Source organism: Phoenix dactylifera, chromosome 1, assembly GCF_009389715.1.
Source record: "Phoenix dactylifera cultivar Barhee BC4 chromosome 1, palm_55x_up_171113_PBpolish2nd_filt_p, whole genome shotgun sequence".
Lineage (NCBI taxonomy): Eukaryota > Viridiplantae > Streptophyta > Magnoliopsida > Arecales > Arecaceae > Phoenix > Phoenix dactylifera.
The window spans coordinates 7,218,134-7,360,911 of NC_052392.1; the positions used below are offsets into that span (position 1 = coordinate 7,218,134).

Sequence of the window (142,778 nt, forward strand, 5' to 3'; positions counted from 1 at the left end):
AGTTATTGGTGCCCAACCCCACCTTTACCCTACAACATCTCATGTCTATAGAGAGGTCCAGCCCCCCAATGCAACTTGACCACTGTATCCAGCCGAGACAAGTCAACATCAGAAAGGCCTTAGCAGCTCTACTACAGTGGAAGACCTATTGACTTAATATTGGTTAATCAGGTCTTAGTGTTTGCAACTTGAGCCTTTCATAAGAGGTAATCGAACAATTGGCCAGGTAAGCAGGTGGGAGGCTCCCCTTACTCAGAGAGTAAGGTCCTAATTAAGTAACCACCTTTCATGCTTTCCTAGACACCAATTAGATCAATTAATCTAATATGACTTGCTCATGTCGGTTCACTCTCGACTTGATTGAGGAGGTTTTGATTTAGGTCTCAATTGGGTTTGCTACATCACATGTAAGCCTATCTACCCGACTCTCATTCACATCACATGCAAACGGCGCATTGCAGGCAGTTATAATCGCGGCAATAATTAAAGCTAAACTTTAACTAGGTGATGATCATGGATTCTAATTAGGTCGTATTACAAGCACATGCACATCAATCGATCAAGTGGTCTTCAACTCTTGAATTGATTCCAAGCTTCCTTGATTCGATCCTTGATCAACTCTTGATCCCATCGCCATCAACCGCTTAGATCACCTTTCATCTCATGCCTTTGCTTCAACTTGATCGTTGATGTACATCACATCACAGAAATACAACCAGATGTAAAATAAAAATAAAAATAATTTACATCTCCTTTTAGGAGGCACGCAGGCCTCTCAAAACATCAAATAAGATGCATGCAAGCATCTGAAAAATTACATGACATCGCAGATCACATCGCAGGTCATTACATTTGATACCAAAAGGGATTGAATCCTATGATCATCACCGTATGCTACAATTATAATTTTCAGATCTGAAACTTAACTGATTATATCATGACATAGGTTGCTGATCATGCTAATGATGATTCTAAACTTTGTAATCCCATTAACAATGCAATTAGAATCATCTTTTTATCACATAAAAATCAGCATGTAAAAAATCAGCACCCCTGAAAAATCTGCATGCAGAATTTTTCAGCATGCATGATCATTTAATTTTCAGATCTAATATGCCTTTAGATATTTAATTCTTACCTTAATCTACGAAACCTAGGCTCTGATACCACTGTTGGGAACCCGCCCATGCCGCTGATATTTCAAAAATTTTTCAGATGGCAGCGGAATCGGCATGCGCGAGTTCGACGTTCATCGCATGAACGTTGTTTCGAGACCTTTCGTAATTAGGTAAGAATTAAAACTTTTAAAACTACTAGGAAGATCAAATCTTCACCTTGCGCGGGTAGATGATCACCGCGAATCTGAATTCGTGGTTTTAGGAAGAGGGTTCGCTTGAAGCCGTTCAAACGTCCGGCCTCTACGGGTATCCACACGAAGTAGAGAACCGATCAAAGCTTTCTTGTCTTCCCGGGGTGCTAGCTCCCTTGCAAAGACTCCTTTGATGGCTGATCTCTTCTCTTTCTTTCAACTCTTGAAAGTGCTTGAGAGGAGGAAGAAGAAGGATGAAGAAGAGGAAGTAGATGAACCCCTGCACAGCCTTCTTTCTGTTGCTTGCGCTGGATGAAGAAAAGGAAGAGAAGGAGGCCGCCAACACTTGGAGGTTCCTTCTTTCTTGCTTGCGGCTGCAACTAAGAGGGAGGAAGAGGGTGGCCACGGCACAAGGGAAGAGGGCTCCAATGCTTAGGGCGCCGGCCTCATGGTGCTTCTTATAGCTATCAAGGGCTCCTCCAAAGTTGGAGCCCTAGATAACTTTCCAAAGAAAGAAGGGGGCGCCGGCCCTAGCTCCTCTCTTCTTCAATCCGCACCATCCAAGATGAGAGGGGCTGATGCCCCTCTTACTTGGTTAACCTAATCCTCTTCCAAAGAGGATTAGGTGCCTCTCTCATGGTTTAATCCTAATCTAATTAGGATTGGCCAAATTGGGTTCAATCTATGCTAGTCCTGATCCAATTAGGACTTGAATGAACCATGACTCAATTGAACTCTTCAATCCTAATCCAATTATGAGTCATGTTGATTCATTAGATTAATAATTAATTTAGACTTAAGGAATCCTAATCCAATTAGGATTTGTTTTAATTTTAGTCCTAATCCAATTAGGACTCTATTTGAATCCGAAGTCCTAATCCAATTAGGATTTCTAGGAATCCTACTCCAAGTAGGAATCCAATTTTAATTCAAAACTCCTAATCTCATTAGGATTGAGGAATCCTATTCCAAGTAGGAATGCCAGTCCTAATCCAATTAGAACTCTAGGTATCCTACCCGAAGTAGGATTCTTGTTTCAAGTCCAATTAATTAATTCCTTTTCCTTCTTCAACTTCTTATCAATCAAATTGATTTCTTGTGATTCCTAATCACGATTTCAACCATCGGATCGGTCAATACTTCTAGTGTGTGTGACCCCATAGGTTCTATTCTGACTGGTAGTGAGATATATTGTGATCTCTATCACTATATCATTGAAAACTCCTTTCAATGGGTTGGAACGATTCCAACTCAACTCATTAGGGTTTATCGATCATCAAGATAATCCCTATGAGTCCCACCATCCACCAGTGACACCTAGCAGCATGTAGTGGCTACCCAGCAGAATGGAATGATGAACCTCTAGGTGCAGTTAACATGTGATACAGTCCTACTATCGTGGATCCCTACAGGACGGAGGTCATGGACAACTCGTCAAACCCCATCGTCTGTCATATGTCAAAATTTATTCGACTTGAGTTCGATAATGGAAAACTCTTTTTCCACTTTATATTACTGCCCTGGCCAAGGTCTTAGAACTCAGTCTAACAAATCACATAGGATCACTCCTCTTCTATCAAGGTCGATAGATTCCTTATAGGTGCATACCCTACTCCTACAGTGAACCTACTGCAGCCAATCTACACTGCATGGACCCATATGGCTAGAGACCATGTATGTGTGCAGTCAAACTACAATAACCTCACTGTGAGTAGCCGAAGCACCGCAGGTCAAAGGACCAGTCACACTACTGCAACATCAAGTAAGTCACTGACGAGTGGATAGACATCCAAGTGACTTCTTGTCTTGGTCACGCTCAGTACCCTTGTTCTCTAACAAGCACCTGCACTATCACTTCAGTGTCCCTACACTGTGGACTCAAGTCTCGTCCATCCAGAAGGAAAGTGATCTGTGCACTGATCGGATCGATCACCGTCCTCGTGATGATCCATTGATCAGGAGCATTTAGAAATTAATCACCAATGATACATGGCTCAAATTCTCAACTCTTGAGAATATGTATCATCATCTTATTAATTTCTTGGACGATTCATAGACACATAAACAATATGAATGAAAAAGATGCCTTTTATTTATTCAATAATAAATAGTCAAGTACAAAATTATGTCCCTAGAATCAACAATGTGTCAGCCAAATTGGCTTCTAGGGCATACATCTAACAATCTCCCACTTGCACTAAAGCCAATTGGTCATATATCTTAGGCCCATCTTCTCAAGGTGGGCTTCAGTCTTTTGCTGACTCAGCTGCTTAGTGAAAGGGTCTGCCACGTTATCCGCGGAGTCTACTCTCTGCACCTCTACATATTTCTTCTCCACATAGTCGCGTATGAGGTGAAAGCGCCGCTCTATATGCTTAGACTTCTGATGAGACCTTGGCTCCTTAGCAAGGGCTATGGCGCCATTATTATCGCAGTAGAGTGTTATGGCATCTGATGTCATCACATCCAGCTCTGCAATGAATTTCTTGAACCAGAAGCCTTCCTTAGCAGCTTCAGAGGCGGCGATGTATTCGGCTTCCATAGTAGAATCAGCAATGATCGGTTGTTTAGAACTCTTCCAATTCACCGTACCACCATTGCACAAGAACACGTATCCAGATGTTGACTTCCTGTCATCGACATCAGTCATGAAGTCTGAATCTGTGTACCCTTCTACCTTTAACTCTGATGATCCTCCAAAAACCAAGAATAAATCTTTAGTTCTTCTCAAGTACTTAAGAATATTCTTCACAGCTGTCCAGTGTTCTTCACCTGGATTCGACTGATATCTGCTTGTGACACTCACAGCAAGAGCTATATCAGGTCGTGTACATAGCATGGCATACATGAGGCTTCCTATTGCCGATGCATAAGGAATCTTGCTCATGCGTTGAATCTCCTCAGATGTGTTGGGGCACATCTCCTTGGAGAGATGAATTCCATGCCTTAGGGGCGCGCAAGCGCGGGACCCACAGGACTCCTCCCCTGGTCGGCAACTGGAGCGTCCTGCCGACCAGGAACTTGTGCCAGGGGCACCGGGCATGGGAGCACCGCTGAAGCTCCCCGGGAGCCCGAGCCCCTGAAATCCGCGCCCTCCCTCTGACCAGCATCGGGGTGCGCGGGGCGAGAAGGACCCGCCTCGGCCACTGCTGTCGCCGGGGTCGCTGAGGTCGCCGAGACCTTCTGCTTCTTCCTCGGCTCGGTGGGCTCGCCCGAGAGCTCAGCTGCCCTCTTCTGGAAGCGGGCGTAAAGGACTTCGCTTTTAGTCACCATCTTTGCGATATCTGCAAAGGCGAACAGGATTAGAACATTAGAACAGTAAGGAAATAAAAGAGACTGTAACTATCCTTACCGTGGGGACGTGCCGAGCTCAGGCCCACGTTCACCAGAGCGTCCTCACATATGAGGCCGTTCAGCAAAATGCCGTCCCCGAGGCTGCGGATGGTGTCGATGATCCCCTGCTCACGTGGAGAAAGCTGGGGGGGTTTGTTGATGGACCTGAGCTGGGCCGGCCCCCACCTGGGGTCAAACCCCCAGGACCGTTCAGAACCTAGGAAGAAGAATTTCTTCTTCCAGTCATGAATGGACGAGGGGGCACCATGAAAGAGTGGCCGACCCGCCCGAAGGGCGATGTAGAGCCACTCACCGTCTCCCGAATTCGACTTAAAAATAAAAAGTCGCCGGAAAACGTTGACAAAGGTCGGAATCCCGTGCAGTAAGCACAGTGACAGGAAACCGATCACTGTCCTCCAGGCATTCGGAGCGAGTTGCGCCGGAACCAGCCGGCATACCATCAGCAACTCATTTACGAAGCCGTGAAGAGGAAATCGGAGACCGGCCCAGAGTGACTCTAGGTACACCCCAATCCGGCCTACCGGAGGATCGGTTACCCGATCCCCACGCCTGGCGGGTTCCAAACGGAACCCGTGAAGAGGGAAAAACCACTCTTCGGTCATTTCGACCTCCAGGACGCTCATGGTAGATACAACCTCACTGGGAAGAGAACCCATTGAGAGAGAGAGATTAAAAAAAAAAAGGGGGACCTGAGGAAGATGTCGGAGAAAAGAACTTCGGACTGTGAAAAGCTGGGGGAAGAAAAGCTGGAAGCAGAAGGCAATAGGAAGGGGACGGAGGGCCAGGGGAGAGTTTATATAAACCTCCCCAACGGCCCCGATCGGCAAAAAGAAAAGCCGCACCCCGTTGAGATGACCACACGTGTCGGTCCAAAAGACAGAACGACGCATTTAATTAGGGCTAACGCTTCGAAAGCCGAAGCGCCCCATCGGATCGTGCGGCCCCATCATGAGCCCACGGCGCGAGGACGCCTCGCAAAAGGTGTCCCAATAATGAGGATTTTTGGGAAAGAAGAGACGCCGCCTATTAAAGGCATCTCGAAGCGTCCGATAATTCAAAATGCGCAATAAATTAAAATTTTCGGAATTCATAATGACCCAACTAAAGCTACTTCCCGCGCTCCAGCTGGTAGCCAACTGGAACTCGGAAGTCGGGGGGTAGTGTTGGGGGAAAACCCCAAGTCATACCGCCACGGAGGCGCTCGGCCAAAGAGCGCCGACCGGAAAGGCGCTCGGCCAAAAAGCGCCGACCAGGAAAGCGCCGACCAGGAAGGCGCCCGACCAGAGAGCACCGACCAGAGGGGTGCTCGGCTAGAGAGCGCCGATCCGAAAAGATGCTCAGCCCAAGAGCGCCGACTAGAGGGAGCGCCAAGAAGAGGCGCTCGGACGAACCAACACAACCAAGTAGGGATGCTCGGCTAGAAAGAGCCGACCAGAGGACGCCGACCAGAAAAGCGCTCGATTAGAAGACGCTGACCAGAAGCATTAGAAGCAACCCCGCCACAGGGCGCCCCATTGGGCGACCAGCTCGGCTCGGCACCCCTGCCGAGCCGATTGCCTTGACCAAATGTTCAACTCCTGCCTAACCCCCTGAGGGACCTGACAACTCCACTACAACCTGCCGCTATCTCCAAGCCATCAAGGCATAAGATCTCCGCAGGTATTCGGCACGACCTGCCATTAATGCATGAGACCCCCTCAAGTCTCCGATGCACTCAGTCATTTAATGAACACGGCTCAAGACGATCTCCGGATCACTGAACCATCAAAGCGTATGGCTCTCTCTGACCGCCGGTTCACTCGGTAATAAATGCACTTACCATCCATGGACCCCAAGCCTACCACGGCCGGCGGTTCAACCACTCCAACAGGTCCGATCGATCGTGACAACTCCCTGGTTCCGGTCTGATTCGGCCTTATTTTTCACTACGCCATTAATGGGCCAAATCGTGCCCAATTATTACAAAAGAGAACAAACTCCCTGTCACCTCCCAGGCAACATAAAATCCTTCTATAAAAGGGAGCCTGGGAGGAAAGAAGGGGGGGACCGGAACACAAGTAAACAGCACAGACACAATTGAGCACAATATTCTCTCCATCTTCTCCACATATCTCTTCCTTGCTCTCTCCACATATTTGCCCCCTCTGACTTAAGCATCGGAGGGCCGGCGCCGGGGAGCCCGGCCACCGGCTTTTTTGCAGGACAGGACAGGACGCACTCTCCCTCACTCGCTCACCCTCCAGGAGGACGCAGCCGGCCGGCGCACCGCCGTCCGCCCTCCCTGCGGCGGAGCTCCTCCTCCCCTGGTTTCGCGGCGGCCCCCGGGTCCAATTTCCAGGAACAGAACTATCTATACTTAAGTGGATCTCCATTTAGGTCTAGTTAGATCTACATTGGATAATAATAATCACTAAGAATATGAGCAATTAGATGTGATCTGTTATATCTAAATTTCTCACATGCCAAAAGTCACATTATCTAAAAACCTCTATTCTATGCATCAAGTGATATATATATATAATTTAATGTTATTTAGATTGTTCAATTTTGATGAATGAGTTAGAACTTTAGGGGTCCCCAGATCACATAATTTTTAGTATGTAAATAATTTAATGGTAGTATATCACATCCAATAGCTCAGAACACCGATAAGATCCACTCGAGTATAGCCAAATCTAGCAGCATATATACATAATATTTATATTTATATTTATATTTATATATAGATAAATACATAATATATATATATGTAACATATGTAAACACATAATATATACATGATAAACACATAATATCTTTCAAGTATGAAAAAGGAATAATTTTTATTTCAAAACTATTATTTCTACATATCGTTAATTTGGTCTAAATTGCACTATTTCTAGTATGAAAAAAGTCTACGAAGGTGAAAATGAGAAGAGTTTATGAAAAAAAAAAGTGAAGAAAGATAAAATACTATACCAATTCAAAATATGTAAACATTTATTCTTGAAAAAGGATTAAGTGAAAATAGTTTTAGAAAAGTTAACTTGTGAAAGGAGACCAAAAAAATTGAAGTTAAAAAGTTAATTTGTTAAAGAAGACAAAAAAAATTAAGTTAAAAAGTTAATTGGTTAAAAACAAGACCAAAAAATTTAAGTTAAAAAGTTAATTTGTTATAAAAAAGTTAATTTAGGGGCATTCCGAGAATTGAACTCGGGACCTCTCGCACCCTAAGCGAGAATCATACCACTAGACCAAATGCCCGATTTATTTGTTGGCGCTCTCACATATTATTTATATTATTCTAATGTCTTCCTCTGCATCCCGCCAAATCCAGACGCTCTCATCTTTTCCTCCTCTCACCCGCCGCCTCCTCTTCTTTCCCCCAAATTCTTCCCGCCCTCCCCTTCTTTAATACCAAAACCACATCTCTTGATCTCCAAAACCCTCTCTTTTTCTTTTCTTTAATTTATCTCTCTCTCTCTCTCTCTCTCTCTCTCTCTCTGTTTAGTTCTTACAGATCCCGATCTCCTCTCCGTTCCATCAGTTTCCTTTTTCTTGTGGTCTTTCTTCAATTTCCCCTAATTTATCACCGATCCCCACTTGCTTTCAATTTCCCCCTTTTTTTCCTTGATTTTTCTCCAGTCTGTCACCGATTTCTTATTTCTTGTGATGTATTCTTCAGTTTAATCCGGTCTGTGCCGATCCCCATGGTTTTCGCCGGAGATCACGAAGAGACCCAGGTCTTAGACGCCAATTCCCCTCCACTACCGGGTAATGCCCTAAATATTTGATCTTTAATCATGTGAACCTTTTGGAATCTCAATCGTCTTTCTGATTCCATCCAGGAGTTCGATCTGATGATGAAACTGATGATGGTGGTTATGATGATGATGATGGGGTGAGTCCTGATCAGGGCATAATGCCGATGGCCGATACGCTTCCAATCGAGAGCTTGAGGGAGGTCCCCGACCAATATGGTGAGACCCAAGCGCTGGATGACCCCGATAATGATGCCGGTGATGGGGATGGGGGTGTCGATGGCTGGGGCAAGACGCAATTGGTTGATAGTGGTGATGAAGGGGCGGAGACGAAAGCAAATGACTGGGCCAAGACGCAATTGGTTGATGGTGGTGATGAAGGGATGGACACGAGCGACTGGGGCAAGACACAATTGGTTGATAGTTGTGATGAAGGGATGGAGATGACTGAGGTGCTGAGTGGCGACGAGGGGTTGCCCGACGATGGGGCTACTCCTTGTGGAGGCAAGAGGAAAAGTGGAGGTGTGGAGCTGTGGATAAAGAAAAGGGTGAACGGAGATGGTTCATTCTCGGATGAACAAGGGCACGAAAATGGTTTGGTGGATTCGGATGCTTCTACTGATGAAGACGATGGTGCAGGTCTGTTCCTTTTTCGGTTTCATGGGACATTTTATGCTGCATTACTTTTTTGTAGTTCAATGCTTGGGGTTTGTGCTTGGTTTTGCTTTAACTGATATATTTGGGAATAGAAAGATTTGATTTTGACACTCATACTTTCTTTGCTATTGTTTTAGTTGATAGAATGTGTTTCATGAATGGTTCTGTGGCATTACTCATTCTGCTGCCAAGTTTCTAAATTTTGTTTATATTTTACCTCTCAGCATCAATTTTGATTTTCATTTAATTTTTTTGATTGATATTGTTTATTTTCGGGATACATGAATAACTGGACCTAATTTTGACACTTTCATTACTATGAACTATGGGGGCTTTTGTACTTGCTTTAGGATCTTTTCTTTTGGTGCAACTGATGTAAATTCTGTATTCACATATTTATTGTTTCAGCCCTTCTAAAGAACTTGTAGCCAAGGTTTAATCAACTCATAACCATAATTGTGGTACTTGTAGGAAGCTTGTGTTTTACACTTACATTCCATATCTTTGCATCTTAACGCTTAGGAAGTTCAAGGAGGACCTTCACTGCAGTTCGTATAGCATCGCTGCGGTCTTCTGGTCTTGCTGCTGCTCGCAAATTTGACTCTATGATAAGTGGCACTGAATCACAATCTTCTCTTAGTAATGCTCGAAGTAGTAAAGAGCAAAATGGTGCTTTAGGCGGACAGGCTGGTGACATGGCCACTGGGAGGGATCCATGGCCAAATGGCAGAAATGATATCACCTCTCCAAGAATTGAAGCAGGTGAAATAGACCTGGACCATGAGATTGAGAACTCCCATGGGTGTACACTGGACTGCAATAAAAATGGGATTAACACAACAGTGAAAAAACTTTTTTATGAGGTGGATCCTTCTGAGGAGGATGGAACCACAGTTAAGTCTGACCACATTGTTGGAAAAGGGGACTTGCCTCATTCACTCCCAACTGATTCTGATCTTGCAGGATTAAGCTATGTTGGGTCACAAGAACCTGGTGATCTGTCCCAAGCTAATGCTTTAGATGTTGTAGATAAGTTTCTTTCTGTTAATTATATGGAATCGTTTCGAGAAGCTAACACTGGAAAAGCAACTGATATGATGAAGTCACCGCCCATTTCCAGTACAAAAGGAGCTCAGCGTTTGGCTGAAAAGACTGATCATAGAAGTCCAGTTGGAAAGGAAGGAATCTTTGACTGGATTGACAGTCTTGAGGATGAGGGTGGAGGTGAATTCTTCAGTAGAAGAAAAGATTCCTTCTTTGAAAGCAAAAGCAGTTCACGGAAATCACAAAGCTATCCCCCAAAAGCTAGACATCCTATCTCTGAAGTAACCAGAGGTGCATTTGATAAGAGTGGCGAGAAGGAACGTGCGAACCTTGATGGAAGGAAAATAACAATGTTAGCCCATTCAGATTCAAGATTGATGATGCACAATTCTACAAGAAGTAAAGCGATACGTACTTCTGAAACAAAGACAAAGAAGAGTCTTTTCAAGGATATGGATGAACAATCAAACCCAAAATCTCTAGAGCAGCATCCAGAAGCAACTCATGTTGAGGGTGGTATTGAAGATTTATATGATGTTGGCCCTGATACTCAAATGGCAGCTGAAGCTATTGAGGCCTTAGTTCATGTACCTCCTGTTGATTATGTAATGGAGGAGAATCAGCATGTAGTAGCTGAACATTTGAATGAGAATTCCAGCAAAGGTCCAAGTAGAAAGACGGCTTCATCAAAGAAAGATTTGCTCCAAAAGAGGGTTTCTGTTACTGATTTAGAAGGTACCATAACACGATCTAAACGTAGAAGGATGCTTCATACCAAATCAAGGAGGGGGGAAAGCCCAAGTTTTTCTAGGGAGAACTCGAATAGTTCAAGAATGAAAAAGAGTTCAGATGACAAAAGGAGGAAAACAAAGTCAAAGAGGGAAGTGTGGAATCAAGAGCCGCAATTAAATGGTAAAAATTCGGTCAATGGAAATGCATCATCTAAATCTCTTAAGAGAGAGAAAACCCAAGGTGCAATGGATGGAACCTTCATTAACGAGGCTGACAAATGTCACAATCCACTGACATCAGATGGCCAGCCTTCAGTGCACAAGGAGTTCACGCCAGGGGAGTATCATGCGAATGCTACACCTGTTGCACATCGAACCAGGCATTCCAAAAGACTGAACTTATCAAAACACCCTGAAGTTTCATCTAATGAATACAGGAAGGATATGAACGACCTAACAGGAGGAATTATTCCTGGGTCCATAGAAAGACAGGATATGCTTGTTCTAGATGCATCTGGACCATTGAATGCTAGAAAAGGAAGTGTGGATATGGGTCCAGATCAAACTGCCAGAGTTGAAAGGACTTCTACATTGCATACTGCCATGCAGAATATTGAGGGGCTACAAGAAGATGCACTTGAAAACAGTTCTATAACAAAAGATGCTTCGAACCACCCTAAACGGAGGAGAACCAGTCAGATTACTTCAGGTAACCCAAACATGACCAGCAACTTGAACGAACCATCTATAGCAGATGATAGCTTGCCAGCAACAAATAAGCAGTCCTGCAAACAAGGAAGAAAAAAAGTCTTTATCAGAAGTGTTTCTGAAATTTTAGATGCTGCCAAAAGGAAAAGAAGATCTGTTTTCACACACACAACATATAAAGCTGATGGAGGGCCTTCTGCTACAGGAGAATTGTCATTAGTATCTGCTGCGAGAACAAAGTCATCTTCGTTCAAACCATATTCGGAAAAGGATGCCAAGGGATGTTTGTCTAGGCCAGTTTCACATGAAGCTTGTTCAGCTGATGCAGCTAATAATTGTTCCAGTGGTGTCATAAGCCCTGTAGAGCATCCTAAAGAAGCGGCATTACCTAAGCAAGGTGTATATTCTACACCTCATGTGGAAGATGCTGAAGAACATGCCAAACCAGAAGGGACACCTGAAGAAAAGGTTCAGCCATCTGGTTTAGCATGCAAATCTCCATCTAAGAATGTAGATGCAATGTCTCCTGTTTGTGTGGCTCAAGATCTTCCTAGAACGTGCAATAAAGGCTTATCAAAGTCCCTATTTCTTAGAGAACTTCATAGACTGGAAGCCACTGAAGCAGCTTCAACTCCAGCTCTGAAAGATTTGCGAAGAAGAAAAGATATGTGCAGTGTTCGTGTTCTGTTCAGCCATCACTTGGATGAGGTTATGATCAAGCAGCAGAAAAAGGTTACTTATGCTATTATCATTTCTATGTTCTGATTGTTTCTTCAATTGATTTGCATTATGAGCGAGTTCATGGCATACATTAACTGTGTCGTGTTTTGATTGTAGATTTTGGGACGCTTAGGAGTTCCTATTGCATCTTCTATTTCAGATGCTACACATTTTGTCACAAATAAGTTTGTTCGCACAAGGAATATGCTAGAAGCAATCGCTTTTGGTAAACCAGTGGTTACACATTTGTGGCTTGAAAGCTGCGGACAAGCAAGCTGTTTTATTGATGAGAAGAATTACATATTGCGAGATGCTAAGAAGGAAAAGGAGATAGGATTTAGCATGCCTGTTTCACTGGCTCGTGCATGCCAAAGTCCGCTCTTGCAGGTAGTTGCTGATCGTTGTTGAATTAGTGAAGCTAGTTTTGCTGATTACTTAACATAGACTATAATGTTCTGGGGCATGCATCTATTTGCATTTTTGATATTTTATAGATTGTTCTAAGTCTTCATTCTTCATAACTCGTTGTAGGGTAAAAGAGTGTTCATAACTGCAAATGTAAAACCTACTCGAGAGCTTATTGCAGGCTTGGTTAAGGCAGCTCATGGGCAGGTATGTAATTTTATATGTCTGAGGTTGGTTATTTTTTTGATTGACTTCCTTGTTAGTTTTGTTGTTTCTTAGATTCATCAACACTGTCCTATGTCGAGAAGATCTTTGAAGGTCAAAAACACAGTGTGAAGTATAATATATTTTGGGATCTAGTTTATGATTCACGCTTGGTGTCTTGTCCTCTTTGATATTGGAGTTATGCTATGGGGTGCCAATTTTATGCACATCAAAAGTTCCTCTTGCCACATCATGCAGGAGCATTGGTGTCGCTCAAGGATTTAGTGTGATAGACAAGGGTGCTTATTTACTAAGTTGCCAAGTCAGTGATAGTGGATACGACTTTTAGCATGCACATAATAGGCACCATGAAGAATTTTCCTTGATATTGTTGCCATCAGTCTCAGTTGTGAAGAATTGTGGAGTGTTTTGTTAGGAAGTTGTGTAGGATTTACTAGCTTTGGAGCCATCCTTCAAGATCTATCATTAGAATCATCTAATACGTACGATAAGTCTATCTCTGGTTCTAGGCTGTCAATGTATGAGGGGTGAAAAGGTCCACAATCTCGGCATTGAGTACTATATCAGTATTTTATCGGTTTGGTATGGTACGGTATTCATCTTGTACTGAAATGGTTTTCTAACCATTTTTGTCAATTTTATCTCCCTACATCTTGATACAGGTTGGTACGCCTCGGTACGTGTAAGTACATATCTCGATACATCTCGGTATGGGTCGGTACGCCTCTCGGTATGGGGCAGTACGGTTGGTACGGTTTATACTGACTCAAAGTTAAGTTTTGTATCGATTTTCTACCGGTATGTGTACAGTACGCCCTATGTCGAACGGTATAGGGTGGTACGGCAAACCATGGGTGAAAGTGTCCTTATTATAGGTTTTTAATCTAAAGAGCATTTGCAACTTGGATTAAGCTTGAGGGAAAACATTAGGAAAATACTAGAATAGGGTCAGCATTCATTTTCTCCCAGCTGACCTAGTTTAAACATGATAAAGTTACTCTACCAAAAGTTGGAATAGGTTCTTTTTTTAAAAAAAAAGGTGAGGAAGCCTTGGAGCACCTCCACAGTCCCCAGGCAAGATGACTTTACTAAGACGATGCCTAGGCAAGCACCTGGGACAAAACAAGGGGTATTTGGGCAAGCATCTCTCCTATGTCCAGCTCTGTTCTTCCAATTCCTTCTGTAGCCCATTCTTTTAGAGTTGTGTGTTTTATTTTGAGGGTCATCTTGTTCTATTGGAGTCCTTGTAAATAAAGGGCTACTCTAGAATGTCTAATGATTAATATTTTGCGCTATGTGTTGCTTAGAAACATGAAATATGTTTTGGGAAGTGGTATTTTGCTATCATGTTTGAATTTTAAAGCTAAATAGGATGTCCAATGGTTTCTTTTGCTGATTTTTGCTTAGAAACATGTTATAGGAAGTGGTATTTCTATATGATGTTTTGGAAGATGTGAAACATGATATCTAACATTCAAGATAATTAGAATTTTTGATGCGGAACTTGAATAACTAATCTTATAATACTTGTATGGTTTCCACGTACATAAAATGTTTATTGCTAAATGCATTTATTGAAGTTTTCATAAGTTAATGCCTTGCTTTTTTCAGGTGAGTGCCTCTTTGGTGTCTAGCACCGCAAGCATTATAGGTGTCCTATTGCCTTAAGGATATCTTCTGCTTTTGGCAACCTTGAGGTTATCCTGGATTTTAAATCCAAAAAATGAGTTGGTTAACCTAGTTTTACTATTCCTCGGGTGAACAAAGCTTAGTAAATCTTTCAAATACATTAATGGTCATGGGAGTAAGAATATTAAAAAGCGGTAGGTTATCATTCATAATCATTCTTCCTTTTTGTTATAAGTGCGATATCTCCCTCACTTTGGTAATTTTATAAGCTGATGAAAGCGAAGGCTTTTAAGGGTCCAAAACCCCTTAGCTGATACATCCATGCCAAAATGAAGTGCTATAAAAATGCCTTCTTAAGGATGAACCCAATAGGGAATTCTGACAATTATGCCTTAGTGTAGAACACTTTGACTTGGAACCAGAAAAATCTGAGTTCTAGGAAAGTAGTACATGAGAGCCTAGTTCCTGTTCCTCTATGATAGGGCAAGCTGACCTATCAGGATAAGCTTAAAAGCACCAGATCCAAAATATTAGCCACAAACAAAAAGTTGCTCCTATGTGGCTGGCCCTTTAAGGGACTTATTCAAGATTTTGTTTTGTTTCATGTGAAGATCTGGTCTAAGCTAGGTTCATGTCACGTAGGTCTGGGCTGGTTCACCATAGGTCCAAATGCAGGCAATGATTCCAGCAAAAAAATAAAAATAAAAGTGGAAAAATGATCAGTATTAGTACAGCCTAAAACATTAAAATCCAATAAAATGGTCAAAATCTAGCAAAAGAAACCAATCGCATCACAATCTCCCAACTCTTTCTCCCATTTGGACTCCTTTTTCAAGAAGGAAGCAATGGCCTTATGCTGTCCTGTGCACCTTCACGGTGGACATGTTCCGACTTTGAATCAGTGCCCCAGCATTAAGTGGAAGATCCAACCAAAACAGGGATGTGAAAGAGAAATGGAGAGGAATGAGATGGGATTAAAGAGTTGCATGTCTGGCAAGGCAGCAGTGTTCAAGCTTCAAACAGCCAGCTGGTTAGCAGCTCAGCAATGATTTAGCCCCACCAGAAACACACCAAACAATTTAATCTTTTTCCCCTTTTTTTCAACATAGTGGTGTATTGCTACCATATTCAGTTGTAGACTCCAGATCCATGGATAGAGTCCACCTTTGCCCATGAATCAATCATCATCTTGTGCCAGATACCCTATGAGCAAGCAAAAGAAGAATTCTTTTTTAAAAAAAATTCATTAATGTAAAATAACAGAGAATAAGTTTTTCTTGTTTTTGCAATGTATGGACTGAAGGTGTCTCTAGTACCCACATTAGTTGGCATCAATCATAGACTGAGCACTGTGCTTCTCCATGGGTATAATATTGGTGGGTTTTTTTTGAGGGAATATTAGCGAGAAACTTGAATTGCATGATTACCGTTGCTAGGGAAGTGGACACAAGCAGAGCAGAGAATCTAAACTGAGGCTAGTGCTGAGCCACGTGAGGGGTATGAACACATAACGCCACCCCGAAAACCTGTGCTCGTTGATGGAAGTCATTGCAAACATGTGGATTAGTAAAGGACAAGAGAAATTTCATACTAATGCAGCTCCACCATTAGTACTATATGAATGGCTACACTCCTCGAGCCTTCTTCTGAGCATTATTTTATCCTGATTGGATCAGACTCCCATTAAGATAAAACTCCATCTCATTATATTTCCTAAGCACCCTTTGTAGATGGCCATGCATGAAATAGCCTCTAGGGCATATATGGTGCACATAGCCAACAATTCAAACCCACTGGTTTTAATGATGTGCAATGAGATGAAATCTTTCTTATAACTTTAAATTTATATCTTTCAGTGATTATGATCTTTACAACAGTAAGGACTGCCATGTTGTATGGTTCAAAGTGTTGGGCAAAAAAGAACGTACATGAAAACAAGTTGAATGTAGCAGAAATGAGAATGTTAAGATGGATATTTGGTAAAACTAGAAAGAATGAAATGAGAAATGAATATATTAGAGGAGCTATAGGAGTTGAACAAACAAAAACAAAGTGATGGAAAATAAATTGAGATGTTTTGGAGTATGGACATGTATAGTGATGATCTAAGGAGCTTCATTAAGGAGAGGTATTTTGGTTTATGTTAAAGATGGTAGGAAACAAGGAATGCGAAACCGAGCTGAACTGGTCGGTTCCGTCCGTTCCGAGTTGTACCGATAGCTCACTGGTATGGTTCAGTCATTGAAAATGGCTCGTGTCGATGCCGGAGAAGGAGAAGAGAAAGGGAGAGTAAGCGGGGGAGGGAGGGTGATCGAGGGGTGGCGGAGGGCCGGCGGAGGCTGCGGGGTGGGGGGAGGCCAAGCCCCCCCCCCCCACCCCCGCGGCCGCCGCTCGTTCTCCCTCCCTCCCCCGCTCTTTTTTTTTCCTTCTCTTTCTACGGCTCCGGCATTTTTCTCCATCAATACAGGCCCGATACGGCCCGTACCGACTTGTACTGCTGGAGAACCGGTACGGTACCCGGTACCGGTTCCTTTGACCTTGGTAGGAAATGGAGGGGAAGACATAAGATAACATGAATAGAGATGGTGAGAAAGGTTGGGAGAAACATGGAATAATATTAGAAGTGGTCTTAAATAGGAATACTTGGCAAACGAGGATACATAAAGCCAGCACCAAATAGATGGAAAAAAGCTTTATGGTTATGATTATGATTAGTAATTGTGATCTTTCGTATTTACTAAAATATATTTAGCGATCAATCCTGTAACCCGAAGTTATGAAAATGTGTATCCATGTGCAAAACCGGCCCACTTGACCAACTTAGCTTTACATCTCTCTTGTGCATTGTGAGCCTGATTTGCTCATTACTTGATAAAGGGAAGGAGTTGTGATGTGGTAATGACTTGATTTTTTCTGAAGAACTTGTAGTTTACTGCCAATTGGTGCTTGTAGCACATGGTGTCATCATAGATCTTATGGAACTGTAGCCTGTTGGTGCTGGTGAACAGCAAGGAGGAGGTAACATATGCAAGACGTAAGGACGTGCCATGATAAAATCACAAAATAATTGTGATTCTATGTGCTCTTTGAAACTAGAAGTCATAATCATCTAGAAGTTTGTCTTGGCATGTGTTGCTATGTTTTTTACGGAGATGGAAAATGTATACTCTAGGTGGATTTTTTTCCAAATTTCATTCCCCCCTCCTTATTCTCAACTTGCAGTTCTACTTTAACATTCCCTTTTCAAAAGTCAAACCCCTCTTTCTAAATAACTGAATAATAAATCATATACTTTGAATCAATTAAATGAAAATTAGATATATTGAATCAATGAAAATGAATTAATCATGTTTTACAACTAAAAGATCTCCAAGCACTTCCCATTTCTCAAGCTCCAATATACTCTCAAGAGTCTCAACCATACATTCTAAGTCATCTTCTTAAACAGATATTTACCCTTACACAAGTTAAAATGCTATCATTTCCTCCAGTTGGGTAGATGGGAAACGGTAGGCAAGAAGCTGGCATATAGTCTGTGTGCATAGTTGTTGTGACATAGCACTTTAGTCTTTCATCATCATTGCACCTTATTTCTGCATATGTAGTAAAAGACAATTTAACATTTTATGCAGCCAATGGAGAGAATTGGGAGATCTGCCATGAAGGAAGACAAAGTGCCAGAGGATCTTTTAGTAATTTCTTGTGAAGAAGACTATTCCATCTGCATACCTCTCATTGAGAAAGGTAATATATGTCTTTTATTTTATTATTTCAACTGGACAAACGGTTTCCTCAGAAGGCCAATATCTCGTCATTCATGTGGATTCAACATTCAGGAGCAGGGGTTTTCAGCTCGGAGCTTTTACTAAATGGTATAGTCATCCAGAAGCTGGAGTATGAGAGGTTAGTAGTACACCATTTGTACTCTCCTTTTTTTTTTTTCTGAAGGGCACCATTTTGTACTCTTTCATCACGTACAGTTAAGCACTTTCCTGAGTCCAACTTTCTGTTGTGTTCCTCCTATCTCCAGACATCGACTCTTTTTGGATCATGTTAGACAAACCCGCTCGACAATATGGTTAAGACACAAAGATGGAGGCCGGTTTCTTCCTGTCAGCAAGTGTGCATAGCTATTTCATCAGCTCTTCGTGGAGGGATTTCATTAAATTAAGAGCTAAGTTAATGGTCTCGGGTTAAGATAATGCAGGGTGTATTGTATGTATCATATTCATCTCCGCAGTTATCTTTTCTTTCTCTTTTTTTAACCTATGAAGATGTAAATTGGTTATTCCTTTTTCTAATTATAACGTTTGGTCCTCTCCAAGAGGAATTTTGTTAAATCTGTACCTATCTCTGCATGACCTGTAATCATGATTTTCTTCCTAAGGTGAAAAAGGTGAGCTTCCTAATGATTGGCTTGTATTGTATCGAGATGGTTGTTTCTTTCCTTTTTTTTTCCGTGAATTTTTCCCTGGAGAGGTTGTGATGCTATGGATCATCTTGCTTCCATCCTTTGTTTTCCTTTTCCCCCCTTGCTCTCTGATATTAGATTCCTTTCTATTCAGTCGAACAAAGCGGGCAAAATGCTACTCATATGGTTCCTTTGGCTAATTACAGAGTACGGTAATGAAAAAATTTTTGTGCACGCTAAGCAGGGGCTAGCAATATCCAGAGTTCTATTGAAAGAGGTGATTCTTGTGAGCAGGTCGTTTTGGTGCCCAGAACCTTGAAGTAGGAGGGTACGCCAAGTAAGAGATTGGCCCTTTAAATGCTGAAGTTATCTTTGTGAATGCTCCTCGTCGGTTTAAAGGTGTAATCGGGGCCAAATCTACTTTGAGAGCATCTACTCGCTTTGCAATGGTGCGTTTTGTTCCATTCCGTAGAGTAGCGGCTAGTTCTTTCCAAGGACAAGTCTCCCCACGGCAAACTTGGCGAACGCCTGGATGGTTGCCTCTTGCATGCCTGCTCCAGTAGGTGTGATGATAGGACCGGGGAAAGCATATCGCAGGTGTAAGATTGATTGAAAGGAAAGCATAGCGCCCCCTCTAGAGCAACATAATGATAAAAAACTTCGAACTTGGCCCCCATAAAAACTCAAATTTCTCCCTCGAGATAATATGAAAGAAACAAATATCAGGGGTATGAATTGTTTGCTCTTGAATTCTCATGGTTCTAAGCAAAAATTATAGCTTCCATATTGATATTAATTTATACAGGCATCTCTCTTTTTTTCAATAAGTATTTCAATCAGAAGCGGACGACCTCAACTTTAGAATAGAACTAATGAGGAAGTATTGTTCCATGGAAGGGAAAAGAGTCAAGCATCTGGTTGAAGGTCTGGCCATGTAGACAGATTACATATTACCACTAGGGGTGGCAATCGGATCGGATGAGGCATAAACAGATCGGGTCAGATACAAGTCGGGTTAGAAAATTATAAATCTGAATCCGACCTGTTTATTAAACAGGTCAGGAATTACAACCTGAACTCGATCTATTTAATAAACAGGTCACCTCACCCGACCCATTTAAAACCCGTTTAAGGAAAGAAAAGGGTGGGGGCTGGGAGGATGGGAGAGGAAGAGACTCGAGGGAGAGAGAGAGAGAGAGAGGCAGGAGGGTAAAGGAGAAAAAAAAACCCTAGCTCATCTTCTTCCCCGATCGGCTTCCCTCGCCATGGTTGCGCTCGAGCCACCACCCTGCACCGCCCGCGGCCTCCACCTTGCCACGTCGCTGCCAGAGCTTCACCGGTCAAACCACCGCCTCAAGATCTGCTGCGACCGCCGCTCTGCCGCCGTTGCAGCGCCGCACCGAGCTGCCACCGCTAAGCGCCATTGTCTCCGTCGAGCGCCGCTGTCTCTGCCGCTCCGCCGCTCGGATCTAACGCCCCCTTGCCTTCCCGATCGGACGCTCCACCGCCTTATCCGAGCCGCTCGCCACCCTCACTTCTCCGCTCGCTCGTTCGGCCACCACCCACAGTGCCGTCCACAGCAAGAGAGAGGTGGAGGATTGGGGTTCTAGCAAGAGAGAGAGGTGGGGGTTGGGACTCGGGATTTCTTTCGACAAGAGAAGGAGGGCCGGAGAGGTGGGAGGCCAGGAGGGTTCGACGGAGAGAGAGAGAGAGAGAGAGAGAGAGCGTTCTGTCGGATGATGACCGATCAACAGTTGGTGAAGACGATGAAGTTGGTCTTGGGGTTGCCGGAGATCAGGATTCTGCGGCCGTGCTCCATCGAGGGCGTGCACGTGTACGTCTCCAAGGGCTCTGCCATTCAGTGGCCGACGAGAGATGGCAGAAGAAGTGTGGATTAGGAGAATATAAAAGAGCTATGGTTTGCGAGGACCCTGCTGATTATAAACCGTCTGATGATCGAGATGGACGACAGCAGATCAAATTACAACCTAAACAGGTTAAACGAGTCAGACATCTAAAATATGTATCATGCCCAATTAATAAACAGGTTAAACGGATCAACCTGTTTACGACCCGAACCTGTTTAGGTCAAACCTAAACCTATTTATATCGGGTCGAACATGGATCGGGTCACATTTTGCCATCTTTAATTACCACTGTATTGCTCAAAAAAAAGACAGACTACAAATACAGATAAAAAACCTGACAAAGAAGCAAGATGTCCTCAATATTCGCAGACTACTTACTGTAGGAGTGTGGCACCCATCAAGCCACATACGCTTACAGAAAAGCGAATGGTCTAGCTAATTGGGTTGCATCCTATGCGGTTCACCATTTTGAAGACTTCGTATGGATGGAGCATGACAAAGTGCCGAGTTCTTTATCTGCTTTGTTATTTTCTGATTTTGTTGGCCGCATCCACACCCGCAGGGTGTGAACAGCCGTTGTATCAAAAAAAAAAAAAAAAAAGCAACCAAAAGACCATAAAGTATGAAGCAATTCCATGATCAGTTGCACCAACAGGCTAACTAAGTTCATCTCATTACCCTGAAGCTAACCTCATTTACCATGCTTGTTCGCTGTACTCTCTCCTTTACAGGAACAATAAAACAAAGTGCAATAGGAAACGTATGACAATAGAGGATGAAAAATGAAACTCAGTTCAACGAGATCATATCTTCAACATGCAAGATGTCCTCAGATACATAATTGGGTTGTGCATCCCTATGTCATAGATACATCTATGTTTTGAATCTGCTAAGTAATTTTCAGAGCTAAACTCTGTAGGGCAAAAACATGCTCAAATGGAAGTTTCAATAAAGATTGACCCTTTGAATCGAAAACTTTAATTATTCTTTAATGTTGTTTTTATCTAATAAGCTGGTTCTTGAGAAATACAAACCAAATTAGCCGATGCGAAATCTGTATTCCAGACAAACAAATCTCTATTTGGAACTGCTCAACCTAAGGGATGAGGTCAATTGATGGGGCCACACCTTTGACATTTGTTACATTATGAGGGTTTTTTGGCTTCTTCATCTATCTTTCTCCATGGATTAAGGGCTTCTTTGATAGCTTGAGCTTCTCGAGAGCTCTCCCATGCTCGCTTTTCTGACTCCAGAACAGTTACCTTATCATCTGCAAAAATGAGAGCACCCCATCATTCTGTGAATACGGTGGAAGTACAACTGTCAGGATTCAGAATTAATAGAGCTGCATTAGGTAGTCACAAGAAAATGGACACATAAACATGCTGCTTCATTTCTAGACCGCTGTTTTCAGCCTATATAATGGCACTCTTCTTGATTCCTAGTATGAAAATAGATAAGATGCATCAAAATTCATTATTGTTATTTTATTTGTATCACAATCCTGCAGCTTTTGTCTAATACATAACCATTATTGTAATTTTCATTTACACTTTGCTGCTGAAACCAGCAGTAATGTAGGATCAGGATTATCAGTGTTGCTGCGGTCTGTAGTCACAAAAGATGTAACATATGTGGTACACCATGGTATGCCGTACCCGCCCGTATGGGCCGGTACGAATCGGTCCGGGCTAGGACCGGTACCGGATCAGCGTGAGATTCGGTACCGGAAGCTTTTATTTGAAAAACCGGCCGATACGACTGCCGTACCGGTATGGAACCGGTACATACCAGTTCGGGCCGCCACCGGTATGCCGACCGGTACCGGCACCGCAGACCTTTAGTACACCATTCTACCTTCATTCTAGCTACTTGAATTCTAGCTCCATTCTTCATTCCCATGTGTATATACAACTTTCTAAATGTTTAGCAACTCCTAAATGTAGCAATCTGACATTTTGGAGCATGCTTAGATTTGCCTAAAGTTAATGTTTAGCCATGATACATTGATACTGCAAAAGCTTTTGGGAATAGGGCGTAGCCCAAGCTTGAAGTGGACGGATGTCAGATAATACCTCCATCCCTTGGATAAATTTGAAGGTATTACACCTTTGTATCTTAATCCAGATGGTTAATCAGTTTTAAAACAATCTCTAAGAACTGTTTGATAATTTTGTGTTTAATCTTATACGATAAATGTTATCAGTTTGTATTTGAGATTAAAAACATATCTTCTATAATTTTTTACTAATTCTGTGTTTAGTCTTGCACCAGTCAGTAATCAGAATTGTTTTCAGAATACTAACCCTTCTAAACTCTCCTATAGCTTGTCATCTTCTCCTTCAAAAACCCTACTTTAACCTCTCCAAATTCAAGAACTACCCTGGAATCTCAAGTCCTGGACTACGAACTAATTCCTCACTAGCTTTTTCCTCCTCTACAACCCAAATTCGGACCTGCTAAGCCCCCTCATAAAAATTTCCCCACACCCAAACCTTTCCTGATCCCCTACCCACGGCCCTACTCAATCCACAATACAAATACCAAGAAAATCTACCTTGGAAACTCATTTTCACCCAAAATTTCAAATCCAATTTTCATCTTTTCATAACCTAAACTGTAAAGAACTTCGGCATCATGTCTTAATTTTAAGTAGTTTAAACACATAATGTTCTAATAACAAATGTTCTTTTGGAGTAGACAAACCTACAGCTTCATAAATCATTTGATATTAAGCTCCTTTTTATAATTTATTGCCCAAGAAATTTGATTCAAATGACAAAGGCCTCTCTTGAGCTTGTAGACATATCTACAATTATGTAATGCTACTCTCTTTCTCTCTTTTATCCCTGAATCAGAAGAAGACACAAGAAAGCAAGAGTAAGACAAGAAGAAGAAGAAGAAGAAGAAGAAAGGGAAGGGTCTCATACAGAAGCCGGTGTGGATCATGAAGAGCTCCATCGCGGCTCCACACACCGCCGATACCGCCGCGATCTTCAGGTACCAATCCGCAAACTTCATCTCAAACACACCCCGAAGCCCCGCTTCTTGCCTCAGATTTCTTTTATTTTATCGTCTCCCCACCCTCCACCTCACGTCCCCGCCGAGAAGTTCCGGCGAACCGGCGGTGATGGCCGAGCTAGCGAACTCCCTTCAGAGCAGAAGGCGGCGAAGATGCTCCCCGCGGAGACGGATGGGACGGCGTGGAGGGGATGAAGATGCCGGCGGCGTTCTCCGACGGGGTTTGCGCGGCGGAGGAGGCAAAGAAGGGGGCGGACGCCAATCCAACTCATTTGAAGCTTATTTATTCCAAAATCGGATCCGACTAACGGAAATATTTTGCCGTCAATCTGCATCTCTCCCATTGGCACCAATCTTACAGACCTAAGTTTCATCTTACGGCTGACACTGCCTTGACCTACTCCCAACCCGATTCATATGATATTATTATATGATTAATTTATAATATTATAATGAAAATAATATAATGTTATAGTATTGATATTATTATACCATTAATATTATAATTTAGTATTCATAAAACGTAGTTATCAAAAATTTATAATAGTATTCCTAATATGTATTTTCACCGTAATATTGTATTTTAGGTGATACTATTAAAATTATTGTAGTTTCAAAAAAATTTGAATTCATCAAAAATTGGAAGAAAAAAATTGGCTGGTACCGGAGGACTTTAGGTGCATTCGAGGTTGTAAGGCAAAAATTAGCTGAGTTCTAAAAAATTTTGAATATATTTCTAATACCGAAGAAAAAAAATTGGTAAGATAATACTATAAAGATGGTTGATGTAATAAGTGAAAAAAACCTTGCATGTTGACCAGCCCCCTTCCCGTTCCCCTCCCACTCTTCCCTCAGCACTCTCCCTCTTTGACTTATCCTACCAAATTTCTCCTAAACATATGCTTAGCTTTACTATTATAAATTGTTTTACCACATAAATTAAGTTAGGAAATAAAATAGATAGGAGTATCAAATGAACTAAGCTGCTCCAGCTTACCATGAAAAGCTTAAAAAAAGATTGATTTAAAGCTAAGCATATATTGGAATTGCATAAAACAATATTTTTGTGATGTTTAAAAAATACTCTTTTTTACAAAAATAAATGCATTCGACAATATTATATTGAAAATGATTCTATAAAAAGAAAAGTTTAAAAAATATTTTTGGAACAAATAAGAAAACCTAGCAATTGTCATCTCCTTTTCTTTTGAACATATTAAATAAACCAAGCTTGAACTAATAAAAAAGACTCCAAATTATTTTAAGCTGAGACAAAAACTAATCCAACTTGATCAAATATAATTGTTATACTTGTTATATATTTCAAATATAATTGCAGTGAAATAAAGTTTAATTGGGATATTCTTTCATTCTTTGGTTTAATAACAAGTATTCAGTTTTGTTTGAGCTGGCTACATTTAGTTTTGAGTTGATCTAACCCAAACAAAAGAAGACTCCAAATTATTTCAAGCTGAGACAAAAACTAACCCAACTTGATCAAATATAATTGTTATACTTGTTATATGTTTCAAATATAATTGCATTGAAATAAAGTTTAATTGGGATGTTCTTTCATTCTTTGGTTCAATAACAAGTATTCATTTTAGTTTGAGCTGGCTAGATTTAGTCTTGAGTTGATCTACTTTATTATCAAACAAATTAAGTAGCATCTTGTTTGGTTTGATTTAAAATTAAGCTCGATTTGAACTCAAAATAATGATGTAGATGAATCTTGGTCTTAGAATTCAAGCTTGAAATTATTTTCAACCAGCTTGATTAGACCTAAATTTTATAAAGCTCAACTTAGTGACAACCTAGAAAAGAGTAACACATCTAATAGATATAACCTTAAGATTTAATTATATAAATTTATAATTATATTAATATATAAGTAAGAAAAATTTTAGGGAATGATATGCAATGAACCATAAGGGTATAGTTTCAACCTATCTTATTTATTAAACAATTAATATAAGAAAAAGTAACGATACAATGTCCAATCTTGGTACCAAAGCAAGCTCTATACCATATGATTGTTGCAATTCATATTTGGTGCGATGCCTGGTAGGATCTGAAGCACCAATCTCTCTCAAGATGTCACAATGGAGTTTTTTTTCTTTTTATTTTTTGAATACCATATTCAAGTTAATCCATTGAATATCTTTTCTTTATGTGGTTTAGGGTCTTGAATGTATACACTTACAAATATTACTTATTACATTTTTATTTTTAAAGTTACTATTGATTAACCCCTTAAATTAGTCCATTTTCACAACTATACCCTTTTGTTGGATTTTTTTGTTAACAATATTAATAAATATATTCTTTAAAGAAGGAGTAACTTAGTTATTCTTATGCATTAATATTTCTAAAAATTTATACAAAAAATATAACTCTTTACAATACAAACCAAATACTAACTTTAGTTGAAAAGGGTAATTTTGTCTATTTATAATTAAAACGGTTTGCAAAATAAAATATGCAATAAATCATATTTGTAGCGTGCCTCTACCTTATTTTTTTCATTCTACCATTAATATTTTTTACTAAAATTCCGAGTCTATATTAAACATAATATTTTATTATTTTCTATTGAAAATAAAAAAATTCAACCAATTGTGGGAATAAAAGGTCTGCACTTAGTCCCACATCGACTAGATAGCGGAGAGGTCTGTTGCTTAAATGGAGGGAGGCTATCCCTTTCTTTTCAGAGGGGCATTTTGTGGGGCAAAATCGTATATTAGTAAGAGACTATGAAACCTCCTTCAAAGCGAACAATACCTCTGAGGAGAAGCAGTCGCTTCCGCTGTCTGAGACCGGTGGAGACTGAGCTCTGAAACTCGGGGGATACTCTCCGACCTCATTAATGATGCTTTCGTTGAGAGCCCTTGACCCCGGCACAGACTCCTCCGCTGGAGAGGCTATGTTGTGGGAATAAAGGGTCCGAACTTAGTCCCGCATCCACTAGATAGCGAAGAGGTCTGTTCGTTAAATGGAGGGGGGCTACTCCTTTCTCTTCAGAGACGTCCTTTATGGGACAAAATCATGCGTTGGGAAGAGGAGCGGACAATATCTCCAAAACTCAAAGCCATGATGTTTCTCCCTTTATTTTTCATAAAAAAATCGTCCATATTTTCTCTCTCGTGTGCATAGCACGCACGTGAAACCGTATGACGACCACTATTTTTTACCATTTTTATCACCGTGGATGCGGCCGCCCCTTATGCGCGAGCTGCAGCGAAATGGAAAGCCCGATGCCAAACCCTCTCTTTCAATGAAATTCCCGGAACTCGCCTCAAGCTATCTGGCATCGTCGTCGTCGTCTCTCTTTCTCTCTCTCATAAGGTACGATTCGGACCATACAACCCTACTTCTCCCTCTTCTTGAAATCGATCTCCTTCTATGGTTGCCATCCAAGATCTCTTAAATTTTATGGGATTGTCTGCTGAGAGTGAAGATTTCCCCGAACAAATTGAAATCTTGTAGCTCCGATTCCTTCTTATCAGCACTTCTTCCATGTAATCTAGGGTTTGATTCTGGTACGGGTCTGCAGATTCCTTTTTCTTCCTTTCAGTGAGATATCCGTTGTTTTTTCCCCTAAATCAGTAGGGTTTACAATGAATTTAAGTTAAGAATTTTCTTATCTGGTCTGATTTCTTCAAGGGCTACATAAGCAATTTCCTTTTCTTTATGATGATATTAATTTCTCGATGCATTTGTGGAGTACGATAAGTATGCTACTTTTTTATCATTCAGAGCGAGTTCCGCTATCTATGAGATGTTACTAGATTTTAACTATTTTTAGAGAAAAATTAAACTATTTTGTCATAGTTTTTGCTGAATGTTTTGTTTGGTTGAATTGGTACTACTAGTATGTGCACCTGCAATGCATGCGACAGTTTCAAGAGGCAGGTGTGCCTGATTGATGGCTGTTATACTATCAAAATGTTTTTACCATGAATTTTGTAATCTGTATTAGTTGATAAATGTGCTCCTAGTCTTTGGTTAATGCATGTGATGCATGTGACTGATCCGACAAGCACAATTGTGATTTGTGTTGTTGTTGTCGTTGCTGTTCTTGCTGTTGTTTAGGGATAAACACCCAGTTCTGGTTAATTGCCTTTCTGCTTGTTCTCTGATGTACTCCGCCATGTTTAATTTATCGAAGTAAGGTCCCTTAGTTAATATTTTAGACTACTAAATTTGGAGTTTTAGGGCACTTGTCTTTTGCAAAATTCAGGAGAGCTAACCCACTTCCTTGGCAAGTAGTGCTATGACACAGTTTACCTTAATCATGTGAACAGCCAAAATCATGAATTGATAGTGAAATCAACCATCATGAGGAAGCAAACATGCCACTTTCTTAGTCAGAAAGCAATAAAAATTGTGTTATATTAGACTTTGAGAATCATAATAAGTAAAGATTTGAACTGGAGCCTTCATTACGACCTTTCCCACTTTTTGGTTCTGAATTTGTGCATATTTTTCGTGGTCCTACTGGCTTTTAATGATTGAAAGCTTTACGATTGTATTAACATAGTTTTCTCTCCTTACGTGTAACTATCTCTAGCATCTAGCTAAGATCACCATGCCCATTTGTTGCACATTTCAACTTGAGTCTAGGGAATAATCAAGTCATGTACATTAGTTTTTCTTCCTCTGGCGCAATTTTTTTTCCCTTGATTCCAGGATCAGTCATTCATGGTTAAGTTGCACATGTTTTATCAATTATAACTGTAAACATGTGATGCGCGAATGCAAGTTGTATTTTATCTTGTACCATAGACTCATGAAGGTACACACTCTTCGATCTAGACTCAAAAGTATAGTAGACATAGCTACTATTTCTCCACCTTGTTTGTTTCATGGAATGTTGCTGAGTATATATGCTTCTCAATCTATTTAAATGGCTTGTATATTCCTGAAATCATTTTTACTGTAGTCTAGTGTTGTTAAAGGGCACACCTAATCTGTACCTGAATCACAATGCATGCCCTGGTGCATGCTCAATGCCTTGCCTACCTCCGGCCGAGGCCTCAAAAAGCTGACCTTCTCTGCACCTTGCTAAGGTGCTGTGGCATAAGGCATCCTTTTAGTGCTATATTGATATTTATGACTCCGAATGGTTGCAAATGTGTTGTCTTGTGTGCTTTGATGAGCGTGTGCATATGTGTTTGTCTAGGTGTGTTTTCTGTTTCTATGTGCATGTGTATGATTGCCTGTGGGTGGCTGAAATTATATTCTTGCGTTTGTATGGGGATTTTTTGTGTATTCTGTTTGTTTATTATTGATATTTTTATATCAAACATATTTAACGTCATCAAGTCATTACATGTATATACATGTGCATAAATTATATATTGCATATATAAATACAAAAACACATATAAATCATGCATAGACCTGTGCAGAAACCAGCCTGGCCTGATTTTTGCTGGGCATGGGCTTAGTTTTTTTTGGCCTGATGGGCTGGTAGGGCCTAATTTTTTAGCCCAAGATCGGGCTTGCCCATTTCAAACCCAGCTTGGTCTAGCACAATCTAGTGAGTTTCTCCCTCCCCTCTCAGCTGTCATGCTATTACCTCCGTCCCCACCTCGACTTCCTCTCTCTCCCTTTGCTTCCTCTCTCTTCTTAGTCATCCTCCTCTATGGCTGGCCTCCTCCAATCGTCCTCTCTCTCTAGGCGCGAGCTAGAACCCCTCTCCCCCCAATTTTCAAAACCTCTACCATCTCTCGCCTTCAGTCGGTCCAGGCTCAATCGGGTTGGAATGAACCCAGTCCGGTCAAGCAGGTCAAGCCCGACCTGCCCAACCTATTCATGGCTCATGCCTGCTTGGTTTATATCATACCACTCTTAGGCTGGTCTCAGGCTTGATAAATTTGCCTTGATACTAGACAGGCCCAGCCCAAACCCAACTCGGCCCGGCCTATGCTCATGTCTAATCATGCATATACATGCATACACATGTTTGTAACTTTATATGCATATACATGTATATCTGTATGTATAAAAAATTGTATATATAGATATGTTCATACATGTATCTCTAAACATATATGTGCAAATACATATATGAATTCATGATGTTGAACATATCTGATAATAAAACTAACACAAACAAACACAATGTACGAACAAAATCACAAACAAATACACACTCACGCAAGCACATGCATGGTGTGCACCTTCCGTTGTGTCTTGCACCTATGTTGCAGGAGACCTCGACGAGCTGGTGTCTGTTGTGCCTTGAATGACTTTGCTGTCCTCAGTAATTACTCTATCCACAAATAAAGTGTAATATGTGTGAATGATGTTGCGCAGAGTTCTCTGGAACTTGAAACTAATTGTGGAGGTTGTTGCAACAGGAATCTTTAGGGGCTGTCTATTGTCTATTAAGGATAAATTGATGAATATAGACTCAAATACCAGCTTATAGCACAATTTATGTTAGCTAGTTCCTTACGAGATTGTCCATAATTTCTCTTTGTTTCCCTTGCAATCCAATGTTGGGTTGGTTTGAAGTGTAAACCATTGTTTGTTCTCTTTGGTCTACTTACCAGACAAACCATTGGGCTGGCTTGCAGTGTAAACCACTATTGGTTCTTATTGGTCTATTTAGCAGACAAACTAGCGGTATCAATTGACTTGACCTAGTACAAGCCAGTACAGACCAGTCTGAGCTAAAACTATTAGTGCGTATTAAGACTTATCTGTGTGTGTTATTTTGAGTTATAACTTTTAGAGTAAGATGTTTTTTTGTCATTTCATTTCAACATTTGATGAAGAAGGGAAAGAGGGAAGAACCTGACGAGAAGAAGAAATAAAAGTTAGAGAAAACAAAGTTCACTTAGAAGTGTGAAGGTGTTTTCTTTACTATAGGAATGTGATGGACTCATATATAAGGAAAGTGCATTTGAAAGTATAATCACTAATTCATTACAAAGTCAGAAAAATTTCTGAATTGATGTTCTAGATTTGCTAATTGCTTGCTGTAGAAATGATAAGGAGGTTTGTTTTATCTTTCCTACATGTTTAATGATGAAGTTTCCTATTCTTATTTTCTAATTTTTTAAATAGTTTTAACTTTTAACCCTTAGTTTATACCGACATATATCAGTTTGTACATGTTACCAAGGTCGGTGGAACTGTTCCGAATCAGGCGGTTCCGCCCGTTTTGAGCCGTATGGGTGGATCACTGGTACGGTTCCAGCTGTAGAAATGAGATGCATGCCGGAGCTGAAGAGGGAGAAGGAAAGAGAGAGCGAGCAGGGGAGGGAGGGAGGGAGGGAGAGGGAGATGTGGCGGACGCCAGCGGGGGGCCGGCGGAGGCCGCAGCCGGTTCCCCCTATTTCGAACCTCTGCCTCCTGCCGCGGCCTCCGCCTCCGGCCTGGGTGTCAGCCCTCTGCCAGCCTCCGCCACCCTCCTCTCTCCTTCCCTCTCTGTCTTTTTCTCTCTTTCCTTCTCCTTCTCTCCCTCCGGTAACGGATTTTGTTTCCGTTGCCGGAATCGTCCCGGTCCGCCGCCGGGACAGCTCGGTATGACCGGAACTGTCCGGTTTGAGACGGTTCCGCCGGCTATAGTGTTGCAGTAGCTTTTTATATATTGCAATTAAAAATGATTTGGCATTGTGTCACTGTATGACTGACCAAGACCTGGAATATTCATGAAAACAATAAGTGGACCTATAATATGTAAAGCTCATCTTCAAAATGAATAAACTTAATCTAGAACTAGGCAACCAAACTGTTTCCTTTTAAGTAATTTTGGAATAAAATAAAAAAATTGGATTTGAAAAGAATTTCAATTTTGATCATTTCTTTTCTTTTTCAATAAAAAGGATCTAATCCATTTTGGGGCGAACGACCCGATATTACCTTTTACTTATTTTTTTTTTTAAATAAGGAGATGGGAGATGCCTGTCAATGTTCGGATCAACTCCATAAAAAAGTGGCTAAGATATTAAATGAGGAGATCAAGGATATCAAACAGGACTTCGACCCCACTGAGATTGTAGAGCAGGTACTAATATTGCGGATTGATGCATTTCAGTTGAAAGACCCGACGTAGCGAAACCTTGAGTAAAAATAGTACTTGGGGTAGTTATTGTGCTTAAATCATTTTTATGCCAAATCACTGTATGATTTGGCATTTTTAGAATTAGTCTGTTTTATGATTTCTTTTCTTAATTTTGTAATACGTGGTTAGTGGGTTCTGAGTTTTGTGACCGTTTGGAGTGAAACAGAGTTCTGTCACTTTCTGGAATACTATGCTAGATCAGTACTGGACAAAGTCTGGTAATTAGTTCCATTGTTGTCGTCTGGCATTGCTCTTGTACATTTACTTCCCATTAATCTGTGTTGTTAAATATAACTGACAGGAGAATGAGTAGTCATAGTTGCCCCTTGAATATTAAACAATTTGAATATCAGTTCTAATGTCAAATATGATTGAAGTGTCCCCTTCCATTGAAGTAGATAGAGATCTTCTGTTACAGGTTATAACCCATTACGCCTGGCAATCATAGCTAGCAGATTAAACTATGGCCCCAGGAAGTAACAAGAGAAAAGGTGGGAATGCCATTGAAGTATCAAAGAAAGCACCATCTGAAACAAGAACATCCCAAGCACTGAAGCCTGAAACAAAAATTGCAAAGAAAGATCCAAATCAGAGCTTGGCCAAAAAAAAAGAATCCAAAAGATCTCCAGAGGTTCAAGTAAAACCTGAGAATAAGAATGAAGACTACAAAAACAAAGAAAAAGATGTGGCCAATAGAAAAGAGAATGGAAAGACACAGGGAAAGGACCACAGAGATCAAAATGATGAAGAGAAGCTTGGTGGGCTGATATTCATGTGCAATGGAAAAACCAAACCTGATTGCTTCCGTTACATGGTCATGGGTTATCCACCGAACCAGCAAGAGCTTGTAAAGAGTATCAAGCCTGGTCTAAAGCTCTTCCTATATGATTTTGATGTTAAGCTTTTGTATGGCATCTATAAGGCATCATCTGCAGGTGGGATGAAACTTGAGCCATCTGCTTTTAATGGGTCCTTTCCTGCACAGGTGCACTTCTTATTTAGCTTTTCCTATCTATAGTACTACTTCATAGTAAATACTGCTGAAAATAAACCAACTCATGCATTCAGAGGCACATGGTAGACTACAGAATGACAAGCACTGCTCTCTTATTTTCCTTGGGAAAATCTCTAATATCTTCCAAATATTTTGGCAGGTCCATTTTGAGGTTCACATGGATTGCTTGCCTCTGCCAGAAAGCGTCTTTAAGAAGGCAATCGAGGACAATTATGAAGGCAACAAGAATAAGTTCAACATTCAACTAACTGTCCAGCAAGTGAGGACCATCTTCTTTTCAGAAATCACGAATCGTGCAGTCATCTTAGCTGCTCTTCTTCTTGGCTTTATTTTATCTTGGACCTTTTTTTTCCCCTCCTTTCTTTCCTCAATTTCATAACAGGAAAACTTCCTTCACAGGTTTGTCTGACAGTAGGTTTGATGTGACATTTTACAGGTGAAGAAGCTTACTGTGCTATTTCGCTCTTCTCCTAAGCTCCAATCGAATATTGAGGTCCATGCTCGTACTCCACAGCCAGCTCCAGTCCCCGCACCACCAAGGACTACTAGGCCATCAGTAGAAGCACCTCTGCATATGCACCAAGAGACATTGGCCAGGGGTCCATATGGCCTTGATAAAGCCAGGAGCTACTATAATGCACCCCCTTACAAGGAGACTCCGCCAAGGGACTCTGTTCTATATGATCCTCTTTCTCGCACTGAGGAGCATCGAGAATATGGTCTCAAGCAAGATCCCCCAATGCCTGCTCCTGCTTCCATGTCAGGCTTGTCCCATGGAACCTGGGATGCTGCACCACCAAGGTCTTTTATACCAACAGTAGAAGCTCCCCTGCATCCATACCCAGAAACATTGGCCAGAGGTCCATATGCCTTGGATGAAGCCAGGAGGTATTACATGCCGCCTTTACACCTACAGACCTCTTCAGCACCAAGTGATTTTGCTCGACCTGATCCGCTTTCTCTGACCGACGAGGAGTATCGGAAATATTGTCTGAGGCGAGAACCACCTTCACACATACAGACCTCTTCAGTACCTAGTGATTTTGTTCAACATGATCCTCTTTTTGTGACTGAGGTGGAGTATCAGAAATATGGTCTGAGGCGAGAACCTCTGATACCAGCTCCTGCTTCCTCCATCTCTGCTCCTTCGACGTTGGACGTGTCCCATGGAAGCAGGGATCTTAATTATCCTAATGAAACTGTGCTATATCAATCTAGTAGAGCGCTATATCAAAATCCTTTGGATTATCAGACAGATCTCTCCCAGAGGAGAGTGGATGAGACACAGTATAAGTTACTGCCGGTGGCTGAACTTCCACTTTCCCGACCAGCATCTCGTCTTACCGACTTGTATGGTGTATCCAGGCGAGGTGAGGTTGAATATGGAGAGCAGGTCATTGAGCCTGAAAGATTGCATTCTACTCGTGCAGCTGATTCTCTCTCAGATTACAACCAGAGATACCGACATCTAGATAGCAGGACCGAAGTTCAGTCCCTGCCTGTATCATCTCGATACTCCTTTACTGGTCTTCTTATTCGTACAGATGAGTCTTCGAGGTAGCCTGAAACAGGAAGATCCTGCCATTGCTTAAAGACTAAAGGCATTTGGTGCAATGTCCTAGAAAATGCCAATTCCAGGCACTTTGTTCGCTTATTGGATATTCTATGTATTGGTACATGCTCAGAATGTAGTATTCTATATTAAATTATTAGATGAGTGAGCCCCTACACGTGTCCTGTTAGCAATATTTATGGGCTGCAAGTATCTTATCTGCTGCGTCAGTGCTAAAAGTTCTCTTAAATTTTTTATTTGGAACTTGATCATTCAGTCTGTGACTCTGTTGACAGAAGTTGCCAATATGCTTGTTACATTTACTCTGATCCTGTACTGCAATTGTCCAATGGGGCAGAGTGGTCAGCCAACATAGTACATAAAACTGAATTAAAATTGTGCTTATGGCTTGGGTATGAGAACTGAATTCCTCTATTACATGAATGTGATAGAACTTTCTGTTGCTGTTTGTCTAGTATGCTTCTACACCGAAAATAGATTCACAAATGATCTAAAATGAATAGCTTTCATAAAATGGCTATTTGCTTTTCCAGGAAACTTGCTCTGCTAAAATTGGCAAGTCATTAAACCTGAAAAATCTACAGAAGTTTCATAAAAAATAGGTAATTCTCTTTATTTTCATGAAATGTGCTTCACAAAAAAATCCTGTTTTATTATTATGTGGTCTAAAAATACCTACGTGCATCCAATCAGCCGGAGGTAGCATCCATAGACAAGTTTAATGTCCTTTCATTGTCCCACGCTATTTGTGTGTTCTTGTCGAAGCCGTGGATGCAAGTAAATACTAGTTGGAAAACAATAATATGCATTAATTTAAGCCTCTTTCTCTGTCCACCCTATTTCAACAACTTAACCTAAATATAAACTTAGCCAAGAGCCCAACCCTTTACCCAGTATATTTCGAGATTTGTTATTTTTTGATTTTTTTATGTATTTATACCCGATTTGGATGAGGCATCCGCTTAAAAAAAGAAAAGAAAAGAAAAGAAAAGAAGGAAAGGGAGAAGGAGAGCCCAACCTTTCCAATCCAGCCCTAGTCCAATCCAACTACCCAAAGAACTGTCGCCTTAACGGCGTCATATATTTCCATTTTTCCTTCCTTTTATTTATATTTTGCTAATAAATTTTAGATGGATAATGATAATTATGGTTTAAGGGTCGTTAAGGCGTCATCGTATCCAGGAAATGGTACGTGTGTATGGTGGCGCAGACCAAACCGATTCCTCAAACCTCTCCGGGCGAAGGAGGAATAACGAAAACAAGAGTTTATTGTTAAAAGGAGGAATAGCAAAGCAGTTTTCTTATCAAAGTGGAGGAATAGATCATTTCCATCAGGAGGTATGCTTATTCCAATATCGATATTCCTGGTTATATATTTCTTGAAATTGGAATAATTTGAGCCACCTTGTTTTCTCAGATGTTTCAAGTTTGTTTTTTTTTTTTTGACGCAATTCTTGGATGATTTGCAGGGCTTATGGAAAGTGGAGGGAAGCAGAGATCTGACGTGTCGTATGCCCTTTACCACTTCTCCACCAGTGGTGCAGCGGTTGCTGTTGCCACCGCCGTCACCCATCCTCTAGGTTTTTTTTTAATTATTATTCTTGTTCCTATTCTGGCATCTTGATTGGATTCCATTTTCTTCTGAATTTCATATGAAGTGGATTGGTCTAGTGATGGATAAATGTATCTGGATTTTTTGGAATTCCTAAACTGGAATCGAAGAATAAATGTTATGATTGGTACGACTTTTTAAGATTGAAACCACCTTTAGTGCACTTCAATGATGGAGTTCTCTGCACTGTCCTGTAGGAATGGTTATGGATGTGAATAAAATGTGGATACTGTGAATTAGAGTTGAGTGCATATAGGGTTTTTTTTTTTTTAGAGATGTCCGTTATTTTGTAGGATTTATATAGCTTTGCATGTATTCTTATTGTTTTTGATTTTTTCAAAGATTCCTATTAACTCTTATTTTTCTTATCATTCATATATTTTGGGACGGGCCATGGTAAATCAAAATCCCACCACAATTTGTACATATCGTTTGCTCGTGATGCCCAAAGTGCATACTTAAATCATGTTTAGATCTTTGTTTTCTTTTTCTTTATATTTCTTCTTCTTCCTTTTGATTCCCAGGGATAACTCAGAATCTTCTAACTATTTTTTGATGCTGTGGGATGTTCAACAACCTTCTGGTTATATGAGAAATATGATTACAAATGCATGTTGTCATGGATATGCACATAAATTTTTAAAAATTGACTCTGAATAATCAAAAGCCATTGAATAAATACATGTAAGGGGGGGATAATATTATTAGACAATTGACTTCTAATTGTAATTTATTTAGACAACTTGAGAGAAGATTTAGTTCCAAAATTGCCTACACAACATAGCAAATCTTTTTTAAAACCTGTTGGAAAACAAAAGGACTCCTGTGGGATGTTTAAAACATTCTTTATTCCACCATGGTTATCTAGAAATTGTCGTCAAGTATTTATATGATAAACTTAGATATGAATCGATACAAGTCTTATGATTGAAAACCATCATTTAGAGTCCCTTTAGTAAACAAATGTCTTTGTCTTTCCGTTGGACACAAAAGACAAATGGCTACAAAATTTGTGTCAAGTAAACGCTACTTCCCTTAAGGATGGATGCCCTTCCCTTAAGGAGTTGGTCGACTATGGTTGATGCTGTGGTAGAAGAGGGACTACGGGTGTGCTACCTCCTCGCACCAAGAGGGGCAGAGTGGGATGAAGCTAGGCTTCGACAGTTGTTTTGGGTGTATCTTGCTTAGAGGGTCCGGTCCCTCCCCGTTTCGATTTGTGTGGGACTAGATATCCGAGTTTGGAGCACCTCGTGCAGTACCAGTGTTAGGGTGGGAGATTTCTCCCGAGTTATCTGGCGGGAGCGCGAGCTAGGGCCGGACTGCACTTGAATTTGGAGGTTCAGACTTCACCCAAAGGCATCACTCTTCTTATGGAAGGTGATCTGGAAACGCCTTCCGACGAGATCGACGCTGAGTAGACGTGGTTTGAGGATCCCTCCTGAGTGCGGGAGGTGTGGCGTCGATGAGACCGTGGACCACATGCTATTTCAGGATGCATGGGCGAGGTTGACGTGGCAGTGGGCAGAGTCTCCGCGGGAGGCCTGGAGTCAGAGGGTGCTGTTCTAACAGGTGATTCACCAGTGGTCGAGTAGCCTACAGACACGCCAGAAAGCCGTCAGAGTGACTTGCACAGCATACCAGAATTTGCTGGCAAAAAATACTCGTACTTTTGGTAAGCGCAGGATGTCACCGAGGTTTATGGTGGAGTACGCCCGGGCGCAGACGGCGGAGATCAGTCACACCTCCTCTTCTGATAGACCTTTCGCAGCTCAGGATACTTGGGGTTCCCACTCTGCTCAGGCAACCTCTCATATGGTGTTCTTTACTTGAAAGCCCCCACCCCCAAGCTTTCTCAAGGTTAACTCCGATGGGTCTGTTTTGGATGGAGGCACGAGGGGAGGTGCGGAGTTTGTCATACAAGACCCAAATTCCAAGGTGGTGGTAGCGGGCGGCTGCTAGTTATTCTACATTTTGGTCCCCAGGGCAGAGTTGAGGGCTGCTAGGCGGGTCTTCAACATACACAGCGAGTGCTACAGGCCAGCTTGGTTACCTGGAGAGTGACTTGGCCACGGTGATCAGTTAGATCCAGGGGGTTCGAGGGATGTGGGCTCAGACCATCCTTTGCTTTGGGACATCTGGATGATGACGAGGAATGGTGGGGCTTTTCAGGCCAAGCATGTTTTTAGAGAGGCCAATGGGCCCGCGGATTGGGTGGCCGGTCATGTGGCTAATCATTCTGAGAGCATCTTGTGGGCAGGAGAGGGAGAGTTGCCTCGGGCACTCCGTGATCTTTTAGTTTTTGATTTCATTGGGTGTATTTGTACACATATTATATGAAGAACCTGCCAAAGCAAAAAAAAAAATGCTACTTTGGTGTCAAGAACCAAATTAAGTCAAATTCCTGAAATGGATGGAAAGCATATGTTTAACGAGTTCTCATCATTGTTGACTTCATCAATGCTGACAATATTTAAAGAAGTGAAATTTGATTTTGTCTATATTTCCTAGTGTACTAGATATCTACTGGAATTAGACACAAGTAAATGATGTTGCATAAAGAAAGAAGTAGGAGCAAGACTTAAACATAGAAGGGGTGTTTCAGTTATTAGATTTTCTAAAGACTGATTTCAATGACATGGTACGTTGGTAACTGAAATTTAACAAAGGCAAACACAATATTGCTCTATGTTGATTGAAGATTTAAAGTTACATTTATGAAGCTGAAGGAAGTGAAAGTGTGTCATAGACGTACACAGAGTGGAGCAATGTTACATGGGCCTTATGTCCAGCTCAATTTTCTACATTGTACATGTATAGGTGAGTCTGATACACATCCAACAGTTTGGTTACTTAACAAATTCTTTTATTGCAAAGCCTAAAGACTGCTCAAGGTTTGGGCTCTTTAGCTATGAGTTCAATCCACCATAATGACGTTGGAAATGAGCTCTTGCTATTGGAGCTTGGTTAAGGATAGAGGTATTTAAAAACTTTTAGAAATGTGATATGATTCATCTATAATTTGGCCGACTATACCATTGCTTAGAACTGCAACTCTGGCATTTTAAGTTTTTGGAGGCATATAGAAGATTACATGGTAAACATGTTTTTAGTATCTTCTCATATTTTTAATATTTAATATCCCTTGTTTGAAATTGTGTACACCAAGTGAACTATCTTACCTGCTGATACATGTGTAAAATGAAACTGGTGGTGCAGATGTTCTCAAAGTTAGACTTCAGATGCAGCTTGCCGGCCAAAGAGGAAATTTGGTTGGGATGGTATCTTCCATGGCTGCTAGCTGTCTCAGGAAGCTTTTAGATTTCTTTCTTCTGATATTGGAGATAGTTGCTAAACATAATCTTTGAAACCTGCAGGGAGAACTTTCTGCACAAATAATAAAAAGTGAAGGGCCTCGAGCACTATATTTGGGCCTTGGACCTGCATTGACTAGGTCTGTCCTTTACGGAGGTCTTCGGTTAGGCTTATATGAGCCTTGCAAATATATTTGTGACTACATGTTTGGGTCAACTAATTTCCTTGTAAAGGTTGCATCTGGAGCATTTTCTGGTGCGATAGCAACTTCCTTGACCAATCCAACGGAAGTTTTAAAGGTAGAATACTGCACACTGTGAATTCTTTGGAAAAATGTTGTTATAATCCTTACTTAATGGAGAATTTTCTTTACCTGTGCATTTATGCAGGTGAGGTTGCAAATGAACTCAAACGCCAGAAGGGGCCCTATTAGAGAGATGCATAAAATCGTGTCAAAGGAGGGCATAAGAGCACTTTGGAAGGGTGTTGGCCCAGCAATGGCCAGAGCTGGTTGTTTGACTGCATCACAGATGGCAACATATGATGAATCCAAGGAGGTTTAGCTCTTCATCAGATGCTCCACCTTTTTTTCTCTACTTATTAGAAGACATTTTACATTGTTTTCAAATATTTAATTGAACAATATATTATCCTTTATCCTTTTTTTTTACTTAGGCTTTTGCTTTTGTAGATAACTTCATTTACTTTTCTCCGATTCAGGCCTTGCTCAAATGGACACCCCTTGAAGAAGGTTTCCATCTACATCTCATGTATAGGGAATTCCTGGTTATTTTTTGTTGTCTAGATCTGCAAAGTATATTCTGAAGCTGCGTTTAGATTAGAATGCTTAGAAATAACTAACATCAGTCTGTGCCTATATGAAGCTCAAGTTGCATAGCTGGAACAGTCGGAAGCCTTGTAACAGCACCAATGGACATGATCAAAACCCGCCTTATGTTGCAACAAGAATCCAGGAGTGTCAGAAGTTACAGAAATGGATTCCATTGTGCTTACCAGGTATTAAACAGAAGGCGTCACGATGCAAAGTTTTTCTGCACATTGAGCAATATTGCTCATATGCATTTTGTGTTGAATATCCAGTATAAGTTGGTACAATCCTGTAGTCTATTCATTTTATTTGCTCATTAGTGGCCTAGCCTTATTGCCCATTGAGGTCTGTGCAATGACAAAATTGTGTATATGGATAAATATGAAGTCATCATCATCATACAATCACAGCAACCCACCTGGGTAGCTAGCATATTTACATGAAAAATTATACCGCATTTCATAATCATTAGCAGTTGGAAGCCTGCAATCGTCATGCTCAATTAAGATGTAATTCAAAAGCATCAAATTGTTTGATTTGTAATTTCTGATTTTCTTTTTTAGAATTAGGATGGGTGGAAGCCTGGCTGAAAGTTGAAATGAAAGTGGGATAAAACCTACCTAAAAGCCAATACTGGCTTTAACTCTCACTGCCTTCCTAGAAGCCAGATATTTTTGGGTTGCAGAATACCTTCTTCCAGAATATAATGGTGGTTGAGATCAAGTAATTGAGATATATTAAGGATGTGAAGTATGTGAACAGTATCAACAACTCCTACATGGTCATTGTAGTCCATCCAAAAGCCAACAAATTGCTGAGTTAAGACAAATGTATAATAAAAATGTATGAATGATTACAAGGAACCTATGCAGCACGCTGAGAAGTCTTAAATTTATACTTTACCTGTGAAAGCACTAATGGGCTTGAATTTGTAGTGTAGAATTTGTAAGTAAACAGTATAATTTATATTTTTGGAGAAATATATTTGATATAGATACAGTCACGAGATGTTTTTATTATACATTTTGTATGAATCAGACTCATATCTGTCATGCTACTGAGGGCAACATAAAAGGAAGCAATAGATAAATTAATCTTGAGGTATAGGGAGGGTCGATCTCCATTTGCATCTTCTCCTAATTAAGAATTAGCTGTTTTCTGGGAACTTTTAACCAAACGCTGCCTTTGTTGATCGTACTGCAAAAGGCTTAAGTATGCTTCTCATTTGAGAAAACCTTAAATTCCATCTCCAATATCTTGTGGATGTGATTTCAACAATTTCTTCTTTAAGTAACATTCTGTAATTTTTGAAGAAGATTAAGAAAAGTGTAAAAATGCATGTCAACAATCTAATTTTGGGTCGGTTGTGCTTTAGCCTACTATATGGACAGAAATACATTACTGATCTAATAGCCATGTACATCATCACCTGTTATATGGAATAGAAATCCTACATTTTTTTTTTTTTGGTACAACGGTGGCTCACACTCGACGGGTCAAAATCAGAAAGCAAAAGACTAGATAAGGATTCCGGCACTGCACCGTGATCCATCCATACGAAACCTCCAGAGTGGTAAGCCGCAAAGGAAGCAACCCAGTCGGCGGCACCGTTTGCTTTCCTATAGACGTGCATGGCCTAATGGGAGCCATACTCCTCTAGTAGTCTGCGAATGTCGTGGCGCAACGGTCTGCCCTCACTTGCGCGTCTCCGGCCCTGGATCCAATCGATCACCGTGGCCGAATCCCCCTTGAGGAGGAGCCGGTCCGTGCCCAGTGTCCACCGAGCATAGAAGATACTCTCTCAGGTGGCTCGCCGCCACTAGTATGGCGTCGTGATCCCTGATAACGAAGCCTGCACCTCCGCATCTTCTGTCGTCAACCACGCTACCATCGAGGTTCACCTTCAGAAAGGCAGAGGTGGGGGCACCCAGGATACGAGCACATACTTGGATGCTGCATGAGCAGGAAGGGAGCCCTAGATGTTCCTGGCCAACTCAATAGGTGAAACCTCAGTGGTACCGATGAACTCCGCCGCATGCAATAGCACTTTAGCCGCCACCACCTTCGAGGGTGGGTTGCTGCCCTCGAAGACTCGAACATTCTTATCCAGCTAGTAGTGGTAGGCCAGGTAGGCAGCACGAGTCCCCCTCTCCTCCACCCCAGACCCCGTGCTGAGGCCTTTAGAAAGCGAAAGAACTCCTCGATGGACACCCACCTCTGCCATTGGCCAGGATGGACCAAGGCACACCTCCAAATCTGACTGGCCCGTAGGCACACGATAAGAGAATGGTAGATGGACTCCTCCACCTTCGGACAGGCCACATAGGTTGTAGGACACCTCACTCTCCGCCGCACCAGCACGCCCCTGGTAGGTAAGCATTCCCAAGCCACCTTCTATAGAAATAAAGCAACACGGGGGTGGATGCGCATCCTCCAGATCCATCCGCCATCCATCTGCTGAGACACTGATCCCCCAGCCATCCTCGAGACGTCATGGGCGCTCACTGTCGTCCTCCTAGTCAAGCTCCATATCAGGGATCAGCAGGGATAGTACCCGCTCGGCAAGCTGCTCACCAAAAATCCGCCTAACGAGATCCGAGTCCCACCTCCGCTCCCTCCGGACAAATAGGTCACAGACTCTACGACCCTCCAACCACCCGTGGTTGATCAGTGTGGACTAGCCCTGCAATGTATCCTCGGATAGCCACCTATCCTCCAAGATATTGATGGCTTGACCATCCCCAATCTCCCACCTGGTCGCCGGAAGCACCCTCGGGGTGCGGGCACAAATCTCTCTCCAGATGAAGGAGGAACCTCGTCCAGCTCGAAAGGCGAACGGGGTGGCTGGGTCCCCATACTTCACCCTCAGTAGCGTAACCTAGAGACTCCTCGACTCCAGAAAAAATCTGACTGCCATCCTGGTAGCAAATGTCTCCCTACACTCGACCAGAGAGTGGACTCCCAGCCATCCCCGGCTGGTTGGCTGACAAATGGTCTCCCAAACAGAGCCGACCAGAAATCTTACATTCAGTACACATCTCCTTCAAACTCGAGACAGACTGCAGATTGTGTTTGCGTCTAAGAGTTTGTCATTTGTCAAGGAAGAAGCAGTGATGCTAAACATGAAACTTCAGGTACACTATACATAAAAATACAGATATATGCATGTACGTATGCTGATATGGTAGCCATAATTTCATATTTTCAAGTCCCCTAATTTTTCAGAAGCTATATTCTGATATCCTATTGAGCAGCTCTCTGCCTTCTCAATGAAAAAGCATGCCTTTGCATGCTTTTGATTTCCACTGGTTAAACTCTTGGTCTATGATGTGTATTTAATTAGAGAGGCCAGCAGGTAGGGAGGTGTTGGTGATCAGGAGACATTGGTTGAATTTGAAAGTATATAGAGTGTTACCTTACCTCTTGTAGTGGAAACATAACATCTCAGATAGGTTTCAGAGAAGAGCTTGTTTCTTGATTCTAGAATGTCAATAATAAGTGGACCCATCATTTGTTCATGATATAATTAACATTAGAAATAAGCCTTTTTCACTTAATAAAGGTGACAAGTAATTTAGAAATCTAGAGGATTCTTATCAAATTCTGATTTTATCTTTTCTTAGGGGATTGACTTGGAAATATCGTTCCTTGGCCACTACTTTGGACAATGGAGTTAAGAGGAATAAAATCTATGACACTGAATCAAAACTCATCCTTCAATTTGGAAATTATGTTTTTTTGGAGAGGGGAGATTTAGTAAATATGAAGGCCATATTCCAATGGTGGAGAGGCTATAGATGATGTCAAAGGTATAGCAGTTTGTGTTCTTTTTTTTATCTTTTGTGCTGTAAAGGATGACTTTATTAGGTGTTTGCTTGTGTTTGCTTGTGCTCTTCCTATTGAAGTGGTTAAGCTAAAACTCTACAGCTGCTCACTTGTTGCCCTCCTTGTGACATGGTTAGCATTTTCTGTTAGTTACCAGACCTCCCTCTTGTAGAGAGGCAAGTTTTAAATTGGCTATGTTCATCTTATAAATGATATCAGATCATTTAAAACTCATCGATCACTCCTTTCAAAAATTATCCACATATAGGCAGTCTTATGATGATATGCTATCACAAAAAGGCTTGCTACCCTCATGATCTATCTACAAGGTTAGTGATAGTATCATCCAAGGATTAAAGTACAAATCCTTATCAGTCCGTACCAGCCATATAAGATTGTACCAATAAGGTACCACCCCCATATTGTGATGACATTAATTTACATGGTATTTTACATGCATTTTGTTGTGCAAGCACCAAGGGAGATACCCTCTTTCTCAGTTCACTACCGTACCATACTGGTCCATACCACACCAGTACAGGTTTTGGTACCATTACTTCAATCCTCCTATTGCTCTTAAAATAATTATTTCTCTTCCCCATGCTGGCCTGAATATTACCTGATTGCCTCATGGTTTGACTACATATTAAGTCTGACACTCCGACTAGCTAAGCGAGTGAAACTATTACTTCAAATTTTTTTCAGCTTCCATGCTTAGTTGGCAAGCAAGTCAAGATAATGAGTGATTCTTCCCTTCTTTGCTTGAAGCAATCTAAAATACTTAACTCTTTGTGGTTGATATTAAAGGGAATAGACTGAAATGCCTATAATATTTTTGGTCGTATCTTATGTAAAATTTTGATTCTGATCTAGCATATAGCGTGAGATGAACTTTTTGCTAATAGTCCATGCTTTTTCCCCCTCTTTTAGTTGGCTTTATTCATAATTCTGAAGTATCTTCTTCTTAAAAGTCCAGATGAGAAAAAGACACTAGTGGTTTTACCGAGCTTTTACTTCTCTTTTTTCTCCTTATTTATTTTTTGGTTTGCTTTCAGGTTGTGTTTACAGAGGGCTTCAGAGCACTTTATAAAGGGTGAGGATCATTTGCAAACTTTATCAAACATCAGAGTATTTGATGCAAATATTGATGGCACACAAGCATTCTTGGGTGTGCCTGATGTTCAATTAGTCTTATTTATATAATTTGGGGAATTTATCTTTACTGGTGTTGAACAGGGTTGTACCGTTTTAACCTAGCTACGATTTTTTTCAGGAATGCCATTTTTCTTGTGTAATGTTTTGCTTAACTATGCACACTACATCAAATCATTTCAACATGTTGCGTGTAATGATTTCAATTGAAGACCTTCCATCAATTCTCTCAAACTTCATTACCATTGGCCTTAATGAGTTTGTATTTTCTTCCTTCGAATTATCTTATTAATTGGGTGGGTTCTCCCTCCTTGTTCTTCCAAAAGGACGGGAAGATACAACTTATCAATTTTCAAACCCTTTTTTATTATCCTATTCTATCATGTGCTTGACTTGAAACATAGAAATGAAGATAACAAAATAGGAATTTAAATGGATCGGAAATCTTGAAGAAACTTTAGTTAAAAACCATGTAAATATGATCCTTGTCTTGTCTTCGCACAAGCCATACAGTGCGGAAACATGCTGAGAGATGGTCTAGTAGTTAATTTGCCACTATGGCAAAGAGAGAAAGGAATGCATGTGGATGTGCCGTATGTTGCAGGTTGACAGGTTGAGAGCAGTAAGAAGATTTGCTGCTGAGGGAAGGGATCGAAGTTGTGGATGAAAGAATGATCTCATGAGTGAAAATTAGCCACTTTAGTTTCAACATTACCATTCTGTGAATGGAGTTCTTGAAGTACTTCTCCAATCCATTCATATCCCAATAAGGATTGCTTCCTTGATTGACAAGGACAGCTTCCTTATTTAGCATGAAAATTAACTTTCTAAGATATCTAAAATTTGCTTACTGGACAAAACCAGTCCGAGAATCCAAACTGTCATATGAGAATGACCGAGTTTAAGAGACAAATAGCAGAGTTTTATAGTCTTTTTTTTTCCCCCGAAGGGGGGGGGGGTATCAAGTTACAAATATAGTGTTAAGATAATTAGATGTATTTGTAACTAGACATTTGAGTTTCTATTTTAAAAAGAATGGAAAGATCCCATTTTATCATTTACCCCTATGCTTTGAGTAAACCGTTTAATTATAAAGAAACGATGGATTCTACTTGAGAAGAAAAGAGGGGAGAAATACTCCAGGCTTTGTTTGTCGTATCTCTTTTGGCACCCCAAAGGATCATTCCTAGCTGTCCTTGGAGGCTGAACTACCAAATTCCTCCTGATCAGTCCATTTCAATTTTCAACCTCATCTTTTCTTTTCAGGAGTGTGTCTGCAAATGACATAGACAGTGCTATCTCATCATGAATGAGATCAAATATCTCATTTGCAAAAAATAGGGTAAGCCTTGTTTTTTTACACTGTTGATGGTTGTAATATGTGAAAATTATGTGAGTATTATTTTCAGAATGACCTTCCTAGATAAAGGTAAATTTTGATTCATTTAGATACAACTGACTGACTAACTACATGGTATCACGATTATTAAAGGTTGATCATTCCATTTTTTAATTCACTTGTAGTAACTCTTAGTTATTTTGTCCTGTAAGAAACTAAGTAGTCAGACACCTTCTTTGAATATTTAGTCATGGTAAACGTGCATACCAAGCAGAGAAGTTTATGAATAGAATCCACTTCAAAACTAGGTTGGGATGAGATCTTCTTGTTAGCAATTTAGGATTTTCACATCCTTTTAAGTGCTTTCTTCCCCTTGAGTCTTGTCTGTCTGCTCTTTAAATGTATCTTCCTTCAGGACCTTTTGTAGCGTCCTATCAAGTTGCCACAAAATAACTTTATGGGGAATATTTACCAAATATTTTTTACTCTTTCTTCAAGATTTCCACAACAAAGTCAGTAGTAACAAAAACATCAGGCAGTTTATTAAAATGATGGCTATCCTGAACTATATACTGATTTGGAAGGATATGGATGAAGGGATTTGGGAAATGGGAACCTTGAAAACAAGAAGCAACAACCAATGTGATGAGCCAGTGAGACTTGGGTCTTCTAGTTGGCACCCATCTCTCCCACACATGTGCTGAGGAAAGGTTCTGGGTCCAAACAGAGAAGGTGGTACTCCGACCATCCTTCTCAAAAACAAAAGAAGAAGGTAAGATGTATAATACTGGATTTTACCTGTCTGCTGATTGCTTCAAAAAATCCTATTATGTTAGAGCGGTCAATGCCTGCAATTAAAAAATGCAATAATTGAACTTTTTTTAGTTTTGTTATTTAGTATGTGCCAGGGTCAATGATGTTGGCTCTTAGGGTCTAAATTTTGCTTGGCATGCAGCAATAATCATGATATTTTCTTGGTTGAGTCCCTTTCTGTTATGATTAGATAGGAGATGTTGACATACTATTTTGATTCTTGTCTCTGGAAACGGTAGAGACCTGAAAATTACTAAAAGAGGAGGGATATCTGATTAGAATGGTGTCATGTCGTTGTTAAATGGGATGGCAACTTTAATAAATAAATAATTTTCTAAATGAAGATAGTTGAAGATTTCCATCATTATCAGCATAGGGTCCTATATGCCAAATCTTCAGTCCATTCAAACCGACAAAATAATAAATATGGTATGCTGTACCGATCGGTACAGGTCGGTACCGGGCGTACCGTATCCGTACCGATAGATACCGGTATCGGTACGCCAGTGTCGGTACGCCTGATGTACCGCATACCGTACCGTACCGACATTCGGTACGCTTATGCTAGTGCGGCACAGGTACGGGGTTCGGTACCGGTACGGCGAACCTTGGGCGACATGTAATGGCTATCTGAACTGAGTGCCTTAACTACCATGGATTTCCCTTTATTATTTGAGCAAGTTGTTGTCTGCCTCTGGATTGGCATTTTATTTTGATCCATGGCTCATGCATAAATGTGTCTAAACCATGTACAGAGACAGGCCTAAGTCCTATGTGCAAAAACTGGCCTAACTGTTTGCAAGACTACTTGTAAAGTGGCTGCGTGAGGACTAATCATCTGATGCCAGTTAATGAAAGAACTGGGTGTGAAGTTCCCCTGCATTGGTTTATTCAGCTGCAAAGAGGCAAAAAATGGTCACCCATTTGGCATTTGATGCCATCTGGAACTTTGAGATTCATGGTGAAGCATGATTTTTATTTATATGAACCCAATGGCAGAACCATTAAATATTGTCTTTCAGAAATGTAAGTACTATTTTCTGTGGATCAGTAGCGGTAAAAGCTTACTCTTTGCACTTCATGGCAGAGCTTATCCTTACCCAACCTAAGCTAGTTAATCCTTTTGCCGCCTTAATTTATTCATAAGCCATGCATTGTCTACTTTCTTTTGAGCTTTCATTTATCCTTGATGGGCACGAAAACATGCATTCTGTTATATACGATCAGCAAATATTGCTGCCCGAATGCTCTATGTTTAAGAAATCTCTAAAGAAACTGTTGCTTGAATAAATTTGTCTTCCAGGAACATATGACATTCAGCTGGGAAACTTAAACGAAGAATTTGTGCCTCTGAATACTTATGTAATGGTTTCTTTTGCATCCATTTTTTGTGTATCAGAGGTTTTGCTACCTTTGCAAGATTAGGTCCCCAGACCACAATCACATTCATTGTCTGCGAGAAGCTACGGGAACTTGCTGGAATGAAGGCCATCTAATTGTGGTGGATATTCCAAGTTAATGGACTGCCATTTTCCGAATGCGAGCTCGTTGATATGTTCCAACAAGCAATGCCGCCATTCCTTCTGTGATTGCATTCAGAGGCTACACCAGATCTATCACAGATGCATGGCGTTAATCGTACTTGAATAGTGGTCTTTCCTTTACCAATTTGGTTTGTAATTTATATTGCATTATCTGATTTGATCATTCAACTTGAGTTGTTAATTGTACATGGCATTCATCATTCCGAGGAAATAAAAAATGAATTCAGCTGTTATGACGTCCATTTGATTACCTGAGGAACACTAAGTCAAGAACAAGAAACTTTAGCTTCCGCGCGAAAGCTTGAAGCCTCGCCAACTGATGAACCTCCAGGTTAAGCCAAGAAACCACTATGACAAGATCAGTTAAAATGGAATCACTTGAGATAACATAGTTCAAAATTATAGAAGATTCGGTCACCCTCTTTCTAATTGCATTTGGGCTAGCCATGACTGAAGGTCAGTCTTGAGATGTGCATTATTATATTCTTGTTTAATATATTCTGCATATAGATAAAAGTATCTGGCTTATAGTATATCAATTGTTAAACTGATGCTCATCTCTTCTTCAGATATATATGAGCTCGTAGTTAGGTTCATCTTCATTCTACTCTCACCTGTTTACTTATTATGTATCATTATTGATGTATGATGATCATGCTTCCCTTGGTGCTACAACATACATTGCTTGCTGTTTCTTAGGCAAGGTCGTGAGGAGAATCAACTGCAGGTACAAGGTCATGCAATGCCTGTTGGGTTGCAAGAAAAGACCAACGAGAGCTCTACCAACGGTATAATCTTCTAGATTCTGCAAGTACTGGGACTGAACAAGGTTCAGTTCAGCTTCAAAAGAAGTGGGGTGAGGATACTTTAAGGTTATACTCCACTTTTGATTCATAATTTCAACTTTCAGAGACAATTCAGCCAGAAAATCTGAAAAAGAATGCATAGAAATTGCATGAAGTCCAAAAAAGATTATGATAAAAAATTAAAAATAAAACTGGGAGATATGTTGTGTCTAGGTATGTATACCTAAAAGCAAATGTGAGGGAAGTGAACATTAAATCATAGTTTAAAAACTCATTGAGTTGACTCAGGACTCGGCCAAGTTAACCCAGCAAGTTGTTGAGCTGATTCGGTAGGAAATTCAGTTTTTGTAAAACTCAGATATTAGATTGGTCTTGACTCGGCTAACTTGCCTATTTACTTGAAATTTGCTCTGCATTGTTTGACTCGATCAAGTTTTAAACACTAAACATTGTCCATTTTAATGTATTTTTTTCTAGATTTTCACTGAAAGCAAGTTATTGAAAAATTAAGGAGTCGTCTTTTAGTATATTTAGTGTGAAAAATATAACAATGTAAATTGAAAATAAGGAGCTGGGGCTTCAATTCCTCACCAACTGCAAAACCCCTTCATTCCCAGTTCTTTCGCCCACTCCTATAATCCCTTTGTTCTCAATTCCTATAATGCATTGAGGGTGTTATGTTGGCAATTTCCTCCTAGCGTTCGATGCCAACATGCAAATAGTAGTTGATAGCATGTCAAATAGTCATTGATATCTTTATTTTTTTATTTTAGTTATTAATTTAATATATTGATTAGATACTAATAATATATTATAGATTTAAGGCTTCCATGTATAAACATATCTCTATCTATATTTTTTAAAATAAATATTCAACAACAAACATGGCCATTGCTTGGTGCACTGGTAAAAGGATTAGGCCGACAGGGGATATAGTGTGGGTTCGAGTCCTGGGGTAGTCACAGTATTCATATTGTATGAATATATGACATTGTAAAGCTTGGTTTGCCTCTTCTAGGATCTCAGATTGCTAAGACTGTAACTAAATAATGTCCCTTTTAGTCTTGATGCCCAAAACTCACTAGGTTCGAGTCCACTTGAGTTTTGGGTTTTTAAGCTATGCATTAAACAATAGCTAAAAAAATAATACTACTAACAATGTACACGTAGTCATTTAATTAAGTTATGTTCCTTGAACTAGTTATGAGTAACTCAATTTCAGTTACCAAAGAGGCAATCATTCGATTGGAAAACCATGAAAGAATCAAGAGGTTTTCAAAGAATTATGAAGAACAATGTTGTCATGCCTACTTAGTTGTTTAATATGATGTCTAAACCACTTTCTAATCTGGTATTTCAGCAACCGGAGATTAGCCTTCTCCAAGAATGTGGCAGTCGCAGTTCTACGACTTGACTCAATCTATGACTAGGTTGGCTGAAGATGGGATGCTTACTGATAATTGAACAAAACAGGAATGCACAATTTCTTCAAGATGCATAGGCTCATGTACACTCTGTAACAAGTCGCTTAAAAAGTCCAGCCAAAAAATGCCTCTTCAAGTTTTCCAAATATACAGCAATGCTTAACAACCTAATGAAATTATGGTTGATGATCATCTAACAATACCATTATGAAATTACAATGATGTTGATCATGTATAACTTCTTGGCCGCTTACTGACCATGATCTCCATCTTTTTCATACCTTTTTTTCGATACCGCGACCTCCAAGAAGTTCCTGGGTAAAATCTGAGAAAACCAAGATTTACATTTACATCTCTGAGAACTTCCCTTGCCAGAAAATCTCTATCACAAGATTTGTTACTATGTACTGGCTCAGCCTTATCATGTGGTAATCAGTAGTCTTATTGCCCGAGACAAGCTCAATTCTGATATTTCAGCATAGCGGAAGCCTGTGTCATATCCTATTTAACCACAGCCCTAGGAGACCATCAAAACTCTTCCAAAATAACCAACGACACAGATGATGCAAATTTCTGTGATCTTTCTATCACAAAGATTTCTAAGCTGGTTCAATCAATGCAGTTAAGATGCCCTGCTGTCCAATCTTCCAAGAGGCAGTGAAGGTTCTCACTACTTCCATTTCAACATGCATATATCAGTCACAAGAGTACTTGTATCATATAAAATAGATATAAACTTGAATATATAATAAAGTATATCAAGACATAGAAACAGCACAATAGTTATGTTAGCCCTTACCAAGTGTAACTAATTTGCCCATCTACATGCGTGCTTTCTTTCCAATTGAACTATCAAGAACATCTGAATACAACATGATTGGCAGCATTTTATTGCAATTTGTATAAAATTAGCGTCTGTACAGTTACAACGACAAAATTGATTCCTCCTGGGGTAAAATCTTATCTTAGCACAACATTCAGTTTACTCTGCGCTGCTTCTCTAACACGCCACTGCAACCACAGAAAATCAGAATCAGTAATTTCTTAGATTTTGCATCCTAATAATTATTTGTTGAGGAAACATTTTTCATACCTGCAGTTGGTTAATCTCCTCGTCTGTTAGTGAACGTTCCATTGACCTGTATGCAATTCTGTAACAGTGGCTGGTCATACCCTTTTTATTAGTAAAATTGTCGATCAACTGCACCTGCAAGCAAACAAGACTTCAAATGAGCAAAAGGCTAGGTGCTCAGTTTGTGATAAGACCCAAGTGCACTGTCTGTTCAGGTTCAAACACAGTACTGCAAATAAAGTACATATTATACAATGAACAGACCCTGTACTTGAAAGTGAAATCACTGATCTCACAATGTAGATATGTGATTTCTATCATAAGATGGTCTACGGTAACTAGCAGACATGCACACAGAAAACAAAAGTGTAATAATAGAAGATACTGTTGATGCAGACGTAGAGAGCTCAAAATATCAGCGGTTCACATGAGTACCTCAGATTAGAACTAGTGCCAGTTAAGGACAAAAGTGAGGCTGTGCTAGCGTTTATGCATAGGTAATAATGTTAGATACAACCCTGGTGTAAAAGGTAAGATATAGATTTGATCCATCAAAAAGGAGAAGCTATAATTAAAAAAAAAAAAAAAAACCTTTGGATGGAAATAATGATGACCAAGAAACCTCCAATCATAACAGACTTTGAATTCGATAGGGTTTGGTAGCAAAGTAGATATGACAAACTGAACCAAAATGGATGGAATATTGCTTGTTGACTTCTTGTTCAACATCTTACAATGCACAATCTGGATCTCCAGTTGCTACTTTTCAAGGCACTTACTAGGATTTGTTCATGGATTCTCATGAATAAAAAAAAATACATATTAATCAAGGTAAAGATAATCTTTTAGGAATCATGCAGAGTACACCGTGGCCTGACCCTATCAACTATATGCTGCATTGCATAAGTTATCAAAAGCAGGTCAACATACCAATTCAGGAATGATGCAGCTGTATGCCTGCCCTGAGCAAAAATGTACTGCAGAGGTTGTCAGAGTAGATTAACATATTCTCAATCTGGACCTCAGAAGGTTTGTAATTAAATGGTAAGTTACAGAACATTGGGGGCAAGAGGTTATCCTCATCTATGATTTACCGGTTCATATTGGTCAAAGCTACAGTTACATAATTTAAAAATCAAACAATGACTGATAGGGAAGAATCCATTGACAGATATGTGAAGTAGAAAAAACAGCGCTAAGTCATACCTCCTCTACAAGATCTCCAGCAATTCCTCTAACAACTTCACATAAATTATTCTCAGTAAAAGAATCGCTGATCCAGAAACTCATATCTTTGTAGCAGGGAGGATACTGCAAGAAAAGGAAATGATTATCATAAGTAAACAAAAGTACACTCAGTTCTGATGAGTTTAAAAAACGTAAGAAGGTTACTATAAAGAATATAAAAAATTCCCCTTGTAAGTATTAGTAGTTGCTCATTTTCATGATTTATTTTTTTTTGATGGGAATACCATGTCAGTAATAATGAAATGCAGTCATATAAAGATTAGTAATTGAGCTTTGGCTAAAAAATCTGCTCAACTTTGCTGATATTCATATAACATATTTCAAATACCAGAAAAGCCAGAATTTTGTAAATTCAACTCAGGATTTTTTTTCCTTTGAAAGAAAATAAGGATATAATGCACATATCAAAGCTGTTGTTTATTATTGCATAATTATATCGATTTTAATGTTGAGATATATGCCTACAGTAAGAGTTCAATATATGAACGCTTAATTACTAATCTGTTCACGGGACCTTTAAGATTCTGCATACATTGGATTAAGCCATGAAGTTCATCACAATACCTTTGAAAATGGCTTGAACTTGATCCCGAGTTTTCCCTCAGAAAACTGTACACAAGAAGCAAAATGTCAGAGTTTAATTACATGATGTTGAAGCTTATAAACTAAACAGAAACAGTGGATAAAAGCACATCTTGGTCAATGGGTTCCTAACGTCAACTCAATGGAGAAACTACCAAAGTTATGTATTCATATTCATATTCACTTAGACTGTGTGTAAAATGATGAACTCTAAGCACAAGAAATTAGTGAGAGCACAAATAGGCTTCAAGTTGTTGATGTACATGCTTGCTAACTTCACCACCAGCACGCCAGCAATGCTCTATCTCCTAAACCTGGATAACTTCATATCAAGATAACCTCCTCCATATCAAGATAACCTCCTCCATATATTTGTCTTTACATTTTTTACCAAACTCCTCTAGGTGGATGTTGCTTGTAGTATGTACATTTGAACATGCGACAAGATACGCATATCTACGTACTTTATATATATATATATATATATATATATAAAGATCTAGCAAGAAATCCTAATTCTACCAGCTGCATATCAGGTCGAGAAGTACTTGTGATGTAAATCGCTGATCAGTTGACCAAAAAAGTCGAATGTCCGGAATATCAAAGAGAACCATTGCAAGTCGTTCCAACCCTAGTCCAAAGGCCCATGCAACACCATCCGTTCTACCACTTCTTCTGAGAATCTCCTGCTCTGTCACTCCACATCCCAACACTTCCATCCATTTCTCCTATAACAGCATTGGAGAGTAACAAATAAGCTTCAGATAACACTAAAAATGAAGAAAACCATGTGAAGATATATTAGATACAAAATTATAAAGGAGAAAGTGGTAAAATGGTGAAGTGGTAAAATGGTAGAGTGGGAAGAGAAGCAAAGTTAGCAAAGTGAAGCATAAGCCAGAGCCTGCACTTATCTTTAAACCTAATTCTTCCCATCAAGGAATTCCAACTCCATTCAATTATACATCGTCCATCCATTATTGGAAGGTTAGGACTCAAATAACACTAGCACATTTGTAAAATATCTAAACTTTCAACCATCCAGGTTCATGTTATTCATTAAGCATCCAGTTCATGTGAAGCAATACACAACAAAAGACAAATTAGGCAGGACAAACTACTTATAAGCATATAAAAACAATTCAAGCAATGCGTAACTAACAGGATAAGCAAATTACATCAATTAGAAAGGGCAGTTTAAACCTTTCTTTAATGCGTAACTAACAGGATAAGCAAATTCATTTTCTAAATGCTCAACTAAGAAGATATGCTAGCCTTTGCATTGCATTATATACCTGAAGAAGGTAGAGGTATAAAATGGAGACATTCACCTGAAAATATATCTCCAATTCAAAGGATGGGTTAGTGAAGGGAAAGTAAGTATCAACCCAGCGCATATCCACAGTACCTGCACATTTCATAGGGTATGTCAGACTGGAACTTCAGGTTAGCAGGTCCTTCAATAACCATTACAAATAAAAAATGCAGCAGCAGCTAACAATCAATGTTAGAAAAAGCAAAAAAGAAAGTTATGGGTTCAAAAGTACCAAAAAGATGCTTTGCCAAACCCTCAAGAGATTTCTTTAAATCCATGGCTGCAAAAGATGTTGCATCCATGCCAGAACCCGCCCAGTCATCAGGAGAGAAGACACGAACACCTTCCATCTGTATTTGTGGGCACTTATAAAATAATTGATAGAATAACGAAAAAGAATTTCTAAAAGTTGAAGTATGAAAACCTGATGAAAGACAGGATAATGAGTTGAGTCAATCGAGTCCCTGCGATAGACATCCCCAGTTACAAGAAATTGGGTATGTCCTTTCCTCAATAACTCTGCCTGATGAGCACTTGTATGACACCTCAAGACGGTCTGAGCATCAACATAGTATGTATCATTATAACTCCTGCTTATATGATCAGCAGGAACCAGTACATCATCAAAATTCTGCAAGAAGCAACATTTATGGTCACTATGAAGAAATGATTCATCAATTATATGGCCCTCAAAGAGTACACATGCTCATGAATTTGAATACAAAGCTACTTGACAGCAGGTGACAGTAATGGAACAGGAAATCAAAAAATGTTGTAGCAATCTCATTAGTGCGTAGCTTGCTCATCAAAAGCACTTTGATTCTGCCTTTATGATATAGCTGAAATGTGTCTGCGTGAAAGCTGCAGCTTAAGATGACTCAAAAATCAATCATCCAAGAAAGTTCTCAGAGCTCCAATATCATCATAAAATTCCTTTATATTGACACATATATACATCTCATTTTCTTCACGCTAAATTTTTCTTTTCTTGTTGATCATCTGAGGAGAAAAGAGGACAAGACCTAATACTTTGTACTTGAGATAAATTTTTATTAGTTCATTAAGTTCATATAAAAACTAATGTGAAAAGTATATATCAGAAAAAGGACAAATCTGTTATTTTCAAGATATCCAAAATTCTGAGATGACTAGCAATATATTTCTTGTTCATCATCATGAGCTGCTGCGGAGATAGGGCATAGGGCGCCATTAGTATTTTGGATATATTGAGCTGGCTGTACAATCAAATATCGAATACAATTATTTTCTAATTACACTTATATCATTAGCTGAATTTAAACATATGCTTTTAATTCATTCTACTTTGTGAACTTATTTACAGCATCACAGATTCACCATTAAAATTGTAACTTCATACAAGGCATTCACAAGATCAACTAGTTATACAGCAAATTTAATTTTTAAAAATAACGCTATAAGCATGAAATAATCAATCTGTTCCACTGTAGTAAAGAGACCGAAGAGCCTGGCTACTTATAATGTATAGATTACAACTGCATCTGAAACAAAATGTATAAAAATATGTGAGGTTTCTTTGGCACCTATAGATGGCTTATCACTGTTACCTGCACATTTGGCATGGGTGCCAAGTGCCCAGGTGTCCCCCAATTATTGGACATGGCAACATTTAAAATCTATATACTGGGACGAAGCACAAGTACACATACACATGTACACATATACACGTGTATGTATATGTGCATGCATGTGCATATGTTTGTGCTTGCTCATGCGCATGATAAGACATCCCTTAGGTCTATATTGGTCAAGTTGATAATTTAGAGGTCATTTGGTATTCCTTCAGTTTTCTGTTTTTGTTTTCAAAAGCCCAGGAAGAAAATGAACAAGACCGAACAACATGTGTGATGAAACCTATCTAATTTTTGAATTTTTTGTAAAATCTCTATAACTTCTGGAATCATAGATTTATTGATTTCAAAAACCAGAGATAATAAAAGCAAGGAGCAGTGGAAGTTTTGTGCAAGTGCTATCTTCAACGTGCATCTCTGAGTGCTATGTCATTAATTTGGAGAGAACAAAAACCTAAAAACAACAACGACGCCAAATGAGCCCTTAGTTATTTTAAGTTATTTCTTGGGCATATTTAGGACCTTTTGGATGCAGGAGCAACTTATCCGGCAATAATATATGCTTTCCTGGAGAACATGAGGGAAGGAGTGACACTCGAGGAGAAGAATCTTAGAAAATGAGGGGAGCAGTCAGCAATCCCCAAAAAATAGGATGCTACCTTCCTTTTAAAAGGATTTTTAACTTATACAGACTGCCATGAATAAAAGTTTGCCTTATAGATTATACTTCTGATTTTTCGGCTATATAGATTAAAACATAACTTATCCCCGGATAAGATGCTCCAGCATTCTGATAGGGCCTTAAGGTTAAAGATATTTAAGTTGATAAATAGCTACAATGACTTTATATTAAATGTTAGGCACTTGAATGAGTCCCCTGCATGACACTTAAAAAAATAGTGCCATGTCACAACACTTTTTGCTGATGTAAGCAGGACACAAAGAAGTACCCAGCTATGTGTCGTTGTATCGTGTCATGTTAAGTATCAAAAAGTGTCGACACTTACAAAGCTTGAAAAATGGAGTTGCCATGTAACACAGCTTATCATGAGTCAAAATATCTAGATATCAAACTCATCATACTCCAAGTAAAATTTTTCACTCTTACAAGGTGAATGAACTTCCCAATTAGCGTACAAATCAACTCATGGAAAGACAGATCATCTTGCAACACAATACAATGATCGTTATGAAAATGTGAGGTGTATGGAGTCCAACTTACAAAAGCGCATATTCGAAGATCAACCCGTAGTTCAGGGTATTGGTTGCAATTAGTTGGTTTAGAACATTAGATTATGTGCATAAATCATAAGCTTAATGATGTTATATATCATATATGATGGTCATATATTACTATATTGCTCTAGTGGTGTTGCCCTACCCACCAAAAGGGGAAAAAAAAGAAAAAGAAAAAGAAAAAAATCAGCTAGTTACAAAAGAATATGAAAGGAACTAATTAGGCAAATTGTAGGCTCCTATTGTCCCAAAATCTTCAACATCTGTTGGCATTTGATGATGATTGATGTTTGGCCATTAGACAATAGGATTTTGGAATCTAGTTATCTTACTTCCTTCAAGAAAAGTTAATAGATTTGACTGCCACTTTTTTCATTTTTTTCTTTCATGTTTATAGAGTCCCGAGTGGAGTCAGCAATCAATATATCTGGCCAAAATATTTAAGCAGGGAGGAAGCTGGCTGCTAAGAATCACTTTGGCTAAAAGGGAGTGATAGTTCTAGCCTCAGAATTTCCTTGAAACTCTCATTTTATTTATTTTGGAGAAGATGTTGTGTGATGTGATATTGTTATATCATAAAACTACCGCTTTTTGGTTCTTTATCTTCTTAAAGCCTGTGTGAATCATAAAAAATTCAAACAAACCCTACACCATGGACCTAAGGTAACTTTTGCTCCATATTTATTCTTTTATTTCCCAGCTTCTATTTTTGAGTAACAAAATGTTTACAGACCTGATCAAGGTTCTCAACAAATGCCCATAATAGTCCACCAAAGATCTTGGTTCGCTCCTTACAATGCTCATTTTCTTACCAACCTTTTTGACTAATTATTTTCTGCACCCCTGAGTGTGGGGAGATTAAGAGTCAAGGTATTGGATTAGACATTTGGATTGATTAGTGCATTCTTTCGACTTGACCGCCCATCGCTTTCTTCACCGATGACCGAGCGACTCTTGCCCCTCGACTTTCATACTTGAAAGCCCATTCGTTCGTATTTGACTTTCACCCTTGTAACCGTCACCTGTAATCCGCGCATGTGTGTCCGCACCCCCTGGAGTGGACGAGAAAGAAAGGATTTCTCGGAGCAACCCCCCTGGTTCCAGTTTATACTTTGACAATCACCTAAGTTATGAATAATCATCTGCTTTGTTCGTATATTACTAATCTCCACTTCCAAATTGTGTTGACATGACCTCCTCTCCATGTCAGCAGTGTTGTCATGGACACGAGAATTGGATTCGGACATGGGCCCAACTATCTGATGTAGACAGAGGAAAATAGGAGAAATAGAGAATCATGTAGAAAAAATAATTTTAACTAAAAAGTTATATATTTAAGTATTGTCTAATTGTCTAAAAGAAAACAGTATAATTATTATTTGTTAATGTCTTCAAATATGCATGTTTCGCATCCAAACTTTTAATTAGCTTAAGATTCTTTTTAAAAAATTGATGTTTTATGAAAGTAATTTAGTTAACTGCATTCTTGACCAATCTCTAAGATGAACAAAAGCTCACTTTTAATATTATTATAGTGGGTCGAACTCATTGTTGGAAAAGTTCAACTTTCTACCAATTTTTAAAAGTTATATTTACAAGAATTTAATAAGTATCCAAGTGTTTGATGCGTATCCCACTTGGATACATATCCATCAAGGACGTGCTTGATGTGGGTGTCAGGTAAGGCAGCACACCAATACCTTGTTGAGAGCTGAGACTTTGAGATTTTTTTCCCCTCCAACTGACTCCATTTAACCCAATTACTCTGGACTTTTTATTCTGCTTCCAAATGCAGAAGGTTGGTTGTTGAATAAGAACCAAAGGCAAAAGTCAAGGACCTGATAATGAGGACACTAGGTTCACAAATTCAACTAGAAGGCAGCTGCCACTTTAGAATTCTGCAACATCAACAATTCTATATCCCACTACTGCTAAAGGTTTTCTCACTAACATCTTCTGGCATAATACCAACATAAACAGATAACCTAACAAAGTTTAGAGCATCTTAGAAATCATTTTTAAATAGGTCATTACAAAAATCCTGAGACATGGTTATTATATAAATCCACACCTGTATAATCATTTGTTATGCCCACCTTCTTCATGAGTTATTCTAAGAAAACAGAAGTGTTAATACCTGCTACACACCACCATATTTGTATGAGTGAATTTTCGCTAGGTAAAGAAACTTAAAGACAGAATTTTTGGATCTTGAATTAAAATTTATGCACAAGTTCTAAGACGACCAAGCATAGTATGAATAGATCCATAAAAGTAATTCCTTGGTACCTCTTTGACGGAAACAATGGGACATAAGTCATCAAATTTGACAAACTTAGCCGAGATATTAGTGTCAAAGTAATCGTAGATGGCATTCTTCAAAATCCCGATCGGATGGTTATCTCGTCGGTGAAGCTCCGTTCCGAGCTTTGAAAATATTGTGTCCGGGACATTGTTCGCGGGATCACTCTCCTTTACCACATCTAACCCATCAACCAAGAAGCAGAAAGAAAACCAGAAAATCAAGTCAATGCTACCAAATCGTCAACTTTGTCAAAGAGCAAACACATCAAACCAAGAATCATAAAGAAAAACATCGAGTCAATGAATTCAAAAATACTATCTAACCAAATATCAAACCAACAATGCGAATATTCATTTTTTACAAGAACGAAAACATCAACGACGAAACGGAAAGGAAAAATACAAACATCGAGTCAATTATTCAAAGGCGCTATAATTTTCTGACTCAAACATCAAACATGCCATAAAAATGTGATGTTTTGACATAAGAAATGCAAGAAACGGAGAGGAAAACCCACAAATCGAATCAATGGTTCAAAAAAATAGTCTTTTGAACCAAATATCAAACCAATGACACAAAAATGTGATCTCTTGAAAGAAGAAGAAAGGAGAAGTAGCTACCGTCTCTGGCGATCTTGACGCCGCCGATTTCGAGGAGAGCGGCGATTGGCTGCATCCATTTCTTGCTGGATCTATCGGAAGAGAGTGAAGAAAAGGGGCAAGAAAGAGGAGAAGAGAAGGAACGGAAGGAGGAGAAGCAGGAGAGAGATGGAGGAGCGAAGGAATGGTGGCGGAGAAAGAGATAGGAAGGGGATTTGAGAAGGGGCGAATGGGAGAGAGGCGTCGCCATTCGGAAGGCGAGGGCGGGATGGGTGGAGAGAACTCGGATAAGCATCCTTTAACTCCGGAGGTCAAAAAAAGCTGGGATTTTTTCCCCCGGAGCCTCCCACGGACGCTCGCAGAGCCACAGAGAAGACTGCAGCCGCGCTGTAGAAATTTATCAAAAAGGAGGGTACAAAGAGATGACGGATGCCTCTGAAAATAGTTATTTACTGTTATTTTTTACTGTAAAAATTCAAAATAATAGTAGCAGTATCAGCTGTTATTGATAAGATAATAATCATTTATGTAGAAGTATTTGCTCCAATACATTTATCAAATAATCCCCTCAGACCAATGGTGGGTTCAACATGTTGATGGGCAATCACTAAAAGATAAATTATTTTCAGGAATATGAGAAAAAATTAAAAAAATGCTAAAGTGAATTAAGTTTTACTATTTATCTAGACTTTTCTCGAGTGCATACTTTGATTATTCTTTTATGTTCCAGAGATATATAGAGGCCGTTAAAACAAAAAAAAAAAAACTAGCTATACCTATTGCAGTAGATTTTTATTGTTTTGCTAGAATGTCGGCATATCTCATTTTTTTATTTTTTGAATCCCACCTCTAATTTTATGTTCTTCTTAGTAAAAAAATAAGAAAAGACCGTCGCACATATTACTTGATATAATATACGTACAAAAGTAGGATGAAGAAGAAAATATTAAAGAAAATAGAAAGAGATAATTTGGAAAAAAAAAGAGAGAGAAATAAAAAATGAGAGGCTAATCCGGCGAAATATAAATCAACTCCATAAATTTTTTAAAATTTGAATGCTTAGGTATTGTATGGGAGGCATTTTGACATTTGAATTTAAAATATTAGATTTTAAGAGATCTTTGTTAGCCAGAATGTTGGAGGTTTATAATATTTTCAGCTTTTTTTTCTTCTTGTACTCTTTTGGATCATTCTTATTCGAGGTTTTGCCTCATCTGTTTTTTGAAAAAAAAAAAGTTCAATCTCTTTCCTCTTCTTCCACTCCAAGTTTGATATATTCTTTTTTTTTTTTCTTGTCATATTATATTTAGCTTGGTCTCCTCCTCCTTCTTTCCTTATATTTTTAGCATCCTTCTTTTTTTTTGATATAACAGGAAGATATTTCTAACCTCCAGCTAATTTATTAGGATAATGAATTTTAAAACGTGCAAGTAGAGTCCAATTTAAATCACTAACAAGTCATGATAATAATGATTTGGTTTTAGTTAATTTATTTTTCTCTAAAATATCTGTTTGACGACCAGTTAATATATTAAAATAATGCTTTATTCTAATTAATTTTTTTAATCTAAATTTTTCAAATTCATCTATCTATCTATGGGCAGAAAAACATCACGCGGGCCTGCGTCTTGTCCCAAGTGTAAAACCCAACCCAAAACCCCTCAAAACCGTTGGCTTGCCTTCTTTTTCCTCGCAGGCAACCTCCACTGCCCGCCCTCCCTCCCTCTCTCAAACACCTTCCCTACAAAACAAAGAACGCCTCTCTCTCTCTCTCTCTCTCTCTCTCTCTCTCTCTCTCTCTCTACCCCCTCACCCGCCGGCCTCCGGGCATGAATCTCGTGCGGATCTTCTCCTGTAAATTGATTCCTAATCCAATACTTTCCATCTCCCCAATCTCTCTGCTCAACCCTCACATAAAATCTCTTTTCCCCCCTCTTTTTTGATCCATGACAGCTCAGAATCGCCGCTCCCTGGCTCTCCTGAAGCACTCTTCCAGGCCTTTCTCGGCGGAGACGGCAGAGTACGCGAAGAGGAACTACGCCAGCAACATCTCCGAGTACAACACCGTCATCAGCTCACTCATCGCCCAGCGAAGGCAAAGCTCCGATCTTTCTTGCCTCCTTCGCTTTTATTGCCCCTTAGATCTCATTCTTGATCGGTTTTGTGGAATGTGGGCTTCAGGAATTACTTGCTGAGGGATGCGTACGATGACATGTTGCTCGACGGCGTCCAGCCGGTGCGCGACACATTCCACTCTCTTATTGTGGGGACCATGAAATGCAGCCGGCTCCAAGATGGATTCTTCTTCCGCGAACAGATGAATGCCATGGGCTTGCACCCCGATGTCGGCTCTCCTGTCCTATTTGCTCCTTTTATCTTTTATTGTACCGTGAATTCTGGATATAGTTGTGGATTGGTCACAAGTGACCGTAAATCTTGTAGGTTTAGAAGCTTTAAGAGTTGGAGTCTTGGATGGAAAGGGCTTGAAGAAGCCTTCTTGGTTTTGCAGGTTAATCTGTACAATTTCTTGATCTCGACCTGTGGGAAATGCAAGAACTCTGATGCGGCAATAAAATGTGTTGTTTTTTGCCTGACATCTTTTTTTGAAATTTTTCTTGTTTAGCAATGTTTGAAACTGATCTGGAAATACTTGGTGGGTGTAGTGATCGTGATGTTCTTTTCCCTTGTCAGTTATCACCTTCTATATTATTACTTGATAGTCATTTTTTTAAAAAAAAATTATAACGAAGCTTTTGGAAGAAATGAAGAGGCATGGGGTGAAGTTGAAAGGAGAGACTTACATTTGCCTCCTTAGTGCTTGTGCAGCAACTGGACGTACAGATCAAGTGTATGTTGTAATTGGTGATTAAATGCCGCTTAATCTTAATTTAATTTTATCAATATTGTTTTGAATTTGTCAGTCTGTTACATGAATGGAAATTCTTATAAACTTGCATTGATAGTTTTTCTGTAGTTGGTTTTTATGTGAATGTGGAATATTTATTGTCAGTGTAGGCGAGCAATGGAATTTAAGAATCCATTTGCTAAAGCATAATATCACTGAGTACATTTCAGGTGTTATTTTGTAGTGCATGCATCTAGGCTCTGTTAAGTTTCAGGTTATCTAAATGCATTGAAAATCGATTGATCATTAAGTTGAATCAATTTATGTTACAGCTATGCAATTGTTCGTGATATGACTGCTGCTGGCCTTGGATTAAACAAATTTTGCTATGCTGGACTTATAACTGCATTTAAGAACAAGTTACCAATCACCAAGGAGACTACTACAAAAGTATGTGATTCATGCTGTTATAAATCTTCTTCTTCTTCTTTACTGATATTTGCTTCCATGCCTTTCTAAATGTGTGCTCTAATGAAAAGATCATCGAGTTTGTCTAGCAATCCAAGGGGTGGTCATCAATTGAAACTTCAAGTAATAGTGGAGAAAATGTGATGATGAATGTTTCTGAGGAGGAATTGTATAATATCCCAACTGGAGAATATGTGCACAGACGGGGATTTATAAACAGATAGTTAACAGTTTATTATGTAGCTTTACATGCATGCGCAGATTTAAAGAGTAAAGAGGTATTATTTTTATCTTTTCTTAAAACTGGAGCCTGTTATTGATCAATATTATGGATAGAGTGTCTAGAATAATAGTGTTATTATGCAAAGTCGGAGCACTGTAGTGCTTGGGCTGTAAAAGAAGATGTTTTTAGCAGGAATTAGTTTTTGTAAGTTTTGCCTCTTAAACCCTTTCAGTGACTTGTTTTTATATGGTTATAATGCATATAATTTAGAGTGCTTATAGAAAATGCATTTATTTTGATTTTTTGCTTGAATAATCCAAAGTAGTTATTTGGTTGTACAACTAAGAGTTCTATAATTTGGGCCTTTGGGCTGTAGCTGAAGCATATACAGATGATACTTCAGGCTATCAGAAAAGAATATGCTATATTAGATCGTAAGAGAAGTTGAATGCAATTTTCACAAATTATTGGGTTTCATTCTTGTATTGATGTGGTTGGTCCTAACTACATGACTGAAGTCGATAAAGTCAAATATGTCAAATATGCGACTTGAAAACTTAGAATTATTCTGTTCTTTATTTTTATGAACAATATTTAGTGATGCAGATGTATTCTGTGGTGGCCTAAATAGTGTGATGGTTAATTTTATTTATCTGATATTGGGAATGCAGATACCTTTTTCCCCCCTTTTAAAAGTTATGCCTACCATGAACTTGTTTCTAAGTAAGTATCAGTTGGCTGTTTTCCGAGTTCTATGCATTTTTGATTGGAAGAGTTTGGTTCAATGTTAAGATCATACTTTGTACGCATTCAGATAGGTGCACAAACATGTTGAATCTTAAAATCTGGGTTCGGAAGCATTCACATTTAGCTTGAGCTGTAGGGTATGATGCTTTCATGCTATCACTTCGTCCTAGTGCAGGATTTTAGTGGTACTGTAATGAAGGGCTCTGGAAGTTGGAACAAAATTCTGGAGCTCTAGCAGAAGCATTTGCAAAAGATGCTTGTGCCTAGTAAAGAACGTTCATTGGTTGTACATGATCTATGTATGTTGCGGTCATTTTGGATAGTTCAATAGACAATCCATCTTATTGGGCTGCAAAACGTAGTTGTAAGGGGTTGAATTTGCATTAACTGATATCCCTATAAAATATTGAACCATTTATGCTAAGCCTTCAACCTTTGACACCAAATTTTTTGATGTAGAGAAAAGAGAATAGAGAGAAGAAGAGGGAGCAAGAAAAAGAGAGGAAAGAGGGGACATGTGTCCTCAACTTCATAATATGTCGAAACCCCACCTATAATAAAAGGATTTATTTAAATTCGAACCTGGTATTCAACTCTCCCTAGTCCCTACACTAAATGAAAGCTTATTCTAGATGAAACTCAGTACAAGTCTAATAAACCTAAAGCTAATCTTGGCCATTGATTTGAAAGCTTAAAGAATTTTTTGTATTTCTACTAGTAAACTTAATGGTGTTTCATGACCTAAACAAATTGGTTGAAATTACAAAACTCAAAAAAGTCCAAAACAATAGCAAAAGCAGGTTAATTTCTTCTCTCTCTCTCTCTAATTTGCAAGTGTGAATGCCTAACCATCTAGTGTTCTACATAAATAAGCCTGTAATCGGCTCAAGACGCCAAACTCCTATGTCCAAACTGTCGGTGTTTTGACTATCAGCCTTGAGCACTATAATGATCGTCTATTACTTTCCATTTAGACTTAAATTTGCATGATTCTTGATATGCTTGAAATCTAATCAAATAACTATCTAATAAATTTTATCTCTATCCTCATTCATCATATTTTTTTTCATGACATAATCTTTTGGCTGCTATTAATAAGTACAAGATACGTGGTCCGTTGCTAGTTTTTCACCAAGGTACGCCGTTCCAGTCCGAATCAGGCGGTATGGGACGTACCGTACCATTCCAGTTCGGTACCGATATCCGGTACGGATGGTGTACCGATACTCGGTATGCCAAAAAATTTTGTACCATACCATACCAACACTATGTTAGTGTGGCACTGGTACGGAGTTCAGTACTGAGGCGGCGAACCTTGTTTTTGACCATGATTGTTGCTCGTGGATCAAAATTGCAGCCAATGACTTGCATCCACATGCTTGTCGCTGAACTCAAGCTAGGCATACTTTCCCTGACCTTAGACACAAGATCTCCTAACAGAGCATTTTGGAAGCGTGATCAAAATTACCTCGTATCTACATCTTAAATACTGGTCATGGATATGTCAATCTTGCACTGATAAACAAGAATCATGGAGCCTTGTCATATAGGTTTTTTGATTCTCCAAATGATGGAAATGCCTGTGTCTAGAGAAATTATATATCTCTGATATTTTATTCTAGGCTTGCTGAAAATCCATGTAGTTCTTCCATTAATTTCTTTGGTAAATTTAAATATTTGAGTTGGTTTAAGGCTTGGAACATCTTTTCCTATAAAAAATTGCTACTCTTATTTATGATTATCAAGCCATTTGACTTATCTTGCTCTCAAATTAAATATATTCCCTTTGACATTTGAATTTTTTTTGTCTCACATAAATGTATTCCCTTTGACTTTCTAAACCATATCATCAAATTGTTCATTAATCATTATGATTGTAAGGATGGGGGTTCAACTTTCCTTACAATATTAGTTAATGTATAACATATAATCTTGACCTGATATTCACATTTTGATCAACTTACTTTTTGTAATGGTGCAAGACACTCAAGAAAGGTTAGTAGAAGGTTACTCGTTGGGGTCATGGACCTTACTTAAGTACCCAAGACCTCCCAAATGCATCCGATGAGCTAAACATATGCTCGTGCAGGTCCTGACGTACTTTTCTTGTTTAAGCCCTAGTGCCCTTTCTAGGGGGAAGGGTCCAGTTAGAAACACTTGTATCATCTCCTGGTTTGCTCCAAAAAGGCCTATGCTGCAGTGCTTCCTAGCCACGCATAAGCTGTAGGCTGGGTTGGCTTTGATACCATTTGTGATAACCCAGGAGCTTACCTAAAAAGGGATAGCTAGAAGGTTATTGATTGGGGTCCTTGGTTTTGCTTAAGTACCCAATACCGCCTTAGCAAATATCCGATGTGGGACTCAATATCGGACTTTGTGGTTCCTCGCACTTTGTCGATCATTTTACTGACTTCTTTTCCATGTAATTAATTGCCATGTTTATGCCTGTGAATGTTGTTATATTTGTTAAGTGAAACCTCCTTCATTGTAACATAGATTTTAATGATATAGCTAATATGATCTTGTTATGACAACTGGCTAACATAATTAATATGTAGCTTGATGATGCTTTTGATTTGGCTTTATAGTTACATTATAATTTAATTGTTTCCTTGATTTAATGGGACTGGTTATTTGATCAATAAAGACTTTCCCTTGCCTTGATTCTTGGCTTTATAGTATTAGTATTCGTGAAACTGTAGACTGTAATTGAAATGTTGATTCTTGATGGCTGATTATTGAACTGTTGGTTAGTAATTTGAATTTTATCTTGTTATTACAAAAAAATAATTGAGGGAGCATGAATTCAGTGTATAGTGGACTATATGACCACAGCTCATAAATATCAATTCATGTATTGCTGCAGCAGGAGTTGTTAACTGACTCCTGCTTTCTATTCTTTCTGCAGACAATGGAAACAATTCTTGAAATGCTTAAAAGAGATGGCTATTCTTATGATATCTTCATTGTCATGCAAGCAATGAGGTATTTTTTCATTTAGATGCCTTGTTTTGTAGAGTTACTTCTAGCTTGTAGATTTATATGTTCTTTATCAAGGATCCTGCAACATCCTTAATGGTTAAACTTATGCTGGCCTTCGTTGTGGTGTGTTTTCATCTGATGCAAGAGAATGTAATCTCAGTGTTTACATTGGTTGATGTATTAGTATCACTCTTTTTTTTTTGTGGTAATATGCCTCCTTATTTTACCTTGCAAATAGAATCAGTTATACGAAGCTATACGACTTTAAGATAATTGCAGACCTGGTAATGTTTCAGTTTATCAATTTGCTAGTATTCAACAGCTAGCAGTTTTACCAACTCAGTCGCTTTGCAGCCTCATTCCCCATCACATACTAATAGTTTGCGAAGGCCTGATTCAGCCCAAGTCCAAGCATTGGATGAGATATGGTCTATCTGTGAAATTGGGTTGGGTTCGGAGTCCATTGGTTGTTTTGTTTAGGTTGGGTACTATAGCTCACTGATCAGCTCGATTTTCTCAGTCTCAGAGCAGAGCACTCTATTTTAAAATTTTAGCTCATATAATATGATCCATTCCCATGCTATATGCCTGTTGAGTTCTACAAACTCTTTTTGTTAACACTAGTTATAGTGCATGTGTAGAGGCACATAGTTGCTAAAGATTCTATGGCATTAAAAGCCCACACGGGCTGCCCCGCATGGGCTTGTTGCCCCGTGCGGCGAGGCCGCGCGGTTCGCACCACGTGGAACGCGCGTGGGCGCGAGTCGGGGTGCGTTTCCCCACTCGCGCCCCCACATGCGGGCGCTATTTCCCTAGCCTCTCTCTTCTTTTTTTTCTTTTCTTTTTTTCCCTTCTCCTCTTCTTCTTCCTGAGCCGCTCTTTTCTTCCCCTCTCTCTTTCTCTCTTCTCCTCTCTTTCTCTCCTCCTGCGAGCAAGGAAGGTCTTCTTCCCCACAAGGTAGTCTTCTTCCCCGCGAGGTGCTCGGGAGGAAGAAAGAGGCCCGGTAGTCTTCTTCCCTACAAGAGAGGTCTTCTTCCCCCCTTTGACAGGTAGTGTTCTCTTCTTCCTCTTCTTCCTCTTCTTCTTCCTCTTCTTTCTTCCTCTTTCTTCTTCTTTCTTCCTCTTCTTCTTCCCTGTGGTGCGGTTCGCACCGATATGGGCTAGGAACCATTCGGTTCCGACCTTTTTGGGATGGAAACCGAATTCTATGGTTGTACCGTACCGGTGCCGGCCGGTACCGATACGGTATAGGCTGAACCGGTCGGTTCCGACCGGTTCAGCAGACCTTATTTTAAACCTTTTCAAAAAAGAAATTTAAAGAGTTGTTATATGATTTTTTTTAATCTTTAATGGAGTATTCCAATTAGGGTTGTTTGTATAATTGAAAATTTGGGAAATTAAACCACTTTTATATAGTTTAGGAATTATGGATTTTGGAATTACGGATTTCTTTTGTCATTTATTCATTATTGCCATCTCGATAGCAATTTCTCTTGATTAAACTTAGACTTGGTGCGCAGAAATCTGAGAACACCATATTCTAAAAGAGATTTGGGGGGAATAAAGTTTTTTGACATAGGTTGTCAATCTTGAATCTATGACTAGATTGTCTTATGTTCAATTGTCGTCAAACAATAAAATGATGTGATATACATATGATCTTTTTAAACATTATATTTATTCTAACTAATATTTTTCTAAATGACTATCTCATTGGTCCCATCAAAATGATACTCCAGATGTCCCAAACACCATATATACACCTTAAAATGATGTCTAACTTTTTTCTGGGTAGTTTATTGTTCTTTATTATTCTGAAGTTTTTTCTTTCTTTCTTTTTCTTTTTCCAACTGAGACTGACTGAAGCTGCAACTACTGAAATTGCCAAGAATGAAACTCATTTGACCTATTTGAGATATGTCATCCCCATGGGCAAAATCCTTTGCTATTCTTAATCCATATTTTTGAGCCCACAGTTTGAAACTAGGTTTTGGTTATGTTTCAACATGCATGACTTTGGAATTGTCGTACATTTTACAAATAATCTTTTCTCTATATTATATGCAATGTTTGAACATAATGCTTCTGATGTTCAATTCTCAAAGCTCAAATTAACTGAGGATAACTCATACAAAAAGAGAACAACTATTGTGAGATATGTCCCGAACTACTAACAACATATTAGTTTGGACATATTACATGCATTGTTTATATTGACTAAAATTGAGAAGCTATAGGTGAACTAATAGATGAGTTATTGACTAATATGTTCAGTTAAATATCTGATATTTATAATCAATATTTATATTATCTGTTTACTCAGCATAGAGAGTACAAAGGGAAAATCTTTGAGCATTTGTGTGTGAGAGAATAATATGGCATACATATGCTAGCCTTTGAGGATTGCATGAACCTATTTTGCAGTCATGCGCATACAAATAATTTTTAGGGGTTTTCGCTTGTCCAAACCCAATTGCATATTTACGGCTGCAAACTTGCCATTTGCATATTTACTCCGACATCGAGTTCTTTTTGCATATTACCCCTGCCATCACTCTTTTAGATGACGCTATTAAGCTTTCATCAAAGTGTTAGTAAATTTATGAAACAACATTTTTACCCCCATAGAACCAACTCTAAAAATTCAAATTAAAATATTGTTCAAGAGGTCCTAACCATCAAGTTAAAACAAACCTCTTACCACCAAGGCAACATTTAGTAGTGGCATCAAGTGATGATTCATTTTGCTTATGCTGATTGAATTAAATTTTTTCTATTGGTTTATAACATTTGAATGGTCATTTTTTCTTTTTGACAAAAATTGACAAAACACAAACTCCATTTTATTCTTTTGGATTTTTTCAAAACATTACTACTTAAAATTATTAAAATTTGTTAATTTGTTCAATTAATTATAAATGTTTTTACATCATATATTAAATTTTCATGAAACTTTTTCTAAAAATTTACATGATTTATGATTATTTTATATTTATTCTACTATTAAAAAAATAGTGTAGAGTGTAGATCCATGTGATTTAAATTGTAATAATTAAAATGAATATCTATCGATAGCTATAAATATTTTTTCTTTGGTAAAAATAAAAAAAGTAAATATACTTCATTTTATTCTTTTAAACATTTTGAAACTTCGTTATGTGAAATCCAGTTAGTATAAGTAAAATGAGTCCTCACTTCAAGCCATCAGTAAATGTTGCATTGGTGGTTTGGAGGTTTGTGTTTTACTTGATGGTTAGGGGTCCAATTCATCTCTTAAAAGGTTTTAATTTTATTTTTTAAGAGTCAATTCTGTGTAGGCAAAAGTGTGATTTTGTAAATATAACAATACTTTAATGGCAGTTTAACATCATCAGTGCAACGGTAGGAGTAAATATGTAAAAAGAACTCAATCTAGGGTGAATATGCAAATCACAACTTTGCAGGGATAAATATGCACTTGGGAATTTTTAGGGGCATGACCACAAGAATCCCTAATTTTTATTTCCTTTTAAACTATAAGATTTACTAACATCTTACTATTAGTGAGGGGAAACAATTTCGTGTGCTTGAAGTAATTAAAAAAATCAAAGAAAATCCAAATGTGACAAATAAATTCATAGAAAATATAGAAACATGCAAAAAGATAAATAAAGAAACATAGGATCAGATATCCTAAATTCTGATAAATAAGCACATGCGAGTAAACAGGAATATTCTATGATAATACTATGCGGTATGCACATTGGCAACTTATGATGGAAGAATGCCAGAACATAAGTTTTTTGTTGTTTGAACAGGCCATGGGCATATGTAAGCCTTTACTTGCTGCAACTAATGAGGCTTTTGCCATTTTTACATGATATGTCCAAAGATCATAGGTCAAGACCTAAGACTTTGGCCAATTGGCCATATAGGTTAAATTAGAATTGGCATATGAACTTGACATATGTCATTTGTGCTTGCAACTGCTTCATCTATGCTAGTTACAGTTGGGGTTGGATCCAATTCATCCGGATAAAGTACTCAACTTTGACCCTTCATTTGTATGAACTAGGGATTGCAATGGATGGGTTTGGGTTAGCCTCTATTACCAAGGTCCAATCAGTCTGATCTGAACCCGACTTCACATGCCAACTGATCATGCTTCCTCCATCAAACTTGTTGGCAGGTAAATTTGATTAACTGGAACCTGACCTGGGTAAGTAGGAGAGGAGAGCGAGAATGCAGCAGAGAAGGGGCCAATTGATGGTGGTGGGGCAGTGGGTTGCAGTGGAGTGATAAGCAACTGTAATGGAGATGATCTACCATGAGGTAACAGATCACGAACTACAAGCGGTGGGCTGCAGATGGGTGAGGGGCAACAGTAGGTGAGAAAGTTGTAGGGGTGATCGAAGTATGACAATAGAGTGCGCTGCAACAGTGCAGGCCATGAACTGCAATTGGCAGGCTATGGAGGGGAGATTGGCAACAGTGAGTGACCAAGTTGTGGTGGAGGGCAAAGAATGACAATAAAGCATGGGGCAAAAGATGATAACAAGGACATAAGAGTCAATGAGGTACCATGGAGGTGATGTGACCTGGGCCGATGGGTAGGGAAGAGGTGTTGAGAAGAAGAGGAAGGTTGAAGGGGAGGAGAGGCTGGAGGATGGGAGTGGAGAGAAGGTAGAAGAATAGAGCAGAGTTATAGGAGAGAGGGAAGCAAAGGTGAGGGGAGGAGAGAAAAGGAGAGGAGAGGTGTAGTTGAAGGGAGGTTGGTAGATTTGGAGAGGAACAGAAGATTAAAGTGTTTTTTTGGATTATAGATAAGCATCTTCTTTAGGGCTGCAAATGGGTCGAGTCAACCTGTGACCCGACTCAGTCCCTGCCTGATTAGACCCAACCTGATCTGTATTCGAAGACCAATAGGCTAGGTCGGGTTTTGAAAAATGGATCCCATCTAAATTCTGGGTCAGGTCTAAGTCATGTAGTCTCAATCAGACCTAGCCCGATCCGACCCGTACATCATCCAGATCTAATTTGGTCAATAAAAAATGGGCGCGACCTGACCCAATCTAAAAATCCGATTCATATACACCTCCTTCTCCTTCACTTTAAATATCTTTTCTAATTCATTGAATAAACTTTCATTCAAATTAATTCCTCTTTTTCATCTCAACAACTGTATCTCTCTTTTATTTTTTGTTTAATTATATTTAAATATGAATATTTCATTATTTGTTTTGGTGGATTCTAATTTGTAATGTCCTTAAGTATATCTATCTATCTATCTATATATATATATATTATGTAATTACAGTTTGTAAATTTAAGAATGGTAAATTACTTGGATGAAATTAAAAAAAATTTTGAATGAAAATTCAAGTTTCAGTTCGCTCTTTTTAGTTGTATTTTTTTAATGATTTTATATTTAAATATCAAAATTATATTTTAGCTGGGAAAGAATAGCTAGATGGTTGACTTGAACGGCAAACCTAACCGAACCTAGACATTTTGGGTTGCGTCTAGGTCATACTTGATCTCGACCTGACTTGAACAACCTGCTGGTCTAAAGTTGTTTCTGTAGATCTGATCCCACCTAACGCAATTAGCTAATGGATTGGCGGGTCTAAACTCATGACCCAAATATGAAATTCATTCAGGTGAGGTTGGGGTCATGCATGCCCTAGTTTGACCCAACCCATATGCAGCCTTACTGAACTTTGATAACATATTCGTAAAAAAGTATATAGTAACCCGACATGACAAAGTACCTTAGCTTAAGCTTGACCTGACCTGTTGATGGGTTTGCCATTCTTGACCAAAACTTGAACCATGGAACAGTTAGTTGGGTGAAGTTAGTCTAACAGTTTCATGTCAAAATAGCCCTAAGTTCAGCTTGTTTTGGCATTTGTACCACCTGTTTCCAAACCATCACATCATGTTTGACCTTTCCATTACTTGAATTTCCATCAAGATCCACAACACCTAAGCTCAAAACGCTTGAAGTACATTCTTGGGGATTTGAACTTTGGGTTTCCTCTCAAGGAGGCAGATGCCATACCCCCATGCCAACTCAACAATGAGTTGGGTAGCATAGTCACATAGCTTGTATGATTAATTATTGTCTGCTTCACTATCGATTTTTTGCTAATATTTTAGTCATAGTTATTGAAATTCAACATTGTCAAATCAATCCTTTTAGTTTGCAATTATTTGAAGAACTTGTAATATTGAAATAGATTGTTTTGCATGGTTGACGAAGGAAGTTCTCTGCAAGAGTAATATTTATCCGTTTCCATCTTTCTGAAATCATTTACAGCTTGTAGAATGTAATCTTGGACATGATATGTAGATATGTTCATTGAGAGATGTGCAAGATTTTCAATTAGAATCTTGTTATTCTTCCAAAATTAATAGAGGGAAAATGGAAGGGAAGGAGATAAAAAAGCTAAATTTATTAAAAAAAATAGGAGAGGAAGAAGAAAAGAAGATCTACTTGTAATACTTGTGGTCTAGTTTCCTCTTTGCTAGTGTTTTATGATCTTCTTGTGGTCTAGTTTCCTGTGTTGCTCTTCATGTTGCAACCAAATTTTGCAAAGTTGATTTTCTGCTTGAATGATCTACTTCATAATACTTGAAAGATTGTTTGTGTTAATTTCTTGTACCTCGGATTCCATAGACAGTAGTTGACGGAGCAATGGTTGGTTATACTCCTCAAGGGATGCAACTTGCACAAGATACCCTGGTAATTGATTCCTCTGATCTTTGAGTCTGCTTGTTACTTCTATCAAATCTACTAGGCTTGCATATTAAATTTTACGATCTCAGGGAAAAATGAATGCAAGAGGATTTTTCTTGAATCCCAAGATGGGAAGTGATCTCCTCCTGGCAGCTGCAGGTAAAAAGGTAAGCAGATGGATATAATTCTGATTACCAAAAAAGGTAGTGATTTTCCTGCTTTTGTTTCTTCCGAGATATAGTTCTTATTTCTTTGAAGTTAATGATCATATTATCCTGAGAATTTTAGCGCCTAATCTGACTGTTGGCTGTCGTGAAGTAGTGCTGAATGCATTGAAGGTTTCTGTTAGGTAAACTAACTGCATGTAATATTGGATGTGTAGAAGGTTTTTTAAAAAAGGGATGACATTAAATAATTGATCTGTTTGAATTTTGATGCTCTGTAATGGAATGTTGTAGAGCTCGAAACTGGTACTTTCATGAACTCTAGTAATACATTAATCTGTAAACTGTGTGCAGACGGGTGGATACACCACTGCCAATTATATATGGGATCTATTACAAAGCCGCAAGATTGATCCTTCTCTTCCTGCGGTGGAGGCCTACCACAAGGGTTTGAAGGTACTGTTTTCCTTCTACTGTTGCATACGATGCTTCAACATAGTTGAGTCGTTGTGGAACAAGTAGACAAACGATATATAGAGAGTTTATTTTCTAATAGATGCATGCATATGATTTTACGGCCTAATATGTCAAACTGGCCTTAAAATGGTCAACATATGACTGGACACACCATTGTTATGTGCCATTGTCTTGAGATAATAGATTCCTATACAGAACACACTGCCTATAGTGCCTTGAGAAAATATTGGATGCTTTTTCTTTATTCCAGCAACGGGAGATACCAGTAGATGATCCACGGCTTCTGATGGTTTCACGCACGCTCGATAATCTCAGGCTTAGATTTGGAGGAAGAAGAAATGCTTAGAGTGGCCAGTATTTTGCAGTCTGCTTTCAGGGACCCCCTTCTCTTCCCTGTATGTTATTTGGGTGCAGTGCTTCTTAGCTTTACAGGTGCAGTCATCTTCAGTTAGAGGCTACCGAAAGTAACATTGTAATATGAATGAGGTCTACTTGTACAAGATATTCAGAACAGAGCACAATTTTAGTGTTAAATTATAGATAAAAAAATTAATTTACATAATCTTCTATAGAGCAACAACTTGATAGTTAATTTTTAATCGTAAGAAAGCTAACTTTACTAGCATATTTTTTTCTTTTAGTGAGAAATGTGGTGGGAATGCCACCACCAGGGTTTGAACCTTGAACAGTGGATCTCGTCCAAGTGGAGGGAGATGAAAACCAGCTAAACTAGGACTGTTGGCAACTGTACTAGCATTTAAGCTCCTGATTGCATTATTTCTCATATCGCACTGACCTGGCAGTGGTAGGGCCAGCAGCTTTTGTTCCACAGTTTTGCTGAATTGTGGTCAATCTAGAATCCTATGCTCATTTCAATGCAAAAAGAATAAAAGAAAGGATAAAAAAAGAATTCTATGCTGATAGCTAAAGTGATTCTTGGGTTTTATGTCTTTCTGTGATCTGCTAATAATTCCTGAAGATTTAGGTGATGATCTTCGTCCCCTGCAGACAATTAATACATAATTGCAATGTGAACCTCGTGGAAGTTTTGCAAGAAGCATTATCTATATATTATCACAGGCACAGCCAATTAAAAATAGCTGCTTTCTCATGTAGTCCTATAATCACTTCTTTTTGGTAACATAGGAACTGAAAAACTGACAACTCCTGAAATGGAACCTGGCGATTATAATCGCAAAGGAATGGTTAAGGGAATGCTTTGTTGATGGGTTTCTTTAGGCTCCATTGTCTCCAGTTGGTTATACTTGATTCTTTTCAAGCCTTATATGTGATTAGAAGCATCTTCAGATGTTGCCCATTTGTAAGAGCTTCTTGAAAATGGCCACAGTTAGATTTTATCTGGCCTTGAAAATTAAAGAATTATGTATGACACGAGCTAGCAACTCTTATGGCTCAAGCAGTGAGCATGGCAGAACATAAAGGTGTTGCAGCTTCATGTTTGGCTCTTTCTCATCTGGCAGTAAGATTGAGAAGCTGGCTACATCCATTAAAACACTGGGGAATGATGGGTTGGGGACAATATTATGACCTAAAATCTGATTAGTCTTCCTCATACAGTTATCAAAGGAAGCATCGGTCTCTTTATTCTTCTCTCTCCTCTTATTCTTTCCTCTCATATTCAGCCTGTACCTTGTAGAAATTCTAGTGAGGGTCTCATATTCAGTCCCATAACAAGACCAAATTTCTTGATGGTTCCAGGTTGAGTTTGGGTTTGGCTCTAAAGTTTATGAAGATCAAATTGATATCTCGGTTATATCTAGTCATGCCAATGCCTGTCAGTTTTGCCCAACTTTCCCCTAGGCTGATATTTGACCTAATCCAGGAACAAGAGCTAAACTACTGGCTGGAATATATCATTGCATCATATCCAAATCAAAGCATGTTCTACCATGAAAAACTACGATTCATAATGATTTCAAAATTCTAGTATTTCGTACTCTATGCCTTTTTACAGTAACTAGGTCAATTTAGCAAGTAAGAACTTTTACTAATCAGTGTCTTGTTTCTCCCATCACTTGGTTACAAAGCATACATAGGCCATTTTGTAATTAACACTAAACGCATACTAGGGCGACCGTGATTCATATGCCATTTATTTATAATTTACAACATGATTAGAAAAGTGTCAAACCATCATGATGGTCATGTTTTATAAAGCATGCATCAATTTTTTCTCTTTGGTTGTAGCATCCTAGTACAAGGCTATGTTTGGATACCTTGTCACTGGAGAAAAGGCTTCATATTGAAGTAGTTACAATGGAGTGCTTGAATCATAGTCATGTACCATTCATGATATCCATCCATCCGAATCTCATTTTTCTCAAATGCCATGCTAGTTTTTAACAAAGTAAGCTGATGATCATGCTGGAAAAGCATGATTCAGATAGTATAATCTATGATTACCTTTGACCACTGTCCTTCCAAGGCAACTAGAATTCTAGGGTCCACTTCACCTTCTCCCATGCTTTCTTCTACAGGCAATTCCAGAAGAAAAAGAAGAGTCCGTTTGCTTTTCCTCCATTATTGCTTGTCTTGGTTGGCATCTCTTGAGCTTCTTCCAGAAGGGCGGCTCCCATGGACCACTGTTCGCAATCCCATATGGCCATATCCATTGTCACCGTTTCCTCATTTTTAAGTCATCAGCATTCACGTTGGCAATACTACCAGAACCTGCCTATCTACCTACTGTTTCACCCACTTTGCCTAATCTTGCCTCTTTTTTTTTTTTCCTACTACGAAAACCTTTTAGGTACAAATATCAAAAATTTAAAGGGTTTTTTTGTATAAATATCCTTCTAAAAATTTAAATATACGTGAATACCCTCTTAAATTTATATTTATTTCTGTACCCTCATAAAATACTGTTTTTGTACAAATACTTCAATACAATGGTTCTCTAACACCGTTAATAAAAATCATATTTATTTTAATTAAAAATAAAATAAAATTTTGAAATTACTTTTTTTTGTCCTCCATCGTAATCGCCTTATAAATATTTTTTTTTTCACATTTATCCATTAAGGATATTTTAGTCATTTTAATTTGAAACCATTAATTTTTTAATGGTGTTAGATGACGTGGGTACATATGCGAAAAAAAGATAAAAAAGGATAGAACAAGAAAACAAGTATTTTGCGAGGGTATACATGCAAATATCAATTTTAGAAGGATATTAATATAAAATTCGATATTTAGGAGGATATTCATACAAAAAAAACCTAAATTTAAATTAGAAAAAGTTTATGTAGAGTACTCTATAGTCAGGTCTCAAAGAATCCTTTGTTTTTTTTATTTTTATTTTTTGAGATTAAGGTTTCAAAGAAATTAATCTTGGCTGTCAATACTCATAACAAGATCAGTAATTTTGCTGATAAGCTAATTAAATGGTTATATAGAACTTGTTGGAATGTGTGTTTGGTTTCTCTTTTCAGCTGAATATACTGTTAAAAGCTGATAGTGTTATGTTTCAGAGATTTTAAGAAAACAATTATTTTAGCAGAGAAGTGGTTATACTCGATCTTAGTAGTATCATGTTAAACAACTGCTATAGAGGGGCTTAACTGTATTAAATTAAACATTCATTTTCATTCGATTATTTGGTTGATAAGGTAAGGCTTCCAAAGCACATCAATTTCCAAAAGTAAAACCATAGAGCTAATTGGATCAGATAACCTGATCATTAACCTGATCAGATAACTGTGACATAGCTAGATGATCTCACCTTAGATTAACCAGGAAATTAAGCTCGTTGATGCATCCCGTACCCCGACATAATAAGTTCGCTACAAACCTAATTAGAGGAAATTTCTTGGTAGAGACTACGATATATAACAAGTATTTCTCAGTTAGGCTGAAATACTTTTTAGTATTTGGCTCCAAATATTTTCTAGTGGAAATCATTAAAAGTCCCCTCAAAAACCAAATCTGTTCTATTGGTCATGTTCTATGACATAAAATATATAGAAATAAAAAATCATGAATTTTTGAGATCTCCTACTTATGCATACGGTCAGCAAGAAACAAATGAACGATAGTAATATAATTAGTGAGCAGAAATATAGCATAAGCTATTTAATTTGTAGATCTAAAATATTAATTCGATATAGAATTGCAGTTAATTTGCACGTTCATAAGCTAAAGATCAAACTACAGCATGCTATCATATTATTGAAGATGTCAATTTTATTTTCATTTGATGCATGAGTAGAAAATTTTAAAAATTTGTGACTTTTTGTTTCTAAACATTTATGTACATCATAGGTCAAGATCTCGGTTTTTATTCTGAAAGATCCTTTATTGATTTCGACCGGGAAGAATTTGGAACCAAAACGCTCCAAAAGCATGTTAACCTAACTTTTATTAGTTATACAACTCTACCCACATTTAATTGATCAGAAACTTATGTTAAATAGAAAAAGAATCTCATTTAGATTTTTTTTTTAAGTCTCTAAGGTTACCGAGAAACCCTAGTTGCATCTCAGCAGCATGGTGTAAAACCTAAGAATTAATTCCGAAGCCTAGCTAGTGGGGACTCCAAGGAGACTCCTCTGTTACTATATCCAGCTATGAATGCGGTGGATCTACACAACTCTTGTTGGACTTGCTAGGTGTCCTATATGCAGTTTTAGGTGCTTCCATACTTTGCCAACTATCATTGTTATGGACGAGCAGTGACCCTTGGCATCTGCAACCAAAATCCTTTTCATTGTAGAATCTTTGATTTCTTTAAATCTATCTAGCGGTATTATAATTATCGAAGTCTAAATACTTGAAAAAGGTAATAAATTATCACTACTGTAACAACACAGGACTTCACCCAAAATGGCTCGTTGGAAAGTATTATTTGAATTCTTTAGTTCTGTATAGGTACCCAAAATCTCCTCGGCAAATAACCGACATGGGATTAAACACACGCCCGCACGGGTCCTCACATACTTCCTTCGTTTAACCCCTGACATCCTCGTTAAGCTAAGGGTTCAAATTCATTCAAATCTAATCATATGCACTACGATAGGCTCGTGGTTAGCCTCCATTAACCCGTGCTGCAGTATCCTATAGTCCACATAGACTATAGACGTGTGTTTAGTCCTACATCAGTTATTCGCCGAGAAGATATTGGGTACTTATACGGGACTAAAGAACCCAAATAATACTTTTCGGCTATCCATTTTGGGTGAGGTCCTGAGTTGTTATAAATGGTATCAAAGTGGATCTAGTCCATAATCTATGTGGACTAGGGGACACTGCAGTACAGATCCATTGGGGATGACCATAAACTGATCGTGATGTTTGTGATTAGATTTGAATGGATTTAAAACTCTTAGCCCAATGAGGACGTCAGGGCTTGAGCGAGGGGAGTATGTAAGGATCCGTGCGGGTATGTGTTTAGTCCCACATCAGTTATTCGCTGGATAGATCTTGAGTACTTATACAAATCAAGGAACCCAAATAATACTTTACGACTAGCTATTTTGGGTGAGGTCTTGGGTTGCTACAACTACTAGAAATAATTTATTGCGCAAGAACTCTCGTCAATTCACACTCTTCTGATTATGATGTGTACCACATAAATTTGGTCTGATGGCACCAGGGTTGCCAATCTATGATGTGGTCATTGACATGGGTCTTTGTTTTTTTAGCTCCTGTTAGAAATGCAATGATACAGATAAGAAAAAAAAATACCTCTCCAAAGTCACCTCTTTTTAGAAAGAAATATTATAGGCCGGTTTCTTTTGGACAGCAATATATTTATCCAGAGGAGATAATTTTGGTTCAGATTTTGGTATGACCAAAGTCCTCATATAGGATTTGCAAAGGTAATTCTCACAACTAGGATTCTGGAGGACTTGCAGTTTATGTGTTAGCTATGAATCTATGATTCAACTAACTCTGTGCATCTATCAGCTATATAACTTTTCACCTTCAGATCTCTTTGCTGCAAAAGCATGAGTTATTTGTAACTTTTTTGTACAAGATTTTTGTGTCACTAAAGCATGTCTCATGCTTTAGTAACAAAGCAATCTCAGAGAAAAAAAGGTCATAAAGGTCATATGTAGCTTTCAAAAGGTGCTAATGGAAGTCCAAGAAACAGGAAACTACACTTCATCTGGGCAACCTTTTTTGAGGTTCTTCTTAAGCTTACAAGTGCTCTTTTCAGAAAGGTGAGATTTAAAGGTTCAGATTGGTCGGGAACTATATCTTTGTTAGGATAAGGATCCCAATCCCCAGTGAATAATGTTTTCATTAACAATTCTTTTTCGCTTTAGATGAAGCTAAATATTTCTTTTACTGGCTATGCAAGACAGAATTAATTTTTTACCTTTTTTTCCTGTAAACAAATAAGGGTTTAGATTCTGCTCTCTCTATGATAGGGCAGAACTGATTTGAGCAGCTTAACTTGAAGTTTAAATAAGTATAAATTGGGTTTCATTCAAATGTTATTCAACTGATCTTGAACTCTAACATAAGCTTGAAATCCAGTTCGAGTTGAATCGATACGAATCCAATTTGATCAGAATTGGCTTGATGAGACTTAAACTAAAACTTTATATCTGATATATTTAAGTTATTATTATATAATCAACCATTAGATCTAGTTAAATAATTAAATGCCATCTTTAGTTGTAATTGGGGCCTACCTGCAACCCTTTGCTTGGCAGCTACAGGTTCTGGGGTCAGTTCTTTCTTAGTACATCTGAAAAAACTTTGGATGGGTTATTACAGTGTAATTGGATCTCCTCCTTTATCTCTTTCTCTCGGAAAAAAATTGCCACCTTTGTTTTAAGAAATGATAGAAAGAAAGATCGAGCTTGAACCAAACTTGAATCAAGCTTGGCTTGAGCTCGAACTGAGCCTGATTGGCCCCACCTAAATTGAAATGGACTCATCATTTTTGGCTTGGTTTGAAATTAAACTCGAATTAGACTTGATTAGCTATTAAAATAGTTCAGCATCGCAACCCTCCACCATATTTGCTCATTTGAAATCTAGTTTGGTGAAATATAGAGAGAGAGTAAACTGAGTTGTGGCCCACTGAATTCCTCCCTCCTCCACATGATTTAAATTATGAGGTATTATTCTTTTTAAATGTCTGAACTGGATAATTCTATTAAATATGCTTCTATAGTTGCTTTTCTTTATAAAAAATAAATAATAACATTTTTTTTTTCTAACAATTATTTCCTTGTTATCTTGCATCATTGTTTTCCACAAAGCTTCTTGTAACTCTTCACAGCGTACTCCGCATATGTATGTAGGCAAATAGAAGGCATTGGTGGACTTCTCCATTCTTCTGGGTCACTCTTCCCATCACATCAACCATGGCCATCTCTGCCCCTTAAAGCCATTACATGTTCTGACTCCATCAAGAGCTGAGCCATTTACTCCTGGTGACCGGCAATGGAAGCCAGCGGCGACTCGGAGGCCGACTTGGATCCCCTCACCGGCCGCGCCATCCTAACCATGGAGGAAGACGCAGCAGCCGATGAAGATGACACCGAGTCATGCATCCATGACCCACATGACAACGTCCACACCGATCACAACAACTTCAGCAATGATGATGATGATGATGATGATGATGATGGTGTTGATGATGGTGTTGATGATGGTGTTGATGTTGTTATCGATGATGATGCTAACATGGAGCACGAAAGAGTGATGACATGGTCGCCAGGGGAGGTGACGGCATTAGAGGAGGAAGAGGTGGTGGATTCTGCTGAAGAGGACCGGCTATTCTGGGAGACCTGTTTGGCTTCTGGCTATCCTTAGATATTTGCCTTTTTAGTAGCATTTGAAGTGTTCTTTGACATTGAATTAGTTTGTGTCCATACTAAATTTTTTCCTTCATTTCAATCACTTCGTTGAATGGAAGGGTGTTTCTCTGGTGGGGGCTTGCATGTTTTATGTAATCACCATGGTTTAAGCTTAATCATGCATATAGTTGATGAGGGCTCATTTATTTTGTTTTCTTGTTTGTGTTGCCAAAGGAGCTTTCAACTAAGCAAGCATCGAAGAAGAAAACTACTTGTATATTTTTGTGATGTCCTTCATGGGGATATTGTTGATTTGGCTTTTCTCATGATTTACCTCTGATTGTTATCTTTTGCTTCCCCTCTTCAGCTCCTTATTTTGGTTTCTTTGGGTGTTGTTGTTTGGGCCTGGCACCAACAATAGCATATCTCACATGGATGTGGTTCCTTCAAAATCTTGCCATCTTTTTTTTTTACTTGTCTCGTTATGAATTCTTTCAAAATTTAGAAGATCTATGAAAGCTTTCCCAATGCTTGCTAGATCGTAGACTCTGAGAAGTAAGTTTCCTGTCTTTTTTTGGGTAACAAGGTAAGTTTCCTTTCTTGGAAATTGACTTTTTATGTTTAGTGGCATGTCATTGGTTTAGACCATGCTAGGAATCTAACAGGAGGGCTAATTTTCAAAGCCTAGAATTAACCAAATATTTTATAGTTTAGAATTAACCATGTAAATTGAACTAAGGCGGACATGTTTTAGAGGATTTTTTTTTTGTTCTCTTAATTTCAAAGGAAAAATGTAAAAGAGAAAATACATACTTTTTTTTTTTTTTTGAAAACAGTAGTCTCAAGCTGGAGAAAGAGGTATTTGTTCAACATGCATAATTTTCAAGCTTTTGCTCTGTTCCGACACTTAGCCCCCTTTTTTTTTTCCTCCCCTCTCTCTTCCTCCCCCACCCCCTCCTTTCATGCATGATTCCATTTCACATAAGATAACATCCTATAAAAGATCGGTCATCCCGCATCCTTCATATATATATATATATATATATATATGATAAAGCAAACAGATTTGCAGCACTTTTGGTAGTTTAAAAGAGTACCACACCTGTACAAATATTGTCATCAAAATGTGCCCTTAGACACAGGTATCACTTATTCAGATGAATAAATTCATTGCCTTGGTCACAATTACCTGCTTCCATTAGCCTTGTGAAGTGCAAGCATGCAAGCTAACTTGCTTAGGACAAGAATTGATCAGGAGTTAACAAGATGAATGGGATATGCTGGCTGACCGGTCATCAAAGCATGTATATCGATCACAAACTTGCTAAAACAATTGACAACTCTCAAAAAACAACCTTGATTAAAATCAGAGATGGCCCCTGTTTAGGGTCGAAGGGCTTCTTTCCTGGCCAGGCAAGGCAGTCCCTGTATGAAAAAGTTTTGGATGCTAGCCACCTAACCCTAATTTCTTCAAGGTCATTTTTAAGAGAGACCGCCAATTGATGGTTTAATTGCACAGCTGAATGTTAAACCTGTATTTATACAAGATTAGACCTGCCAATACACATTGCGCATGGGCCAGAGATCAAACATAAAATACCCGGCTAAATTAAGGAATGAAAATAGAATTTTTGGTCAGCAAGAACTAAACATAAATGAAAATCAATCCTACTAATAATTTGCACATCGATCTTTTCCCCACTCCATGCTCATATCCTCCCAAGGCAAGGGAAGCCTCGATGCAGCACCATATGAATATAAATGGGTCATTAAACTCGCAAGAGAAGATACATTTAAGAGACAATATATACATGTATATATGAAGTCTAATCCTGAAACACTACTAGCTTTTTGACCATGGTTTAATTACAGTTACAATTATAATGATGACAATTATGAGAAGGATTAATATAGCTATGCATATCCATTTACGGGAGTTTTTCTGTAGCTTCTTTGCTCTCTGTAGAGCAGTTGCTCCAGACTGGACATGGTCGATCGCACTTGAAACCTGCAGAAAAGAAAAGAAAAACATGCTGCAATGACAAAACATTGCGAGGAGCTTCCTTTTTTTACTATTTATGTCAATTATAGTAGTCCCTAACTCTACCATGAACGACATGTATGGTGCACCAGGAATATGACAAATGGCTCCATTCCGATAATGAGACAAATGATACCTATAGGTACCCAGTACTCATCAAGAAGATGGCACCATACCTGGGATTCAATGTTATCCAAAATGTCACCTTGTGCCTCAACCAATACTGCCATGTCGAGGAAAATCTACACAAGAAATTGGATTTAGATGATTTCGATATGAGATGAGAAAGCAAGAAAAATAGCATCAGAAAGAAACAAGAAAAAAAGGCATAGATTTAATGGATGAATCCTTGGAGAACTTCACCTCCCTTCAGATTTTCCCCTTCCAAGTGTGATGAAATGATGGAACTCACAGATCACAGACATATCAGCATACTATGTCCTTCAAAATTATAGTTGATTTTTTCTTCCATCCACTCTTCAGCTAAATATCATCACTTGCTAAGGGATTCCTCATCCATGATTTCTTGCTTCGTCCAATACTGAATACTCTGAAACCAAAACTGAAAAGTTTCAGTTTTGGCCAGAATTGATCCAGAACTAGGGTTGTGTGGGGTTATGCTAGTACTAATTTATACGAATCTTTTTCCATTTCTTCATTTCTTTATATGTTGGGAAGCCATTTCTCTAAATTAAACTAAGAATCCGCGAGTTTGAGTTTGAGATAAGATGGAAACATTCTGAAATTAGATTCCAAAGAGATATAAAGTATTACTATTAACATTGTTGTTTGCCATATTGCAATCAAACAGCAAATAATATATTACACTAAAGACTTTAAATTTTTAAAAATAGTTTTTTTTATTGCCTCAGTGTGAGATCAAAATAATCCAAAAATCTTACATTATACTTTAAAATAAAGTATAATTTATTTTATTAACTCATTTTTTTTATTTTTTATTCCTCGTTTCAATAGTCATCTTTTTATTTCCATATGACTTTCACCAAGAACAGAAATCACCAAGATTCCTGTTGCCAAAGATAACAACCCAAGAGAGGGGGAGGGGGGGGAGTGAATTGGGTTTTCTAAATTTTTAGGACCTTAATTAAGTTGATAGATGGGTGAATTGTTTTGGCTTATGTTAAAGTATATAAGTACAGTGGAAGCAAAATAAACACAATACAAACACAAAAGAGCTATAGTGGTTCGGTGCACCCCAAGGCACCTACGTCCACTCCCAAGCGTTCCCTTGAAAATTCACTATAATCCCTCGGATTACAATTGGATTGTTTTACCGGGCTCACAATCCAAAAATCCTACAATTGGTTTTACAGGATCACCAATTAAACCTAACCGTTGGTTTTACGGGCTCACCAACAACCTACACCATTGGTTTTACGGGCTCACCAACAAACCTTATAAAAAAAAATAGGGAAGAAGGTTAAAGCTCCTAAATGAGCAGGTAATACAATTATGCACTTAAGGAAGAGGTAAGAGAATAGTTATCGCTTTGTAGATTGCTCTTCTCTTCTTTGCCAATGTTGCTTCACTCCTCAAGAGGTTCGTAGAGCTCTTGAAGACACTTTAAGACTGCTCAACCACCTTCTTTCAGAATTTGAATAAAGCAAATAATTGAAGAACATTCACCCAGGAACGTGTATGCTTATGTATATGGAAACCTGGCCACGTCCTTGCTCCTGAATTGCTCTCTGAAAAATTTGCTCGCCGTTTCCAGTTTCTATCCATCGGTCAATTGTCTGTAAAGTCAAAGCAACAATCCAGTAGCATAAATATAAAATTAGTGGTAGTGCTACCAAAAATTTGTCTTTTATAAAGAATTACCTCACCTCCTCATCAGCATGATTGCATGTTACTGTTCTTGTGGAAATCCAGAAGGAAAATAGAAGCAGACAGCGAATAGAGTAGATAAGAAAAAGCCTCAGAAGAAAATACATAAATGCCATGAATATTTTGATTTTTGATACAACTACAAAAAACCTGTAAAAGCCCTTCTCTCAACAACCTCCCGGTATTCCTGCTGGATTGTTTCTCTCAGAGCCTGCATAGAATATTTGGACATAAGCAACTGAAAATATAATCTACTGATTTGGATTTAAAATTTCCTGGTAATTTTAGGAATTTATCATCTTGCATGCTTGAAATCAGGATGATAAGTTTCTCCATGTTCTTTTATCACTCGAGTTAGGAAACAAAGTGTAAGCCTCCGACCAGAACAAAACTTCTTGGCTAAAACAAGCTGGTTTTAAAGGAGAGACTCCAAAACTGTCCCCATTTTCTGGGTTCCAGTTGAAATGGGTCAATTTCAATTGGCTAATTTTTGCTAAAAAGTACCTCTGACTGAAACACCCTAAAAAGCTTGACTTTGTGTCCATTTTTTCCTCATTTGCACCGTTTCTTTAATTTAGTTTCATTAGAAACTAATGGAAATCTACCTCTAGAGCTTAGATCATGTTCTAAATACGTTTATTTGAAAACTGCTGGGCAAACTATTCAGAAATTTTGCCTCGATTATGTTGAAAGTAAATACTATCAACAAATGTTGCAACAACCACATTTGAAAGAAAATACAGTCCGAAAGGGTCACTAGAAAGCCTAGTTTTTCCCAATCAAGGTGACTAAAAGCTAGGCATTGCAAGATTTAGTAGTATGTTTCAAGCAACAACAAAACCTTAAAATTCTATATGCTGCTCCCACATACCCGAGCACCTGCCATCACACATGCATGCACACACCCATATATGTAAGTGCTCATTTATGCATCCATGTAGTTGTGCCAGATGTAGCTTGTAAATTTATGGATAGAGAGAGCTCAAGGAAGAAGAGAAAATCCCTCAATTACCAGATGTGGGTGCAGTTTGGGGTCTGGTAGCAGGGAAACCTAGTTCTAGAGAAGAAATATTTTGCACAAGGAAACACCTAGAAGGGGGGTGTAACACTCTATGGAGAATATTTAAGCCAATAGGAGAAATTCCATTTGATTGGATTGCAAAAGATAGACTAATGTGGCATTGCAGCAAAGCCACTGATGACATGCTCAGATGACCAACAGCAAGAAAGAGAATAAGTAGTCCTCGGTAGTGTTGTTATGGAATCAAACAGGAAGTATGGCATCAAAGAGATTCCACATCACAAATAATGACCTCGAATGGTATTAGCTAGCACAACTCCTGTAAACCAAGACAAGATGTATTTCCCCCATAGATGTCAAATACCCTAGGAGGCTCTGGGCGATAGACTAGCCCATAGCCTAGGCAGTCACCTAGGCATCTAGGCAATTGCCCAGGCAATAGACTTTGTACATATTCACTCAATCATTCTCCGATTCAAGTAGTTTATTTTCACAATTAGAATTTTAAACTATTTCAATAAGCTAACTTTTTAACGTACCTTAAGGAATACGTTATGAACATAAACAATTCTCTTTCAAGATATATTATAATTTGTTAAACTTTTACTAAATTTATAATAAATGTTATTGAAGTAACAATATATTTTGTTGTTGTTGTTGCTGTTTTAGCTCAATTGGTGGAGTTTGTCGAGCTCCCTTAGTCATCTGTCTTGCTACAGATTGAGTAAAGTGGCGATTGTTGAATGAACGAACCTTTTGTGGTTACTTGTTTAACACTTAAATCTAAGTTAATTTATTTTTTAACATTATATTATTTTTCTTGAGGTTAATATAAAGTTCCTCACTGCCTTATCAATATGCATGCGTCATATAAGAAAGGAGCACAAGAAAATACTTTATACTGTATATATGTGCTTGTATACATATTCAGATACATACATCTATGAAGTTGTATATACACATATATGTATACAAGTGTTCTTATGTATTTTTTAACCTACACTTCATTTATATATACAAACTAATATTATATTTGCACATATGCATTTATATATAGTATAAATTCATACATATATGTATATATAATGTAGATGTAGATACATTTATATATGCACGTATATATGAATCTTTATGTATATGAATGTATATATAAATGATGGCCCAGGCAATCTCGCCTAGGCATTAAGAGGTCTATTTGTAGCCTGGGCAGTAAGTAGCCTAGGCGCCTGCACTATTGCCGGTAACAACTATGCTTTCCTCTTAACTTGTGTGAAGGAATTCTTACAAGGTTTCTCGTGCCTGAAAAGTGAGAGAAGACTTATGCTCTTAATTGGGTCATCAAGATTAGAAGTAGATCAGGATCCTTCTGTAGATATTGTGTCTTGGATAAGTTCAGAACATCTTTATTATTAAAATTTGATGGAAACATTTATAAGATGGAACAGATTTTATGCACTTGTTTGGTGGTTGCAGACAAACTAATATTCAAACAACAATCAGCTAAGTTTGGTGAATGTGTTCCATGTTACCCTTTCACTGTTGGAGCATTGTTTCATTGCGTTGTTTGCAATTTTGAGTGCACCAAGAGTTGGGTAAGAGGTTCCTCTAAATTGTAAAGCACTCCTATAACCATGTTACAGTGGAGTTTTAATGCAAATAAACAAAACTTTGTCAAATGGGTAGTAAAAAAAATTATGCAAAGTCTACATCTTAGTCGAGTATCAACCTAGTAGAATTGGACAATAAGTGGAGCTGCTTTTGGGAGGGATATGAACAGTTAAAAGAGAGGACAAGATGGATCAATGATCTCATTTCATTAGGTGATTAAAAAAGAGGTCTACGCAATTCTTCATTTCCATGCAAATGCATGAGAAAAATGAATGTTACAAAGCATAATATATTGTTAAATTGTTCAAATTTCAAATGGATGATGAGTAAGGCATGTCACCACCCTTATAACTCCATTGACTTGCTTCAGTGATTTATTCTTAGTTGAATCCTCAAATGACCTCCTCTCCTATGTCCTTTTAGGTGATAACTCATCTGTATTGTTTTTATATGTTGAAAAGGAACTAAATTATTCTTTTTTGTATTTATTGTAAGATGCCATCATTGGAGGTAAGCCAATTGTTACTCCTTCCTGGAGATGAAGTAGAGTGATGTGGCACAATGCGATACTCATATCTGTCCCATGTTTGTCTATCTTAAGAGTGATGGGAAGGGAAACAGGTGTGGTTAAAGTCTTTTCATGGAGCAGAAGACACAATGGAAGTTCCACAAACATCATAGAACCTAACCTCCTATGCTCTTATTGACAGTCGTTTGAGACATAGGGATAAGAGGAAATTCCCCAGTCTTTCTTTCACTCAACATTGGTTAGAGGTACTAATGACTCTTACGATGCTTAAAACCATCAAGGAGGAGATGGAAAGAAATATAACACTGACCTTCTTTGCTCCTATTACTGATTGTCTATCATAATAAATATAAAGGAGGTCATTCTCCTAATCGCCTCTCTTCTAATCAAGACTGGATGGGGAGCTTGATGATCCTTTTGATACCTTAACCTCAGGGTGAATAGAGGGCAAGACGCTTGCAACACTTTCAGACAGTAGAGATTTTTTTTCCAAAAAAAACAAATGATCAAGCAAAGCAGATCGTTTTCAGTAGGAACATGAAAGAGGATACAGAGTGTAAAGATTCTCAATCAGGACAACTATGGGAATTCATGACAAAGCACTCTTCTTTGGTTTGGAGTTTATCATGGAGTCAACTTTAGGAAGATTTTCAATGCCAATTTTCTTATAATGTTTAAAGGCGGGCGGTTGTGTACAGCGCAGGTGATTTCCTGGGGAGCCAATAGAAGAGATCTTTGTTGTGTAGGGTGGATTTCTTTTGTTCTAGTTAACTTCTAAATAGTCTTTTCTATATTTCTGGAAACAAATCATGAAGAGCAATTTTCCTGAAGAAGTTTTTCTTAGGGTTTTGTCTTGCATTCATCCTGCTTTCAACTATAATTTATCACGACGGTTGATGGTGAGCCAGGGTAAACAATCTAGTCAAAAAAGAAAAGTAGAATGTCCTCATAAATTGGCAAAAGAATTATGTTCCTTTCTCTTGTCAAAACACTTAAAGCCATCTTCCAGTGTCAATATCGGTATTTTGATCTTGTATGCTGATAATTTTTATAAGCATGGAATGCCTAATGAGTAAAATGGTGTGATTTAACTAATTTCTGCAAGATAGTTAAAAATATTATGCTACAATAATAAGAAAATTGTCTCACAAAATAAATAAAGAAGAAGAAAAGCATTTTCTTTATTTTGCTTTCAAATATTCTCTTCTGTTACAATAACATTTTCCATGTAACTTTATTACAAGGTCACTAAAATGTTGAATCAAAAGATTGAGATAAACAGGTTCCATCAAAATGATTGCTTTGTTATAAATTATTGGGAACAAATGCACTACCTGAAAGTCAGACATCCGTTCTTTCAACCTCTTTTTCAATGCACTGCATTCAAAGTCAGTAAATGAGACAAATGTAACCATAAATTTACTTTTAACAAAAAATATTAAAGAAAATGAACATGTATTTTGGCATGAAAGTTTCACATGGTAGTTGCAGTTCTAGATCGATCTACGCCTGATCCCTTTCCACATCCAGGCTTCTGTCTGTTAGCTAAATTCTGAAGTTAGAAACAAAGCCCAATGTTAGTGAGATTCAAGGTTAACATAGAGTCAAACTCTCATAGCTCTGACATAAGTGAAAAAAGCAGGAAAAAAAGTGGCACAAGTGACTCAAAAAATCATTTCCCTAAAATTTAGTTAGCAATGTTTCAAATTAACTAAACCAAATAACTTTTTCTTCTTCAATAACAAATCATGTGGTAGCTTCAGAACTTCTACTAGAACTAATGTGCACTTAGTTAACTCATAGTGAAGAATAGAAGCAGCATTAATTGTAAGTTGAAAATGATCCAAAAGAATCCATACAAGAAAAATGGTCAAAAATGGTAATATTTTGCAGTGCAATATAGAAAATAACGAAGATCTTCACTAGAAAGAGATCAAGAAATATAATAATCAAAAGAGAAGCAATATAATATAATTTTTTGTAAGAAATATAAATAGTGACTGATAGCTTCAATTTCCTTAAATTTTTGGAGAAATTTACCAATTAGATAGAATGCCACAAAATGAAGAATAGGTAGATTAAACTTATACAAACGTTCAAGATAGTACAAGTTTATTGGTCAAAACAGAATTATGAAAATATCTCAGAAAAGGGAAGACAAAAACAGCCAAAATAATCCAAAAAAATGTTCTAGAGTGCATAATAAATTGAATTTCAGAAATGAGGTTTTACTTGCCAAGATATGTTCTGACTTTTACATTAAAATATTTGAAAACTTTGAAACAAGACATGTTGCAAATTTCACTGCCTTCCGTTTTCACTTTAACAGGCCAAAAATGAAGCCTCGTACCTCTCTGTCTAGTTCTTCAAGTTTTGATTTTGCTAGGCGTGCAATTTTCCCAACTTCATCAATATCTTTCTCCATGCGCTTCTTGATGGCTGCAACCAGTTATGTACTAATTGTGTTATGACTGTTAAATAGATAACAAAATTGAATCATAAAAAGCATGCAGGCTCCCTTTGGAAGATCTCTGCTAGCTAATGATTATATTGAACTTACCACATTACCTTTCATGGCAGCTGCCTTGGTAACAGCTTTAAACTCCTCATTAGCATCCTGCATATGTAACCAGAAAATTAGCGACAGGAAAAGAACAAGAAGCTATCATGAACAAACAGAAACAGTCATCAGATATTCGCCATCTGAGCTCTAGAAGTACTTGAAATAAACTGTAGTTTCAAATTTGTACATTAATTTTATAAAATAAAAATATTGTATAAGGAAAAATTAAAACCAGGAAGAATAATATCTAAAAAGTCACCCAAAAACAGAGTGCAAATAAGAAATTCAATCAAACATCCACATCATATGGACCCTGAAATGATCTGAAAAATCAGCTAGAACTCATTTTTAAAATATATACCCACTCCATCTTTCATAGTTATTTCCTTAATGCAGTTGCCATGGTTAATTTGGCAGCTGGTAGTGACCTGTGGTTAGATGTGGCATCACACAGATGGTGCCATACATCATAGTGCAATTCAAAGGGACCTGATAAGCAAATAATCTACTTCACATACCACTTACTAATTGGTAACAAAAGTAAAGCCTTCAAATTTTAAAACCCAAGCCTGTTAAGCATTTCTAAAGTTACCACAACCACTTACCTATGATAACCCAAGCCTGTTAAACTTCCAAGCTTAAAAGTCCAAGCCCAATCTCATTAAGCACTTCAAAAATCAAGCCTCATTGTAGCTAAGTCTTAGTTACTTGAAGTGGGTGTAGATGCAGATTTGGGTGTGGGTATGGGGAAGCAAGTTTCTCTAGAAAAATCTGAAAGAGGAAATCCTTAGGAAGCAGATGCAGGGATGACTTTCTGGAAAGATTCTGGAGTGTGTACACAACCCTATGTGGAAGTTTCCTACTAGTAACAACTAAATAAAGTCTTTTCTCTGTCTCCAAAAGGAAGAGTTATGAAAATCTCCCAAAGTAATTTGGCTTCTTTCAAAACAAAAGCCTGAAAAGAATAAACACAGGACAGGACAAGCTTTAATATACACAAGCATATAACTGTTGAAAAAAAAAACATTATGCCTGCGAATGATCAGCTATTGCTCCACCAGGTCTACCATCGGATTACAATCATTAAAAGGCTTATCCAAACATAAATGAAACTCAAATTGGGTCTACAAGTTTTTCCACATCACAAACAATTACCTAGGCCAAAAGGTTCAGAAAGAACTTTACATCTCTAACAAAATAACAATAATAAATATTTTCAGAACATCCAACAAGTCCTAGCCTATAAAAATTGGTATAACATGATTGATAATGCTCAATGGAAAGTCTTACAGCCCCATGCTCAAATACCTTCCCTGAAAAGGATAAATTAAATACCAACACTATCACATTCCTAGATTTTATCAAGAGTCATGACACCTATTCTCTTATAAATTATATAATCTATAATTCTGTATAGCCATTACAACTGGATTTTCAATATAAAGGCCTGGAATCAACCTGTATTTAAGCTTCAGAAATTAAAATCCAGAGTGAGTAATCAGATGAATTTTTTACAGATCAGACAGGGTTGGTCACACAAGCCAGACAAAAAACAGCCACCTTAATTACACCAATATTTTCAAATGTTGTGATTCCATATTGAGAAAGAATACAACTGATCTAGTTCTGATCATGAATAAGTTCAGATGGTGCACTGGAAGATTATTGAAGCCTTGAAACTGAAAATGGATAACATCTCAAGCTATAATGAACAAAAACATAATCCAATGGCCTTTTCTGAACCGGAAATAACATGAAAGCCCATACCTGAAGCTTCTTCAGTAGTTTTGATAGCGTCTCAATTTGCTTCTCGATCTCTTGAACCTACATGAGAAACAGAACAAGGGAAAGTATCAATAGTACATGAGAAACAGAACAAGGGAAAGTATCAATAGTGTAATACTGCTTATTAATGTCTGAGACAGTCACATATGTACACATAATTTGTCAAAAGAATAATTGACAGTAGTCATCTCTCATGTAACCAAAAATAAGCCATAGTTATCTGTTGGAAGAAGTTTCCCAACACCAGTTCTCCCGAATTTGTTGGAACCTGGATTCCTAATTCAATATCTCCATGTCTTGAAGCTTCAACTCAAGGGAGCTCAAAGGAGTCCTATCAAACAACACAATAAGAAGAAAAGGTAAGATTTCTTTGGCAAAACTAGCCAAAGAAAAGAACAGAATTAAAAACAATAGGCAAGTTCCTCTCAGAAAAGGGCAAGATCCTCTTCAGATAAACACCATCATGGAAAAATCTATAGTTCTATGTTATCTGTCCATTGCTTTCTCGACTTCCAAATAAAAGACAAATTATAGAAAGGACAAACTTATATGCCACGTCATTTTGAAAAATTAAAAGACTTATACCTGATCATGTTCTAGTTTTACATACAGTGTCAAAATCATTTTTCTACAAATAATTGAAGATAAATATTAAAAAAAAGGTTCTTTAGAAGGTTCAAATAACATTAGGAGATGCTGTCCTAATCATGCGTACTTGTTGTCATGCATGCTGTTAACAAGAATCTAAATCTAAAGACATGAAGGGGAAAATGAATAAAAGGGTTCTATATTAGAAAACAGTATCTAGTAGCTTTTGACCCAGATCCACTTGAATGGGAAGGCATCAGGATGTGAGGCTTTTTCATATTAAAAAGCTTGTAATGACCCATTTCTAAGGTTCTGTATGCTCAATGAGTCTCAATAGAATGAACGAAACTCGTGCAAGTTTTGTTCAATATAGTTGAATCTACCACATCCAAAACAATCAAAACCACATTTGCCCGGTACTAATTAATGCAATTCCATCTCAAGTATTACACAAGAACTTTATAATATGATGTGTTTGAGCCAAACCTTCAGACATGGATGCAACTCCTTCTTGGTGAACCCTAGAAAACCCTGGATCTTAATTGGGGCACCATTCATCTTGTTGAATTATAACCACTAAAAGATGCAATCTATCTAACACTAAGGCGCCGTTTGTTATCACTTTCATTTTTTTTATTTTCAGATATAAAAATAGAAATTTTGCTTCTATTTATTTCTAAATTTCTAAACATATAAACATGTTTGGTAGTCGATTATTTTAAAAAACATAAATATGATAATGGTGGCCAGGGTAGTGAAAGTGGTGGCTGAGACAATGAAGGCCATAGTGCCCTGGTGGTCATGATGGCAGTGGTGCTGGGGGCATTGACAATGTGGTGGTGGCGGCAATGATGGCGGAGTGGTGTGCAGGGGGCCATGGTGGCAACGGAAGTGTGGCAAAGACTGTGCGAGTGGTGGCGACAATGGTTGTGGCGGCATGGCGGTGGTGATTGATATGGCCACGGCAGCAATGATGGTGGCAACAATGGAGGTGGTGTCCATAGTGATGGTAAAAGATACAAGTTTCCTATTTTTGAAAAAGTGAAAACAAGAATTTCTTACATTCCTTTTTCTAAAGACAATGAAAACGATTTTTGAAAATTTAAAGATAAAAATAATAGCAACAAACACGTTTCTAGGCTTCTAGCCTCAATTTCTATGATTTTATTTTTAAAATAAAAATAAGAAATAAAATTCTAACCCTAAGTAATTTTGATTTTTACTAAAGCACATATTTCCATGTTGGGTTGTGGGTACCATAAAAATTAAAACCCTACTGACATAAACCAAGGGTTTATAGAACTTTATGGCCCAAAATTATATCCTTACATGAAAACCAAAAGAATTGCAGGGATTTATATTGAAGGAAAAGAAAAATACCGTGAGAAGATTGTTCATCTTGGAAGAAACAATTCAATCAAGGAGATGGGCTCCAGATACCAAAATTCCCGCAGTAAATGCCCAGATCTAGAGCTAGAATCGGCTCCAGGAGCCAAGAATTCAACGCGATATCAATGTAATAGACCTGGTCTCCACTCTCCAAGGGGAGACGAGCGAAATCCAAGTCTAGGGTCCCAATTTGAAAACCGAGGAAGGACGGACGGAAGGCCTCCGCGGGGATTTTTTAAGGCTTCAGATCAGCTGCTCCACATCAAAAAGCACGCGGCACAGTCAGCGGACCATTAGAAGCACGCCATGTAAGCAAATACAGAGAAGGAAGGAGTCGATTTTAGCGGGGGTCACTCCTCCAGGATGATTGAAGTCCACTCAACGAGAAATGCTTCCTTAATAGAAAGATTTATTTTAGTTAACAGATATTCTGGAGCCACCAAGGTGGTAGTCTAGTGGTATTGGACGGAGATTCTAACCTCATGATTTCAAGTTCGAGTTGGACATGAGGTATAGAATCGCTCTTGGACCGCTAGTAGCCGGGGTGGTGCCAGGTGTGACGTACTCACACTTGGGACTCGAGCCAGAGCTCAGAGGAGTAGCTGAGCCGGGCCCATGGGTGGGAAAGGCATGAGTAAAACTGGTCGGGGTGCCCAACACACGGCCATTTCTGCCCGCATCGAACATTCTCCTGGCAGGCCCAGTGGGGGCTGCTACGCGGGGGTGTGCTTGCCCCTTCCTCCCCTATCCCTTTTGGTTTAGAAAAAAAAAAAAAAAAAATTCTGAAATAAAAAATAAATAATAGGGGAAGGGAGACATAGGGGCAATTTTGTCTTATTGGAAAAGACTTCGTTTTTTACATGGCTAGGAGGAGACATCTGTCCTTAGAGCTTAAGAGTAAGATTTGTGGGACCCAACATTATTGAGTCCATGAGAAACTTAGTTAGGATTTGCTCTAGGACAGAAGACAGTCTTATATTGCAGGAGAAAAGAATTTTTTAATATATTCTACGGGGAGTTTGGTTTGATTATAATGAATGTGAGGCGAGGAAAAAAAACAAAATAAAGATGGATAAGATTGATGTAGCATATTTCCTTTTACTAAAGTAAAATGAGGGGCAACCGAGAAATTTCATGGCTAAGACTGGTTATCGCACATCAGTGCTACACTAGTACAATATCGATACAGTATAGTATTGAATTTTTTTTACGTATCGAGTATTGATATGCCACCCATATCGGATATCAGTCCTGAATCAGTACAGTACAATACGCTCCGTACCATTCGGTTCGAGCCGATATGGCGTACCATGCTCCATGAGTTATAATAAAGTTTGTTTTACGACAAAGTTGACTATTGTCCATGTTTAATTGATGAATTCAGATAGTAGCTTAAATCAAGTCTAAGCCTTTGAAGATTTTACTAAATGAGCCAAATCTAACCCATAATCATGTGTATTAACTATGCCAAGTTAACCACTAATTACATATTAAAAGAAGTCAAGTTCAAGATCCAACTAAAATATTTATAGACTGTTATTTGGGGTGTAAAAGAGGGTCACAAACTTTTAGTCCCACATCGGTTGAGTAGTGGAAAGGATTGTGCCTTAAATGGAGGGGCAACACCCGTTCCTCCTAGAGGCGCCTTTTGAAAGGCAAAACCGTGAGAGGGAACACCGCCCTGAAAAATGGGTGCTCTTTCCTAAAACAGACAATACCTCTGGATGGGATGCAACTCACTTTTCCTGCTCCAACAGATAGGGCGCCCCGGGTGTGTGGATCTCTCCCCCGCACAATCCTTCCCACTCGGGGGTAGTATTAGGGGTGTAAAAGGGGGTAGTGTTAGGATGGTATTAGTCCTATATCGGTTGATTAGTGGCTAAAATTGTGCCTTAAATAGAGCGGCAACACCCCTTCCTCCTAGAGGCATCTTTTGAAAGGCAAAGTCGTGAGAGGGAACATCGCCCTGAAAAGGTGGGTGTTCTTTCCTAAAGCGGACAATACCTCTGGGTGGGACGCAACTCACTTTTCCTACTCCAACAACTATGATGACTACCAGCAAAATCATAGGATTATAGGTTGGGCTATACCTAATATTTATATAAGTACCCAGAAATAGCTTTGAAGTTGACCCACTCGAATCCTATAGAAGAAAAAAAATAAACCTTTTTTATACTAAGTACTTATGAATATAGGTCTAGCCCAGTCTATAATCTTATGTTTTTACTGGTTGCACATGCTCAACCCACCAATCTAGTAGGATTTTCAGCCCAATCATCCAAATATGTCTTAAAGTAGGGTATAGCCCTATGGTTGCACCTCTCCTATATTTAAAAGAGGTTCCATGTTCAAAACTCATCTTTTATGAAACCCTTAATCCGGTCATCCATTCTTCCCTTAATTATAGGAGAAGAGGTCTAAATGTAAAAAGAATCACTGATCATAGGTAGGGAATGAGATGGAACAATATGTTAAGCAATTTATCATGAACACCAAAACATGTTTCTTTAGCCCATCTTTATAAATTCTTGAACCCAACAACAACCTCATTGCTTATTGGACCCAAACTACATCCAGCTTCGAATCCAAGCCCAACTTGACTTTTAACCAGGGTGTGAATCATACAACTTAGACAATCCCTTTCTCTAATGTCCTACTTTCGATGAGTCTCTTTGACTCGTGTATCATGGTCGTAGTGGCCGCCACAAGAGTGCCTACTTTCCACGCAAAGATCTTTAGAAAGATAGGCTTAGAAAGAATTCACTAAAAAGTCTAAAGATTGTTTCCCCATTGTAATAAATATTTTGTTATGCTTCCAAAACTTTGCTTGACTTATTGAAAGGAATTTTGACTTCTTGAATGGAATTTCTAATAGCATTATTGTGATGGTGACAATAAAAGAAAAAAGAAGAATAACTACAAAATAAAACTCACATTAGATAGAATTTTTGCAATGGTTTGCAGACCTTAAACTAATTATATCAAATATTTGTTTTGTATCTAATGCACCTTGATGCATAGTATGGAACTAATATTATATAAATTTGTTAAATTATCCAAGGAGCATCACTGCATCAAGCTTACTCCCCCCCATGCAACCATTTAGTTATTTAACGAACTGAAAAATCAGAGGCTATTATTCTCTATAGTTAGCTGATATTATTGTTGCAGGGTTGCAATTGCTATTTTGGATTTAGTCCCAACACTTGTAGATAGAATAAGAGAAATAGGTAACTACCTTGTAATGTAAAGACATGTCATGAAACTAACTCAAGTCTTGATTGAAGGAATCTGTAAATGGATCGATAACTTAAACCTAAATTTGATCTCGATTAATGCTATTATTGTCAAGTTGTAGACATCTCAAATTTGGAACTAAATTTGCTAGCAATTGTTTTCAGAATTCATTTACTGAATTTTGACATGCTAGTGTTCTTTCTCTAACACAATTCCAAAATAGTACTTTAAAAAAAAACTTGTAGCCATAAATTCGTCTCAAAAAGTAAGATATTCTTTGCACAAATTGGTCATTAGTGTTCCTACAAGTCAATATGGTTTGTTTGAAATGCTATTGTTGCTGGAAATTGGACCCGGGGGTGACCACTGGCTGAGAAGGAGGAGCTCCAGCAAGAGTAGCGGGCGGCGGTTCGTCAGCGGGTTGTGTCCTCCGGAGGACCTGCAAGAAGCCGGTGGCCAGAGTTTCTGGCGCCAGCCTTGCGATGCTTAAGTCAGAGGGGGCTATTGTGTAGGGGGAGAGAAATTATCTTCAGGAGTTTTTTTAGAGTCCAGCCCCCTTTCTAAGAGGGAGATGTTTCCTTTTATAGAGGAGTATAGGATTACCTGTGATGTGACGGGGCAAACGAGTTACCGTCATGATTGAGCACGATCATATGAATTAATGCATTGCCGTGGGAGATCAGGCTAGGGCCAATGAGTCGTCGTGGGTGATTGGACGTAGTCGAGTGGGTCAACTGGTCGCCGTGGAGGGCCTGAGACCCATGGATAGCAAGCGCATTAATTGTTGAGTGAACCGGAGATCTGCAGAGGCCATGCGCATTAACTGTTGAGTAAGCCGGAGATCTGCAGAGGCCATGCGCATTAACTGTTGAGTGAGCCGAAGATCTGCGGAGGCCATGCGCATTAATTTAAGACAGCGGTAGCAGGGCATGATCCCTGGTCAAGCTGCAGAAGGATGTGACTGCAGCGGGTGGATGGTGAGGTCGGGCTTCCGAGGTCAAGAATGCTGAGGTCGGGAGTCTCGAGGTCGAGCGCCTGGTCGGGCGCCAGGTCGGAAGCTTTGAGGTCGGGCGCCTCCAGGTCGGGCGCCTTCAGGTCGGGCGCCTCCAGATCGGGCGCCTTCAGGTCGGGTGCCTCCAGGTCGGGTGCCCGGGTCAGGAGTCTCGAGGTTGAGTGCCTCCAAGTCGGGCGCCCCCAGGTCGGGCGCCTCCAGTCGCGTGCCGGCGATGCGTTCACATGTTTTGGGGCGATCTATTTTTCCTTAACACTACTCCCCGACTTCCGAGTTCGAGCCGCTTATGAGCTCGAGCGAGGAAAGTAGTTGCCTTTACTGTACTAGTGGGGGCCAGAAAGCTTCAAATTATTCTGGCGTTCCGCGTGCTTCGGGGCATCTTTAATGAGAGGAGACGGGGCGACGCCCTTTCATTTTTTGAGATTGCTTCATGTAGTGGGCTCATGATGAGGTTGCAGGATCCAATGGGACGCCGCCTCGATTTCGCTTCTGAGGTGTCGATCCAGGTTGGTACGCCGCTTCGATTTTCGGAGCTGACGTGTGTCACGATCTGGACAGAAGGCGGAATCCCGTCTTCTGATCTAGGCCGTTGGGAGGCTCTATATAAACCCCAGACCTGGCCCTAAAAGTTCTCATTTGGCCGCCGCATTTGCTGCTCCCCTCTTCTTCCTTTGTCTCCTTTCTTTCTTTCCCAGTCGTGACCGAGTCTTCCCGGCAGTGCCCTGAGGCGATTTCCGGCGGCTCCACAGTAGGTCATTTTCCTACATTAGCTCGGAGGATTTTTCCTTTTTCTTCCTCTTTTTTCTTCCTCCTTCATCCCTTGTTTCCTTCTTCGTCTTTCTTTCTGGAATGGGTCGTGGTCCAGGTGAGGTCGGGTCTAGCCTGACCGAGGAGGAACTGGAGCTGATCCGTTCCAAATTTTTGTTTCGGACCAGATTTCGTCTTGAGCTTGCGGTTCGGTGGACCGGGTGACGAGACCTCCTCCAGGTCGGGTCGGGGCGTACATTGAGACACTCTGGGCCGGCGTTAGGTTCCCCCTACATGAGTTTGTGAACGAGTTGCTGGTGACGTACCAGCTCGTCCCAGCACAACTCGCTCCGAACTCGTGGAGGACCATCATTGGGTTTCTATCCCTTTGCCTTGCGCACGGGATATCGACCTCGGTGAACGTCTTCCGCCGGTGCTTCATGTTGAAGTCGAACCAGGCGGACAGAGAGTGGCTCTACCTCGCCTTTCGGGCGGTAGGCCACTCTTCCGAGGTGCCCCTTCCTCCATTCACGAGTGGAACGAAAAATTTTTCTTTTTTTCCTCCAAGCTCTCGTGCGGATTTGATCCGAGGTGGGGGCAGCCCTGGCTGAAGGCCCTGAATAAGCTCCCCCAGCTTTCGGCGGACGAGCAGAGGGTTATCGACGCTCTGCATGGCCTCGGAAAGAATATCCTTCTGACCGACCTCCTGAGCGAGGAGGCCTTGATGAATGTCGGCTTGAGCTCGGTGCGCCCCGAGGGTAAGAGCGGTCGCACTGCTCCTTCATTTTGCTGTCTTTTGTTTTATTCGTTTCTTTCCTTCTCTTTTGGTGCTGATCTCACACTTGAAAATTTTTTCTTCTTTTCAGACATTCCCAACATGGTGACCAGCAACATTGCACTTTTCGCCCGACTAAAAAGGAGAGCGGCTGAGGCCGACGGCGCTCATCCTGAGCCCAGGAAGAAGGCTAGGTTGGCCTCGACTTCTGCTCCTACCGAGGCGAGGGGCCCTGGGGCTGGAACTTTTGGATCCGTCCGGAAGGAGACTCTAGCTGCCGAGCATGCGAGCTCGGATTCTAGGAGGGCAAGGGATTCGGCACCCTCGGCCTGCCCCGTCCCCGTTTCCCAGCGGCCGGGGCGGCTAGTCGTCCGCCTGCGATGCTCGGGCCCCGAGCCGAGCAGGGTCCTGAGTGCGCCTCGTCCCGCCGTTCCGAGCTCGGGTAGGCCAAGCTCGTCGGGGGCCAACATCCCGAGCTCGTCCGGGGTCGGAGATCACCCCGGAAGGTGGTCTGATAACCCGAAGTCTCCGATTCATGAGGGCGATTCGGCCCTCCGTGATAGCAATGTCGCGCGCGAGGTATTTCGCCGCGCATTGCTCCCAGTTGACTGGGCCGAGTTCGAAACCGTCGATCTCGGCAATCTTGTCGATCAGACTTACTGCAATGCCGTCCGGTTAAGTCGTCTCCTCTTTCTTGCTTCGATTATTGGCATTTCCTTAACTTTCACTTATCATTGCTTTTCCTACAGCATTTTCATGAGATCGACATGCTGGTGCTCATCGCTTCGGAGTGCCAGAATGAGGCTCGGAGGGGCCAAAGGCTGCTGGAGGGGGCCGAGAAGAGGCTTGCCGACTCTGAGGCCGTGCAGTTGGAGGCCATCGCGTGGATGGACGCTGCCATAGCCGAGCGGCGATCGGCGGTCAACCAGCTCGAGGAGGAGAAAGCCTCGCGTACTCTGGCGAGGTCGGAGTTGCGCACCTCCGAGGCGCATCTAGCCGAGGCCCGCTCCGAGGCCGCCGGCTATAAGTATGAAGGGGGGTTCTCCGCCTGAAGGTCGAGCAACTCGAAGCTCGGAAAAAAAGAGTGCTGGAGCAGGCCCGAGATGCGGTGGCACTCTTCAAGGAGTCGGAAGAGTTCCGCGATCTGATGGAGGAGGAGGCCGTGGACGGATTCCTCCGCGGCTTCGAGAACTTCCGAAGGAAGATGCAGCGGTTCTGCCTCCAGCTCGACCTTAAAGATATTCGGCCAAGAATGGGGGTCGAAGTAGAGAGCGTGCTCGGAAGCTCCGACAACGGGACCTTCATGTTCCCGCCATTCTCGAGGCGGAGCAGGAGGCTGCTGGGGCTGAGGCTGATGCGGCCGAGCAAGCGGCGCAGGAGACTCCCTCTTGGGAAGTGTCACGACCCCCGCCCCGTTCCCGGCGGGCCGCCGCGACGGTCCTAGGGTGCGGGTAGGCATAAGGCCACCAGCCACCGCGTAGAACCCTACTACCTATCAATCATCAATGAATCTTGAAAAATTTGGCATGATGCATGCACAAAATGATCACTTTTCCTATAGTGACCTGTCAGGATTATCTCAATACATACAACACACTACCTGTCAGAGCAGCAATCACATAATCCGTCACATAATGAACCTGGACAATATATCAATACATTATCTCAGGCATATAACTCATATGTATAAAAATCTGGTTCCCATTCCATCTATGGTCAAACCCATATCCACAACAGGATCTACGACTGTAACTATACACTATATACAACAGAAGGTTTATAATATACCAAAAGGGTATAAACCTCTATCTACATTATACTATACTATACTATGGAGCGGCACAGTAAGCAGACAATCTCTAACCCTGCTCCTCTCTATACAATACCTGCCCTGCAATCAAAAACACCAAACTGGGGAGTGAGTATATGAATACTCAGTGAGTGGAGTAGAGAGTACTATGCACATGAGACAAGATATAATCATGGCTCGAGGTAAAATCTCAAGATCAATAACAAGATGAACATGAACTCAACATAAAGAATATGGAGTAAATCATCAATATCACCACAATCAATATCAGCTCATCTGAAGCATATATGGAATAATCAAGTCAACATATATGCTACTCATGAATATGTTCAACAGGTCATAGTACTGAATCATATAAATCAGGTGTCAATAGGCTGAATCATCAACAAGACAGCTATTGGGAGGTGGGTTTTACGCCCCAGGCGAACTAGCAACAACTCCCTACTGCCATATGCATACATCGAATATGACACCACACCAATATGTAAATCATCACTAGACAGCTGTCGGAAGGTGGGTTTTACGCCCCAGGCGAACCAGCAACAACTCCCTACTGTCACATGTATATGCAGGATAAGACACCATACCGATAACATAAATGCTAGACAGCTATCGGGAGGTGGGTTTTACGCCCCAGGCGAACCAGCAACAACTCCCTACTGTCACATGCATATGCAGGATAAGACACCACACTGATCATATAAATGCTGGCCAGTATCCAGAACAGAAATCCATCTCACATCTACATACTAAACGGCACCTCGCGGAAATTCTACATCCGCGGAAAGCCATACTGCACCTCGCGGGGTCTTACTATGCCCGGCGGCAAGCAGAATATAAGTCGTAGGACCGGCCGATCCTACGCCTAGGGCCGTGTCCCCCCCTAGGAAGGGACTGGGCTCCGCCCACCCAGAAGGCTACTATGTGCACAAAGGCCGATGTTCAACCCCCATCGACTATAGGTGTCCTGTAGATACTGCCAAGCCATGCATAAATGCCATAATGCACCCTCCTAATACTCTACTAAAAAGGAGTATGATCAAGACTACCATTCACTCAACTCCGACCCAATCATAAACTAACATCAGGGTTGGGAGTGAGGGTCAAGGAAGTGCAATACAACTCAATATACCACTAAAAAGGCTCTACAAATCTTTGAAATAGAGGAAATGGAATCAATTTACAAAAGAAGTCATTTCACAATTCAGATCAAATTGATTACTCATCAACCCCTCATATTTCCTCTCAATGTTCCCTCAAATGCATGTACAGAATAATCAAGCATGGAGAATCAAAATATAGAGAAATCTACAACAACAATTAATCAATAGGCTCAGGTGGAATCAATTCACACCTGGCGACATTCATGAAAATGAATTAAGGATGCTCATGGTGCAAAGTACATGACTCCCACTCACCTGTTGTTGGGGGAAAAACCCCAAGTCATACATCCACGGAGGCGCTCAGCCAAAGAGCGCCGACCGGAAAGCTGCTCGGTCAGAGAGTGCCGACCAGAGAGCTGCTCGGCCGAAGAGCGCCAGCCGGAAAGTTGCTCGGCCAAAGAGTGCCGAACGAAGAGCTGCTCGGCCAAAGATCGCCGACCAGAAAGCTGCTCGGCCAAAGGATGCCGACCAGGAAGGCGCTCGACTAGAAGGCGCCGACCAGAGTGCGCGCCAAGAGGTGCCCAACCAAAATAAGCTGCCCGGTTAGAAAGTGCCGACCAAAGACAGCGCCGAGGCGCTCTGCTAGAAGGTGCTCGCCTAAAGGGCGCCGATCAGGAGTACTCAAAGCAGCCCCGCCACAGGGCGCCCCATTGGGCGATCAGCTCGGCTCGGCACCCTTGCCGAGCCGATGCCTTAACCAAATGTTCAACCTCCGCCTAAAGTCCAAGGGACTTGACAACTCCTACGGCTTGCAACCTGCCACTATCTCCAAGCCATCAAGGCATAAGATCTCCTCAGGCGTTCGGCACGACCTGCCATTAATGCATGAGACTCCCTCAAGTCTCCGATGCACTCAGGCATTTAATGAACACGGCCCAAGACGATCTCCGGATCACTGAACCATCAGAACGTATGGCTCTCCCTGACCGCCGGTTCATTCGGTAATAAATGCACTTACCATCCACGGACCCCAGGCCCACCACAGCCGGCGGTTCAACCACTCCAACAGGTCCGATCGACCGTGACAACTCCCTGATTCCGGTCTGATCCGGTCCCGTTCTCCATTACGCCATTAATGGGCCAAATCGTGCCCAATTATTACAAAACAGGACAAACCTCCTGTCACCTCCCAGGTAACAAAAATCCTCCTATAAAAGAAAACCTGGAGGGAAAAGGGAGAGAGGACCAAAAACCAGAGAAAAAACCCGGAGCTGGAGAGAACCCTTCTAGACCGGGGGAAAAAGGAAGAAAATAGCACAGACACAATTGAACACGAGATTCTCTTTGTCTTCTCCACATACTCTCTCCCCTGCTCTCTCCACATACTTGCCCCCTCTGACTTAGGCATCGGAGGGCCGGCGCCGGGGAGCCCGGCTACCGGTTTTCTTTGCAGGACTTGCACACCCCCCCGCAGCGGAGGACGCAGCCAGCCGGCGCACCGCCGTCCGCCCCCTGCAGCAGCGGAGCTCCTCCTTCTCCGGCTTCACGGTGGCCCCCGGGTCCAATTTCCAGCAACAGTTGGCGCTAGAGGAAGGGCCCGAGTTCGCTACCATGAAGCTAAGAAGCAAAGGGGCTTCCAACGCCTCTCGACGTCCTCCACCAAGCCCAGAATGTTCCGTTCGGAACTCACCACCCCCGGTTGAGCCAGCACCTCAAGTTCAACCGGAACAATTTGATGCCCTGGTGCAGCAAGTGCAGGCGTTGGCTACCGCCGTCCAAAGCTTGCAACCCAGGGGCATCCCAGCAGCACCGCCTCCCCCGGCTCCAGTTCAACCGGAGCCCCCTACAAGCGGGCTTCCTCTTCGAGGTCAGGACTTTCAAGTCCAGGCCTCCCTCTGGAGAGAGCACCCAGTCAGAAATCACGGAGGCTGGCCACAGCCTTCAGAAGCTGAGTCGGTTCCAGGGCAACCTGCACCCGGAGGAACCGCTGTAGCGATCCTCCAGAATAATGAACTCGACAAGAAGGTCGAAAAGCTGGAGCGCCAAATCCAGGCCCTCCACGGGAGAAAATCGGGACGTAACGGCGACTTCGAGTTCAATACGAAGTCGCCCTTCTCCCAGGAGATTGAAGATGAACCGGTTCCCCTCCGATTCAAGATGCCCCAGGTGGAGCCTTACAACGGCAAGGCAGATCCCTTTGACCACCTGGAGAGTTACCGGGTCTTAATGGCCCTACAAGGAGCCTCGGAAGCCATGATGTGCAAGGCTTTCCCGGCGACACTCCGAGGACCAGCCCGGCTTTGGTTTACCGGGCTGAAGCCGAGTACTGTCTCTTCCTTTGAGCAGCTCGGCAGACAATTTGCTGGCAACTTTGCCGCCAGCCAGCCCCAGCGGCGGACATCTGACTCCCTCCTTGACATCAAACAAAAGGAGGGAGAATCCTTCAAGGAGTATTTGGATCGGTTCACCTCCGCAACATGGGAGGTCCGGGAGCTTGACCAGTCAATCGCCATGTCGGCACTGAAGACTGGAGCCCGGTCCTACAGATTTCTCTTCTCGATCGAGAAGAGTTTTCCCGCGGACCTCACCGAAATGTTCGCTCGGGCGCGGAAGTACGCCAAGGCAGAAGAAGCCGTGGCAGCCAGGCGGGGCGGAGCCGAAGCAGAACCCCAAGAAGAGACGCCGCGAGGAGCGCGGCCAGCCTAAAAGCCCGTCTCCGCAACGAGCTAAGAATCCGCCCTGCCCAAAGAGTCCACCCCGGCTGAGGGGACCGCCACGGCAGAGGTCACCACCCCGCCCGAGGTTCCCACTGCAAGCCCCTGCACCTAAAGGGAGGTATGAAAGATACACTCCCCTCAACGCTCCTCGGGCCGAAATCCTCATGGAGATCGAGAGTCGGGATCGCATCCGGCTCCCACCTCCGAAACCTGATACCCGAACCCGGCGCGATAACCGGAAGTATTGCCGTTTCCACCGGGATCAAGGCCATGATACCGAGGAGTGTTACCAGCTCCGAAATGAGATCGAAGCACTCATCCGCCGAGGGGTGCTCGATCGGTTTGTGCAAGGCCGGCGTGAAGAGAAGCAGCCCGCCGAAGGAGCAGCACAGCCTGAAGGTTCGAATGCCAACAGGCCCATCGCCGGCGTCATCAACACTATCCGAGGAGGAGCCTCGGCTGGAGAAGCTCCGGAGGAAGAAACCTCCTCAAAGCGCCTGCGCGCCTCTGAAGCCATCTCCTTTTCAGATGATGATTTAGAGGGAGTCGAAACTCTCCATGATGATGCCGTGGTCATCTCCATGATCATAAATAGATTTGATGTAAAGCGCATCTTAGTTGATAATGGAAGCTCGGCGAACGTTTTGTACTTTGGTGCATATTGTAAAATGGGGATGACCAAAGAACAGCTGCGGAGGATGAATGCTCCGTTGGTTGGATTCACTGGGGATTTAGTCCCAGTAGAGGGCGAGATCGACCTTCTGGTCACAGCCGGGCTCGCCCCCCGTGAAAGTACCGTGGGAATGAACTTCCTCGTGATACGCCTTCCCTCGGTCTATAACGCCATCCTCGGAAGGCCAGGCCTCAACGCCCTCCGAGCGGTGGTCTCCACTCATCACCTGCTCATGCGATTCCCCACCAGCCAGGGGGTCGGCGAAGTCCGGGGGGAACCTACTGCTACAAGGTAATGCCGTTCGGCTTGAAAAATGCTGGGGCAACCTATCAAAGACTGGTCAGCCGGATCTTCAAAGATCAGATAGGCCGGAATATGGAGGTCTATGTGGATGATATGCTGGTAAAAAGCAAGGTGGCGCAAGATCATATAGCCGACCTCAATGAAGCATTCTCCACACTCCGAAAGTACCAGATGAAGCTCAATCCAGCCAAATGTGCATTCGGGGTCACCTCCGGCAAATTCCTCGGCTTCATCATTACACAGCGAGGAATTGAGGCCAATCCAGATAAGATCCGAGCCCTCCAAAAGATGACGCCCCCCAGGACGGTCAAGGAGGTACAACGGCTAACAGGCCGAGTTGCAGCCCTCAAGAGATTCATCTCCCGCTCGGCTGAGCGCTGCCTTCCATTCTTTGCAGCCCTCAAGAAGCCGAAGAACTTTTTATGGTCGGACGAGTGCCAACAATCTTTCGAGGAGCTCAAGCATCTCCTGGCTTCCCCTCCCCTGCTCACAAAGCCACAACAGGGTGAGATCCTCTACTTGTATCTGGCCGTCTCCCCTACGGCAGTAAGCTCGGTCCTGGTCCGAGAGGAGGGCAAACTTCAAAAGCCAGTGTATTATACCAGCCGGGTCTTGAGGGACGCCGAGACCCGATACACCAAGCTCGAGAAGACCGCCTATGCTCTGGTCATCTCGGCTCGAAGGCTCCGACCGTACTTCCAAGCCCACACAGTGGCTGTGCTGACCGACCAGCCGGTCAAGCAGATCCTGCAGAAATCAGATCGCGTGGGACGGATCGCCAAGTGGGCCATCGAGCTCGGCGAATTCGACATCGAGTACCGACCCAGACCGGCGATCAAAGCACAAGCGCTCGCAGACTTTATTGTCGAGTGCACTATACTGGATGAGATCGAGATCGAACCTGAACCACCAGTGGAGCAGACCTCGAGTTTGACATGGACTCTGCATGTCGATGGCTCTTCAAACTCGGGGGGTAGCGGAGCAGGGCTCATCCTCACTAGCCCAGAAGGAGTGGTCGCCGAGCAAGCCCTGCGTCTCGAGTTCCCTGCTTCCAATAATATGGCGGAGTACGAAGCGCTCGTCGCCGGGCTCAAGCTAGCCAAAGAGCTAGGAGTGAAGGACTTGAAGGCCTTCAGCGATTCTCAGCTCGTCGTCAACCAAATTGTGGGCGACCTCGAAGCCAGAGACCCGACCGTGCAGAAGTATCTTCAGAAAGATTATTTCTCCTACCCTGAGACGTCAGGATGCCCCAATATATTGGGATGCCCTGCCGCAACGGGATGCCCCGATCCGTCGGGATGGCCCGAGACGTCGGGATATGTGCTCCTACCCTGACCACGGTCAGGATGCCCCGAGACGTCGGGATGCCCCGATCCGTCGGGATGCCCCGAGACGTCGGGATGCCCCGGCTATAGGGACGCCCGAGACATCGGGATATGAGTTAGCGGTCCTCTCTGACCGGACGAGCTCGGCTCGTGCTCCATCGGCTATGAGTTAGCGGTCCTCTCTGACCGGACGAGCTCGGCTCGTGCTCCATCGGCTATGAGTTAGCGGTCCTCTCTGACCGGACGAGCTCGGCTCATGCTCCATCAGCTATGAGTTAGCGGTCCTCTCTGACCGGACGAGCTCGGCTCGTGCTCCATCGGCTATGAGTTAGCGGTCCTCTCTGACCGGACGAGCTCGGCTCGTGCTCCTACCCTGACCACGGTCAGGATGCCCCGATCCGTCGGGATGCCCCGAGACGTCGGGATGCCCCGGCTATAGGGACGCCCGAGACATCGGGATATGAGTTAGCGGTCCTCTCTGACCGGACGAGCTCGGCTCGTGCTCCATCGGCTATGAGTTAGCGGTCCTCTCTGACCGGACGAGCTCGGCTCGTGCTCCATCGGCTATGAGTTAGCGGTCCTCTCTGACCGGACGAGCTCGGCTCGTGCTTCATCGACTATTGAGTAGCGGTCCTCTCTGACCGGACGAGCTCGGCTCGTGCTCCATCGATTATTGAGTAGCGGTCCTCTCTGACCGGACGAGCTCGGCTCGTGCTCCATCGATTGTTGAATAGCGGTCCTCTGACCGGACGAGCTCGGCTCGTGCTCCTACCCCGACCTCGGCCGGGATGCCTCGAGACGTCGAGACGCCCCGGTTCATCGGGATGCCCCGATACGTTGGGATGTTGTCTTTATTGGCCAAACGAGCTCGGCTCATTCTTTACCAGCTTCAACCAACGAGCTCGGCTCGTTCCTTCATCGAGGGATTTCTCTGTCGACGCCCTCCAAAAACGGAGTCCGAGCAGAGAAGCGTCTTCAGTCGCCTTGGCGCAAGGATGCATACGGTACAAGGTACCCATTTATTTAATGTTTTTACATTACCCATTATTGGATTTCTCTGCCGATGTCCTCGAAGAACGGAGTCCGAGCAGAGAAGCGTCTTCAGTCGCCTCGGCGCAAGGACGCATACGGTACAAGGTACCCATTTATTTAATGTTTTTACATTACCCATTATTGGATTTCTCTGCCGACGTCCTCGAAGAACGGAGTCCGAGCAGAGAAGCGTCTTCAGTCGCCTCGGCGCAAGGACGCATACGGTACAAGGTACCCATTTATTTAATGTTTTTACATTACCCATTATTGGATTTCTCTGCCGACGTCCTCGAAGAACGGAGTCCGAGCAGAGAAGCGTCTTCAGTCGCCTCGGCGCAAGGACGCATACGGTACAAGGTACCCATTTATTTAATGTTCTTACATTACCCATTATTGGATTTCTCTGCCGACGTCCTCGAAGAACGGAGTCCGAGCAGAGAAGCGTCTTCAGTCGCCTCGGCGCAAGGACGCATACGGTACAAGGTACCCATTTATTTAATGTTCTTACATTACCCATTATTGGATTTCTCTGCCGACGTCCTCGAAGAACGGAGTCCGAGCAGAGAAGCGTCTTCAGTCGCCTCGGCGCAAGGACGCATACGGTACAAGGTACCCATTTATTTAATGTTTTTACATTACCCATTATTGGATTTCTCTGCCGACGTCCTCGAAGAACGGAGTCCGAGCAGAGAAGCGTCTTCAGTCGCCTCGGCGCAAGGACGCATATGGTACAAGGTACCCATTTATTTAATATTTTTACATTACCCATTATTGGATGCTCATGACACCGACACATTGTTGCAAGTCCGGTGAATCCCCGTCACGGGCTGACGGGTATGCAGTCCATTTGTAAGAAAAGAATCCGGTTCGCCCCGGCAACCCGAGGCTCGGATTCGAAATTCGCCGCATTAAGAAGTCCCGAGTCCTAACGACCGCCCTAGGGCTTAGTCGAATTCTGGACTAGGCTCGGAAAAACGTTCCGAGCCCAAACCCTTGGTATAAGCACAAGCGTTGCTACACCATTAGTCGAAGAACCGAGCAATGGAGCTCGGCAAGCCAAACTCTAACTCAAAACCCTGTGGCGGGAAAAGCTCAGGCCCTAGAGCCCATATCCTCGGAACCTAAAACAGATCCGAGCAGAGAAACTTAAACTACAATAGACGAGTTTCCACACATGAATATTCATTTCAAAAAGCCTGGAGGCCTAGTACAAGAGCTCGGACCCGGCCTTAACAAAGTATAGAGGCCGCTCCGGCTTACAAAAAAGAAAAAGAAGATAGGAAGCTGGAAGCGGAAAGCAATAGAAAGAGGACAGGGGGCCGGGGGAGAGTTTATATAGACCTCCCCAACGGCCCGGATCAGCGAAGAAAACGCTGCGTCCCGGTTAGATGATAACACGTGTCGGTCTAAAAGACAGAACGACGCATTTAATTAGGGCTAGTGCTTCGAACATCGAAGCGCCCCATCGGATCGTGCGGAAAGGCGTCCGCAATCGAAGATCGTGCGGCCCCATCATGAGCCCACGACGCGAGGACGCTTCGCAAAAAGTGCCCCAATAATGAGGCTTTTCGGGAAGGAAGAGACGCCGCCTATTAAAGGCACCTCGAAGCTTCCGATAATTCAAAACGCGCAGTAAATCGAAATTTTCGGAGTTCGTAATGACCCAACTACAGCTACTTCCCGCGCTCCAGCTGGTAGCCAACTGGAACTCGGAAGTCGGGGGGTAGTGTTGGGGGAAAAACCCCAAGTCATACATCCACGGAGGCGCTCAGCCAAAGAGCGCCGACCGGAAAGCTGCTCGGTCAGAGAGTGCCGACCAGAGAGCTGCTCGGCCGAAGAGCGCCAGCCGGAAAGTTGCTCGGCCAAAGAGTGCCGAACGGAGAGCTGCTCGGCCAAAGATCGCCGACCAGAAAGCTGCTCGGCCAAAGGATGCCGACCAGAAAGGCGCTCGACTAGAAGGCGCCGACCAGAGTGCGCGCCAAGAGGTGCCCAACCAAAATAAGCTGCCCGGTTAGAAAGTGCCGACCAAAGACAGCGCCGAGGCGCTCTGCTAGAAGGTGCTCGCCTAAAGGGCGCCGATCAGGAGTACTCAAAGCAGCCCCGCCACAGGGCGCCCCATTGGGCGATCAGCTCGGCTCGGCACCCTTGCCGAGCCGATGCCTTAACCAAATGTTCAACCTCCGCCTAAAGTCCAAGGGACTTGACAACTCCTACGGCTTGCAACCTGCCACTATCTCCAAGCCATCAAGGCATAAGATCTCCTCAGGCGTTCGGCACGACCTGCCATTAATGCATGAGACTCCCTCAAGTCTCCGATGCACTCAGGCATTTAATGAACACGGCCCAAGACGATCTCCGGATCACTGAACCATCAGAACGTATGGCTCTCCCTGACCGCCGGTTCATTCGGTAATAAATGCACTTACCATCCACGGACCCCAGGCCCACCACAGCCGGCGGTTCAACCACTCCAACAGGTTCGATCGACCGTGACAACTCCCTGATTCCGGTCTGATCCGGTCCCGTTCTCCATTACGCCATTAATGGGCCAAATCATGCCCAATTATTACAAAACAGGACAAACCTCCTGTCACCTCCCAGGTAACAAAAATCCTCCTATAAAAGGAAACCTGGAGGGAAAAGGGAGAGAGGACCAAAAACCAGAGAAAAAACCCGGAGCTGGAGAGAACCCTCCTAGACCGGGGGAAAAAGGAAGAAAACAGCACAGACACAATTGAACACGAGATTCTCTTTGTCTTCTCCACATACTCTCTCCCCTGCTCTCTCCACATACTTGCCCCCTCTGACTTAGGCATCGGAGGGCCGGCGCCGGGGAGCCCGGCTACCGGTTTTCTTTGCAGGACTTGCACACCCCCCCGCAGCGGAGGACGCAGCCAGCCGGCGCACCGCCGTCCGCCCCCTGCAGCAGCGGAGCTCCTCCTTCTCCGGCTTCACGGTGGCCCCCGGGTCCAATTTCCAGCAACAGTTGGCGCTAGAGGAAGGGCCCGAGTTCGCTACCATGAAGCTAAGAAGCAAAGGGGCTTCCAACGCCTCTCGACGTCCTCCACCAAGCCCAGAATGTTCCGTTCGGAACTCACCACCCCCGGTTGAGCCAGCACCTCAAGTTCAACCGGAACAATTTGATGCCCTGGTGCAGCAAGTGCAGGCGTTGGCTACCGCCGTCCAAAGCTTGCAACCCAGGGGCATCCCAGCAGCACCGCCTCCCCCGGCTCCAGTTCAACCGGAGCCCCCTACAAGCGGGCTTCCTCTTCGAGGTCAGGACTTTCAAGTCCAGGCCTCCCTCTGGAGAGAGCACCCAGTCAGAAATCACGGAGGCTGGCCACAGCCTTCAGAAGCTGAGTCGGTTCCAGGGCAACCTGCACCCGGAGGAACCGCTGTAGCGATCCTCCAGAATAATGAACTCGACAAGAAGGTCGAAAAGCTGGAGCGCCAAATCCAGGCCCTCCACGGGAGAAAATCGGGACGTAACGGCGACTTCGAGTTCAATACGAAGTCGCCCTTCTCCCAGGAGATTGAAGATGAACCGGTTCCCCTCCGATTCAAGATGCCCCAGGTGGAGCCTTACAACGGCAAGGCAGATCCCTTTGACCACCTGGAGAGTTACCGGGTCTTAATGGCCCTACAAGGAGCCTCGGAAGCCATGATGTGCAAGGCTTTCCCGGCGACACTCCGAGGACCAGCCCGGCTTTGGTTTACCGGGCTGAAGCCGAGTACTGTCTCTTCCTTTGAGCAGCTCGGCAGACAATTTGCTGGCAACTTTGCCGCCAGCCAGCCCCAGCGGCGGACATCTGACTCCCTCCTTGACATCAAACAAAAGGAGGGAGAATCCTTCAAGGAGTATTTGGATCGGTTCACCTCCGCAACATGGGAGGTCCGGGAGCTTGACCAGTCAATCGCCATGTCGGCACTGAAGACTGGAGCCCGGTCCTACAGATTTCTCTTCTCGATCGAGAAGAGTTTTCCCGCGGACCTCACCGAAATGTTCGCTCGGGCGCGGAAGTACGCCAAGGCAGAAGAAGCCGTGGCAGCCAGGCGGGGCGGAGCCGAAGCAGAACCCCAAGAAGAGACGCCGCGAGGAGCGCGGCCAGCCTAAAAGCCCGTCTCCGCAACGAGCTAAGAATCCGCCCTGCCCAAAGAGTCCACCCCGGCTGAGGGGACCGCCACGGCAGAGGTCACCACCCCGCCCGAGGTTCCCACTGCAAGCCCCTGCACCTAAAGGGAGGTATGAAAGATACACTCCCCTCAACGCTCCTCGGGCCGAAATCCTCATGGAGATCGAGAGTCGGGATCGCATCCGGCTCCCACCTCCGAAACCTGATACCCGAACCCGGCGCGATAACCGGAAGTATTGCCGTTTCCACCGGGATCAAGGCCATGATACCGAGGAGTGTTACCAGCTCCGAAATGAGATCGAAGCACTCATCCGCCGAGGGGTGCTCGATCGGTTTGTGCAAGGCCGGCGTGAAGAGAAGCAGCCCGCCGAAGGAGCAGCACAGCCTGAAGGTTCGAATGCCAACAGGCCCATCGCCGGCGTCATCAACACTATCCGAGGAGGAGCCTCGGCTGGAGAAGCTCCGGAGGAAGAAACCTCCTCAAAGCGCCTGCGCGCCTCTGAAGCCATCTCCTTTTCAGATGATGATTTAGAGGGAGTCGAAACTCTCCATGATGATGCCGTGGTCATCTCCATGATCATAAATAGATTTGATGTAAAGCGCATCTTAGTTGATAATGGAAGCTCGGCGAACGTTTTGTACTTTGGTGCATATTGTAAAATGGGGATGACCAAAGAACAGCTGCGGAGGATGAATGCTCCGTTGGTTGGATTCACTGGGGATTTAGTCCCAGTAGAGGGCGAGATCGACCTTCTGGTCACAGCCGGGCTCGCCCCCCGTGAAAGTACCGTGGGAATGAACTTCCTCGTGATACGCCTTCCCTCGGTCTATAACGCCATCCTCGGAAGGCCAGGCCTCAACGCCCTCCGAGCGGTGGTCTCCACTCATCACCTGCTCATGCGATTCCCCACCAGCCAGGGGGTCGGCGAAGTCCGGGGGGAACCTACTGCTACAAGGTAATGCCGTTCGGCTTGAAAAATGCTGGGGCAACCTATCAAAGACTGGTCAGCCGGATCTTCAAAGATCAGATAGGCCGGAATATGGAGGTCTATGTGGATGATATGCTGGTAAAAAGCAAGGTGGCGCAAGATCATATAGCCGACCTCAATGAAGCATTCTCCACACTCCGAAAGTACCAGATGAAGCTCAATCCAGCCAAATGTGCATTCGGGGTCACCTCCGGCAAATTCCTCGGCTTCATCATTACACAGCGAGGAATTGAGGCCAATCCAGATAAGATCCGAGCCCTCCAAAAGATGACGCCCCCCAGGACGGTCAAGGAGGTACAACGGCTAACAGGCCGAGTTGCAGCCCTCAAGAGATTCATCTCCCGCTCGGCTGAGCGCTGCCTTCCATTCTTTGCAGCCCTCAAGAAGCCGAAGAACTTTTTATGGTCGGACGAGTGCCAACAATCTTTCGAGGAGCTCAAGCATCTCCTGGCTTCCCCTCCCCTGCTCACAAAGCCACAACAGGGTGAGATCCTCTACTTGTATCTGGCCGTCTCCCCTACGGCAGTAAGCTCGGTCCTGGTCCGAGAGGAGGGCAAACTTCAAAAGCCAGTGTATTATACCAGCCGGGTCTTGAGGGACGCCGAGACCCGATACACCAAGCTCGAGAAGACCGCCTATGCTCTGGTCATCTCGGCTCGAAGGCTCCGACCGTACTTCCAAGCCCACACAGTGGCTGTGCTGACCGACCAGCCGGTCAAGCAGATCCTGCAGAAATCAGATCGCGTGGGACGGATCGCCAAGTGGGCCATCGAGCTCGGCGAATTCGACATCGAGTACCGACCCAGACCGGCGATCAAAGCACAAGCGCTCGCAGACTTTATTGTCGAGTGCACTATACTGGATGAGATCGAGATCGAACCTGAACCACCAGTGGAGCAGACCTCGAGTTTGACATGGACTCTGCATGTCGATGGCTCTTCAAACTCGGGGGGTAGCGGAGCAGGGCTCATCCTCACTAGCCCAGAAGGAGTGGTCGCCGAGCAAGCCCTGCGTCTCGAGTTCCCTGCTTCCAATAATATGGCGGAGTACGAAGCGCTCGTCGCCGGGCTCAAGCTAGCCAAAGAGCTAGGAGTGAAGGACTTGAAGGCCTTCAGCGATTCTCAGCTCGTCGTCAACCAAATTGTGGGCGACCTCGAAGCCAGAGACCCGACCGTGCAGAAGTATCTTCAGAAAGATTATTTCTCCTACCCTGAGACGTCAGGATGCCCCAATATATTGGGATGCCCTGCCGCAACGGGATGCCCCGATCCGTCGGGATGGCCCGAGACGTCGGGATATGTGCTCCTACCCTGACCACGGTCAGGATGCCCCGAGACGTCGGGATGCCCCGATCCGTCGGGATGCCCCGAGACGTCGGGATGCCCCGGCTATAGGGACGCCCGAGACATCGGGATATGAGTTAGCGGTCCTCTCTGACCGGACGAGCTCGGCTCGTGCTCCATCGGCTATGAGTTAGCGGTCCTCTCTGACCGGACGAGCTCGGCTCGTGCTCCATCGGCTATGAGTTAGCGGTCCTCTCTGACCGGACGAGCTCGGCTCATGCTCCATCAGCTATGAGTTAGCGGTCCTCTCTGACCGGACGAGCTCGGCTCGTGCTCCATCGGCTATGAGTTAGCGGTCCTCTCTGACCGGACGAGCTCGGCTCGTGCTCCTACCCTGACCACGGTCAGGATGCCCCGATCCGTCGGGATGCCCCGAGACGTCGGGATGCCCCGGCTATAGGGACGCCCGAGACATCGGGATATGAGTTAGCGGTCCTCTCTGACCGGACGAGCTCGGCTCGTGCTCCATCGGCTATGAGTTAGCGGTCCTCTCTGACCGGACGAGCTCGGCTCGTGCTCCATCGGCTATGAGTTAGCGGTCCTCTCTGACCGGACGAGCTCGGCTCGTGCTTCATCGACTATTGAGTAGCGGTCCTCTCTGACCGGACGAGCTCGGCTCGTGCTCCATCGATTATTGAGTAGCGGTCCTCTCTGACCGGACGAGCTCGGCTCGTGCTCCATCGATTGTTGAATAGCGGTCCTCTGACCGGACGAGCTCGGCTCGTGCTCCTACCCCGACCTCGGCCGGGATGCCTCGAGACGTCGAGACGCCCCGGTTCATCGGGATGCCCCGATACGTTGGGATGTTGTCTTTATTGGCCAAACGAGCTCGGCTCATTCTTTACCAGCTTCAACCAACGAGCTCGGCTCGTTCCTTCATCGAGGGATTTCTCTGTCGACGCCCTCCAAAAACGGAGTCCGAGCAGAGAAGCGTCTTCAGTCGCCTTGGCGCAAGGACGCATACGGTACAAGGTACCCATTTATTTAATGTTTTTACATTACCCATTATTGGATTTCTCTGCCGATGTCCTCGAAGAACGGAGTCCGAGCAGAGAAGCGTCTTCAGTCGCCTCGGCGCAAGGACGCATACGGTACAAGGTACCCATTTATTTAATGTTTTTACATTACCCATTATTGGATTTCTCTGCCGACGTCCTCGAAGAACGGAGTCCGAGCAGAGAAGCGTCTTCAGTCGCCTCGGCGCAAGGACGCATACGGTACAAGGTACCCATTTATTTAATGTTTTTACATTACCCATTATTGGATTTCTCTGCCGACGTCCTCGAAGAACGGAGTCCGAGCAGAGAAGCGTCTTCAGTCGCCTCGGCGCAAGGACGCATACGGTACAAGGTACCCATTTATTTAATGTTCTTACATTACCCATTATTGGATTTCTCTGCCGACGTCCTCGAAGAACGGAGTCCGAGCAGAGAAGCGTCTTCAGTCGCCTCGGCGCAAGGACGCATACGGTACAAGGTACCCATTTATTTAATGTTCTTACATTACCCATTATTGGATTTCTCTGCCGACGTCCTCGAAGAACGGAGTCCGAGCAGAGAAGCGTCTTCAGTCGCCTCGGCGCAAGGACGCATACGGTACAAGGTACCCATTTATTTAATGTTCTTACATTACCCATTATTGGATTTCTCTGCCGACGTCCTCGAAGAACGGAGTCCGAGCAGAGAAGCGTCTTCAGTCGCCTCGGCGCAAGGACGCATACGGTACAAGGTACCCATTTATTTAATGTTCTTACATTACCCATTATTGGATTTCTCTGCCGACGTCCTCGAAGAACGGAGTCCGAGCAGAGAAGCGTCTTCAGTCGCCTCGGCGCAAGGACGCATACGGTACAAGGTACCCATTTATTTAATGTTTTTACATTACCCATTATTGGATTTCTCTGCCGACGTCCTCGAAGAACGGAGTCCGAGCAGAGAAGCGTCTTCAGTCGCCTCGGCGCAAGGACGCATATGGTACAAGGTACCCATTTATTTAATATTTTTACATTACCCATTATTGGATGCTCATGACACCGACACATTGTTGCAAGTCCGGTGAATCCCCGTCACGGGCTGACGGGTATGCAGTCCATTTGTAAGAAAAGAATCCGGTTCGCCCCGGCAACCCGAGGCTCGGATTCGAAATTCGCCGCATTAAGAAGTCCCGAGTCCTAACGACCGCCCTAGGGCTTAGTCGAATTCTGGACTAGGCTCGGAAAAACGTTCCGAGCCCAAACCCTTGGTATAAGCACAAGCGTTGCTACACCATTAGTCGAAGAACCGAGCAATGGAGCTCGGCAAGCCAAACTCTAACTCAAAACCCTGTGGCGGGAAAAGCTCAGGCCCTAGAGCCCATATCCTCGGAACCTAAAACAGATCCGAGCAGAGAAACTTAAACTACAATAGACGAGTTTCCACACATGAATATTCATTTCAAAAAGCCTGGAGGCCTAGTACAAGAGCTCGGACCCGGCCTTAACAAAGTATAGAGGCCGCTCCGGCTTACAAAAAAGAAAAAGAAGATAGGAAGCTGGAAGCGGAAAGCAATAGAAAGAGGACAGGGGGCCGGGGGAGAGTTTATATAGACCTCCCCAACGGCCCGGATCAGCGAAGAAAACGCTGCGTCCCGGTTAGATGATAACACGTGTCGGTCTAAAAGACAGAACGACGCATTTAATTAGGGCTAGTGCTTCGAACATCGAAGCGCCCCATCGGATCGTGCGGAAAGGCGTCCGCAATCGAAGATCGTGCGGCCCCATCATGAGCCCACGACGCGAAGACGCTTCGCAAAAAGTGCCCCAATAATGAGGCTTTTCGGGAAGGAAGAGACGCCGCCTATTAAAGGCACCTCGAAGCTTCCGATAATTCAAAACGCGCAGTAAATCGAAATTTTCGGAGTTCGTAATGACCCAACTACAGCTACTTCCCGCGCTCCAGCTGGTAGCCAACTGGAACTCGGAAGTCGGGGGGTAGTGTTGGGGGAAAAACCCCAAGTCATACATCCACGGAGGCGCTCAGCCAAAGAGCGCCGACCGGAAAGCTGCTCGGTCAGAGAGTGCCGACCAGAGAGCTGCTCGGCCGAAGAGCGCCAGCCGGAAAGTTGCTCGGCCAAAGAGTGCCGAACGGAGAGCTGCTCGGCCAAAGATCGCCGACCAGAAAGCTGCTCGGCCAAAGGATGCCGACCAGAAAGGCGCTCGACTAGAAGGCGCCGACCAGAGTGCGCGCCAAGAGGTGCCCAACCAAAATAAGCTGCCCGGTTAGAAAGTGCCGACCAAAGACAGCGCCGAGGCGCTCTGCTAGAAGGTGCTCGCCTAAAGGGCGCCGATCAGGAGTACTCAAAGCAGCCCCGCCACAGGGCGCCCCATTGGGCGATCAGCTCGGCTCGGCACCCTTGCCGAGCCGATGCCTTAACCAAATGTTCAACCTCCGCCTAAAGTCCAAGGGACTTGACAACTCCTACGGCTTGCAACCTGCCACTATCTCCAAGCCATCAAGGCATAAGATCTCCTCAGGCGTTCGGCACGACCTGCCATTAATGCATGAGACTCCCTCAAGTCTCCGATGCACTCAGGCATTTAATGAACACGGCCCAAGACGATCTCCGGATCACTGAACCATCAGAACGTATGGCTCTCCCTGACCGCCGGTTCATTCGGTAATAAATGCACTTACCATCCACGGACCCCAGGCCCACCACAGCCGGCGGTTCAACCACTCCAACAGGTTCGATCGACCGTGACAACTCCCTGATTCCGGTCTGATCCGGTCCCGTTCTCCATTACGCCATTAATGGGCCAAATCATGCCCAATTATTACAAAACAGGACAAACCTCCTGTCACCTCCCAGGTAACAAAAATCCTCCTATAAAAGGAAACCTGGAGGGAAAAGGGAGAGAGGACCAAAAACCAGAGAAAAAACCCGGAGCTGGAGAGAACCCTCCTAGACCGGGGGAAAAAGGAAGAAAACAGCACAGACACAATTGAACACGAGATTCTCTTTGTCTTCTCCACATACTCTCTCCCCTGCTCTCTCCACATACTTGCCCCCTCTGACTTAGGCATCGGAGGGCCGGCGCCGGGGAGCCCGGCCACCGGTTTTCTTTGCAGGACTTGCACACCCCCCCGCAGCGGAGGACGCAGCCAGCCGGCGCACCGCCGTCCGCCCCCTGCAGCAGCGGAGCTCCTCCTTCCCCGGCTTCACGGTGGCCCCCGGGTCCAATTTCCAGCAACACCTGTCAATCTGGCACAGCCCTGATACGCCTCCAAAAATCTACAGCTGGCAGTGGGGAACTTCTTCCTCTTGTTCCCTAGCTTCTTGCCCAACTGTGACATGCATTTACAATACATTTAGTCCTGTATCAAGGGCTATAATCTACGTGCCAATTATAATATAGGGAACTTTAATTGATTCAACTCCCCTGTTCCCTAAATCTTTTCTTTTCTTTCTTCTTTTTCTTTTTAATTAATTAACTCACCATTTATGTGTATTAGGGACTCCTTTGCATGAGTACAAGGTCCCTTTTAGCTTGATCTAGGCTTAATACTCTATTATAGCATGAAATCCCCTATTTTCCACCCGGATGAACAGTAATCCGAACTGACAGTGGGTTACTTCATCCCGGTTTTGATCCACTTTCAGGACTCCAAATTTGATGAAATTTTTACCTAACATTCTACACTCATAGAGGATTCCAAAGAGATAACATGCATCATCATCGGAGGCCGTTTGACCCCCTAAATAATTCGCCGAAGTTGGGACTTTGACACAGTTTTTCCGTAGTGCCGGAAAAATTTGTCAAAATCCGATTCTTCTTCTTTTAACCACCTCTACAACCCTTATCCGACCCCTCTAGACTATATCCACCCTTTGTATAGCCTAATGTCATCAAAAGACTAGATAGGGATGGATATTTACCTTTTTCTTTTTGGAAATCGAGGTCCTTGCGTAGAGGGGAAGGAGATCTACGTTTTTCCCTTCAGCTAGAAATGCAACCGGGATCTCCTTCCTCTTCCTTTCTTCCTTTTCTTTCCTCTTCCTTTCTTCCTTTCCTTTTCTCTCCTTCTTTTTCTTCCTCTCTGTCCGTCTGAGACTCCCCTGTGACTCTCTCTCGGTTTCCATCCAAAAGCCACAGCAAACCCCCCAATTAAATCACATCAAAACACTATTCACCCTTTGTTTAATATTATTAAATTTCCATTTTGCCCCTAACACTTCAACATATCTACCGTTATGCCATTAACTTTTGATTCCTTCCAATTTTACCCTTACCACTTCAATGCATCTACAACTATGCCATTATCTTTTGATTGCTTCCAATTTTACCCCTTATATCAATTTTAAAGGACTATTCTATCCCTTTTTATATAAAAAAAAAATTTGGGGTTATTACAGGAAGCCACCGGGGGCACTCCCGAGGCCACTGGCGAAGCCCCATCTGAGGCCGCTGCGGAAGGTCCCGAGATAGTCTTTGTCGAAGTCCCCCAAGTGATCATCGTGGATGACCCCAAGGTGGATGCTGAAGCGGCCGCCGCCCCTTAGAACTTAGCCTCTTTTTTCCTTTCTTTCTCTTTGTTCTTTTTTGTAAGTGAGGTTGGCCTTCGAAGTCATTGTACAGCCGAACCTTAATTTTGTACTTAGCCTTCGGACCTTTATCAATGAGAAGTTTTCTTCTTCTTCTTCCATTGTGTGTTTCCACTTGTGTAACCGATAAACTATTATCATTGATCGCCTGAGTTGAGTTCCTATTCGGCGAATTTCTTCAAGTCTCCAAGCTCGGCTAAGTCTTTAGACCTAGGTTCCGGTAGAATTCGCTAAGTCGTTAGGCTTAGCTCCAAGAGGGATCATGTTGAGAGGTTCTAGGCCTAGACTTTAGGAGAACTCGCCAAGTCGTTGAGCTCGGCTCCCGAAGAAGTCCTGCTAGGCCTTTAGGCTTATCCTCTGGAAAATTTTGCCAAGTCCCTGGGCTCGGCTTCCAGAATAAGCTTGCCGAAGCTTTGAGCTCGGGCTTAATGATAACATAGGCCGAGGCCGGGCTATCATTGGAGCTTTAATGCTCTTTGACCTCGAACTTGGTTGGAGTGTCGTCAGGCAGAATTTGAGCTTATGGCGAGTGACTTGGCACTTCCGAGCTCGGCCAGAGCACCGTTGGGCAGAGTTCGAGGTCGTTGTTACAGGCCGTCTCGACTTGGGTCGGCGTTCGGACTTGGCCGGGCCTTCGTCCGGAGGAGTTTGGAGTAAGTGAAGATCGAACTGGAGATTGGTGGTAAGGAGCTTTCTCGAGCTTGGCCGAAAGATTATGCGCGAGCTCAAGGGAATCTCGACTCGTAGTCGATTCAGGAGGGTGTCCCGGCCTTGGTCGGGGGGTCCTGAGCTTGGCCGGGGCTTTGTTGACCGTTCTGTAATATAAGTAAGTAAGCGTAATAACGTAGGTGCTGGGTGGGATATACCTCTCGCACTATCGGAGCCGAGCATCTCAGGTTGAGGTAAGCGACTCCGCTCCGAGGTCGACTTTCAGTGGCGTTCTTTGGCCTGTAGTCGACCCGGCAAGATGCCCTCATTCAGATCGGGGCGTATTGTCGTAAGGGGCGTCGAGCGGTGCCGAATGTCGTCGAAGTGCCATGGGGATGTTGCGGAGATGTCGTCACGAGGTCGAGGGAGACTTGGCTCGCGGTCGACCCGACGTTGTTCGGCAGTGCTTCCCGAGGTCGAGGGAGCTTAGGCTCGCTGTCGACTCAGCGGGGCATCCCGATCTTAGTCGGAGGATCGAGCACGAGGTCGAGGGAGCTTGGACTCGCTGTCGACCCCGCGATGCTTCCCGAGGTCGAGGAAGCTTGGGCTCGCTGTCGACTCAACGGGGCATCCTGATCTTGGTCGGGGCCTTTGATGGAGATCGAGACCGAGCTCGATGTCAATGTAGCGAGGTATCCCAAACTTGGCTGGGGCATCTGAACTTGGTCGGGCACTCGAACTTGGTCGGGCATCCGAGCTTGGTCGGTCATCCGAGCTTAATCGGTTATCCTGAAGTTCACAAGTGTCCCAATATTAGGAAGAGCATGGAATAATTAAGGAAGAGCTGTGAATGAATTAACATAAGAAGGGGACGAGAGTTGTGTTTTCAATCGTCGAGGGCCTCTGGGGGCTCTACTAGTAATACATCCGAAGGTTTTCGAAATTCCAGCTTCGTGGAATGAAGGTCCCTTCGAGAGACTCCAACTTGTATGCTCCGGGCCGCTGGACTCGAGCAATCCAGTATGGCCCTTCCCAGTTCGGGGCAAGCTTTTCCTGCTCGGCAGGCTGAGAAGCTTCAGCTCTCTTGAGGACGAGATCTTCCGCCTTAAAAAGCTTGGTCTTTACTCTGGAGTTGTAGTACTATGCCGCTTTCTGTTGACACCTCGCCATGCGGACTTAGGCGGCCTCCCTTATCTCCTCGATGAGGTCCAAGTTGCCCCGAGCTGGGAGGAGTTGGAGGTTGCATCGTAGTGCTCTACTCTTGGTGAGGGAAGTCTAACTTCTAGGGAGATGACAGCTTCCGTTCCGTATGCCAGGTTGAAGGGGGTCTCGCCGGTGGGAAGTCATAATGCCTTGAGTTCCTGAAGGATGGTGCGGTTCGTCACCTCGGTTTTTCCATTTGTTTGTGGATGGGCGACCGAAGTGAAGCGGTGGTCGATGCCAAGCTCAGAGCAAAATTTTCTGAAATGGACGTTGTCGAACTGATGGCCGTTGTCAGATATAAGGATGCGGGGGAGTCCGAATCTGCAGATTATTGACTTCCAGACAAAGTCTCGCATCTTTGGCTCGGAGATCCGGGCCACTAGTTCGGCTTCGACCCATTTGGTGAAATAGTCGATGGAGACAACCAGAAATTTTTTCTGCCCGGTGGCCAGAAAAAATGGTCCCAGGATATTAATCCCCCATTGGGCGAATGGCCAGGAGGCACTGATCGAGGTCAGCGGGGCTGAGGGTCGGTGCTGAATGTGGGCGATCCGCTGACACTGATCGCACTTTCGGACGAAGTCCAATGCGTCCTTTTGAAGTGTGGGCCAGTAGTATCCTTGGCGCAGGATTTTATGGGCCAATGCTCGGCCTCCCAAGTGGTTCCCGCATATTCCTTCATCAACCTCCCGCATAGTATAGTCCGCCTCTGACGGGCGGAGGCATCTGAGGAGGGGAGAGGTGAATGATTTTCGGTAAAGCTTGCCTTCATATAATATGTATCGGGAGGCTTGACGCCTGATTCGGCAGGCCTCGAGCTCATCATTGGGGAGGGCTTCGTTCTGCAGATAGCCGGCAAGCTCGTCAATCCAGCTCGGCTCGGTGTCGATGCAAAGGGTTGGCTCGAGCTCCTCTGTGCTAGGCATTTGGAGGTATTCGAGCACTGTTGCCTTAGGGAGCTCGCTCATGCGGAAAGTCGCCAGCTTCGACAATTGGTCTGCTCTTATGTTCTCTGTTCTGAAAATGTGGTGGATATTGAAGGAGCCCAAGATGGTCGTGAGGTCTTGCACTTTTGGAGATACCTCTGCATTGACGGCTCTCTTGCTTCAAAGTCTTCCAAAATCTGGCTTACGACCAGTTGGGAGTCGCTGAAGACCTTCAGGTCCTCCGCCTTCAGCTCCTTTGCCAATTTGAGCCCGGCGATGAGTGCCTCGTACTCTGCTTCATTGTTCGAGGCAGAAAATTCGAAACATAGAGCCTGCTCCGCGACTACCCCATCTAGGCTAGTAAGAATAAGGCCTGCTCCGCTACCCCCCAAGGTTGAGGAGCCGTCCACATATAGAACCCATAGTTGCCTCGAGGTCTCCTCCGCTGGCATGAGTGAGAGCTCGGGATCGTCCGGCAAAGTGCACTCCACGATAAAGTCAGCGAGCGCTTGGACTTTAATCGCCGGCCTTGGACGGTATTCAAGATCGAACTCTCCGAGCTCAACTGTCCACTTCGCAATCCTTCCGGCACGATCCGACCGTTACAGAATTTGCTTCATAGGCTGATCGGTCAGTATGGCCACAGTGTGGGCCTGGAAGTAAGGCCGGAGCCTCCGAGCCGAGATGACCAGGGCAAAGATTGTTTTCTCCAATTTGGAATATCGGGTCTCAGTATCCCTCAGGACCCGGCTGGCATAATATACCGGTCTTTAAAGCTTGTTCTCTTCTCAGACCAGGATCGAGCTTACCGCGACCGGGATGACGGTCAGGTACAAATAGAGGAGCTCACCCTGCTGGGGTTTTGTGAGTAATGGAGGGGAAGCAAGAAGGTGCCTAAGCTCTTCGAAAGCTTGCTGACATTCCTCCGACCATAGAAAGTTCTTTGGTCGCTTGAGGATTTCGAAGAATGGGAGGCACCGCTCGGCCGACCTGAAAATAAATCTTCCCAAAGCTGCGACCCGCCCAGTGAGCCGCTGTACCTCCTTGAGCGTGTTTGGTTGCACCATCTCTTGCAGCGCTCGAATTTTCTTAGGGTTTGCTTCGATTCCATGCTGGGTTACTATGAAGCCGAGAAATTTTTCCGAGGTGACTCCGAACGCGCACTTGGTAGGATTGAGCATCATTTGATACTTTCTGAGTGTGGAGAATGTCTCATTGAGGTCAGCTACATGGTGCTCTGCTGTTCGGCTCTTCACCAGCATGTCGTCCACATAGCCTCCATGTTTCGGCCTATTTGATTTTTAAAGATCTGGCTGACCAGCCTTTGATATGTTGCTCCGGCATTCTTCAACCCGAACGGCATCACTTTATAACAATAAATGCCCTTGTCGGTGATGAAGGTTGTCTTCTCCTCATCTTCTGATGATGAAGGATTTGATTATGTCCCGAGAAGGCGTCCATGAAGGTCAGCAATTGATGTTTCGAGGTGGAGTCAACAAGATGGTCGATGCTGGAGAGAGGAAAGCTGTCCTTTGGGCAGGCTTTGTTCAAATCGGTGTAGTCTACGCATATGCGCCACTTTCCGTTAGCTTTCTTCACAAGGACCACGTTGGTGAGTCAGTCCGGATAGGAGACCTCTCGGATGAAGCCAGCCTCGAGAAGTTTGTCCACTTTCTTGGCTGCTGCTTGTTGTCGTTCTGGCGCGGAGCCCCATTTCTTCTGCCTCACAGGTTTGCAGGTCGGTTTCACCTGGAGTTGGTGAACCATGACCTCGGGGTCTATCCCTGGCATGTCCGCGGGCGACCAGGGGAAGACGTCCATATTGGACCGGAGGAACTCGATCAGGTGGTCCCTCTCGCGGGAGCTCAGGCCGGAGCCAACCTGCATGGTTAGCTCTGGGCAATTTTCTTTTAAAGGGATCTGGGTAAGAAGCTCACCAGGCTCTACCCATTCTTTTCGGAGGGCGTCCCGCACTTCCAAGGTTTCAATGGGCAGCGTCTGATCTAACGTTTGGGTTGGCGTCTTGGCCGGTTGCTCTTCTTGGCTTGGTGCTTCAGCCGGTTGTCTTGCTTTGTGAGTCGCCATATAGCATCGCTTAGCTATTGACTGGTCTCCATGAACCTCGCCTACTCCTCGGTCAATGGGGAACCGCATGAGCAGGTGGTAGGTTGAGACCACAGCTCGGAGGGCGTTAAGCCCTAGCCGTCCAAGAATGACGTTGTAGGCCGAGGACATGCGGACCATAAGAAAATCCGTCCTCACAGTGCTTTCCCGAGGTGCGAGCCCGACCGTAACAAGAAGGCTTACCTCGCCTTCAACCGGGACCGAATCTCCGGTGAATCCGACCAGCGGAGCATTCATTCTCTGGAGCTGGCTTTCTGTCATCCCCATTTTTTGGAAGGCATCATAGTACAGAATATTTGCCGAGCTTCTATTATCAACTAAGACGTGCTTTACATCAAATTTATTTATAATCATGGAGATGACCACAGCGTCATCATGAGGAGTCTCAACTCCTTTTAAGTCCTTGTCCGAAAATGAGATGGCTTCGGAGGTACGCGGGTGCTTCGGAGGGGTCCTTCCCCGGTTGGTTCTTCAGCCGAGCTTCCTCCTCCGATGATGTTGATGGTGCCGGCGATGGGCCTATTATCATTTGGATTTTCGGGCGGCGCGACATTCTCCATCGGCCTCTATTCTTCATGCCGGTTCTGTACAAATCGGTTAAGTACTCCTCAACGAATGAGTGCATCGATCTCATCTCAAAGCTGAAAGCATTCCTTCGTGTCGTGGCCGTGATCTCGGTGGAAGCGGCAATACTTCCTGGGGTTGCGCCGAGCCCCTGTATCACGCATCGAAGGTGGAGGTCGGAGGTAGTCTCGACCTTCTATCTCCATTAGGATCTCTGCCCGGGGTACATTGAGGGGAGTGTAGTTCTCATACTTCCCCGGGGGCGTTCGTGGCCGCGGTGGAGATCTCGATCGAGGCGGGGACCTCGGTCGAAGCTGTCCCCGCTGTCGAGGTGGACTTCTTAGCCAAGGCAGGTTCTTATCTCGATGGGGGGACCGACTTCTCGGGCGGCTGCGCTCCTCGCGGCGTCCCTTCTGCTTCTTTGAGGCCCGCTTGGTCGCACCCCGCCTGGAGGCGATAGCCTCTTCGGCTTTTGCATACTTTGGAGCTCGGGCCAACATCTCAGTGAAGTCGGCGGGGAAACTCTTCTCAATAGAGAAGAGGAACCTGTAAGATCGAGCCCCAGTCTTCAGTGCCGACATGGCTATCGACTGGTCGAGCTCGCGAACCTCCCAGGTTGCAGCGGTGAAACGGTCAAGGTAGTCTTTGAGGGATTCTCCCTCCTTTTGCTTGATGCCGAGGAGCAAATTCGACGTTCGCCGCTGGCGTCGGCTGGCAGCAAAGTTGGTGGCGAACTGCCTGCCGAGCTGCTCAAAAGAAGATACCGTGCTTGGCTTCAGTCCAGAGAACCAAAGCTGAGCCGTTCCTCGAAGAGTCGCTGGGAAGGCCTTGCAGAGCACAGCCTCTGAGGACCCCAGCAATGACATGAGGGCTCGGTAACTTTCCAAGTGGTCGAGGGGATCGGTAGTTCCATTGTAGGGCTCCACATGGGGCATTTTGAACCTCGGTGGGACCGGCTCATCCTCGATCTGGCGAAAAAAGGGTGACTTGGTGGTGAACTCAAAGTCAACCTTGCGCCTTGCCTTCCCGCTGTGGAACGCTTCAATCTAGCGCTCAAGCTTCTCGACCTTCCTGTCGAGCTCCCCACCCTGGGGGATTGCCACGGTAGTCTGCTCCGGTGTGGGTTGGCCCGGGGCTGACTCGGCTTCCAATAGTTGCGGCCTATCGTCTAGGCCTCTCCCTATCGGCTCTCTCCGGTGCAGCAGCATCGTTCTTCATTGTTGGCCCTCGAGGAGCCATGGAGATTTCGACCTTGGGGTGCCGGTCCGTCTGGAGGGAGCACTGACTGGACCTGGACTTGCAGAAGCGGCATAGGGGAGGCCTCCACGCATTGTGGGCCTTGGATCACTGCGGCCAAGGCTTGGACTTGTTGCACCAGTATGTTGAACTGTTCCGGCTGGACTTGGGGGACTGAGTCTGCCGGAGGTCTTGGTGGTGAGTTCTGGACAGAGTGCTCAAGGCTTGGTGCGGGACGCCGAGAGGTGTTGGAGGCTCCTTTGCTTCTCAACTTCATGGCCACAACTCGGGCCCTTCCTCTAGCGCCAACTGTTACTGGAAATTGGACCCGAGGGCGACCACTGGCTGAGAAGGAGGAGCTTCGGCAAGAGTGGCGGGCGGCGGTTCGTCAGTGGGCTGCATCCTCCGAGGGACCTGCAAGAAGCCGGTGGCCGGGGTTTCCGGCACCGACCCTCCGATGCTTAAGTCAGAGGGGGCTATTGTGTAGGGGGAGAGAAATTATCTTCAGGAGTTTTTTTAGAGTCCAGCCCTCTTTCTAAGAGGGAGAGGTCTTCTTTATAGAGAAGTACAGGATTACTTGTGATGTGATGGGGCAAACGAATTACCGTCATGATTGAGCACGATCGTATGAATTAATGCATTGCCATGGAAGATCAGGCTAGGGCCAATGAGTTGTCGTGGGTGATCGGACGTAGTCGAGTGGGTCAACTGGTTACCATGGAGGGCCTGAGACCCGTGAATAGCATGCGCATTAATTGTTGAGTGAGCCGGAAATCTGCAAAGGCCATGCGCATTAACTGTTGAGTAAGCTGGAGATCTGCGGAGGCTATGCGCATTAACTGTTAAGCGAGCCGGAGATCTGCAGAGGCCATGCGTATTAATTGTAGACAGCGGTAGCAGGGCATGATCCCTGGTCGAGCTGTAGAAGGATGTGACCGTAGCGGGTGGATGGTGAGCTCGGCTTTCGAGGTCCAGAATGCTGAGGTCGGATGCCTGGGTCGGGAGTCTCAAGGTCGGGCGCCCGGTCGAGCGCCTCCAGGTCGGGCGCCTCCAGGTCGGGCGCCCCCAGGTCGGATGCCCGGGTTGGGAGTCTCGAGGTCGAGCACCTTCAGATTGGGCGCCTCCAGTCGCGTGCTGGCGATGCGTTCATGTATTTCGAGACGATCCATTTTTCCCCAATGGCTATGAATATGTATAATAAAATTGCGAGGAAGCTTAAATAGGATACAATACAACATTACTCGCTGAAGTTGTGAAAAAGAATATTAGACAACTTAAAGTGTAAATGGATGCAGCGAAGGATAGCTATTTTAATGGCAACCAAAATAATTCTCGACATAATAACATCAGATCAAAGAAGCCTTCTGATAGGATAATTTTGGTTTCAAGTAATAAACTTAAGGCCTATCCCACTCAACTGTGAGGCATACTATGACTGTAGAGTTGTCTTGTACCCAAATTACTATTACAAGGATGACCTGGTTCGCCAATAGTTTTGTATATCTTTCATACATTTAATATGAAAAGTATGCACTAATATATTCACTATAAAAAAAGTTGGCTATCCCGCCATTTACATGCCGATGTTTAGTAGAAACGTCGGTAATTTTGGCTCTAGTGCCAAAATTTGCCAACATTTTAAAATAGCGTCAACAGTGATGATACAATGAGCATATTAGATAGCGTCGTGGGCCAAATGAAATGCTTAGACGTCGCTTAAAAGCGTTGTCGGAATCCAACCGAACTCCACCCACAACGACGCTTTCTCTAAAGTATCGTCAGAGTTCAAATAAATCCCCACCCCCACGTCGCTTTTTCTAAAAAGCGTCGGAATAGACTATTTTTTTTGTAGTGATTTGTAGGACAAGCTTAAAGCCCATGCAATGCACCGGCACATGTTAAAGAAAAAACAAGATTTTGAACAAAATCTAAATAATGCAAGTACATTTTATTCAAAATAAAATAATATATTTAGTTTTAGATTTATTCTGTTACATGCAAAGAAATTCCATGAGTTGCACTATAATGAATCAGAAGCATATAAATTTTTCTAGAAAAATAAAAAATGAAGGTACTGAAATATTAATTGATTAAAATTGTGAAATTAATTAAAAAATATCCATTGTATCCAAAAATGCTATTCATGAAGATACTTGCAGGGAAATTATAATTTATCTGTCTGATTTTATAATTTGAATGGAAGATAATAATCAACTAGTTTAGGAAGGGAATTTATATGTGTTTTAGAGTTGGTAATAAAGGTTTTAAATACCCGGGAGTCCGTATTATAGTTAAAAATTGGTAGGAGAACCCTTGTTATAGTTAGAAGCCATGCCAATTTAAATTTTCTGTATCATATAATTTAAAGTTTCCCATGGTGGTGAAAACATGAAGTGACTTTGTAGAATAATTTAATTTTTTTACAAATTATGAAATTTTCTAGTAACCTATGTGATTGTGTGTTCTAAAGAAATCCTTTTTTCATCCGAGTGCTATTTTAGCATCGCAGTAAAATTATGATGCGGTTTCCTGTATAATATTTTAGAAATTTTAGTAAATTCTGTGATTTTTTTACGAACCTCTCTATAATACATAATAAATACTAATTTAAACTTTCTCTATTCTATAATTTAAATTTAGTTCAATAGTAAAAGGGCGAGGTGCTTTAGAAAATTACAGAATTTTCTAGTAACCTGCATGATTAAGAGAGCTATCTAGAGATTATGCAGGAGAGACTTCACATATAATTTTTAAAAAAAATTAATAAAATTTAATATTCCTTCAAATTTTTTTAATATAAAAATATATTTCATTTGCATGAATTTTGTTTAACTAATTCTCTTGTTAAAGTTGTAATGCCAGCAGGTTGGTTAACCCACAAAGTTGTCTCATTGAGATTATGTAAAATTTTCAGTGTTTCTAGAAGGTCATCTCTCCCATCAGAGATGGTCTTTTTTTAAAACAAAACGAAAAAAACGTTGGGTTAAGATAATCCCGGCTGGACTTAGCTGGCTGACCGGAACTGGCTAAAAAGGACCACAACCGTACCATCCTCTATCCCTTTCATGGCACCCAAAAAAATAAAAAAAAATCCTCCAAGCCACGTGGTACGAAAAGACTGCCTTTGTTTTTTTTCCTCCTAAAACAGAAGCATCACGGCAGATAGAAAATATCCAAAAAGTTCAAAAAATAACAGTTTCCAAAGCACTCCGAAAACAAAAGATCTCTTCAGAATAGTTAACCATGTAAGAAACTACTCAATCTGCTGTCCGAACGATATACATGCTTCCACACATCATAGTCTGAATACTTTTTAGCAATGGGTGGCTCTTGTCCACATGCTCTCCCGGGCCGGCTCGAGCCCTAGGCGACCGCCTCAGTCGCCTAAAGCCTCGGGCCAATGGAAGGCCTCGGGGAAGTTGACCAAAACTGAAAAGCCTTTTTATCTGGGAGCCCTTCCTTAAGCATAATTATTTTTCCGTGCTTTCATTCAAAAATTATATTAAACTGAAAAGGCTTTTTATCTGTCTTTGTTACATATCTGCATTTTTGTTGAAATAATGTACTTAATGGCTATCTATTTTCATATCTTTTTTTAAGTATTTTATACTTATTAAATTTTTTATTATTAAAAAAAAAGGCCTCATTCATTGAATCCGTTTTAGGCCTCCAAATGTATTGGGCTGCCCCTGATGCTCTGGCTGAGTCGCCCTCAAGATTATCTATATATTGGAACGATTCAAGTATTCTTTGGCTTTTTCCAGGCAAATAATCCTGGTCAACGGACACGTCCCAGTGCCCTTATATTCTTCGCACGTTGTCCACGCCGTGTGAGTTGGGACATGGGACCCGAACCTTACCGGGATATCACGTGACTTTTGTCCTTTCCATGCACTCTCACGTGCGATGTTACCCGTATAACTACCTGCCTCCGTGGGGGAAAATTTAGGCCCCCCACCTCCTGGATTTCCTGTCGGAAAGCATGGAGGATGAGTCCTCTCCGGCGACCTCCGAGGCCAGCGGCGACTCCGAGGCCGATTCCGTTTTCATAATTCCGTCGACGGCTTTCGAGTTTTATGACGATGACGATGCCGAGTCCTCGAGTGGTGGCTGCGAGGACGAGAACGATGGCGACCGAAGAGATGAAAGATGGATGTCTTGGAGGAGTTGGTTGCTAGAGAATGCCTCCCTGCAGAGCGAGCATATGGAGTATGACGATGAGCAAAGAGAGGATGGGTTATCTACTCAAGATATAGAAAAGGATGGAACGATGCCGAGGGTGGAGAAGGAGTCCATGGCGAAGGAGGAGGGGGAGAGCAATAGGCTTTTCTGGGAAGCTTGCCTTGCTGATGAGTATCCATGATTCCATCAAAGGTTGAATAGGCATACTGGTTTTCTCAAAAAAAAAATTATATTTTAATTTAATTCCATAAAGTGAGTATTTATATAGTTTCTCAGTGAGGAATTTTAGACATGTTGGAGAAAGGAGGTATGTTTTTTTCCCTTTTTTTTGTAATTTTTATGATTTTTAAACAGAAGACAAGCTCATGGAGGAAGAATTTAATGTTATGTGGTTGCTTGCTTTTAGATTAAGAAATTTTACAGCATTTTTTTTCTTTTTGAGAATAAAAATAAGTGTAGGATTGAAATGAGTGAGGTTGCAGGATTTGCATATATTTTATCTTAGTTGCCACAATTTTGCGTGAACTTTAAAGTTTGTCGAATGCATGCATTGAAGATAAAATAAATAAAGGAGATTTAATTTTGGCCCATCCAGCTATTGAAAAAAGAAAAAAAAAGGGGGGAAATTGTATTGAAAAATATATGATCAAATCCCCCACCAGCCATCTGCACTCAACGCAAAGCCTCCCAAAAGGAGAGATGATGTGTTTAGGATTTTTGATTAAGAAAAGGTTCCATATCTTGCTTCTTTTCACATATCTTCCATGGAAACATTTGGTTTGGTGACATGACATATAGCAATTGAATATAATCTACAGTGATGTACCTAAGAGGTAGTATGGGTATTTTTCATATAATTTGATGAACATGCTCTCAATTATGAGTTTCTCCATAGTTTCATTTTAGAAGATATGGAAATTATGCCTTTCAAGAAGAACCAAACACCAAAGACCTTTCTCTATCTCTCAAGAATTTAACCACATGAGATATGCTTGATTAAGAGTAGTAGTCATAATAGCATGAAAATGATTCTGAAAAAAATAAATAGCATGGAGATGACGACGGCATGACGGGAGCCTCACGAAGGGTGTGTCAATGGATCTAGTTCAGGACTAATATTAGAATAATTAAATAAGATTTGTTAATTGTAATCCTCCAAATCTAACCACCAAAGACATGACTTTAGATTTTTTTTAGGTACTGATGTAATTGTTGAAGAGGGTTGGGTTGGGGCAAAGTTTCAACATCAGGTGGCTAAGGAATAATATAGTGGCTATAGAGTCCAAATGAAAGGTACCTAATGGCCTCCATCTCAACAGGCACCAACTCCTTGTCATCAACTACCAGGAAATAAAGAAGATGGCAATATTGAACAGGATGGCCTAGAAAATAGGCTAGTATAAGTATCAATCCACAAGTCCAGATCAGGTGAACCTTGAGTACTTAAATGCCATTATTTTGATCTGAACCATGTCATGACCATGCCCATGCTTTTAATACAATTTAATTATGATAAATCTACAGTAGTTATAAGAAATGGTACATAATTTCAAGGTAATCTTAAAGAGTACAATCTTTTAAGCAAAATAAATTGACCAAGACTGACTTGTCATGGCCACCATCCCTTCCTTCTAGAAGCCAGCCATTAGGGGTAGGAAGAGAACAAAGAAGAGGAATTTTCTTCCAGTTCCCTGTCCTTTCTTTGAAACAACCAAGTGGGGATGGGGTCCAACTCTCTGTCCCTGTCCATGACCTTAGTTGCCAGCCTTTCTATTCTATTTTTTTAAAAGAAAGAACCCTTCTGATTCTTTCTTCTCATAGCTTTTTAAGCCAACCGTTCTGGTGACCAACCTTTCTTCCCTGACCTGCAGGCCTTATACCTGCTCTACCCTTGTCTCTCTTTCCTTGATTCACCTTTCTCTGAAGAGAAGATCAAACAAGCAGTTTTGACCTTGATCAGGAGAAAGCACGGAGTCCCAATGATTTTTGCTTCTCTTTCTACCAAATATTTCCTTTGCGACATCATTAAAAAAGATCTCCTTGCTCTATTTAATTCCTTCTATATAACAATCCAGAACCTCACCTAAAAATGCTAGCCGGAAGGTATTATTTGAGTTCCTTGATCTTATATAAGTACCCAAGATCTATCCAGAAAATAAATGATGTGAGACTAAACACATACCCGCATGGTCCTCACACTCTATGATAATGTCGAGCAGACATAACTACTCGTCTCTTATCATTTTGCTTGCCTTAAAAAGGAGTATCTTTAGTCGAGAATGTTAGACCAATCAGCTTGATCAATGGTATTCTCAAAATTATCACCAAGGCCCTTACTATACATTTGAAAACTGCTTGGTTTCACTTGAGAATGTTTGACCTTACTCAGTCAGCATTTCTTCACAACCTTTTTATCCTGCATGGTTTCATCTTAGCTCATGAGATCATCCACTAGTGTATATGAAAAAAGCTTGGTGGTGTTCTTCCACTAGCCTTAGCACCGGTAGAGTTAGAGACAGGAGCGGCCCAATGTATTTGGGGCTTAAGGCTGTTTGTCTTTAAGGCCATTCCTGTAGTGGGCTGGCTTAAGGTGAACTCATAGAGAGGCCTTTTTTCTTTCCATTTTGTCTTTGAGGTCTTTCCTGCAGTGGACCTTCTTTGGGCCGGGGCCTTAGGCGACCACCTAAGTCACCTAAGGGTTGGGCCGGCCCTGGTTAGAGAATGCACTTGCTTGCTTCACTTTGCAGACAGTACCCTTCTATTCTGTGAAGATTCGAGGAATAGTTAGATTTTTTTCCCTACACTTTGGAGTTTCTCTATGCTCTTGCCAAAAACTATGCTAAATCTACATTAGTTATGATTAGCAATGACCAACCTCACAATTGGTCATTGAATAGACCAATCAACGGAGACACATTCACTGTTATAAGTTGTTACCATGAGATTTCTTTATTAACATAGCATTACTCTTCTAAGAATATAAACCTACTACATATAAATCTAGTAATATTATACAATTGCATGTGAAGTTAGGTTTAAAACCTAACTTCAATATTTTGTCTTCTTTTAGATAATGCTCTATTGTTGTCTCTTGAGCAGAGAGGCCGTGGCTGCACATATCATGATGAAATACTAAAAGGCATTAACCTTCCAAGATATAAAGATTGAGTACATTTTATCTTTGCACATTAAAACCCGAATCTCACAAGTAAACAAACCCGCCCATAAAAGTAAGCAAACATTTGAAAATTAGAGAAATTTCTAGCCATAAGGAAGAGACGAAGGTGATTAAGAGAACCCATTTCTAAGAGAACGACATAATGCCTTGACTTAGGTCGAGTAAGTAAGGTTTTTCAAAATCCTCTATCACAGACATGTTGGTGGGCTATCAATGTCAAGATGATCTGGTGTATTGATTTCTGCATGTCTAAACAGAAGGGTGGAGAAATTTTAAAAGAACTAAGATATCTTGACCACCTAGACATCAAAGTTTTGACCGATTTACATCGTAAAAAATTTGCTAGGAAAAGATTATATACTAGCAAGATAGATTAGACATTACCTCCAATTATTAAGTAACATAATAAATAGCCAAAAGGCGATCGAGATTATTTTCTACTGGATAAGTATCATGTCTACTAATGCTCTTAAGAAAAAAAAAAGAAAAAATAAGTATCATATCTGCTAATATGTTATGGTACATCACTTCCTACAGATAAAGATAATAAAGCATAATGTATATATATATTATATTTGCAAATGCATGATATTGATACTAATCAATGTCTAAGTAGAGATGGAAACCAATGTTAAGGGAAGCATCATGTCAAACATGCATAATTGTAAGAAGGGTTCATTTGGGTTAAAGGCTACCAAGAACTGACTCAATTCCAATCTGTACTCAATTTTTAGAACTAGAATCAAACCAAACAATATCAGAACCAACCCAACCTGGTCCAATTAATACTAGTATGGTTTGTGGAATCGCCAAAAAAGTAAAAAAAAAAAAAAATCAACATATGAATTACTGATTTTATTCAAAATATAAATTAACAATAAAATATGAATTACATGAAGGAATATATAATATATCAAAGTTTTCTGACAGCAACAAAGTCCATAATAACTATAAGTTCAGAATATTGCATGATACAAACTACAATCATGAACCAATACTTTATTAAAATATAATAATAGTTAATCAAACATGGGGTGAAGAATTTATGAAAGTCAACCATATATTATATAATATATAGCTAATATATTACTATATATTAATTTTACACATACACAGACATATGTGGATATGCGGATCGGGTCGATTCGGGTTTGAGTTGCACACCTCCTTAACCCAACTTATATTGATTCAGATCAGGTTTCTGAAAATTGGAACACAGATTAATTTAGTCATATTTTGAACCCAAACCAAACTAACCCAATAGGCTGATTTGGTTTGGTTCTTGGGTTGAACCAAACCACATGTTCATCCCTTTTTGTAAGGTAAGAAAAAGTTAACCGTGAAATCTAATGTTTCAAGACCAGCAAAGATTGATCAAGTAAACTCATTCGACCTATGACCATGAACCGTTTGTTGGTCATCTCAATTCTAAACTCGCAAATCATAAAAAATTGTAGAGTTGATGATTTAGGGGGTCCAACTGCACAACATGTCCAAGTTAACTTGGTTTTTTGTCAATTTAGATTTATGTTGCTGCCATGAGTCAGAAAAGTTTGGTAGTACAAATCTTTTTTCTTAAAATAAAAAAATGATTTTTTTATCATTTTTGCAGTAGAAAATATTATATCTATGTAATGACAATGTTATTATAATTTTTCTATATTTCCCATATTTTTAAAATTTTTATTATTTATTATTTAAATATTTATTTATCTTTATCTTTATTATGTCATGGATCAGTAGGTGCCATAATCAACATATGAACCAAAGAACAAACTAGGTTGGAGCTAGGCCAATTTTCAGAACATTAAGGAACATCGGCGGGGCAAGTACATATATCCTTTCTTACAGAACTTCTATCAAGATTCATATACTATTGGGGCTAATGCTGGATTTGTGCAGGTTTATTTATAGCACAATCTTGAATTTGTGAGCCCAGTTCCAATTAGGAACGGCAATTGGGTCGGGTCAAATAAGATACAGATTGGATCATATATAAAAAATATCCAGGATCTGTCAATTCGTATTTGCTCTATTTATTAAATAAATTAAAATTTCAGATTCATACGTAACTATTTTATTAAACAAGTAATCTAATTTCATCTATGATAAGATGAAACAACTTAAATGGATTAAAAAGTTAAGGATTGCAGTCCCTAGTCCTAACCCAATTTCTCGTACTAGACCAGCCCAAGTTGCAGCCCTGCCAGTCTGCCACCGTTCCACTTTTAAAAGGAAACGTCCGTGTCATGTCTCTCTTTCCGAGATCGGGAAAAGTTGCAACGGTCGACCCAATTCAAACCTGGCACGGTCTTCCACAGTTCAAGTCCGGGCCTGCCAGTATTAGCCCACTGGAGACACTGGGAGTGGTTTCCTTAGGTTCTACCTCTCACCATTGCAGGTTGAGATTTAGATTCACCAACTGTACCTTCTGATGCTCCCCTAATTGAAGCAATGCCTCCAATTTGTCACCGATATGATCGAGACCAATATATCAAGCTTATGCCTCATTTTATCATGGCTAGATTGTTCGGCACGATCGATCGAATGCTTTGGTTATCAAGATGTGATCTATAAACATATAAGCCAAGTCACTAACTGAGATGGTAATCTTTGAAGTAGACATCATCAGGGTTTCCACCTTTATGTCAAATTTCATGTATTTGGTGGAAAAGTACATGCAGAGAATGTAACCAGGAGCATGACGAATCCTACCATGATATTAAGGAATGATAAGTTGAAGAGTTAGGGAAGAAAATGAACGAATGAGGAGGAAAGGAGCATGGTCTTGAGAACAGAATGAATACTCGACTTAGTCTTGGCCTCATTAGCACTACCACTACCACTACTTCAGTCTTCTCTAATAATTGTTGAGAATTATTTATGTAACATGACACAGTATAATTCATTCAAAGATCTGATAGTAAAAATGCATGGTTTCTGACCAGGTCAGGTTCTACCCTGTCAGAAGACAGATATGCTTTTGGAGTTATTTTTATTATTCGTGTAGCATGGCATTTATACATGAATAGGTTATTGAAACATAAACTAACTTTTTCCCCATGTTTTATTTCCCTACTTTTTAACAAATATCTTCCTACTTTAATTTTTTAATGCATTATCATCACCAGTTTTGAAATTATCTGGCACGGGCTCCAAATTCCTGCAGCATAGTTATAAGTAGTGCATGCATACTTTAAAAACTACTAGTCAACTAACAAACAAGTTCAGCCTGCAAGCTGAATCTATTCACAGTCTCATAACAAACCACTCTCAACCCCATGTTGACAAGGCCCACCAAGTCAAAGCCAATTACACACAAAACAATGGCACACACAAACACCACACTATCAAGTCTCCTCAGCAACTTTGCTTAACGCAGAGAGCCCCCTTTTATGGTGTCCACTTGCACCCAACCATTTCCACTTGATTGCCACCTATCTGTTTTGCTACATTTTTTGCCTCAGCGACCGATTCTTTGCTATCTATCTGCTTCCATAGATTCTTTGCCTCGGCAATCACATCTCTGATAACACTGGTTTCTGAGTCTGCTTCACAACTTGTACCTGAGCTCCCTTGTTTGCTTTCAGATACTGAGAGGCAGGATCCAGTGTTGTAGTCAGAGCAGCTCGGTTGTTTTGCTTGGCCACCAGATGACAAGCCCTGACTTATGCTATCTTCTGCAACATATCCATTTTCTTCCTTCCATTCTAGTTGCCTCAAGAAGCATTCTTCAATGTCTTTCAGAAAGTCCTCATCATCCTCGCTAATGTTACTACTGTGATGTGAATGGCTATCAACCGAGATGCCTCTCCCTGATTCACCACTTGCTTCCACTTCATGCCGACTGTATGCATCATGGTCATCATCTGAAGTGATTTCCTTCGACTCGCCGCTCATTTTCGTATCCGGTTGGCTATCCAAATCATCATCATCATCATCATCATCATCATCTTGTTGATCCAGTGAATGCGAAGATGAGAATGGTGAATATCCTCCTTCCATGGCTGCCTCTTCACGTTCCCTTAGTGTTTTCAGAATTAGAGTCTTGAGAAAGTTCATTACTTGAACAGCATGCATTAGAGCTGTCAGAGGGTCTGACATCTGATGGCAAAAGAAGGCCATAGATTAAGTAATGGTACAAGCATTATAGGTATAATAATGGTGAGTAAGGTGATTTGGAGGAATACCTGAGTCATGTTTGGAGCAAAGACCATAGCAATGTTTCGTGCATTCATTTTATTTGACTCCTCTTCTTCGACGACATCGGCCATGAGATCAACTGCCCAATTAAGAAGTGCAGCCTGTGTTGGAAGAAGCAACTTCAGGAGCTCCACGCATTCCTCCTCTGTGGTGCACTGAAGAACTTGCTCTGGGGAAAGACAATCCAATACACCCTCTGGAAGTTCTCTGAACCAGGCCTGAGTACAATGAAATCATGGATGTTAAGTATCATAAGATGAAAGATTTAAATGTCTTTGACTAACTAAATTATGCAGCATTCTCTTCAAGAGCACAATCTTTGATTGGACAAGCAACCCCTACAATCGATGAACGACCGTCATTCAGATTCTGTATAAGTTGAACCAAAAATTACAGGACTTCTTAATGCAGCTAGAAATAGTTATCACTTTGCTGTTCTACTTTCACATAAGCTATTATACATGTTTATCACATATGTACAATTTTATATATCCATAACGATACTTATCAAAAACAAGTTGTTCCTAAATGGCACTAGATCATAACATAAGATGAAGAATCAAACATTCTCAAAATATGCGAGGAATTTACTTGTTCTCTCTGACATCCAATAAAAAAAAAAAAAAGCTTAACCAAATTATACATTGTTTTATACTCCTTAACAACATTCCAAGCATTGTTATTTCCATATCTATAAGGAAACGCACAGAGAGATACAAATTATCAAATTAAAAAGCAAATATACTAATCATATAAGGCATCATTTTGCTCTCATTCACTTCATGAAAGATAATTTCTCAACCTTTACAAGCTGTTGGCCAAGAGTTCTTTAGTGAATTGAGCATACATTAATT

At 41.8% G+C, this 142,778-nt stretch overlaps 8 protein-coding genes, 1 non-coding gene and 1 pseudogene across 21 annotated transcripts in view; 5 read left to right on the plus strand and 5 right to left on the minus strand.

Annotated features, from left to right (window-relative positions):
• Positions 1–7,834: 7,834 nt before the first annotated feature.
• On the minus strand, positions 7,835–7,906 carry TRNAP-AGG. The gene has a single exon. It is a non-coding gene; the product is annotated as a tRNA-Pro (tRNA).
• A 103-nt stretch (positions 7,907–8,009) lies between these two features.
• Positions 8,010–18,949, plus strand: LOC120110410 (mediator of DNA damage checkpoint protein 1-like). 2 transcript variants are annotated; one of them, XM_039125234.1, is made up of 8 exons: positions 8,010–8,416; positions 8,491–9,042; positions 9,583–12,275; positions 12,381–12,650; positions 12,795–12,875; positions 18,155–18,266; positions 18,359–18,425; positions 18,553–18,949. In XM_039125234.1, exons 1-8 carry the CDS (start codon positions 8,353–8,355, stop codon positions 18,650–18,652), a joined length of 3,939 nt encoding a protein of 1,312 aa, XP_038981162.1. In that variant the 5' UTR covers positions 8,010–8,352; the 3' UTR covers positions 18,653–18,949. The 2 variants fall into 2 exon arrangements, with proteins under 2 accessions (XP_038981162.1, XP_038981164.1); XM_039125236.1 differs by lacking the exon at positions 8,010–8,416 and having other exon boundaries at positions 8,906–9,042; positions 9,587–12,275.
• A 2,628-nt stretch (positions 18,950–21,577) lies between these two features.
• LOC108510829 lies at positions 21,578–23,868 on the minus strand. Its single transcript, XM_017840980.3, has 2 exons — positions 23,732–23,868; positions 21,578–22,071 (listed from the first exon to the last, which is right to left on the minus strand). Exons 1-2 carry the CDS (start codon positions 23,820–23,822, stop codon positions 21,947–21,949), a joined length of 216 nt encoding a protein of 71 aa, XP_017696469.1. The 5' UTR covers positions 23,823–23,868; the 3' UTR covers positions 21,578–21,946.
• A 3,126-nt stretch (positions 23,869–26,994) lies between these two features.
• On the plus strand, positions 26,995–34,882 carry LOC103709142. Of its 3 annotated transcripts, none has more exons than XM_039125244.1 (4): positions 26,995–27,167; positions 32,348–32,884; positions 33,054–33,173; positions 33,351–34,882. In XM_039125244.1, exons 2-4 carry the CDS (start codon positions 32,363–32,365, stop codon positions 34,473–34,475), a joined length of 1,767 nt encoding a protein of 588 aa, XP_038981172.1. In that variant the 5' UTR covers positions 26,995–27,167; positions 32,348–32,362; the 3' UTR covers positions 34,476–34,882. The 3 variants fall into 3 exon arrangements, with proteins under 3 accessions (XP_038981172.1, XP_038981167.1, XP_038981169.1); XM_039125239.1 differs by having other exon boundaries at positions 26,997–27,167; positions 32,318–32,884; XM_039125241.1 differs by lacking the exon at positions 26,995–27,167 and adding an exon at positions 27,186–27,361 and having other exon boundaries at positions 32,318–32,884.
• A 633-nt stretch (positions 34,883–35,515) lies between these two features.
• Positions 35,516–49,153, plus strand: LOC103709143 (mitochondrial substrate carrier family protein ucpB). Of its 6 annotated transcripts, none has more exons than XM_039125265.1 (9): positions 35,516–35,825; positions 35,957–36,067; positions 39,316–39,377; positions 39,474–39,710; positions 39,801–39,968; positions 40,103–40,162; positions 40,296–40,428; positions 45,121–45,158; positions 48,125–49,153. In XM_039125265.1, exons 2-8 carry the CDS (start codon positions 35,962–35,964, stop codon positions 45,153–45,155), a joined length of 801 nt encoding a protein of 266 aa, XP_038981193.1. In that variant the 5' UTR covers positions 35,516–35,825; positions 35,957–35,961; the 3' UTR covers positions 45,156–45,158; positions 48,125–49,153. The 6 variants fall into 6 exon arrangements, with proteins under 6 accessions (XP_038981193.1, XP_008792580.1, XP_008792579.1 ...); XM_008794358.4 differs by having other exon boundaries at positions 48,673–49,153; XM_008794357.4 differs by having other exon boundaries at positions 35,518–35,825; positions 48,769–49,153.
• Positions 49,154–51,859: 2,706 nt separating this feature from the next.
• LOC103709145 (phenylalanine--tRNA ligase, chloroplastic/mitochondrial) lies at positions 51,860–61,483 on the minus strand. Of its 2 annotated transcripts, XM_008794359.4 has the most exons (10): positions 61,132–61,483; positions 60,496–60,689; positions 55,785–55,991; positions 55,593–55,710; positions 55,377–55,453; positions 54,594–54,773; positions 54,028–54,072; positions 53,422–53,526; positions 52,237–52,350; positions 51,865–52,154 (listed from the first exon to the last, which is right to left on the minus strand). In XM_008794359.4, exons 1-10 carry the CDS (start codon positions 61,403–61,405, stop codon positions 52,104–52,106), a joined length of 1,365 nt encoding a protein of 454 aa, XP_008792581.1. In that variant the 5' UTR covers positions 61,406–61,483; the 3' UTR covers positions 51,865–52,103. The 2 variants fall into 2 exon arrangements, with proteins under 2 accessions (XP_026661237.1, XP_008792581.1); XM_026805436.1 differs by lacking the exon at positions 54,594–54,773 and having other exon boundaries at positions 51,860–52,154.
• A 1,262-nt stretch (positions 61,484–62,745) lies between these two features.
• LOC103723515 lies at positions 62,746–76,330 on the plus strand (annotated as a pseudogene). Its single transcript, XR_005506713.1, has 13 exons — positions 62,746–62,964; positions 63,064–63,205; positions 63,292–63,454; positions 63,620–63,691; positions 63,861–63,958; positions 64,288–64,405; positions 64,495–64,701; positions 68,302–68,378; positions 68,614–68,659; positions 75,034–75,099; positions 75,183–75,260; positions 75,612–75,713; positions 75,985–76,330. The product of XR_005506713.1 is annotated as a pentatricopeptide repeat-containing protein At4g35850, mitochondrial-like (transcript).
• Positions 76,331–85,261: 8,931 nt separating this feature from the next.
• Positions 85,262–97,248, minus strand: LOC103723513 (syntaxin-132-like). Of its 3 annotated transcripts, none has more exons than XM_008814445.4 (12): positions 96,873–97,248; positions 95,173–95,235; positions 94,887–94,943; positions 93,125–93,173; positions 92,907–92,995; positions 92,035–92,108; positions 91,891–91,933; positions 87,549–87,609; positions 87,398–87,423; positions 87,230–87,307; positions 85,727–85,792; positions 85,262–85,517 (listed from the first exon to the last, which is right to left on the minus strand). In XM_008814445.4, the coding sequence occupies exons 4-12, from the start codon at positions 93,129–93,131 to the stop codon at positions 85,353–85,355; spliced, it is 609 nt and encodes a 202-aa protein (XP_008812667.2). In that variant the 5' UTR covers positions 93,132–93,173; positions 94,887–94,943; positions 95,173–95,235; positions 96,873–97,248; the 3' UTR covers positions 85,262–85,352. The 3 variants fall into 3 exon arrangements, with proteins under 3 accessions (XP_008812667.2, XP_008812665.2, XP_026655927.2); XM_008814443.4 differs by having other exon boundaries at positions 95,057–95,235; XM_026800126.2 differs by having other exon boundaries at positions 95,023–95,235.
• Positions 97,249–134,343: 37,095 nt separating this feature from the next.
• LOC103723514 lies at positions 134,344–134,724 on the plus strand. Its single transcript, XM_008814446.1, has one exon. The coding sequence runs from the start codon at positions 134,344–134,346 to the stop codon at positions 134,722–134,724; it is 381 nt and encodes a 126-aa protein (XP_008812668.1).
• A 6,157-nt stretch (positions 134,725–140,881) lies between these two features.
• LOC103723512 (rho GTPase-activating protein 2) overlaps positions 140,882–142,778 on the minus strand; it is a 4,115-nt gene continuing 2,218 nt past the window's right edge. Inside the window, exons 4-5 of the mRNA XM_008814442.4 lie at positions 141,912–142,142; positions 140,882–141,825 (exon numbers count right to left, since the gene is read on the minus strand). Coding sequence (XP_008812664.2) covers positions 141,115–141,825; positions 141,912–142,142 — 942 coding nt within the window. The 3' untranslated portion in view covers positions 140,882–141,114. The remainder of the gene's footprint in view (positions 141,826–141,911; positions 142,143–142,778) is intronic.

Coding starts and splice junctions, on each gene's coding strand:
- LOC120110410 (XM_039125234.1), top strand. CDS start 8,353: ATGGTTTTCGCCGGAGATCACGAAGAGACCCAGGTCTTAGACGCCAAT. Junction 12,276..12,380: donor TGATCAAGCAGCAGAAAAAG/GTTACTTATGCT, acceptor TTTTGATTGTAG/ATTTTGGGACGCTTAGGAGT. Junction 12,651..12,794: donor GCCAAAGTCCGCTCTTGCAG/GTAGTTGCTGAT, acceptor AACTCGTTGTAG/GGTAAAAGAGTGTTCATAAC.
- LOC108510829 (XM_017840980.3), bottom strand. CDS start 23,822: ATGAAGTTTGCGGATTGGTACCTGAAGATCGCGGCGGTATCGGCGGTG. Junction 22,072..23,731: donor CATGATCCACACCGGCTTCT/GTATGAGACCCT, acceptor TCATTTTTGCAG/ATGATAAGGTAACTGTTCTG.
- LOC103709142 (XM_039125244.1), top strand. CDS start 32,363: ATGGCCCCAGGAAGTAACAAGAGAAAAGGTGGGAATGCCATTGAAGTA. Junction 32,885..33,053: donor ATGGGTCCTTTCCTGCACAG/GTGCACTTCTTA, acceptor ATATTTTGGCAG/GTCCATTTTGAGGTTCACAT. Junction 33,174..33,350: donor TTCAACTAACTGTCCAGCAA/GTGAGGACCATC, acceptor GACATTTTACAG/GTGAAGAAGCTTACTGTGCT.
- LOC103709143 (XM_008794354.4), top strand. CDS start 35,962: ATGGAAAGTGGAGGGAAGCAGAGATCTGACGTGTCGTATGCCCTTTAC. Junction 39,969..40,131: donor CATATGATGAATCCAAGGAG/GTTTAGCTCTTC, acceptor TCTCCGATTCAG/GCCTTGCTCAAATGGACACC. Junction 45,159..48,768: donor TTCAGAGCACTTTATAAAGG/GTGAGGATCATT, acceptor TTTGTGTATCAG/AGGTTTTGCTACCTTTGCAA.
- LOC103709145 (XM_008794359.4), bottom strand. CDS start 61,405: ATGCTTATCCGAGTTCTCTCCACCCATCCCGCCCTCGCCTTCCGAATG. Junction 55,992..60,495: donor CCATTGTTTCCGTCAAAGAG/GTACCAAGGAAT, acceptor TGCTTCTTGCAG/AATTTTGATGATGTACTGGT. Junction 54,073..54,593: donor ATCAGCGATTTACATCACAA/GTACTTCTCGAC, acceptor TCTTGTGTACAG/TTTTCTGAGGGAAAACTCGG.
- LOC103723513 (XM_008814443.4), bottom strand. CDS start 95,092: ATGACTACTGTCAATTATTCTTTTGACAAATTATGT. Junction 93,174..94,886: donor AACTACTGAAGAAGCTTCAG/GTATGGGCTTTC, acceptor TTACATATGCAG/GATGCTAATGAGGAGTTTAA. Junction 91,934..92,034: donor TCTAGAACTGCAACTACCAT/GTGAAACTTTCA, acceptor CTTTGAATGCAG/TGCATTGAAAAAGAGGTTGA.
- LOC103723514 (XM_008814446.1), top strand. CDS start 134,344: ATGGAGGATGAGTCCTCTCCGGCGACCTCCGAGGCCAGCGGCGACTCC.